Genomic DNA, 144179 nt, shown 5'->3' with positions numbered 1-144179 from the left:
TTTTATATATCGAGCTTTAGTGGACTGATTTAGTTAGTTTCACTAAACCACCTAACTTATTTACTAAAGACTATTATTGGGTTATAATTCATGATTTCTAAACTAGTTGAGTTGTTCAAAACTAATTAAAAATAATTCATTAAGCTTGTTGTTATATTGAGTTTAAGTTATGAGTAATTCACTAATCCTTAAGTTCACTTATAGTAATTAGTTACTTGACTTGTTAGCTTTAAATGACTAAATAATATTAAAATAATATTAATAGATCTATTATAACTTTAAATTTAATTAATCTATTAGTGGACGACTAATTAGTTATTAACTATGAACTAGAATAATGTTATGTATTCGAAAGGTTATATAATATGTAATAATTAACTTTAATGTTTCGATAATTCTAAAAATATAGCTAAATGAGTTATTTCATTAATGGTTGTTAAAGACTCACCTTAATTGAACAAAGTTATTAACGATTAAGAAATAATGACCTTTAAGGAGACCTTTACGACGTTATAATGACCGATATGACCTTAATAAGCGCTAACTAATATTTAGGCTTAAAAGCTAAATAATGAAACGTTCATTAATAAAATTATTCTTGAATAGATTAAAGAAGATAAAGGATAGTACAAGCCTCCCCCGGCTATCATGGTTGGTAAGCAGGAATTCAGGTAACGTCTACTGCTAACACCGCATTCCCCTTCAAAGTATGTTTTATGATCATGATTAATATTAAGTTTTATATATGGATTGCGGGAAATGAAATGTTTTATGATGTTTTATGATGATACGAGGCTATGAAATGATGATGATGATGTGATGATATTATGAAATGAAAGAATATAATTATTCACGATGATGATGATATGCTTAAAAGAAATGAAACATGATAAATTCAAGTGAAAGACGGTTCTTGGCAAGTATTCTGTTATCCCGGGTCGTGCACGTACCTTCCGACCGGTTAACCACCTTCCGTTTAGTGAGGGCTATTGTCCTCGGGTGGCACCGCGCATTCTGGGCAAATAACGCCACCTTCCGTTTAGTGAGGGTTTTGTCCTCGGGTGGCTGCCTTCCGTTTATGATGTTATGATGTTTTGGGGAGACGTCCCTTCCGTTGTACTAGCCAAGTTACCAAAGTAAAATATATATGATGATGAACATGATAAAGAAGATAATGTAACCTCCTATGATATATTTGTGAAATGTTTTACTTATTCTCTCCTCCCTGTTTTAACCAAAATGATGTGAAATAAATTTACGATGTTAGAGTAGTATGTTACTGAGCCTCGGCTCACGACGTTTTGTTTTATGTTTTAGGTATGGAAGAACAGTTGTGGATCACTGATAGACTGCATTATGGAGATTATGTATGATTCTATGAGGTTTTAGGATATTTTGTATGATGGATAAACAAGTATTATTATATGATGAGTATTTGTATAGTGAATTTTCAATTTTAGGCTATTACTTTATTTGTGGGTCATAACCTACAGGATTAAGTTATGCTTCCGCTGACGATTAAGGTCATGTAAATTTATCGGGGCGTTACATAACATAGCAATCCCAACGGAACTAGGAGTCTATGTAACAAGCAAGAACAAATCCTAACATAACTAGGACTTCTTCTTTACTCCTTGTGATCCATTCCCACGCCTTATTCCATGAGCCAAGTCACAACACATGCCAAGACTTGGTTCTTTCCCTTAAGTTCGAACCCTAAAGTATCCATGACCAAGTCAATAGACTCATGTAGAACAAGTGCCTTTGGATCCACGTCAAGCATACATCTTGAAAGGACAACTACTCTTGCACTTAACCCCTAGCCCCTGATTCATGTTCTTGTTAGTGACAGAGAAGTACAAATCTGTTCCTTGTGTAATTGCAAGCTTAGTACCACCAATCTTGAAATCTTGCCTGGATGGAAATCTTTGACCCGCTTCCCACTAGAACTTTGTGAAGTTAGTGGTACTTGAGTGAACAACCTTTCTTTTACTTTTTCTTCTCACACCATCACCTTCTTCATCACTGTAGTCAGGGGTGTTGCACGCTTTCCCATTGTCTTCATACTCACTCAAAAGATCCCTCTCTTCATTAGGAGTGTCATTGACTTAAGATGCACTTTTATCTTTTCTCCGAGATCCCAATCTACCTTCACGTGCTTCTTTTTGAAGTTGACCTGCTACTTCAAACAACTCATTAATGAACCCCCTCAAATTTTCCCTAGCCCTTTGAAACTGCTCATCACTGCTCTCCCCACCAGATCTAATAGTTGTTGTATCTACATAAAAATATAATCGAGCTTCAAATTGATGCTCCAAAGGTTCATACTCATCACCTTCTTCGTCATGATCCAAAGGTTCTTCAAGTTCATACAACTCATCACTATTACTACTTTCATTGAAAGCACTAACCAATTCATGGTATAGGGTCTTTGGTCTATCATAATAAAATAAAAAACCTGGAGGCAAGTTTGAATCATTTTTAAGGGATATGCTCGAGATTTACTTAATCATTGTTATGAGAATTTTTTTGGGATGTTTTTTTTTTGTATCTGTGGGGGTTTTATGACTTTTATGAACTAAAGTCTGTAGTGGGGGTATGCTATAGGTCTACCAGCATACCTAGTAAATGAAGGAGCAACTTCTTTAGTTGTTTTTGTATTGATCAGTGACCCTACTTTGTTTGGACTGATCATTGATCTAATAATGGGAGGGGTGTTTATATTTGTGTGTGGGCTTGGACCACTCTTTATTGGACTTGCAACACTCTTTTTTCTGTTTGGAAACACTCTTATTTGGGCTAGAAATACAATTTTTTGAGTTCGAAACACTCTTGTTTGGGCTTGCGCTGGAAACACTCTTGTTTCGGCCTACACCATGCTTAACAAACACATGTATTTCTAGGACTTCACTGCAAGCCTAGCCGTCTCCAACACCTGTTGATCAGCATTCTCCAACACAATTTCCCTTAAACCAATATCCATACTCTACCCTGGAACTAGGTAGTATAATTGATCAAAGTCCCACATTTTTTAGCCAACACTTTTAAATCCCACTAACAAATTTCATCTAGGTCTACTTGAATAGTTCTTCCCATACCCCTTATGTACTGTAATCCAGTTTTTGTTTCCTTTAATGCACCCCCATGTCTAAATACTAATGTACACCTTACATCAGTAACATGATCAGTATCACCTAAACATAAAGATTCAACCCAATGCACAAGTATTAAATAAAATCCAAGAAGAACAAAACAAACATTTTCACATTAATTCAATTTCATCAAAAAAATGCAACTTTCGTATTTTTGATCCATAATTTAATCACTAAGAGTAATTAATGGCAAAAAAATAGTGATTAAAAACCATAAAAAAAATCCCAAAAACAACCTAACTCAATCATAGAATTGCAAAATTTTAATAACTGAAAAACGATGGAGCACTCACCAAAAAAGCCCTAATTCAGCATTGCACCGCGTCCAAATTGCAAAGTTATGCTCCTTAGTCCTTACGACCAACGTCCTTCAACTCTAGTAAATAGAAAAACTCAAAAAAAAAACAAAATTCTACCATTGAAATCCAAGCTTCAAGGTGAATAGTCGATGATGAAGAAGAAAGATAGCTGAAGTTGTAACAGCCCGAATGTTACCGACCAATTAATATAAAATTAAGCACAACAGAAGAGACATTGGTCGAGCTAATCCAAACTATTACCATCACATTCACCGAACAACATCGGAGAATATGGAAATCGACTCCTGACTCTATTCAATTTAATTAACTATTACAACAACGTCATTCTTCTCAGACTTTAACCTCATAAAATTCCTATAGAAAATTAGCAAATATTCCTCTAAAAATAAGACAACCCCAAATCGAGAAATAATTTATCTACAATATCAATTAAGATATTTCCAACTCCAAAAAAAAACAGTCTCAACGCTTTCCCGAAGCAACAACCAATAAAGATCAGGAGCACTATCGACTCTTTAATATAAAAATAGAAAATAAATAACTAATACAATATCGAGTGACCTCGCCTCGGAAACAATACAACACAAGTAGTCTTCCAACATGTAACAGCTTCAACTTTAGAAATATTAACTTGAGACTTCAACCTGAAATATTTAAGGAAAACTGCCACCCACCAAGTGACATGCCACAAAAAATGATAAAACAACACACACATCAGCAAAACTGAGTACTAAACCCATAAATAAAATTGACACATGATTTGGTGGATTTTACTTGATAACAACTCTCACACAATCAACATAAGTTCAACAATCACATCCATCACAGCATGCTTAGCAGTAATTCTTGTTGAACATACATATTTTATTTTTATCTAATTCCTCGTTTCATAATACGTAACGCCCCGACAATTACACTTAAACTTAACCACACCGGAAGCATACTTTAAGCATGTGGGTTATGGCCCACTAATAAAATAATAGCCTAAAATGGCCTCTTAATCATACAAATGATCATCTTTAAGCAATAGTTACTACCTATAAATACAGAGTATTCTAGATAACCCAAATATATACAGAGTCGCTTCAACTCAACCTTTTCGGAGCATGCATCCTTGACATAACTGATCCTGAACTATCTTCATAATACCTAAGTGATTTCATAAAATAGAAAAAAGAGAAACCAGAAATAACCTAAAATGAGTTGAAAACTCAGTAACTTCACTCCAGCATTAAAAACAGTTTTAGTTCGAAAACATTCTCATGCACAGACATATATCACATTATATTGGTAATTGTTCGAAAATACTATCAGAAAACGTCATCATTGAATAATCTGCTAGTAAGGAACATTTGCGTGCTATAGTTCATTGGCAAGTATAGGCTTTTGGACATAGCATTAACTTTATCATATGACCCTTTTGGTCCGTGTTCATTCGTATATCATAACATAATTCCTCCATCTGTAACCTACCCATTTGCTAGTTCAGCGCATAATATCAAGCCAGCAGAACCATCCACTTTTACAAACTTGCTTATATTCATATTTTCGAACAACACCCATAAATCATGTATGAGATTCCATATATCAAACGTCATCGTTCTAATATACATGGACACGTAAATCATAACATATTTCATCATGCCATATAAAAACTCGTAACACATAATCATAGCATCACAATTATCATCCAACATCATATAACACATCCAAGCATATCAGTCACAAATTATCGAGCATGCATAGATGCTAGACATAAGGTTACACATAACGTATACGGCATGTATAGATGCCAGACGAGAAGGTTACACATAACATATACGATCATGCATAATTGCCAGACATGAAGGTTACACATAACGTATAGGGCATGTATAGATGTTAGACATGAAGGTTACACATAACAATACGAGCATGCATAATTGCCAGACATGAAAGGTTACCTTAAACGCTAATTCCTTTCCTTCAATCCTTAAGTACCATCATTCCTGAATCTCAAAAAACCATCATACACATATCCTCCTTAAAACATGATCAATAATTAGGAAATTACCTACTACAAACATTCCTTGCTTAATTGCCCATAAATTATTATCATTAATCTAATGACCACTAATATATTATAATACTTATCAACTAAGTATAAAGTCATTTTTACAAACTAAAGTGTTTCTAGTATTCAATTATAAAATTCAGATAATATGAACTAGGAGTTAATTAATTTAACATAACATTTTCAACTAATTATCAACCCAACTAGTTAAAGGTTTCATCTAAACTAAGTGATTTAATTAAATCCAACAAAACAGTCCACTTAAGCCCAATATATTAAAGCAACAAGATTAACTTAGGTGACTTAACTAAGTAAACCAGATTCTAAGCCCAATATTATGTTTAACTTAATAAATTAAATTAACATAGTCTAATAAAATACTAAATCAGCTTTATTTTAACTCCATTAGCCGAACAATTGATAAGTAGCTTAACTAACATTATAAGAAAATCATATTTGAGCCCAATTAATACACATGCAACAATTGAGTTGAGTTGGTTTGACTAAGGTAAATCAATTTCCAGGCCAACTTAGATTAATTAGCAAATAACTTTAGTATCTCTTATAGAAATCTGACTTAAGCCATCAAATGGGAGCAATAAACTCAACTAAATTGGTTCACTAAGCAAATCAGCCTTTTTAGCCCAAAACTAAAGCATTTAACAATGAATATATTGGGCTTGAAAGTATAACTAAAATTTCAAAATTTGGGAATATGAGGTATATTTTTACCTCTGCTTCAAGAGCAGGGACGAAATAGAGGTGGCAAGGAAGGAATGTTCTCCGGCGAGTAGTGCAGGGACGCACAAGAGGTCGGTAGTGGAAACCGCCCAGCTTCGACATCGACCTTCGAAACTCCGGCAGTGCCAGAAGGCAAGAGCCTCGGAAACAATACAATACAGTAGTCTTCCAACATGTAACAGCTTCAACTTTAGAAATATTAACTTGAGACTTCAACCTGAATATTTAAGGAAAACTATCACCCACCAAGTGACATGGCACAAAAAATGATAAAACAACACACGCATCAGCAAAACTGAGTACTGAACCCATAATAAAATTGACACATGATTTGGTGATTTTACTTGAAAACAACTCTCACACAATCAACATAAGTTCAACAATCACATCCATCACAGCATGCTTAGCAGGATACATATTTATTTTTATCTAATTCCTCGTTTCATAATATGTAACGCCCTGACAATTACACTTAACTTTAACCGTCAGCGGAACCATACTTTAAGCATGTGGGTTATGGCCAACTAATAAAATAATAGCTAAAATGGCCTCTTAATCATACAAATGATCATTTTAAGCAATAGTTACTACCTATAAATACATAGTATTCTAATAACCGAATATTAACAGAGTCGCTTCAACTAACCTTTCGGAGCATCCTTAATAACTGATCCTGCCTATCTTCATAATACCTAAACGATTTCATAAAATAGAAAAAAGAGAAAACACAGAAATAACCTAAAATGAGTTGAAAACTCAGTAACTTCACTCCAGCATGTAAAAATAGTTTTAGTTCGTAAACATTCTCATGCACAGACATATATCACATTATATTGGTAATTGTTCGGAAATACTATCAGAAAACGTCATCATTGAATAGTCTGCTAGTAAGTAACATTTGCGTGACTAGTTCATTGGCAAGTATAGGCTTTGGACATAGCATTAACTTTATCATATGACCCTTTTGGTCTGTGTTCATTCGTATATCATAACATAATTCCTCCATCTGTAACTACCCATTTGCTAGTTTCAGCTCATAATGCGAACCCAGCAGAACCATCCACTTTTACAAACTTGCTTATATTCATATTTTCGAACAACACCATCAATCATGATAGAGAAAGGATTCCATATATCATACACGTCATGCGTTCATATATACCAAATGGAGCATCGTAAAATCATAACATAGTTATTCATCATGCCATAATAAAACTCGTAACACATAATCATAGCATCACAATTATCATCACAACATCATATAACACATCCAAGCATATCAGTCACATAACTTATACGAGCATGCATAGATGCTAGACATAAAGGTTACACATAACGTATACCGGCATGTATAGATGCCAGACGAGAAGGTTACACATAACATATACGATCATGCATAATTGCCAGACATGAAAGGAACATAACGTATACGGGCATGTATAGATGTTAGACATGAAGGTTACACATAACATATACGAGCATGCATAATTGTCAGACATGAAAGGTTACCTCAAACGCTAATTCCTTTCCTTCACTCCTTAAGTATCGTCATTTCTGAATCTCAAAGAACCATCATACACATATCCTCCTCAAAACATGATCAATAATTAGGAAATTACCTACTACAAACATTCCTTGCTTAATTACCCATAAATTATATCATTAATCTAATGACCACTAATATATTATAAGACTTATGAACTAAATATAAAGTCATTTTTACAAACTAAAGTGTTTCTAGTATTCAATTATAAAATTCAGATAATATGAACTAGGAGTTAATTAATTTAACATAACATTTTCAACTAATTATCAACCCAACTAGTTAAAGGTTTAATATAAACTAAGTGATTTAATTAAATCCAACAAAACAGTCCACTTAAGCCCAATATATTAAAGCAACAAGATTAACTTATGGTGACTTAACTAAGTAAACCAGATTCTAAGCCCAATATTATGTTTAACTTAATAAATTAAATTAACATAGTCTAATAAAATATAAATCAGCTTTAATTTAACTTCATTAGCCGAACAATTGATAAGTAGCTTAACTAACATTATAAGAAAATCATATTTGAGCCCAATTAATACACATGCAACAATTGAGTTGAGTTGGTTTGACTAAGGTAAATCAATTTCCAGGCCCAACTTAGATTAATTAGCAAAATAACTTTAGTTATCTCTTATAGAAATCTGACTTAAGCCCATCAAATGGGAGCAATAAACTCAACTAAATTGGTTCACTAAGCAAATCAGCCTTTTTAGGCCCAAAACTAAAGCATTTAACAATGTGAATATTGGGCTTGAAAGTATAACTTAAATTTCAGAAATTTGGGAATATGAGGTATATTTTTACCTCTGCTTCAAGAGCAGGGACGAAATAGAGGTGGCAAGGAAGGGGAGTTGTGCTCCGGCGAGTAGTGCAGGCGACGCACAAGAGGTCGGTAGTGGAAACCGCCCAGCTTCGACATCGACCTTCGAAACTCCGGCAGTGCCAGAAGGCAAGAGCCTCGGAAACAATACAATACAAGTAGTCTTCCAACATGTAACAGCTTCAACTTTAGAAATATTAACTTGAGACTTCAACCTGAAATATTTAAGGAAAACTATCACCCACCAAGTGACATGGCACAAAAAATGATAAAACAACACACGCATCAGCGAAACTGAGTACTGAACCCATAAATAAAATTGACACATGATTTGGTGGATTTTACTTGAAAACAACTCTCACACAATCAACATAAGTTCAACAATCACATCCATCACAGCATGCTTAGCAGGATACATATTTTATTTTTATCTAATTCCTCGTTTCATAATATGTAACGCCCTGACAATTACACTTAACTTTAACCGTCAGCGGAACCATACTTTAAGCATGTGGGTTATGCCAACTAATAAAATAATAGCCTAAAATGGCCTCTTAATCATACAAATGATCATCTTTAAGCAATAGTTACTACCTATAAATACATAGTATTCTAGATAACCGAAATATATACAGAGTGCTTCAACTCAACCTTTCGGAGCATCCTTGACATAACTGATCCTGACCTATCTTCATAATACCTAAACGATTTCATAAAATAGAAAAAAGAGAAAACACAGAAAATAACCTAAAATGAGTTAAAACTCAGTAACTTCACTCCAGCATGTAAAAATAGTTTTAGTTCGTAAACATTTCTCATGCACAGACATATATCACATTATATTGGTAATTGTTCGGAATACTATCAGAAAACGTCATCATTGAATAGTCTGCTAGTAAGTAACATTTGCGTGACTAGTTCATTGGCAAGTATAGGCTTTGGACATAGCATTAACTTTATCATATGACCCTTTTGGTCTGTGTTCATTCGTATATCATAACATAATTCCTCCATCTGTAACCTACCCATTTGCTAGTTCAGCTCATAATGCGAAGCCAGCAGAACCATCCACTTTTACAAACTTGCTTATATTCATATTTTCGAACAACACCCATCAATCATGATAATGAGATTCCATATATCATAACGTCATCGTTCATAATATACATGGACATCGTAAATCATAACATATTTCATCATGCCATATAAAACTCGTAACACATAATCATAGCATCACAATTATCATCACAACATCATATAACACATCCAACATATCAGTCACATAACTTATACGAGCATGCATAGATGCTAGACATAAAGGTTACACATAACGTATACCGGCATGTATAGATGCCAGACGAGAAGGTTACACATAACATATACGATCATGCATAATTGCCAGACATGAAAGGTTACACATAACGTATATGGGCATGTATAGATGTTAGACATGAAGGTTACACATAATATATACGAGCATGCATAATTGTCAGACATGAAAGGTTACCTCAAACGCTAATTCCTTTCCTTCACTCCTTAAGTATCGTCATTTCTGAACTCAAAGAACCATCATACACATATCCTCCTCAAAACATGATCAATAATTAGAAATTACCTACTACAAACATTCCTTGCTTAATTACCCATAAATTATATCATTAATCTAATGACCACTAATATATTATAAGACTTATGAACTAAATATAAAGTCATTTTTACAAACTAAAGTGTTTCTAGTATTCAATTATAAAATTCAGATAATATGAACTAGGAGTTAATTAATTTAACATAACATTTTCAACTAATTAGCAACCCAACTAGTTAAAGGTTTAATCTAAACTAAGTGATTAAATTAAATCCAACAAAACAGTCCACTTAAGCCCAATATATTAAAGCAACAAGATTAACTTAGGTGACTTAACTAAGTAAACCAGATTCTAAGCCTAATATTATGTTTAACTTAATAAATTAAATTAACATAGTCTAATAAAATACTAAATCAGCTTTAATTTAACTCCATTAGCCGAACAATTGATAAGTAGCTTAACTAACATTATAAGAAAATCATATTTGAGCCCAATTAATACACATGCAACAATTGAGTTGAGTTGGTTTGACTAAGGTAATCAATTTCCAGGCCCAACTTAGATTAATTAGCAAATAACTTTAGTTATCTCTTATAGAAATCTGACTTAAGCCCATCAAATGGGAGCAATAAACTCAACTAAATTGGTTCACTAAGCAAATCAGCCTTTTTAGCCCAAAACTAAAGCATTTAACAATGAGAATATTGGGCTTGAAAGTATAACTAAAATTTCAGAAATTTGGGAATATGAGGTATATTTTTACCTCTGCTTCAAGAGCAGGGACGAAATAGAGGTGGCAAGGAAGGGGAGTTGTGCTCCGGCGAGTAGTGCAGGCGACGCACAAGAGGTCGGTAGTGGAAACCGCCCAGCTTCGACATCGACCTTCGAAACTCCGGCAGTGCCAAAAGGCAAGAGCCTCGGAAACAATACAATACAAGTAGTCTTCCAACATGTAACAGCTTCAACTTTAGAAATATTAACTTGAGACTTCAACCTGAAATATTTAAGGAAAACTATCACCCACCAAGTGACATGGCACAAAAAATGATAAAACAACACACGCATCAGCAAACCTGAGTACTGAACCCATAAATAAAATTGACACATGATTTGGTGGATTTTACTTGAAAACAACTCTCACACAATCATCATAAGTTCAACAATCACATCCATCACAGCATGCTTAGCAGGATACATATTTTATTTTTATCTAATTCCTCGTTTCATAATATGTAACGCCCTGACAATTACACTTAACTTTAACCGTCAGCGGAACCATACTTTAAGCATGTGGGTTATGGCCAACTAATAAAATAATAGCCTAAAATGGCCTCTTAATCATACAAATGATCATCTTTAAGCAATAGTTACTACCTATAAATACATAGTATTCTATATAACCGAAATATATACAGAGTCGCTTCAACTCAACCTTTCGGAGCATCCTTGACATAACTGATCATGGCCTATCTTCATAATACCTAAACGATTTCATAAAATAGAAAAAAGAGAAAACACAGAAAATACCTAAAATGAGTTGAAAACTCAGTAACTTCACTCCAACATGTAAAAATAGTTTTAGTTCGTAAACATTCTCATGCACAGACATATATCACATTATATTGGTAATTGTTCGGAAATACTATCAGAAAACGTCATCATTGAATAGTCTGCTAGTAAGTAACATTTGCGTGACTATAGTTCATTGGCAAGTATAGGCTTTGGACATAGCATTAACTTTATCATATGACCCTTTTGGTCTGGTTCATTCGTATATCATAACATAATTCCTCCATCTGTAACCTACCATTTGCTAGTTCAGCTCATAATGCGAAGCCAGCAGAACCATCCACTTTTACAAACTTGCTTATATTCATATTTCGAACAACACCCATAAATCATGATAATGAGATTCCATATATCATAACGTCATCGTTCATAATATACATGGACATCGTAAATCATAACATATTTCATCATGCCATATAAAACTCGTAACACATAATCATAGCATCACAATTATCATCACAACATCATATAACACATCCAAGCATATCAGTCACATAACTTATACGAGCATGCATAGATGCTAGACATAAAGGTTACACATAACGTATACCGGCATGTATAGATGCCAGACGAGAAGGTTACACATAACATATACGATCATGCATAATTGCAAGACATGAAAGGTTACACATAACGTATACGGGCATGTATAGATGTTAGACATGAAGGTTACACATAACATATACGATCATGCATAATTGTCAGACATGAAAGGTTACCTCAAACGCTAATTCCTTTCCTTCACTCCTTAAGTATCGTCATTTCTGAATCTCAAAGAACCATCATACACATATCCTCCTCAAAACATGATCAATAATTAGGAAATTACCTACTACAAACATTCCTTGCTTAATTACCCATAAATTATATCATTAATCTAATGACCTAATATATTATAAGACTTATGAACTAAATATAAAGTCATTTTTACAAACTAAAGTGTTTCTAGTATTCAATAATAAAATTCAGATATATGAACTAGGAGTTAATTAATTTAACATAACATTTTAACTAATTATCAACCCAACTAGTTAAAGGTTTAATCTAAACTAAGTGATTTAATTAAATCCAACAAAACAGTCCACTTAAGCCCAATATATTAAAGCAACAAGATTAACTTAGGTGACTTAACTAAGTAAACCAGATTCTAAGCCCAATATTATGTTTAACTTATTAAATTAACATAGTCTAATAAAATACTAAATCAGCTTTAATTTAACTCATTAGCCGAACAATTGATAAGTAGCTTAACTAACATTATAAGAAAATCATATTTGAGCCCAATTAATACACATGCAACAATTGAGTTGAGTTGGTTTGACTAAGGTAAATCAATTTCCAGGCCCAACTTAGATTAATTAGCAAAATAACTTTAGTTATCTCTTATAGAAATCTGACTTAAGCCCATCAAATGGGAGCAATAAACTCAACTAAATTGGTTCACTAAGCAAATCAGCCTTTTTAGGCCCAAAACTAAAGCATTTAACAATGTGAATATTGGGCTTGAAAGTATAACTTAAATTTCAGAAATTTGGGATTATGAGGTATATTTTTACCTCTGCTTCAAGATCAGGGACGAAATAGAGGTGGCAAGGAAGGGGAGTTGTGCTCCGGCGAGTAGTGCAGGCGACGCACAAGAGGTCGGTAGTGGAAACCGCCCAGCTTCGACATCGACCTTCAAACTCCGGCAGTGCCAGAAGGCAAGAGCCTCGGAAACAATACAATACAAGTAGTCTTCCAACATGTAACAGCTTCAACTTTAGAAATATTAACTTGAGACTTCAACCTGAAATATTTAAGGAAAACTATCACCCACCAAGTGACATGGCACAAAAAATGATAAAACAACACACGCATCAGCAAAACTGAGTACTGAACCCATAAATAAAATTGACACATGATTTGGTGGATTTTACTTGAAAACAACTCTCACAATCAACATAAGTTCAACAATCACATCCATCACAGCATGCTTAGCAGGATACATATTTTATTTTTATCTAATTCCTCGTTTCATAATATGTAACGCCCTGACAATTACACTTAACTTTAACCGTCAGCGGAACCATACTTTAAGCATGTGGGTTATGGCCAACTAATAAAATAATAGCCTAAAATGGCCTCTTAATCATACAAATGATCATCTTTAAGCAATAGTTACTACCTATAAATACATAGTATTCTAGATAACCGAAATATATACAGAGTCGCTTCAACTCAACCTTTCGGAGCATCCTTGACATAACTGATCCTGACCTATCTTCATAATACCTAAACGATTTCATAAAATAGAAAAAAGAGAAAACACAGAAAATAACCTAAAATGAGTTGAAAACTCAGTAACTTCACTCCAGCATGTAAAAATAGTTTTAGTTCGTAAACATTCTCATGCACAGACATATATCACATTATATTGGTAATTGTTCGGAAATACTATCAGAAAACGTCATCATTGAATAGTCTGCTAGTAAGTAACATTTGCGTGACTATAGTTCATTGGCAAGTATAGGCTTTGGACATAGCATTAACTTTATCATATGACCCTTTTGGTCTGTGTTCATTCGTATATCATAACATAATTCCTCCATCTGTAACCTACCCATTTGCTAGTTCAGCTCATAATGCGAAGCCAACAGAACCATCCACTTTTACAAACTTGCTTATATTCATATTTTCGAACAACACCCATCAATCATGATAATGAGATTCCATATATCATAACGTCATCGTTCATAATATACATGGACATCGTAAATCGTAACATATTTCATCATGCCATATAAAACTCGTAACACATAATCATAGCATCACAATTATCATCACAACATCATATAACACATCCAAGCATATCAGTCACATAACTTATACGAGCATGCATAGATGCTAGACATAAAGGTTACACATAACGTATACCGGCATGTATAGATGCCAGACGAGAAGGTTACACATAACATATACGATCATGCATAATTGCCTTACATGAAAGGTTACACATAACGTATACGGGCATGTATAGATGTTAGACATGAAGGTTACACATAACATATACGAGCATGCATAATTGTCAGACATGAAAGGTTACCTCAAACGCTAATTCCTTTCCTTCACTCCTTAAGTATCGTCATTTCTGAATATCAAAGAACCATCATACACATATCCTCCTCAAAACATGATCAATAATTAGGAAATTACCTACTACAAACATTCCTTGCTTAATTACCCATAAATTATATCATTAATCTAATGACCACTAATATATTATAAGACTTATGAACTAAATATAAAGTCATTTTTACAAACTAAAGTGTTTCTAGTATTCAATTATAAAATTCAGATTATATGAACTAGGAGTTAATTAATTTAACATAACATTTTTAACTAATTATCAACCCAACTAGTTAAAGGTTTAATCTAAACTAAGTGATTTAATTAAATCCAACAAAACAGTCCACTTAAGCCCAATATATTAAAGCAACAAGATTAACTTAGGTGCTTAACTAAGTAAACCAGATTCTAAGCCCAATATTATGTTTAACTTAATAAATTAAATTAACATAGTCTAATAAAATACTAAGTCAGCTTTAATTTAACTCCATTAGCCGAACAATTGATAAGTAGCTTAACTAACATTATAAGAAAATCTTATTTGAGCCCAATTAATACACATGCAACAATTGAGTTGAGTTGGTTTGACTAAGGTAAATCAATTTCCAGGCCCAACTTAGATTAATTAGCAAAATAACTTTAGTTATCTCTTATAGAAATCTGACTTAAGCCCATCAAATGGGAGCAATAAACTCAACTAAATTGGTTCACTAAGCAAATCAGCCTTTTTAGGCCCAAAACTAAAGCATTTAACAATGTGAATATTGGGCTTGAAAGTATAACTTAAATTTCAGAAATTTGGGAATAGGAGGTATATTTTTACCTCTGCTTCAAGAGCAGGGACGAAATAGAGGTAGCAAGTAAGGGGAGTTTTGCTCCGGCGAGTAGTACAGGCGACACACAAGAGGTCGGTAGTGGAAACCGCCCAGCTTCGACATCGACCTTCGAAACTCCGGCAGCGCCAGAAGGCAAGAGCAACAGCAGCACAGTCGAAGCGAAGGAGCGTGCGAGCGAGGGTGGTGTTGGTGACGTCACGTGCGTGCAGCTCCGTTGAAGGACTGTCGTGGGTTCGTCGGTCAGGGTGGTGGTGCGCCAAAAAGTTGGTGCGGCAATGGTGGTGGCTCGGTGGTTACGGCGAGAGAGGGGCAGTGGTGCCCGAGACATGAAAAAAAAGCTTGAGTTTTTGTTATGATTTTGGGAATGGATTTCAGCTCAAATCAATGGGTTCTTTATAGCTGAAGTTAGGGGGGCAAAATGGAGGTGGAAAGATGATGAGTGGTGGTTCACATAGGGGAGGTTAGAGTAGGGAACAAAGAGGGGAGTAGGGGGAGGTGGTGGTCCGTTGTGTTTTGGTTTGGGGAAGCTGAACATCAGCTTTCTTCATTCCTATTTCTTTCTTATTTTCTTTGGATGTCAAAATGTCAAACTTTGCTATTTTCAAATGTTCTAACTTTGACTTTTATCTAAATAGTAAAGTCATAAACTATATTACAAATAAAATCATTTATCATAATATAGATCACTTACGCAATAACTAAAGTAAATATATTTAGTTTAGAAAATGATCTTAACCATAATCATTTAAAAAAAATTAGGATGTAATTGCGCTTAATAAACATAATTAGTAATTAATAAAACGAATTTAAGGTTCGGGGTATTACATAATACACCATCAATCACATAGTAACAAACACAATAAGGTGACTCCTAATAGTAACATGTTTCATATATTCTCATTTAATCAATCTTTTAACTTACCACGATTCCTTATAAGGATTTTGAGGTCACCAACTTTGATATAACAATATTCTACATTTCCCTTACTTGATTTCTTAACGAAAATCCAAACTTATGCTTTCATGCCCTATCAATCATTTTATTAGATAAATTCTTATCACGAAATCACTAGCATAATAATTTTTCCTTTAACAATTTCTTATTGGGATTTTAATCACATGATATGATTCCTTACCAGGATTCCAACATTACTATAACTTACTATGATATGCTCCCTTATCAGGAAGCCAGTATCGATAAAATACTTAATAAACATCCATTACATTAATATGACTCCTTATCGGGGTCTAATATCGAAAAACTTACCATGATACGATTCCTAATCAGAAATCCAATATGGTATAACTTAACATGATACGATTCCTTAGCGGGAATCCAATATCGAAATAACTTACCATAATATGATTCTTTATCATGAATTCAATATCAATATATGATTCCTTATCAGGAATCCAATATCATCATTATATTACCTGATACGATTCCTTATTGGCAATCCAATATTGAAACAACTTACCATGATATGATTCCTTATCGGGAATCCAATATCGAAACAACTTACCATGATATGATTCTTTATTGGAAATCCGATATCAAGTAACTTTCATACTTTGAGATGACTTTCTGTTTAACCACGGGAAAAGAGAACGCAGTGGAGGATACAATGCTTACACTCCGATAGTGGGGGTCATCACCTAACCATTCGCTTTACAATTGGTCAATAACCGCGACTAGTTCGGAGTACATTTTCTGCTGGTTTCATCAGCCATCTACAGGTTTCCCATTACCTGATATATCACCCGATTATCACCCCACAAAACAATGGGCAATTTCCCTATGGGGCCCCTAAGGTTCACAATCCATGGGGCATTTTTCGTGTACCTCATCCATCGACTTAGACGTACGAGAGGCTACTTTTCCCCTTTTAGATTCCTTTCGACTCTCATTGGAGAAATGAAATTTCATATCACGACGTGGTAAGTAAAAAAAAATGAAAGGTTTGAGTTTGAAATAATACCTTACAAGGAATTATGGTAAGAGAATATGACATCAATATTCTCTTGTAAGTTACCTAATAAGAGGGTTAGAGATGTATATAATCGTTTAAGTCTTTTTAGTTAATTATAATTATTACAACATATTTTATTTGAAACATATAGACAACAAAGTCATAGTGTATTGATGGTTAAGCTCTTACTTTTCCTTTCAAAGGTCACGTGTTCAATATCTTGCACTTACACAAAGTCATAGAGTTTCGTGTTGAATGAACAACTTAAATTATTATATTATATAATTTCTGTATAACTTTTGCTACGTATTTCGAAATATTATAATTTTTGTGCCATTGAATAGTGCTCGAATTATGCTTCGAAATAAGATATATATATATATATATTATATATATATAATATATATATATATATATATATATATATATATATATATATATATATATATATATATATATATATATATAATTTCGAAGCATAATTCTATTGCTACCACGTACATAATTCTTATTTCGAAGCATATATATATATACAATATAGTTCTACAACGTATGAATAGAGGGTACCACGTACGATTGTTATGTCATTAACTTTTATTTTAAATATAATAAAAAATATTGTTCTACAGATATTTAAATATATAAAGGACTTTTCAATAGGGAGAAATTTAAGTTTAGTTTTGAATACCAACCTAAATTATTATATTTTATAAATTGAATATAACTTTTGCTACCTAATTCAAAACATTATCATTTTTAACAATTCGAGACTGCTTGAAATATGCTTCAAAATAAGAACCATCTAAAATATAGTTTTACAACTCATGAAAATATATTTAATTAGATGAATGGTAAGACATTTTTTAGTCTTTCTTTTTTACAAATGTAATAATAATTAAGCTATAAGTATAGTGTTCAACATGTGATTATAACATTTTAGAATAGGTCCAATTTACATAATTAGACATATTATCTTTCAAAACCTCGGCCTTAATTGCTCCACTAAACCAAAACAATTTAGTATTGCAACAAAATTTATTAAGTAAGATTTATTGTTACAACAAAAACTAAAATCTATAGCGATAAAGTTACATATATATTAGAATTTTGGATGATGAAAAAGTTATAGTTTCATTATTTTTTTAAAAAAAAAAAACCTTAGAATATTATAAAGAGCTCCATCTAAGCATGTCATGTTATTGTTTTTAATTATTAAGTTTTTAAAAACATATAGTGTTCACTATAAATATAAATACATATAAGGTGTTTTGGATAAGTGAACATTACATTCCGATTTTAGATAAAGAACCTAAATTTATTATTATACTATGTAAATTGAATATAACTTTTGTTACAAATTCGCAATATTATAATTTTTTTTACCATTGGAGAGTGCTCGATATATGTTTCGAAATAAGTTTCATATACAATATAGTTTAACAACTTATGAAAATTTATTTATTTGGATTAAAAATAACGTATTATTTATTTTTTATTTTAATTACATGTAAAAATAACTATAAAAATAGTGTATTATATGTGGGAGAATATCAATTATATCTTTGAAAATCATACTTTTAAAAATTGAGTTATATAAAGATAAAAATACATTTTTATAGTTTTGAACTTATAGCAAACCATGGATGAAGAGGTATTTATAGTTCGTCAACGACATTGCAAAGGTATTATGTAATTTACTAATTATTTTATTCATAGAATATTTATTGTATACTTAATTATTCATGTTTGTTTTTCACATATATATCTATATGTCAGATCTTATTCTTTTATCCATGAACTTGATTCTACTAAACTAATTGGAAAATCAAGGTTCGTGTTTCTAGACTATTTGAGGTCACGTATCATAAAAAAAGACAAAAGTTTGATAAGTCTTGATATGGTCGATGGATGAAGAGGTATATTTTTCTCTTAAATAGTATTTTCGATTGTGACTAGAGGTTATTTTCATATTTAATTTAATTATATTTATGATACCATCATTATGATATATTTTTTTTACTCTTCCATCTTCCATTTTATATGCGTTAATGATTATGTGTCATTAAAAGTTGAAATTGTGGCTGACACTTATGTCTTCTATAATTTTTCTATCATACATCTATTAAATAACATGGTTGCTAAATACTCCCTCCGTTTCCTAAAGATCTTCCCATTTACTGTTCCTACAGATACCAAGGAAAATCAAGTTGTGTGGGGAATGGTGTGAGTAAAGTAGGAGAGAGAAATGGGTTAAGATAAATAAACAAATAAAAAGGGGTTAAAGTAGGAGAGAGAAAGAGTAAAATTGAATTAATAATGTAATGGTGGACCATATGATAGTGACATGAGAGGGTAAATAGGGAAATTTGTTTTGCCAAATAAGGAATAAAGCAAAAGAGGGAAGATCTTTTGAAAACACCCTTAAACGGAAAGAGGGAAGATCTTTAGGAAACGGATGGAGTACAACCTTTATTTACTAAACATAACCCTTCGAGATATTGAAAGTATCCCTCTTCCTCGTAACCCTTTCTCCCTCTACCTGATCCTCTCTCCTTTTCCCCTCTTCCAGTTCCTCTTCCTCTCTCTTTTCCCTAATTTGCATTTCATAGAATTGCTGGCTAAATTGCAAAGTTTACCCAATATCTTCCCGTAATATTTACCCATTTTCGTTTTAATCAACTTTACCCAATATATACTCATTCTTTCAAAATCTGAAGCAAATTATTTTATGCGAATTACTTGGAGTAACTGTGTAGAATTTAGACGCAATCCCAAAAGATAATTCACACCTAGCAAAATAAAAAATTGAATTGATATTACAAACTGGTGGTCAAAATAGCTATTCTAGTTCATACAACTTGCATGAAATAACTTTCGCAATTTCATATGAATTGCCTGAAATAGCCTTTGTTATTTCATTACGATTGCACGAAGCAGGGCACTACTTTACATATACATTGCATGAAACTGAGAAAATTTCCGAAAAGGACTGAATGCTTATACTTCCTCCGTTTTTTTAGATGTTACACTTTTCTTAAATTGCATGTTTCTAAATAGATGTTACACTTTTTTTTATTTCCTAAATTGGAAAGTTTTATGCTGTAAAATTACTCACTTACCCTTACTTATAAGGATTAATCAAAATTAAACTAACTTAATTTAACCTTATTATATACTAATCCAAAATTAATTAAACCTCCTCCCTTCTCTTCCACCACCCTCCCACACCACCTCAGCTGCCCCATCCCTTCCCCCACCTCGCAGCCTCCTTACCCACCACCACAGAAGCCCGGCGAATTCCCACCACCACCCCACCCGAAATCGCTACCCACCCACCCGAAAATCCCACCCAGCCACCCAAAACCCCACCCCACCCACCTGAAAACAAGACCCCCACCCACGAAAACCTTCCCCACCTACCGAAATCACCACCCAGCCACCGAAATCTCCACCCCCACCTACCGAAAACCACGCAATTTTCTTCGCACAAAACCACGGCCTCTATTTTCGGCGGTAGAGGTGGGTTTTTCGAGGATGGGGTGGAATTTTGCGGCGGTAGAGGTGGGGTTTCGCGAGGTTGGGGTGGGTTTTCGGCGCGTGGTTGGGGTTTTCGGGTGGGTGCGTGGGTGGGGATTTGGGCGATGGGGTGGGGTTTTCGGGTGGGTGGGTAGGGATTTCGGCGGGTGGGGTGGACTTTTCGGTGGCTGGGTGGGGTTTTCGGGTGGGTGGGATGGGGTTTTCGGTGGATGGGTGGGTGGTTCGAATTTCAGGTGGGTGGTGGAGGTGGTGGTGGGAGTTCTCTGGGTTGTTGGGGGTGGTGGTGGGGAATGAGGGTTTAGAAGGTTGTGTTTAGTAAATAGGGGTTGCGTTTAGCACTTCCCTTAATTAAGTACCCTCTAATTTCTTCAAGTATCATTGGGGTGTTCTTCATGTTAAAATTGTGTTAGTCATACCAATTATCGGGATACTATTTAATAATAGACTTAGCTGCAATATTTTGTTTAATATTAAAAACTATAAAATTTATATATCACAATAAAAAGTCTATAAATAAGAGTATAATGACAAATATTTTCTCCGTTCTTTTTCTACTGCAACAATGGGTTTGCATAGTTTTTAAGAAAATGATAAAATGGATAGTTTAGCATAGAGGTACCCCGTTAATTAACAAGTGTAGGGGATAAGTAAATCCTTAATAAAGTAAATGCAACTTTATGAAACAATTTGATGAGTAATTTAATGACGATTTTATTAACATAAAGTAAAGACAATATTGTCAATTATAGTTGTTTTTTACTAAAAGTGGAGTGGTCCAAATACATAAAACTATCCAAAGTGGTGATTATTGCAATAGAAAAAGAATAGAGGAAGTATGTAAATAAAATGGTGTTGAAAAATCTTATTTTACAGCAACACAGAATCAACAATGTTTACAAAAAAAATTGCAAAAAAAATAAATATAAACAACAACCCGTGCAATGCCAGACTTCAAAACTAGTTAAAACTAAAATAGGACCATTTAGAAATCGAGGCTATTAGGGCATGTTCCCCATCTTATTTTCAGTTCAGTTCAGTTTAGTTCAGTTCAATTCAGTTCAGTTCAGTTCAGCTCTTGACAATACTTTTACTCTCACATATCACTATTCATTTCAGTTCAGTTCAATTCAGTTCACTTCAGTTCAATTCAGTTCAGATCAGTTCAGTTCAGATCATTTCAGTTCATTTCATTTCAGTTCAGTTCAGTTCATTTATGCCGAAGAGAACATGCCCTTAGAGAAGTAGTTTAATGATTTAACGATTAAAATTTTTATTTTGGTTTATTATTTTGAGGAAGTGTAAATGAGTGGTTGGGTATTAATTGGGTTGTTTTACTTAAATTTAAAAGGGAAAAGATTACATTTTATATTTAAAAAATAAATAATAATAAAAAGAGTCCAATATAGTTTTCACATGTAATATCAGAAGAACACCAATAAAAGAACGAACCAATGAAAAGTTGGTATTTGATTGGAAGAAATAATATTTAGGATTATATATCAAAAGACCGCCCAAACTGGGATAAACTTTGACAATTTTTCCAGCGAATTAATCAAAGTGTTGTAATTAATTCTATAGCTAAATATATATTCTTTATTGTTATTTTTTCGATTCCAACAACTACTTTGGCCAAGCACTTATATTTTACTCCCTCCGTCCCATAATATAGTGCAATATAGTGCTTACTTCTCATTTTTCACAAGAATTAAGGAAAATGGAAAGAGTTTTAGGATTTCACAAAAATATATATTTAAGTAAATGTTTATTGGGTATTTTTGTCTTGGAACTAGTTTTTTCTTCTTTTCCTTTAAATAAAATAGAAATGAAGAGACAGCAATAAATATATCTTGGAATGGTGTAAAGGCACATATTTTAAAAGAAAGTAGGGGTATTTTGGAAAGCTTTATGTAGAAATGAAGGATAATTTAGTCCAAATAAATTGATAAAAAAGAAATAGGCACAACATTTTGGGACGCCCAAAGAGGAATGCAAGCACTATATTATGGGACGGAGAGAGTACATATTTAACTTATACGCTATCGCTAACAACTACTATTGGCAACTACATCTATGTAAACCGCTAACAACTACTCCCTCCATCCATAAATATAATTTCGATTTTTCCGTTTTTCGATTTATATCTGTCTCAAATAGATGTCTCATTTCCTTATTTGGTATGGATCCACCAGTTAAATATCATATAGCTTTCATTTTTTTTTTAATATTACCCACTTCCTCGATAAACAATTCATAAAAAGTTCAATTTTTAATTCTAATTTCATACAACTAAGGTTCCCCCTTATGATTTCTCCTTTAAAGATCATTAAAAAAGACGATCTAATTTCAATATAAAAGTAGACCTAGTAACTAAATTAATTAAACTACTCACTGAAAGAAATTAACCTAGTCACTATTGAACTAATTTTCTTTTTAATATTAGGCTTATCATTACTTAATTTCATTTTAAAAATAGGCGGACTCTTACAAGACAAATTCTTTCTCCTTAACACTTGTATCCGAAAGAAATAAGGACTCTATTTAAAAACGGAGGAAATACATCTATATAACCCGCTAACAACTACTGCAATATCTAAAAGCTATTATAACCGTTAATCCCCGACAAAGTGGAGTTTCCTAAAGAATGGATATTGAGAAAGTTCTGCTTTGGAAGTTAATAAAACAGCTGCTTAAGTCAAAACATACTAATTTGTGACTACATTCCAAATACACCCTAAAAACTACGGACGGTAATCTGACAACATCGGAAAGAACAGTAGATGTTGTAATGTAAGTTGTTGCTCATACATCTTCAAGTAAATAAGTGATCAGATAACAAAGGAAAGTTATTCTATCGAGAAACGAAGCACCAGCAATCAGTGACATACAAATGATGGCATGATTTATAGGATAACATTACCCAACGGGACTTCAAATTTTATGCACGAGTCATCTTCATTTTTGGCATTCCTTTTTTCATCTGACGAGAGCGTTCTTTCGCATCTTTTTTGCGAATGGCCTCAGCACTCAACTTTGCCTCAGCCTCCTCGAGCATCTTCCTCCTCTCTACTTTCTTCCTCTGCATGGACTCTTGCCTAGCATTCTGCAATTCTTTGTATGCCTCTAGAGCAGCCTTGACTCTGGTTGCATCAGTTTTTGAACGTGCCTGTAATTTGCAGGAATAATTTCTTAGTCATGATGAACAACAAAACATGTTCTAAACATGTTCTAATAAGAACATTGAAACTGTAAAACTATCAACCTGTGAACTCAATTTGTATCGTCCAATCAAATCAATGTAATATGGCACCAAAGCCACAAGCCGAGTCATGTCAGCCATGTTTTTATGATCTGGTAGAGCAAACTTAAACATCAATTTCTTTTTATGGATTCCTGATAGTTGATCTGAGAAATGCATCGAGATAAAATACTTCCCAAACTTCTCAAATGATTTCTCTCCCAATACCTGCAAAACAATAGAATAGATGACCTCATCAACAGTTGTACAAAAGATGCACACATGCATGGACGGGAGAGACAAAGAGCTCAGCAGACAGAGGAGGAGTGAGACGGAATACAGAGAAGATTCAAGGGTTTGACACCTGATTTAGCAATTGATTTTAAATACTTGAGGGTGATCCTTGTGATGTAAACGAAAGAATGTCCAAGAATGGATAATATATAAACGAGTAAACGACTAGAATAAGTACATACACAAAAAGAGCCCATGATTGGGTAAAGAAGATCATAGATCCCTTCCTAGCGAAATGGTTGCAGAGTTTACATGTTGGAGCAAACCAAAAGAGTATTCACTCCAGAGTATGCCCTTATTCTGAAACGGATCCAGACAGAGATATTCAACATATTGTTTATTGACGAATGTTATAAGATCGAGAAGGGATACTTCCACCTATCCATAGTGGCAAGTAGATAGACCCATATTCATGTTTACAAATTGCTCCAATAACAAACTTCATAATGCCTTTTCCTTTTAGAATTTTATTCCATGTCCTGGATGGGAGGTTGTAATGCACCAGTTATTGGGGATCAAGGAAGAGGTAATCTAGAAATCACATTGTAATACTGTGGAGTTAGCTTCTCTAAGAAGGCAGAGAGTTAGTTAAAGGAAAGATACTATAAATAGAGAAGATTAGGGACACGCAAAGCATCTTGAATATTGTGAAGTGCTTGCTTTAGTTTCTTATCGAATTTGGGAAAACAAGCCTCGTGAAAGTTTGCAATTATCCTCATATTGCTGTAGTTTCTCAGAGTAGAAAACTCAAATTCTTTATCTCATTCATTTTCGCCCAGCTATTTGAGTCAATATCAGATGGTATCAAATGGTAAGAGGGTGCAGGATGGCAGGAACCCCTTCTACTTGAAAAACACCACATTGAAAGCAATATTTCACAATCAAGACAAGTCTAGGTAAGTTAGCAAGTAACCGAAAGATGAATTGGCTAATAATCCAATTGAGAAACAAGCTAATCACCAGCTCAAAATGAGGAGGCATAGAGAAGGGTGCATGCATACATACCGAAAAAAAGTCTCACAATTTCTTATAGCAATAATTCAAAGTTAATCCACCAGCTTTTAGGAGAAGATAAGTGTAGTATATGATATCTCACAATCAAAGAGTAAGAGACACAAGTCCATGCAGATTCAAATAACAAGACACACTCGGCACACATATTTAGGTACTACGGTGAAAAATCTAGCATCAACTCATATATATCATGTACCATTACATACACACCTATGCAAACTCAATGTCAACTAATTTATGAGATTCAAATAATTTTCAGTTACATCCTTGACAGATAGAACACGACATAATAGAAGCAAAGAATATATCAGCTGAAAGGTGCATTTTGTAACTATAACATCACAACTATACAAGTAATCCAACAAAGACCCATATGCTGCTTAATTGATATCCATTAGCAGACAGGTGCTTGAAGCCATGAAGTAGACATGCACAGTTATTTTTTTTTTAAAAAAAGCCATTCATAAAAGCTTGCATCTATTTAAGGCAGTTGCACAGGCAATGTAAAAGCCGAAGCATCCATCTCCAGTCACCACGAATGAGCTGATTACAGGTTTATATTTGAGCTCAAACCACTGTTATTTTCTGTGCCTGATGATCCAGGTAAGTTTGACTACTTGACACATATCCCAACAGTAGGATACCTCAAATTAACAAGGCTATAAGTTAGCACATCGAGTTAAGCCCAGATATTTAAGACTGTTTGAACAAGAAAAACAATGTCAGAAAAAGGTAATCAGAGGAACCAACAGATATAGGTCTATGCCCAAACTTCCCCTGTAATCTATCGACTAACAAACAAAAATAAGTGACATACAAGCCAAAGTATTTGTCTATAGTTAACAATGTATTATGAACTAACATAACTTGGACACCATTAATGGCAGAAAATAAGGAAGAAAAAGAGTATTTGATTCATAAACTGAAATTACAGAAATAAAAGGATAACTACAAGCTTTCGAGAGGCTTGTTCTCTCTCATTAAACTCTTAAAAGCTTACCCAATATTCTTAACAATTTCCAACCTCCTTTTCTCTCTCTAATTATACCTATATATAGTGTAATTTCCTTAGCACAACTACCTAACTTATTCCCCAGGCTACGAATCAAGATAATACCTTAATTACCCTCCCCAATAATATCAGTTCATAGCATTATCGCCCCCCCCCCCCCCCCCGAACTTCCACCTTGTCCTCAAGGTGGATAGTCGTCAGCACGAAATTCCCGGCCTTGGCAGTGCTTGATAGTGACTTTCTGTAAATTGATGCCCAACTTCCACTCATGCTCAAGCTCCTCATCGGTGAGCCCTTGTACATCTGGTGTTGACGGTGGTGTTTTGTTGGTTGGAAAAGTGGGTGGAAAGTTCAATTTAGAAGATGTTGGGTTTGTTAGTTGGAAGGCTGGTGGAAGGTATGTGAAGTGTTGAGCACATGGGGTAAGAAAATTGGTTTAGGGGAATCATAAAGGAGATGAAGCTGGAAAGAAAGAAGTTGGGTGGGTTTAATTTTGCAGGGTGAAAGATGAAATTTGGGAGGTAAAATAATGGGTGGAATGAGTAGGAGATTGGCTAGGTGGGATGTTGAAGTGTGAGGTGGGATAATGGGGATAAAACTGAGATGAGAAAGGTGGGTTTTGAAATAGCAGATGTATTGGGTAGGGTCGTGAGTTGGGTAGATAAGTTCGGTTTTGACAGCGGAGATGGGTTATTGTAAAGGATGGGATGTTTATAAGACATTCAGCAGGGTTCATGTAATGTAAAAGCTGAAGATTTGCAAAGGCTTTGGAAATATGGGCTCCAGAAGTGGGCTTTGCTCCTTTAAATAGGTACTAAATGAAAATGAAGAGGAGCAGGCACGTGATTCTCATTAACCTGGGTATAGTTTTGTCGTGTGATTACAAGAGTGCCCTTAGTATCCATTCCTAGATTCTTCTCCAGGGCAACACATTCTCAAAACGGATCACCACTGAAACCTTATGGAAGAAGCTTAGAGGCTGCCACCTTGCCTTGCCACTGATCAGATGCTTCACGCCACTGCCCGGTCCTTCACCACCGGAAATTACGCCTCAACTACCATTAGATCTGCAACCCAAGGATCCTTCTTCATCTATTCCTTCTCCTCTACTCTCAACCCACTCAAACATTTCCACCACCAACACAAACACTCGGGACACCAATGAAATCTCCTTGACCTCCACCATTAAACCCTTCTGCGAAGTCATCGGGCACCACCCAATACAGTTCTTTCACCCCAAAACTTGATGCAATTTTTAGAAACCCATTGATGTTTCGACCCAAAAAATGTTCCCATTACCACCAGATCTACCATCTTCATATGATGCACCACTTTTTTCAGCAAGATTTTCACTACTAGAGTTTTCACCACTGAAGAAACCTAACCTGAAATGTTTCCCAAGACACCACCCGAGCCACTCGCACCGAATCCCCCATTTATGAATATCTCTCTTCAACCAACTGGCTTCCTAGTAAAGCTAACTTATCCCTCGCCGGCAACAACACAAAGCACCACGTGCTGCAAAATCTGTGCGAAAACCACTGCAAGTAGGGGTGTAAGTAGATTGGACTGGATTGGACTTTGCCAAATCCAAATCAAGTCCAAAATTTTTTGGACTCGACAAATTGAATCCAACTTCGATCCAATTTTTTTTGACTCCAATTGAATCTAGTCCGATAATTTTTTATTGAATCTGAATCCAGTCCAATCCAGTCTGATTATAATATATTTTTTTCACGATTTAGATTCAATGATTAATAATGTTTTCTCATCATTGAATTTTAAAAATCAACCTCATTATATACATTCCATAAAATAAGCTGCATACATTTTTTACATTATATATCAAAACGTTATATATATATATATATATATATATATAAATATTTTTGGACCGAACTAGACTGAATTTTTTTTTTTTGGACTCCAACTCGAATTTTCGAGTCCAAATATTTTCAGACTAGATTTATACTCACTTCTTTGGACTAGATTAGACTTTGGACTTTTCGTAGTTCGCTTACACCCCTAACTGCAAGAGCCACCGACTTCAAACAAACTTGGCGTCAGATTAACAACTGTTATCGAAGTTCGTTAGCGCCGGTGAAGAAACCTGGACCACCGCCTGACGTGGCGTCACCGACCCCTCCACACTCTACTAAAATTGCTCCGCCTATCCTATAATTTCTGGCAGCATCTCTTACACCTCCATTGGTCGTGAAAATGCGCTAATCACAACCAGATCTACCACTTCCATGTGATTCACCTTTTGTTTTTGGATGTTTCTCCACATTAATGGCGGTTAAGTTTTCCTTGTTCTCACCTCCACACTTTCCAGTGATGACCCGCCCCAAGACATCACCCTTATTGCTTTTCACCAGATGTGGTACCCGATTATGTGTCTCTTCAACCGCTGGAGTCAATTCGACAGTAGGTGTAATGAAATTCATTGGAGTTGGCCGTAAAGAACCACACCGTAGCTTGACTTGTTTTTTCAATTGCTGCCACATTGAATGGCCACCACCCGTGTTCCTTTTTTAATAACCACTGCGCTTCGCCGTCAAGTGCTATTATGGAAGCCTTTAACCTTGTCTCTTTATCTAATTGGAAAAATTTGAAGGAGTCCTCCATCAGTAAAATCCAGTCATCCACATTATTTCTATCAAACTCATGAAGTTGAAGCTCTCTACGGATTCTTCGCTCCTTGAGTTTCCTCGTTCTCTTTTGCTCTTAATGTAGGCCAATTCCTCGTAGATCCACCCTTGCATCTATTCCGCTCCACTTTCTCCGGCGAACTCCATTGACGATTTTTTCTTTTTAAATTCGAAGATCAGCACTCTAATCTCCTAGAATTGTGTTGCACCGACTCTGGTACCATTTGTTATAAACCAACATAACTTGGATACCATTAATGGTAGAAAATACAAAAGAAGAAGACATTTGATTTATAAACTGAAATTACAACAATAAAAAGGATAACTACAAGCTTTCAAGAGGCTTGTTCTCTCCCATTGAACTCTTAAAAGCTCACCCAATTTTCTTAACGATTTTCAACCTCTTTTTTCTCTCTAATTATCCCTATATATATAATGTAATTTCCTTAGCACAACGAACTAGCTTATTCCCCAAGCTACGAATTAAGATAATACCTTAATTACCCTCCTCCATAATATCAGTTCATAGCACAATGCTCATGAAACCAAGCTATATGCAATAATTGACATGAGGACTGCTAGTCTTGTTAATTGGTTTCCTTGATACGAACAAAGCAATTAGAGACAGCTGCGGTAAAGGATATATATCCAACCTTTCTACAGCATGAACTTAATAACTAAAACATAAAAATACAAAAACCATTAACTATCAAAACATTCTTAAAAATATATCATACTACCTACAACTTAGCAGATGAAATTAACTAACATACCGGGCATCTTCCTAATATTCACATTAAAACCGATTCACCGAAGCGTGAAGTCAACAATTGTATATTGCTTGGTCATATACCTACTGTTGTGATTTTTAACGTTGAGGATAGAACACCTCAGAGAACATTTATAAAGCACTGTTCCAGATTATGATAACTTTCAATAAAAGCTCCATCTCCTAAAGAAACAACTGCTGAGGACACTTATAAACTTATGATCTCATATTAAACAACATAGTATATACCAAAGACCATAACTCAAATCATCCCACAAACAGGCATATGACACCATCATACATAAGTAAAACCAATTTTTATACACATGAAAAAGAATGCTTTAATTAATAATAGCTTAAAACCCATGACAACATCCAGAAACTCAGAATCAAAGAAATAGTAACAAGAGCTCAAAACTCGAAATTATACCTGATCAAGCACTACCTCAGTGATTAAATCAGCAGCAACCTCCTTAGACTCAGAGATAATACTCAAGTCTTCAGGAACCCACTTCTTATTACTTGGTGGGGACATCAAAGAAGAAAACTTCTGAAGATCCGGCAACTCCTTAAGCATAGCTTTAGCCGGCTTCTTCCTGGCAACAGCGAAAACGACCTGATCCATAGCTTCATCGTTCATATAAACCTCGAGATGAATCTCATCCTTGCACGGCACAACAGCATTGTAAATCCTTGATATCAAATCATGCCTGCTCTTCAACTCCATGGTGGCTAAAAGGCCTTGGCAGTAACGCCTACCACTGGCATAGAACTTAAACACATTCTGCCCTTCTTTCAACAACAACGGTGAATCTTCACCCTCGCCGACCCCAAGCAAAGAAAAATTCTTCTCGAAGATACTCTCCTTGGTCCCGAATTTCGCCGCCCAAGCTAAAGCCAAATTCTCGTTCTCTCTCTTCCCAGTAAAGTAATTAATCCCGAACACAATCAAGAAACTCAAACACGTGATCTCAATCCAGTATAACGATACCAACGACGGAGACGGCCCCGGCACCTCGTCTTGGGTTTCAAAGCTTTTCTCTTCTTGGGTTTCAGAGCTTTTCTTCGTGGTTTCGTATTCAGTAGTGGGGATGGGAAGACCTTCAAATTCATCTTCATCCCAGTACTCGAATTGGGAAGGAGAAGAACCGGGGGATAGAGATTGAGATTGAGATTGAGATTGAGATTGAGATTGAGGATCTGATGGAGGAGGAGGTGGGCCATGGTGAGTTTGGGAATCGGACTGAGTCAAAGTGGGAGAAGGAGGGAGATCGGTGAGTTGAATCGGTGGTTCGTCGAGGGTGTCATCGAATTCATCGCCGAAGCCTTCGAAGTGAGGCGGAGGAGGAGAGGCCAGAGTGGAGAGAGAGAGGTGGTGGAGGAGGAGGGAGAGGAGAGAAAGAAGAGCCAGAGTGTAGCAGATTGCGTCACCGTTTCGGGGGAGTAACATAGAGCTTACTGGTGTGAACCATAGAGAACTCGTCGATCGTTTCGCCATGGTTGACAACTTGAGATTTGAGACGAGAGACTAGAGACTAGAGACTAGAGACTAGAGAGAGAAGATGATTGCCAACCAAAGAGAGAGAGCGCTATCGAATTACTATAAGTGACTCTGAAGTCTGAAATTGATAAAAACGTGTTCATGAATGGGCTTTTATGGTGTTTTACTAGAGCTGTTCACGGCCCGTTAAAGTTGCGGGATTGGACATCTAACTATTGAAAAAAAATTCTAAATGCTCGGCTCGCTAATATTAATAGGCGAATATGCATAACCTAATTAGAATATCAGGCGACACCCGGATTTGAACTGGGGAACAAGGATTTGCAGTCCGTCCGACCCGTTTATCATAATATATATTTTCTATGAAATTTAATTTTTTGATCTTACTAATTTAGTGTTGATTTATCTTTTGACGAGTTAAAGAAGAACATTTTAGTTGCAAGTACTAAATAAAGATGGCAAGAAAATGCACCTCAGCAGCAAGTTGAGACATGTAGCCTTAGAGGTGTGCATGGGCCGGCTCGGCACGAGACCACTCGACGCCCGGCCCATTGTCCGCTACGTGGGCCGTGGCCCTGTCACGGTCAAGAAAATTTATTTCAGGCCCGCACCGGCACGAGCCCGCGTGTGCCGAAAGCTCATTTCCTTTCTTTTTTAGCCTAAAACTGTCAAAAATACAAAAAAATAACATAAAACACGGGCTAGACCCGCAGGAGGCACGAGCCCGGCTCGCGGAATTGTGGGCCTAGGCCGGGCCGTGGAAAAAATCTGAAAATTTTAAGCCTGGCCCGCCACTCATGGGCTTGGGCCCGACCCGGCCCACCATTTCTAAAAGTCCGTGGGGCGAGCCCGTGAACAAGGTCGGCCCGGCCCATGCCGAGGTCTATGTAGCCTACATGTCCAGAAGATGCACCATCCAAGCCTTTATGTAGGACTCAGGGAAGCATCTAAAGAGCTCTGGCTTGAGCTTCTCCCGGTCAGCCTTCGTCATCTTAGCAAAAGCGATAGAGGACTTGTCGTCCGATTCTGCAGGAGGAGCTACAGGAGTGGCAACAGCAGGTCCCCTACCCTTATTTGAAAGAAGAGATGAGTTAGTGTCCTTGATAGGGATGATTTCTGCTAGTCTGCTAGTTTGTTGGATGGACTCATTGGACGTCCACCAATCCGTAGTGTTTGAACTACATTGGAGTAGTACGACTCACCCGATGATAGGGAAGCGGATCTTTAAGATGGTGGCATTAGAGCCACTACCCAGGCAACATGGCCGGCCACTATTATTTGTCGAGCCTTGCTTAACAGCCGCATCCGGCTGTTCATTTGTCTCCTCAACCACTTCAGGCTTATCTTTAATAGTATTAACCGCGTCCGGCTGCTCAACGACTAAAGGAGTTGAGGTGGGAGCGACATCCCCCATAAATGGAATGATGGTCGATGAATCGTCCACCTTCAGAGGCTTGTGAACCTTCTGAGCGGATGGATGGTATGCCTTCTTCTTAGTTGTGAATCCGTTGGATTTTTTCCGAGGGTGGTTGGTCCCAGTCGCTCATGGTCGCTTCTTTGCAGCCACCTGTTAATCTGCCAACCCCGTTGACGTTGGGGCATTTTTTTGCAGCAAAAAAATAACAAGTCAAGAACACCATCGTCTAAAGAAACCGAGACTATAAAGAAAAGCTTGGACACGCCTTGCTTGCTTAAGGAAGTCGACCAAAAAGGTAGGGCCATACTTCGATTATTCATTTAGAAGGGTCCTAACAATCCAACGAAGGCCACCCAAAGAAGAAAACTAGCCAAGTACAACTGTTTCCCTTCCACGAAGAAACGGGTCCCGCCTAACAACAGAGCCAACTTGCTAGAGTTGGATGAGGATAGCTCACAGAAGGAATATAGCCAAATATGGCCACCAATTTGTTTACACAAGGTACGTATATACTTATATGTTGTTTGAGGAAGTATCATGATTTTAGGAAGGAAAAGTTATATAGGATCATGTATAGGAACATTGTGAGTTCATATATGATTTCAATTATGATTGAGTTTTACATGTCTTATGCCTGTGTGCGAACATGTTAAGTATGAGATTTAATTATGAGATATAATCATGTTTGTATAAAATATTGATGCAATAATAATGTTGGTTGAGAACTTTATTTATTAATTCACATGGGGGAATTGATATATTTATTGAGTTGGATCATGATTGAATCATGAGTTCCCTTATTTTATTATTTTCAGTATTTGATGAAGATTGTGTGCCTTATTTGGTAAGTTGATAATTTCTACCTTTGAAAGGTATGTTGGTTGTTGGCTAGGTTTAACAAATAAGAAGGATTGAAATAAAGAAGGAATTGATCTTGGGTTGTAAGTTGTATGATCACTTATTTAATCCTAAGATAAAAAGGAATATAATTGTGAATGACTAATTATATGTATTTGTATTGCTTATGTGTTATAACAAGTAATAATTGGTAAATCATGTACAGTGGAACTTGGATAGTAATAAACTTCAGACTGGTGCACGTCTGAAGTTGGACAAGCAGGAGTTGGGGTACATGGTGAGCGTGCCATGGCTTTTTCAGGGAATTGGATTGATCACGTTCCTATTTTTATTAAAAGATTCCTCGATATCACAGGTCATTATGGAATACGGAGTTGCGCCCGTATTTCGTCTTCCTAGGTGAAGGCTTGTTTTTAGATAGACAACCCGGTCCAATAACTATTCCATTACAGTAATAAAAAGATGGTTAAAGTTTAGTTGAGTAAAAGTTATCTACAGATTGTTAGATTGTTATATTATTATTTATCTCTGCTTAATATTTATTAGTATCGTGCTAGAAATGTTTATTTATTATTATGTAGTACTCAGCTTTGTTGATTACGTGATTTATTTGTGTGTGTGGATCATGGCTTTATTTGCCTTATTGATCTTGTGATGACACATTTTTGGTGAGCAGATTCTTTAATGCATTGACATCTACAGGTGTGCAGATGTTACATCATGGGGATTTGGGAATGGAGAGCTTGTGTAGCACATTTATTGAATTATTGCTTTCGTAGATACTTTATATTTAAGTTTGGTTTGAGGTTAACATTGGTAGTGTTGTTTGGTTTTAATGTACTTTGATTATTTATTATATTTCAATCCTAAAGTTTAGTTATATGTTTTCCGCTACAAAATTTTGAATAAGCCGATACGTTATCACATGGGCGATAATGCTTTGATGATTCTCTAAGTTTTATATTGAAAAGGTATTTTGGAAAAAGAGAGAATTATCGGATTGTTACAGTAAAAAGCTATTGAATTGTTCTAAACAATTGGATATATTATGAAGTGATTTAAGTCTGTTGTATCTCTCAGCAACGCAGGGAGAAAACTTCTATACACTTAGTCAAGTAAACTACTAAGTAAACTAAGCATCAAATGACAAATAACTTTAAACAACTCTAGAGTTTCATACAAATCTCAAAATAATATTACAGAAACTTTAAAACAATCCAACCGAGAATATGAAAATAAATAAACAAAATAGTTATATTTGCATTTATATGTATCATGGACTCTCACTTGAAAAAGAGATATGGTCTATTTATGTAAGCAATTACTCACCAAATAATACGTACGAAAGATGGGCACATAAAGTCTTAGAATAAATAAACAACAACCTGCTAGCACGATACCACATAAGTAAGATAGAAGTCATGCTCCGTAGGCAAAACATCTAACACTAGACTAAGACATGACTCCAATAATAACTTAATTAATTAATTGATTAGGTTGAATCAGCAATGAATGATTTTTCAAAACTAAAACTAGCCTTCAATGAGAAGACGAGGCAACAGGTGCGGCTCTCTGTCCCTAAAACCATTCGATATCTACAAAATTATATATAAAAGAGACATGGTGATCAAGCTGTAACAGCCCGCACTTCCAAACTGCTAGCTAATTACACTTAACATTCATAAATCTCAATAAAAAACTAATAACCTCGAATTACATTCACTCGCGGCGGAAACATAATCTATAAAATGATCCTGGACATGTGGGTTAGGGCCCACAACAAATTATCTTCGAACCAAATACCATATTACATAATACCTTACTCGATTCCCAAAATAATATAATATTTTATTCTCAAATAAGGATATATACTCCTAAATACAACCTCTGAATCATTAATTTAATTACAAATTCATAACCAACTCTCTATTTCGCTCTACATCAAGCCTCGACACACACCTGTAAATTACAGAGGAAAATACAAAACAAAACAGAAACTTAAATGAGCGAAAAACTTAGTAACTTTTCTTCAGCCAGTCAAAACAATTTTGGTTTCGTAAACGTTTTTCATTTAATATACTAACTTGGTAATTGTTCGGAAAATAATTCATTACTTAACATATATATATCGCTGGCGTAGCTTAATCACGTAACAGAAATCGCTGGCAAGTACATGCGAAAACTTAACATAATATAACATAACACGGTATTCGACCTTATCTGGTCTACTCATATTTGAATCATTTCCCTCCACCTGTACCTTGCCCACTATTCATCTTAGTTCATAATCTATGTCAGCTAAAACAATTTTGAAATCATTTTCTCATTATCATAATCAAATCATATTCCAAGAAGCACAAATATTTCCGAACAATTTCAATAACAGAACAAAATCATATTCCAAAAATTCACACATGAAGATGCATCTACAACCATGGCCATGAGTATAAACGATGTATGATATCAATAATACAATATAACACGCAAGTGCATATAAATACCTTTTTGCTGAACATAAAGGTTATCTCAATATGCAAATCCATTTATGAGAATACTACTTCTTATAAGCTTTCTTATTTCCTTTGAGCTTCATAAACCAACGTTCGTAACCACAATATAAACAATAATAAGAATTAGAAGTCACTCCTTTTTTTTTTTTTAATAATTGAAAACCAATCTAACTTATTCTTTCTAATATAATCTCATTCGCTTAGCATTCTTTAAAAAGATAATAATTAACTTAACATGTCCATAATAACAATAATTATTAACTATCCTCAAAGTTTTCTGAAACTAGGAAGCAACACCGTAACCGATTCCAATTTATACATTATCTAAAATCGTGATTCCAATTCCTGAATCCTAAACTCTGCCAACTGATTATACATGTCTCAAAATCATAATATACACCTAATCGATCACACAACAATATCCAATTTAATTAAGCTCACAACCTATATTAAATTAAGAACCTGATTTAACTACTTCTACGCATCAAATTTTAACAAAAGAAGCCATAAACATCTTAAGAGTAGTATATCTTTGATTATAAAGTTTCAAAACCCATCTCAATCTATTATATGAGGAAAGATTCAATCTTTTACTTAAACAAAATCCGATTTTTCAACATGGTTATTTAAAAAACTAGTTATACATGAATTTGATGTTTGCCAAAGAAATTAGAATTCATCAACATGAAAAACATGGGCACCGATCTCTCTTATAATCAAAACTTAAGGAATGAATTGAACTAAACCCACAACTTCAGCATATGAACAATAAATCACAGAAGGAAACACACCCATAACGATACCAACGCACAACAACACCGATGGTGATCGCACCACCATAGCAGCGACAACCAATAGAGTTGAGAGAGAGAAAATAACTTGGGAGCAGAGACATTCGCAGCTCGCCGAAGAATCAACCACAACAGACCCGAAAATAAGAGAGAAAAGTGACGGAATAACAACAGCTGCAACGCCGGCAAGCAACACAAGTAGCCGCAGACGAAACAACAAACCCAAACCCAGAAGAGATAGAAAAAAAATTAAGAGTTTGGTTCTTTAACCAATTCGAAAGTGAAGATGAATTTTGGATTATCAAGTTGCTAAATTTATGAAAGTAAAATGTGATATTGAGAAGCTTTTTAAGAGAATTGCAATTGACAACTCAAAATCTTAGAGAACTCTTGCTTGACACGAATGAGACGGAGTGTTGTTCTGGGTTTTTGGGCTAATGACACGAGGAAGAGTGAGAACTCGGAGAATGAGGTTTTTTTTTTCTTTTTAAGCTTGAAACATTAAGTCAATACCTCTTTTTACTAGAACCTACACTAATATAATTGTAGTTAAACCAAGTTTCTCAAGTAATTTTTCATTGGTATTAAAGCTTAGTTGAGCTAATAAACACAATCTATACAAATATATTAAAAGGCGTGCGAAAAAAAGAAGATGTGTTGTATTTACTAAAGTTTTCAAGACCTCAAGTACATATACTAAAGTTCTAACCACTAGGCTAAGTTGTATTTAGTGTTATTATCATAAAGTATTATATTAATAAATGAAATTTTTTCTTACCTGGGGCATATCCCGGGCCTAATAACTAGCTACTTTATTTAAAATATGCTTAAAAATTTGGGCTATAACACAAGCGATCTTGGAAAAGGCATGGGTTACAAGCATATGCCTTAACTTCTAGTGTTCAATCCATACGTGCACCAATTAGAGTTTTTATTACTCATTATCTTTTGTTTTAAGTGATTAATTGATTAAATATTAACCACAAATTAAAACATACACACAACAAACAAAACCAACCATAATAGATACTCAAAGAATATATATATTTTATCTTTGAGTAATAAAAGTGATCACTTTATAACCAATTCCATAATCTTTAATTTCTTAAACCAAGTTGTTGAATAAAATCAACAATAACCAATGCTGACCCTTAAGTTTTGAAGATGACTTAACCACAAAAGACATATTGTATTTTATCTATGTTGTTGCTAGGTAATTCATTCTCGAGCAAAGAGAATACTTGATCGAAGATTAATATGGAGAATTAATCAAAGATCGAAGTGAAGATGTTCGAACGATGAAGTATCAAGCTTGCAGTGAAGATTAGAATACATTAGGATGTATTTAGTATCTTCTTGTTAAGGTTGAGTGTAACAGCCAGATTCCCGAGCTGCTAGCTAATCACACTTAAGATTCACTAATCGCAATCAATGCTTAATAAGCCTCGAATTAAATGTTTACTCGCAGCGGAAACATAACCTGTAAAACGATCTCGGACCTGTGGGTTATGAGCCCACAAAATAAAATCCTTTATAAAAGACTACAATTATATAGTCATTCAATCTCAAATTCCATGGCAAAAGAATAATCTATATTATAAGTAATTCTAAATAAACTCCTCTATATACAAACTTAATCCTTAATATAGGAAGACATCATAATCTTGCTTCACTTTCATTCTCGAGCTCTTGATGCCAAACCTGTAAATTCAGACAAGAAATACAAAGTAAACATAATTCCAAAATGAGTGGAAAACTCGTAACCTTTACTTCAACCCGTTATAAACATTTTATTTCTCAAATCATTTTCATCTCGTTACAACGCTGGCATAGCTCACTCTCTTAAACAAATCAGTGGCAAGTACATGCTTTGGACAAAGGACAAACGCTGCCTCCAAGCTTCGCTATGCAGCACAACAATACTACCCCCAAGGTTCGTTATGGAGCGTAGCCGACCGTATCAGGTCAAAAGAGTAACCATCCTCCACCCATACCTTGCTCACTTTCTATTTTCAGTTCATTAACTAAGCTAGCAAAATAGTTATGTATTCATATTCATCGAATAACATTTAAGGAATCAACTCATAACATCACATTTATAACTATGACCATAGTACGAACTTAAGTATTATAAAAACAAAACAGAGATCCATACACACATGCGCATGAGTAAATTATTTTTCTGAACATAAAAGTTACCTAAACCGCAATCCAATTCCTTAATCTCTGAATAATACTCTACTCCATGATCATCCTCCGACAACAACCTCACAACGACAATAGTTTCAATAACCAAACTCAGACTAATCTAAACTACAAAACATAATTGTAACTAATTCCCAATTGAGAAATTATCAACCTTTAACATCCCAATTCCATAATCCTTAATTCATAATCAACTATAAATTCAATAATAACACTAGCTACGGCACACGACTAGCATCCTCAATTCATAATCATAATTCTAGATTGTAGAACTGAACTAACTAAACTTAACTCACATACTAATATGCATATCGAAAGATATTTCATTTCACAATCATACTTAAAAATCAAAAGAAACAATCATTTGACCACATGTAGGAAAATCTCTAGGTTAAAACCAAACTAAGTGTGTACCTTCACTTAGGTTGCTTAGTGCACTTAAAACTTCTTATCCCAAGTGGTTTACTCTTCCTACAGCTTCCCCTGAATATGTAAAGTTTTAGGGATTAGTTTACGCAAGTTTTAGAACATAAATAACTAAGCTAAGTACAAGGCAGATGCAAAGATGTACTTACAGCAATCTGTTTTATGTTCCTATGAAGTTTTTTACAATTTCCCAAAGCTTGAAAACTCTACTAAAAGCTTGAAACACTAGGGAATTATGTCTAGAAGAGTTGTATGTAAAGATAAGTAGGTGTCGAAGAAGAAGATCTAGGAGAAAAGGACGAAAACCATGACACTCTATTATAGGGCCTGTTCTAGGGGTACCCACGGGGGAGGGAAACTCTTCTGGCTGAGGTCGGTTTCTTAGAGTTTTGGGTGATTCTTGTTGGAGATATTAGATTGAGATGTTGGCTTTCATGCATGCAAAGATCTTCAAGAGATCGACACTCAAGCAGCTGCTAAGAGGCATTTTTTGAGGATAGGTCTGAACTGATATTTTAGTTGGGCCAAATCTTACTATGTAAGGAACTTACCATATTAGGCCACATAAATTTTGATTATTAATGACCACTTTATCCTTAAGACATCCCAAGCATGTCATATATCAAGTTTGGTTAGGTTCTGAGCTCTAATTCAACCCCAAAAGGCTCTTCAACTGGAAGTTCATCGTTACCCGATAAAACAATCTCCAAACGATATTCACAATATTAATGTTTAAGGCTCTCAAGGAATTTCTAACTTATCTATTGTTTCTCAAGGCTTTCTTCACCTCTAACAATGATAATGCTTATCCTCTTTGACCTTTCTTAACCATTAAGAATGATAGTGCTTATCCACAAGCTTTCTTAACCACTATGAATGTTAGTTCTTATTCACTTACTTTTTTAACCACTAAGAATGATGGTGCTTATCCTCTTTTATCCTAGTATGATGTTGGAGAGAATTATAACTACTTAAAGGACAAAAGCTTGATGAAGACTTAATATAGCTAACAAAATATTTGAACCTGCTTAAAAATTCAGGCTATTACGTTGATTGAATGCTCAAATTAGTTTGTGGTGAATTCTCAAACGGAACTTGGTTCTGTTCCCATGAAAGGAACAAACACTGGCACAGTTAGGAACAAGGTTAAGGAACAAACTTAGAAATGACTTAAGGAACACCTAATGTTTCCTTGGTGCGCCTAACATTATTAGTGTGCCCAACTAGTTAGTTAGGAGTCCTAGGTTACTATTGACTAGATCCACTATTTTAGAGAGTTTGTTGATAGTTTGTTAAGAAAAGATTTAAAATGATTTTCTGATTTAATTAGGATAATATCAAACCTTTCAAATATTATCTTTTATATTTTAATTAAACCAAAAGATTTTGTTTTCAAAATCAAATATTGTTTTCGGTTATAAAACAATTTTCGTTCTATATTCGAATATGATTTTGCTTTTAATTAATTTATTTATAAAGATATTTTCCTAAAAACTATTTAAAGTAAATGTTTTAATTACTCCCTAAGAAATCAGTTTTCACGTCTAATCACTACTGCTACATGTTTGTAGTTAGTGGGTTAGTGGGCTTAATTAATTTCTCCCAAAGTCTAAATTAATTTAATTCGATTAATTATTTTTCAAGCATTTACAATCACGTAATGTTTACTGCTTCTTATTTTTAAGCTAAGTAGTGGAGTGAGTGGGTTAATTATATCTCAAGAAATTTTATAAAAACTAATTAATTAATTAAGTTATGGACATCATGGGATAATGGACTTAAATAGTGGAAAGTTTATGTCTTGCCTAAGTACTCTATAAATAGACACCTAACCTTAGATTATTTTGTGTCTGACTTAGCTAAATATTCTTAGTTGTCTTAAGACTCGGTGTCGTTCCTAAGAGAATTCATACTTACTTTATTCGAGTTATTACTCTTTCATTGTCTGACAAATTGTATTTTTGTGTAAAGGGTTTGAGTGAACTCTTGTAAGTGTGAGAAGCTTTGAGTGAAGCGTGAGAAATAGAAAGAGAAAGTAACTTCGAGTGAAGTTCGAGAGGAACGACAGTTGTGGGAACTGTTGTTGGGAACTTGAGTTTAGGAACTTAAGTTGTGGCTCGAGAGAAAAGTAATAGGTTTGTAAGCAGAGTCGTTTGGCCTATTATAGTGGAAAGTTTTAGTTTGAAATCCCTTGTGGTCGAGGTTGTTTCTTTCTATTGGGCCTAGGAATATTTTCCTCGCTAAATCTCTCGTGTTTCCATTATGTGTTTCCATTATGTGTTCCCAAGTTAGCTTTTAATTCCGCAAAAAGTATAACTTATTCTCTCACTAAATTCACCCCCTACTTACAGTGCTCATATTATACAACAATTGGTATCAGAGTGGGAACTCTAAAAACACAGGAAACCTTGTTGAGTTCACGATCTAGGAAAATATGAATACTAGAGAGAAACTGGAAGAAGGGTACTCTACACAGAGGCCACCAATCTTCAATGGTAAGTTCTATACCTACTAGAAGAACAAAATGGAGATCTTCATGAAAGCCGACAATTACCATGTATGGAGAGCCATAGAGGTAGGCGTTTTTGAAGTCACCACCACTAATGACAAGAGCGAGGTAATTCCTAATTCCATGTCTGATTTCGATAAAGAAGATTTCGAAAAAACAGACATCAATGCTTTTGCTATCAAACTGCTTCATTGTGGTCTTGAACCTCCTGAACACAATTGTGTCATGGGATGCAAAACCGCAATACAATTTTGGGATCTTCTTGAAGTCACTCATGAAGGTACGAGTGAAGTTAAGAGATCGAAAATAGATCTTTTGATGAATCAATATGAACACTTTCAAATGAAACCAAAAGAATCTATTCAACACATGTTTACACGTTTTACCAATATTATTAATGAGCTAACCTCTCTTGGAAAAGTAATTAATTCTGAGGAACATGTACTAAAGGTCCTAAGGAGCCTTCCTAGGGATCGATGAATGGCTAAGGTTACTACCTTACGAAAACTAAGGACTTTACAAAGTTCAATCTGGAACAACTTGTTGGTTCCCTTATGACTCACGAGCTACAAATGGACAATGAGAATGGATATATGTCCAAATAAAAATCGATTGCCTTGAAAGCTGATGAAAGTGATGACTCGAAAACTGACGAAGAAGAATCTGCTCTCATGGTCAAAAAATTTAAAAGGATGTTTAGGAACATGAAGAATGGAGACTACAAAGGTAAAAATAAGAAATACTCTAATAAACTTGTTTGTCATAAATGTGGCAGTTCCGATCACTTTATCAAGGATTGTTCCCAATGGGAACAAGACAAAGGCAAAGGAAGGGAATAAAGCAAAGATAGGAACAAGGAGTTCAAGAGTTCCTATACCAGATCTGATATGAAGAAAGCTATGGTTGCTGCATGGGGAGATTTTGACTCCGAAGAAGAAGATGAACCTCAATCTAATGAGGAAACAACAAACTTTTGTCTCGTGGCTCTTGACAATTTTGAATCTGATGATGAGATTGAATCTCTTGAGGCAAGTTTAGACGCTATCAAAACTCGTCTTAATTCTTTAAGTATAGAGAAATTATTTGAGTTTATTGTTGATGTTGTGAATGATTGCAAAGATGAGTCTACTAAGTTAAAACAATGTCAACATGCTTTAGTAGTTGCAAAGGAACATACTTGGCTTAAAAGTATTTGAACTGATATTGAACAAAGATTAATCTAAAACTAAAAGAGGATTTCGAAAATCTTAAAAATGAGAATTACTTGTTAAGCCTTAAGTTATCTCAGTTAAAGGAGTTTGTTCCTGAAGCGAGTTCCTTTGACATTAAGTCAGTTCCCTTGCAAAGTTTCAAATTTGAAATAAACGAATTGAAAAATCATGTTTCGTTTTTGGAAAAAGAAAACAAGGAACTTGAAGGGGAACTAAACTTAAGTAGGAACAAGAAGAAATTCTAGTTGATTTACCAAGTGATAGAGTTTGTATGTTTTGTGAGAACACTGGTAATTATAGGAACTCATGCCCTATTAGACTTGGTCGCTTTAACGAAAACTTGAAAACAAGTAAATTAACTTGGCAAAAGAAATCTATTGTTCCTGAGGGAAAGGAACCCAAGAAAGATTGGGTTCCTAACTCTAACAATTAGTTTTCTTGCAGGCTAGAGTGAGGGGGAGCAACACATGGTATCTGGACAATGGTTTTTCTAAGCATATGGCTGGAGATAGATCAAGATTTCTCTCACTCTTTTCCTATGATGGTGGAAGTGTGACTTTTGATGACAACATGAAAGGAAACATAGTTGCCATGGGCAAAGTTGGTAAGTCATCGTCACATTTCATATATAATATTTTTCTAGTTGATGGTTTGAAGCTCAATTTTTGAGTATGTCCCAATTCCGTGATAAGGGGAACTTTGTGAAATTTAATAGTGAAAAATGTTTGATCATCAACAAAAGCACAAGGGATGTCGTTTTAGAAGGAACAAAGAAAGGGAACACATTTGTTGTGGATCTTAACCTTGCTCCCAAAAATAAGTTTACATGCCTTAGTGTTATTAATGATGACCCTCTTTTGTGGCATATACATCTTGGACATGCTAGTTTTTCTTTGCTTGACGAATTAAAAAAAAAAAGAACTAGTTTTAGGTTTACCTTCAATTAAGTTTCAAATAGATCATGTTTGTGATGTGTGTGCTAAAGGGAAGCATGTAGATCCTCCTTTAAGTCTAAGAATGTGATGAGTACCACAAGAGCATTAGAGTTGATTCATATGGATTTACGTGGACCAATGAGGATTCAAAGTAGGAGTGGCAAGAAGTATTTGTTGGTTTGTTGATGACTTCTCTAAATTTACATGGGTTATTTTTCTTTCTAGCAAGGACGAGACTTATGATGAGTTCATTGTCTTTGCAAAGAGAGCGTAAAGTTTGAATGGTAAAAAATTGTTACACCTTAGATCCGACCATGGCAAGGAATTTGAGAACTTTAAGTTTGATGACTTTAGTAGGGATCATGGCTTAGACCACAATTTCTCCGCCCCTAGGAGACCTCACCAAAATGGTGTTATTGAAAGGAAGAATAGAACCTTAGAGGAAATGGCCAGAACTATGTTGATAGCTAGTGTTCTTCCTATAAACTTTTGGGCCGAAGCCGTAAATACTGCTTATCATATTATAAATTGTTCCATGTTGAGACCTTTGTTAAATAAAACTCCTTATGAGCTATATTTTGGTAAAAACCCAATATTACATATTTTAGAACATTTGGATGTAAATGGTTTGTTCACAATAATGGGAAACAAAATCTTGGAAAATTTAATGCGAGGAGTGATGAAGTTGTATTTCAAGGATACTCTTCAAGTAGCAAAGCTTATAGAGTTTATAATAAAAGAACTATGTGTATAGAAGAAAGTGTGCATATTATTTTTGATGAAACAGATAAACTTATTCAAATCACACATGTTGATGATGACTTCAAATAGGTTTGGTAAAAGACCAAATTCTCATTGATGAGACTTTGGAAGAAGAAGAAGTCATGGGAACAAAGCCTAAAGAACACCATCATGTTCATGTTCCCAATGAAGAAGAAGAACTAGGTGAGGATACACAAGTGAATGAATCCACTATTGTTGAACCTGGTTCCCAAGAACAGGAAAGTGAAGATGATCACGGAACTCTACAAGGAAACCATGTTCCCATCCAGGATTTCCAACCAAAGCCTTGGAAACATCGGCGTTCCCGTCCTGGGAACTCAAACGAGATCTCAAATTAGAAATTTTTGTGCTTTTCGTGCTTTTCTTTCTATGATGGAACCCATGAACCATGAAGAAGCTATCACTGATGCTGATTGGATTATGACTATGTAAGATAAACTCCATCAATTTGAAAGGAACAAGGTTTGGCACCTTGAACCTAAACCTAAACACAATAAGGTTATTGGTTTGAAATGGGTGTTTAGGAACAAGTTGGATGAGTACGGAACCATAGTAAGGAACAAGGCTCGTTTGTTTGTGAAAGGAACAATCAACAAGAAAGTATTGATTACGAAGAAAGGTTTGCTCCTGTTGCTAGATTGGAAGCTATTAGAACATTTATTGCATTTTCTGCTTTCATGGGTTTTAAATTGTATCAAATGGATGTGAAATGTGCGTTTCTAAATGGTTATCTTAATGAAGAGGTTTTTGTGGAACAACCTCCTGGTTTTGAAAATAAAGATTTTCCAAATCTTTAAGCTTGACAAAGCTCTTTATGGGTTAAAGCAAGCTCCAAGAGCATGTTATGAAAGACTTTCAAAGTTCCTTCTTGAAAATGAGTTTAAAAGAGGAAAATTAGATATAACCTTGTTTTTAAAGTCAAAAGGGAAACACTTATTTGTAGTTCAAATATATATTGATGATAATATATTTGGTGCCACTAATGAATCTTTGTGCAAGGACTTTGCTAATCTCATAAGTAAAGAATTCGAAATGAGTGTGATGGGTGAGCTCAATTTCTTCTTGGGATTACAAATCAAACAAACAGATGAAGGAATCTACATCCATCAACAAAAGTAAATCATACACCTATGAGACCTTCAACTAGGTTGGATGAGGATGCTATAGAAACGGGTGTGGAGCAAACCAAGTATTGAGGTATGATTGGCTCATTATTATATCTAACTGCAAGTCGTCCCGATATTGCTTTTAGTGTAGGTCTATGTGCGAGGTTTCAAGCCAATCCAAAGGAATCTCATCTCACAGCAGTGAAAAGAATCCTAAGATACCTCAAAGGAACAGATGATTTGAGCTTGTTCTATTCGAGAAGTGATACCTTTGAATTGAAAGGATTTGCAGATGCTGACTATGCTGGAGATCTGGTCAATAGAAAGAGTACATCGGGTATGGTTCAGTTCCTTACTCATAGTTTAGTTTCTTGGAGTACCAAGAAGCAAAACATAGTTGTTTTATCTACAACTGAGGTTGAATATGTTGCAGCAGTAGCATGTTATTCCCAAATGCTTTGGAAAAAACAACAACTTCATGACTATAGAATTTACTTTGATTGTGTTTCTATCTATTGTGATAATACTAGTGCTATTAGTATTTCTAAAGATCCCGTGCATCATTCTAGAGTCAAGCATATTCATATTAGGCATCATTTTCTTAAGGACAATGTTGAAAAGGGCCTTATTAAAATGAAATTTTGTGAAACTGACACTAGTAGAATAATTTCTTATTACTGCGATTTTACCTATGCGCAGCAATATATCATGTAAAAAGAAAGATAAAATATAAAATAATGATATTGCTGCGGTTTCGACCTGGAACCGCAGCAATATGGTATCAACAGAAAAAAAATTCGAAAAAATTGACTATTTGACCAAACATATTGCTACGGTTTTTGTCAAAAGCCGCAACAATAAATTAAAATAATATTTTAATATATTTCTGCGGTTATTTATAGGAACCGCCGCAATATCATTAAAAAAAGAGTATAAAAGACATGAGTTAGGGTTTTTTTCCCTTCACTTTCCCTCTCTCACTTGCGGTTCTCTGCCTCTCTCTCACAACCTCTCGTATCTCTCAACCTCTCATCTCTCTCAACCTCTCATCTATCTCATCTCTCTCATCTCTCTCAACCGTCGCTGCCTTTTCATTCTAATCAATCGATGTTCCATGTTTATCTACAACAAAAACAAGAACAAGAAGAAAAAAAAGTGAGGAAATCGAAGGAGAAGAGCACTAATTTGAAAGAGAAGGAAGCCGCCCTCTTCTTGTTGCGAAGGACACCAGGAAGCCGCCCTCTTCTTCATGCGAAGGACACCAGGAAGCCGCCCTCTTCTTCTTGCGAAGGACACTAGGAAGTCGCCAAGCGAAGGACAAAATCGTCGCTGCCTTCTTCTTCGGCTGTGGTTGTTTGTCCCTACTCATTACCTTCGTTCGAAGCCGCCAACCGAACGAAACCGCCAAGCGAACCAACCCAGCCCACCGGCCTCAACGAAGCCGCCAAGTCCACTGGCCTCGACGAAGCCGCCAAGTCCACCTGCCTCGACGAAGCCGCCAAGTCCACCGGCCACGACGAAGCCGCCAAACCCACTGTGCAATTTTGGTGGGTCGTTCGAATTCTAAGTTTCAGTTTTTTATTTTTTTGTTTTAGGATCTCTTTTTTATTTTCAAATTCTTATTTTTTTAGTATAGTTTTATTATATTTTTTGTAATTTTTCATTTAGTTATTGTTTCGGGTAAAAACTTGTATTAGGTGGGATGGATCGAGATTAGGGTTATAGATGGTCGGATGCTCAGAGACGGCTGGGAGACCTGCACAAGACGAGAGTTAGACTATCTCGGAGATGGATCCGGGATCGCCCCTCTGACGATCAAGTCAGTTGATGTGGATTAATTGGGATTTGTGAAGTGGATTGTCTAGAATTCCTTACCTCAATAAATGGGGATCTGCCCAGTATTTATAGGTGTTGAAATGTGTGAAGTCTGTCCCTGCCATACTGGCACGAAATTTAAGGCGGGTGGGTCCCACTGGGGAACTTCCATGCTGGCCGGAGGACTTGGAGCCTTGGCTCATGCAGTGGCCTACCAGACAAGATTGGGCCCAAACATTAGCCCCACGCGAAATATATGGGAGGGGCCTTAGTCGATGCCATGTGTTTTGCGGAAACCACGAGGCCGTTGTTTTATTACGAAGGATAGAGAGGCCTGGGTCGGAACCATTCGGGGATTCATGAGCCCTGAATAGCTCGAGGTTGCCTTATTCGAGGTTACCTTGGGCCCTAGGTAATTCGAGGGAATTAGAGGACCTCACTCGAGGTTACCCAGAGGCTAGTGAGTCCCAGGTAACTCGAGGAAGTTAGAGGACCTCACTAAAGGTTACCCAGAGGCCAGTGAACCCCAGGTAACTCGAGGAAGTTAAGAGACCTCGCTCGAGGTTACCCAGGGGCTAATGAGCCCCATGTAACTCGAGGAAGTTCAGAGACCTCGCTCGAGGTTACCAAGGTGCCAATGAGCCCCAGGTAACTCGAGGAAGTTAAGAGACCTAGATCGAGGTTACCTAGGGGCAATGAGCCTCAGGTAACTCGAGGAAGTTAAGTTACCTAGCTCGAGGTTACCCAGGGGCCAATGAGCCCCAGGTAACTCGAGGAAGATAAGAGACCTTGCTCGAGTTGGGCCAATGAGCCCCAGGTAACTCGAGGAAGTTAAGAGACCTAACTCGAGGTTACCCAGGGGCAATGAGCCTCAGGTAACTCGAGGAAGTTAAGTTACCTCGCTCGAGGTTACCCAGGGGCCAATGAACCCCAGGTAACTCGAGGAAGTTCAGAGACCTCGCTCGAGGTTACCCAGGGGCCAATGAGCCCTAGGTAACTCGAGGAAGTTAAAAGATCTAGCTCGAGGTTACCCAGGGGCCAATGAGCCCTAGGTAACTCGAGGAAGTTAAGTTACCTCGCTCGAGGTTACCCAGGGGCCAATGAGCCCCAGGTAACTCGAGGAAGTTCAGAGACCTCGCTCGAGGTTACCCAGGGGCCAATGAGCCCTAGGTAACTCGAGGAAGTTAAGTTACCTCGCTCGAGGTTACCCAGGGGCCAATGAGCCCCAGGTAACTCGAGGAAGTTCAAAGACCTTGCTCGAGGTTCCCTAGGGGCCGATGAGCCCCAAGGTAACTCGAGGAAGTTCTGAGTCCCCGCCCAAGGTTACTCGGGGGTCAACGAGCCTCGAGTAACTCAGGGAAGTGACCTCGCTCGAGGTTACCTAGGCGTCCCTGGTTCACTCGAAGGGTATGACACTGTAGCTCTTGACGGGTGTCGATCACAGCGATGGTGGCGGCCGAGATATCCCCCACTCGATCTGGGTGAGGTGCCTAGAAGTAGGTCTTCGGCCTCCATCTGGGCGTGGATTGCCCAGGGAGTTAGAGCTCCGGCAAGGAGAGGTCTTCACGAAGGTGCAGCAGCACTCCAACACTGGATCCAGCTAGGTTCGAGTCAGGCCTTAGGAGGGCTAGAGGAGGCTGGACCAGGAGGCTGGCGTTTATTGGGCTTTTTGATAGGCCCAATGACGTGGCTTCCTGAGGTGGCTCTGAACCCGTCGGGACATAAACCGTCCTTTTGAGGCAATCTATATAAACGAGGGTAAGTACTTTATTTTGTCTCATTTGTGTTCTGATCCTTTGGAGAATCCACCTTTATTTCTGTACGATCTCGAGAGCCCTGAAGGTCGATTGCTCTCCTCAAGCCGCGGACGGACCTCGAGAATCTTTTCTTAACAAGGTACGATCTCTCTTCCTTTGTTTTCTTACCATTTCTTCCTTATGGACCGCTCTGGATGGAGCCCCCCATCGATGGACCTGGGGGGCACCTTTTCTAGTTTGGTGACCCCGCCTCCCTTGCTGGAGCCCTTGTTCGACCGGATCCTAATTGGAGGGATTCCGGTGGCGTCCGCGGCTTTCGAGTTCCTGGACCCTACTCAGGTCCTCGATGCCCTACCGTACTCGAGCGACGGTGTATCCGTGCTTTCTGGTGGGGAGGGAGAGTTAAACAACCCCCCACTCTGTTAAAAATTGCTCGACCCCAGGCTGTTAGGAGTTACATAGATGATCTTCTCGATAACCAGGTTGTTCGAGTGATGGAAGGGAACAGTGAGGCTAACTCTCGTACCGCGAGCACGAGTGGTAGAAGTGAGGATGCAGTAGATCTGCCTCGAGGGATAGCCCTCTTCCACCAACGAGGGCCATTCATGGACTTTATATCGGGAAATCTCCAGTTCCTCGAGAGCTCTTACTTCATCAAGCACCCTTATGCCCTCTACATACCAGAGCCTACCAAGACTGTCTGCACCCCACCGACGGGTTATATAGCGCTGTATAAGGCGCACCTCGAGCTAGGACTGAAATTTCCCTTGCACCCTTTTATAGTCGAGGCACTGTCCTCTTATGGTCTGGCTCTATGCCAGCTTATGCCCAACAGTGTGGGCTCGATGGTTGGGTTTATGACAATCTGCAAGATGATGGACGTCCGACCTTCCTTGATTCTTTGGAGGAACATGATGAAGCTGGTCGTCATGTCCGCAACCCCGAATGGAGAAGGTTGGTGGAGCTTCCAAGTTCGATACCCTTACAAAGTCGTGGGTGCTATGCCTACGAACCAGCAATTCTTCTGTATTGAATTTATGTACGTGTATCGAACCGAACAATGGGATTTCCCCGTGGTCCCTCTACTTGAGGGTCCTAATTTATGATTGAACAGATCCGTGCCTCGAATGGCAGAGGACGAGGCTAGGGTAGTCATTTACAGTCAATGTCTCACCGTCCTCGAGAGGGGTGACAAGAAGCAGATCCCTCAGTTCTGGAATCCCGCCGCGGACGACCTGAGCAATGAGCACTTCTTGTCGGCGATGGGGTTGAGCCCAGCATATCCCCAGGGTAGGGACTTTTACATGCTTAAGGCACTCGACCACCATCCTCTCTTTCAAGGCTTTTCTATCTAACGGTCTTGTTATTTTTGCAGTTATAGCTCGCCAAGAACTGAACGAGGAGATGCAGAAGCGACTGACCGCCAACCAGAGGGTTCAGGAGCAGCTCAAGATGAAGCTGTCGAAGGGTGACACCCTGGTTCCTCGATCCCCAAAGGTAACTCTCGCCTGCGAGCGGTTGTGATTTATATGCTGGTTTATTTCTAACTTGATTTCTTCTTTTAATAGGACCCTTCGAAGAGGTCGAAAGTCCGACCCCAACCAAGTCTGCCATCATCACCCCTCAGGGGCAGGTCGACAAGAGGACCGTGGGAACAGGGGACGCTTCTCGACTGGTAATGGACACCTCGAAGGCTAAGGGGAAGTCAGTCGCAACAACGGAGGTAGAGGGTGCTTCTTTGACTCGAGTGGAAGATCCCCCTAGCTCGAAGAAGAGGAAGGCGTCAGAGCCCGAGATTGATGCTCAGGACTTCACGCAAAAGACTACTCTCGAGAAGGCCGACCTTTTCGATTCAGTGGTCAATAGGATCATCTCGAAGCCCGACCTGAGGCTGATCCAGGGCCTTACTGAGGAGGAGGAAGTCGAGCAGCTCTACTCCTCTTGGATCGATGTAAGTTACTTCTTCGACTATTAGTTATGTATGGCTGTTGGCTAAGCCGAGGCACATTACTAACATCTCTTTCTTGCAGCACTCGATTCGCATGGCGGTGATGAGCCATCGACACACTGCCGGCTTTCACAAGCTCCGAGCGGGTTTGAAGGAGAAAACTGAGCTGGCCGAGGAACAAGCCAAAGAGATCGAGGAGCTAAATAAGGGCTTCGAGGAGGAGAGGGCACTTTGGGACAAGGACAAGGCCATGTTTGAGCAGAGGATCAAAGACCTAACGAGCCAAAGGGACAGTGTCCTGCGAAATTGGGACGAGATCATCGAGGAATGGAAGACCTCGAAGGCCGGTCTGGAGTTTGCAGCGGACATGGGCCTGGAGGCGTCCGAGGTGGCCGTTCGAGAGGCTGTGGAGAGGCTCCATGATGCCTTCTAGAAGGTGTATCCCCAAGCGAGCAGAGTACAATATCTCCATTGAGGCAGCCCTCCACGAGGGCGGTGGGACCAACCCCACGCTCGAGGTGGATGATGCCATCGATATCGGCAAGATTTTTTGGGGGGAGCCCCAACAGGCCGAGGCCTCCCTAGCCTCTAGGGCACCCATTGCTCAAGAGGAAGTGGTCCATGAGGAGAGCTCGGATGATCGGGCTGTCTCGAGTGACAGCTTCTCGGACAGTGGGGACGTCGAGGCGATGTCTGAGACCTCGGAGAGCGACTCCTCGAGCAGTTCTGCTTAGCTTCTTGTATTTAGACTTTTGGCATATTTTTGCTTTTGTACTTAGTCATGCCCTGCGAGGCATTTTGTTTGCTTCTTTTTGGTAGAAATGAAGATTCATTTTTAGCCAAGCCCTGAGTGGCTTTTAGGATGTACTTCGTTCTTAATGAAAATGAAGATTCATTTTTCGCTCATCTTTTGCCTCCTACTTTTATGTCATTCGATGTTGTATGCCATTCGATGTTTCAGGGCCGTCATGGTTAGGACTAGGAGACCAACAATCATTGCGCGTGCGGGGTGCGTGAGGCCTCCTTCTGGGCCTTGCCACGTGGGAGCCCATCAGAGGGGAGCAATTAATGCCTTTTTGGGAAATTGTAGTCAGTACTGCTTATAAGTACGGACAATTAGCCCTGCATATTTCACAAGTCTGCTTTCTCTTCTTCTCTTTCTAAACTTGATCTCCCCATCTTTGTTAACTTCAACCCACGATGTCTACGCCCTTGATAACCGCCGAGGCCCTTCAAGAGGCCAAAATGAATGCTAGGCCCGTGGTGAAACTCGAGGCTAATCCCCCCGTCGAAGGGGGGTAGCAGCTTCCTCCCTCCTTGACTCCTAAGCCTGAGCCAAAGGAAGTTAAGGCCGAGGCCCTGGGCTCGGTCAAGATCGAGGATCCTCCTGCCCCCTCAACACCTGCTACCTCGAATGCTGCCACGGTTACGACGACCTCAAAGAAGAGACCTTGGCCATGAGACTACCCTTCTCCGCCCTCTCGAGGGCCAAAATTGCCGCACGCTTTGACAAGGCCTCGGAGCACCTGGTGACGGAGGTGGACGAAAAGGCGTGCCTGACGCCTGATGGCCAGGAGGTCGAGGCCGTTAAGGCGACCATGACCGAGGTATGATAACTTTCCTTGTTTATAATTAGTCATTTTAGCTTTTGTCATTCTGTTTGCTAACGTCTTCTTTTATCAGCTATCGATCAGGGTGCTGACCCTGGCTCGAAGGTCTGCTCCCGGGATAGCTGCCGAGACCGCTTCGGGGTAGATGTCCTGGGATGAGAGGCAGACTCTCGTCAACCGCCTACGCCTGGCCGAGGTGCGGCTCTTGAAGACCGAGGACTCGATGACCAGGTCTCTTAAGGCCGTCGAGGAGAAGAAGGTGGAGCTAGAGTAGGCCCTCGATGATGCCCTTAAGCAGAGAGACTCTGCTAGCAGAAGGCATAGGGAGGCGGTCAAGGACCGCAAGAAGGCCGAGGAGCGGGTCGAGAAGGCTCGGAAAGGCGCTGAGGAGGCCATTGCAAAGGCTCGGGAGTGCCGAAAAGCCGTGGTCAAGTACTGGAAGGACTCTGAGGAAGGGAGGGCCTTCCTCGAGGACGCCTCCCTTCAAGCTTTTGAGATAGGGCAGGCTGAAGCCCTCCTCAAGGTGCGGGTGCTCTTCGAGAGGCTTGCCCCCGATCTTCCCTAGTCCGAAGTCGAGGAAGGCGTTAAGGCGCTTTTCCAAGAGGAAGGGTCTACTGAGGCGGGCCAGGCCGAGGACCAAGTTCCTTCCCCCGCCAATCTCGAGGGGTGACTTGGTGGCTCTTCTCCTCTTCTTCACGGCTTCAGCAGTCCGAGGGATGAACCATGGCTCTTCTTCTTTTCTTCTTGCTCCTCCTTTCTCCTTGTCTTCTTTTAGGTTTTTCTTATGTCTCCTACTAGGGTTAACATTAGACCCCTTAGGCTTTCTTGTTCGATTTAAGCTTTTCCTTTAACTTGTATTGTAGCGACTTCGAAAGCATGTACTATGATTAATGGAATAAAACTTCTGATTATTTGTTGCTTCATTTTATTTGTTTGTCTCTTCGAGCTTTTATGCTCTTCATTTTGTATAAGGATTATCGTTACGCTTGAGTAATCTCGAGGCCTTTTACGTTTGTGCTCATTGTACGATTGCTAAGTGAGCTCGAAGCACTTTATATAACAAGCAATTCACACGAAAGGCAATTTGTTATAAATAATGCCCAAAAGACAAAAAAGGCAAGTGTCCTGCGATGTTTACAACGATCGACATGCATTTTCAATGCCTTACAAAATGATTACAGTAGTGCCCATATGGTATGCCCCCAAAGCTCGAGGGACAAACCAAGTAGACATAAAATTTACGAAGGTTGTCCGCGTTCCATGGTCGAGGAAGGGGACGGTCATCCTGGTCCTTGAGGCGGTAAGTGCCCGGACGGACGATCGAGGTCACGCGACATGACCTTTCCCAGTTGGGCTGCAATTTTCCAAAACAAGGCTGTCGCCCAGTGGATTCGAACTTCTGGAGCACCCAGTCGTTGACCTGAAAAGGTTGCTGCTTGACTCGACTGTTGAACAACAGGGTGATCTTCAGCTTATAGGAAATGGCCTTAAGTAGGGTCGTTCCTTGAGTTTCAGGGAGGAGGTCGAGGTCAATCTTCTTTTCTTTGTCGTTGATGTGTTGATCATAAAACGCGATCCGGGGCGATGGAATGCCTAGCTCGACAGGTAGGACCACTTTGCTCCCGTATACTAAGTTGAAAGGGGAATGACCTGTTGCTTCTCGAACAGTCGTCGTGGTAGAGCAAAGAATTCCTGGTAGGTCATCGATCCACGAGCCTTTTGCTCCTTCGAGCACCGTTTTGAGCCCTTTCAAGACCACTTTGTTGGCTACTTCAGCCTGCCCATTGGTCTGAGGTCGACTAACAGTAGAAAACCTGGTCTCAATCCCAAACCTCGAACAGTAGTCGCGAGTAGGGCCGCCATTTAACTGCCTGCCGTTGTCCGATATGAGTACTCGAGGGACCTTAAACCGGGTCATCAAGTGTTGCCAGATGGATTGTTGAACTTACCTATCTGTGATGGAGGCCAGAGGCGCCGCCCCGACCCACTTGGTGAAGTAATCGACAGCGACGAGTAAGAACCTCCGCTGCCCTGATGCTGGAGGAAAAGGGCCCAGGAGGTCCATCCCCCACATGTCGAAAGGTAGGGGGCTTGGATAATGGTCAAGGTGCTTGCAGCTTGATGGGGTAAGTTAACGTGCATTTGGCATTCTTTACATTTTCGAACCATAGCTGAGGCGTCTTTCCTTATGGTGGGCCAGTAATACCCTGCTTGAAGTGCCTTGGCGGCAATGGTTCGTGCCCTTGGTGGCTTCCACATGACCCTCGGTGAGTTTCTCGAAGGACATAGTCCCCCTCCTGGGGAGTGAGGCAACGGAGGAGGGGGTGAGTAAATGACTTTTTATACAATTATCCTTTATGATAGGCGAACCAACGTGCTCGCCTTCGAACTTGTTCTACCTCGAGCTCATCTTCAGGGAGGATACCATCTCGAATGAAGGCAATGATTTTGTCCATCCAAGTTGGACTTCTGTCGAGAGTGGTTATTTCCCTATTAATGCTGGGCGCCTTCAGGACTTCCCACATTATGGGTCGAGGCGAGAGATCTTCTGCCAAACTTGCCAGCCTTGACAAGGCGTCTGCTTACTGATTTTCTGATCGGGGGATATGAGTTAAGGAGAAGAGAGATAAGCTGGTGATTTCTTCTTTCACCTTCCTTAAATACATCCGCATACCGTCCTCCTTGGCTTCGAACTCCCCTGATACTTGTCCCACGATCAATTGGGAGTCAGAGTGGGCTTTGAGTTCTCGAGCATCGGCTGCCTTGCAAAGTTGAATGCATAAGAGCAGCGCCTCATATTCGGCCTCATTATTTGAGGCGGCAAAGTCGAACTTGAATGCATACTCAGTTCTGTTGGCTTGCGGATCGAGGATCAGGAGCCCAGCGCCACATCCTACTTTCGACGATGATCCATCGACGAAGAGGTTCTAGCGCCACATCCTACTCTGCTACGAAATCAGCGAGGGCTTGAGCTTTTATGGCGCGCCGGGGCTCGAACTCTATACCGAAGTCAGATATTTGGTTGGCCCAGTCTGTAACCCTGCTTGACTGATTTTTCCCCTCTATCACCTTTCGTATAGGCTGGCTCGTGAGAACTTTGATAGGGTGAGCCTGAAAGTAAGGCTTAAGCTTCCGGGTTGCCAGAACTAAGGCAAAAATCATCTTCTCGATTGGGGGGTACTTGGACTCTGCGCCTCGGAAGGCGTGGCTCACGAAAATAAACTGGATGCTGATTATTCTCACGCTCGGCCACGAGGACCGCACTAATGGCGTGCTCAGATACTGCGAGGTACACGAATAGTGTTTCTCCTGGTAAAAGTGAAACCAACTTGGGAAGACTTGCTAGGTGGTTTTTGAGTTGCTGGAATGCTTCTTCTGCTGAGGCATCCTATTCGAACGTTGATTGTTTTAGAGCTCGAAAGAAATAGAGGCTTTTGTCAGCCGATCGAGAGAGAAAACATCCTAAGGCCGCCATGCAGCCGGTTATGAGTTGGACTTCTTTGACAGTTCGAGGACTTTTCATCTCGATAATGGCCTCTATCTTGTCGGGGTTAGCCTCGATTCCTCTCTCGTCGACAAGGAAGCCTAGGCACTTCCCCCCCTTTACACCGAAGACACACTTCTTCAGGTTCAGCTTCATGTTGTAGTGTGCGTAGGGTGGAAAGTGTTTCTCTTAAGTCAGAGAAGTGATCTTCTTCTTTCTTGCTTTTGACGCTCATGTCGTTGATATAGACCTCGACATTCCGTCTGATCTGTTTTTCAAACATCTTGTTTACAAAGCGCTGATAGGTGGCCCCGACATTCTTGAGGCCGAAAGGCATCACCTTATAGCAATACACCCCTGAACTTGTGGTGAAGGCGGTATGGACCTAGTCTTCGGCGGCCATCAGGATCCGATGATACCCCGCATTTGCGTCCATGAAGCTAAATAGTGCATGGCCGGCTGTCGAGTCAACCAACCTGTCGATTTTTGGTAGGGGGAAATCATCCTGAGGACAGGCCTTGTTCCAGTCTGTGAAATCGACGCACATCCTCCAGGCTCCAGTTTTCTTTCGGACCAGGACCATGTTGGCTAACCACTCGGTATCCTGGCATTCTCGAATGAAGCCGGCGGCTAGCAACTTTTGCACTTCCTCGGAGGCTGCTGCACTCCTTTCGGCCCCCTTGTGTCTTAATTTCTGCTTGATTGGCCTATATCCTTCTCAAATATTGAGCCAATGAACCATAAGCTCAGGGTCCATGCCGGGCATCTCGTCAATAGTATAGGCGAAGACATCTTGAAACTCTTTGATGACCTGGAGGATTTGAGCCTTAATCCCTTCAGGGACCTGCTTGCCTATTCGGACCGTGCGATTACGCTTGCTATCAATACACACCTCTTCGTCTCGGTCCACTGGTCGAGGTCTTTCGTAGTGCTTCGGGTTATCTGCCATGTAGAGCCCCATCACAGGGAGGGGCCCCTCTGGCTCGGGGCACTTTCTCTTATGGTAGACTTCCTCATTTTGGCTTTTTAAGTTGTTAACGTAACATTCTCGGGCGGACTTCTGGCCGCCGAACAGCCTAGCGACCTTCCCGTCGTCTCCTCGAACTGCAGGAGCAGCTGATATGTTGAGATGGCGGCTTTTACCTTGTTGAGTGTGGGACTCCCTATGATTATGTTATAAGGAAGGTTGGTGTCGACCACTAGATAATCGATGATGACATTCCGTCCTGCCCCCTTCTCTCCTATCCGTGTAGGCAGCTTGACTGAGCCGAGGGGATGAACTGATTGCCCCCCAAATCCTACCAGCGGCAGGTGGATAGGAGCGAGATCTTTTTCTTCGTACTTCAGCTTTCTTAAGCAGTCCATAGTGATGATATCCGCAGAGCTCCCGCTATCGATCAGAACTCGACCTACCCGCGGATTGGCTATCTTCATTTCGACAACCAGGGGGTCGTCGTGCGGGGTTTGTATAGATCGGTGGCTGTCTTTGAAGGTCATAGTCGGGCATATGGCAGAGGAGGTTGCATCACTCTCGTGTTTCAGGGTGTAGAGGTGCTTCTTGCGAGAGCGGCTGATTAAGCCGCCTGAGGCGAACCCTCTTGCAATGACGTTAACGTACCCTGCAGTCTCGTCACTTCGAGTATGCTTTTCCTGGCGGGGTTCGACTTTCTTTTCTTTTGGATCCTTCAGATATCGATTCATTTTCCCTTCGTCGGCTAGCTTGTTTAGTGCTCTCTTGAATTCTCGACATTCACGCGTGGTGTGACCAAAATCGTGATGGAACTCACACTAGAGCCTCTTATCTCGCTTGCTGGCTGATGTTCGGATGGGATTGGGCTTCGGCAAGGGATACTTCCCTTTGATATCCAAGTAGATCTCTCTTTGATTCAGGTTGTACTGGGGGTCATTCCAGTGGTTTTCTAATCGAGGCTTCTTGTCTTTCTCTTTCCGAGGGACATCTCTGGGGTTGTCCGCTCGAGGGGTGTACTCGTGCTTTTTCTTTCCGGAGCTAGGCTCCTCGTGCATTTTACTAATATCGGAGGCCTGAATGAACTTCTGAGCTAGGTTCATGGCTTCTGAGAATGACGAGGCCTCACTCTCCGCGAGCTTTAGCGTGAACCTACTCGAGGGATATAACCCAGACATGAGCGCGGTGAACGCGACGCTGTTCTGTAGATCGGAAACTTTGAGTGACTCTTCGTTGAATCTCTTGATATAGTCAGCTAGGTCTTCTTCCCTCCGTTGTCTGATCGACATGAGGTGGATACTGGTCTTCCGATGTCTTCTTCCCGCAATGAAGTTCTGTTTGAAAGCTGTCTCAAGGGCAGTGAAACTCGATATACTCCCGAAAGGAAGCTCGGTGAACCAGGTTAAGGCCAAGCCCTTTAGAGTGGTCGGGAAGAACTTGCACCATGCTGCCTCACTGCTGGTTAGAACGCTCATTTGCGCTTTAAAGGCAGCCAGATGATCGATAGGATCAGTTGTCCCATCGTAATGATCGATAGGGGGAACTTTAACCTTTCGAGGGGTGAGAGCCCTCATGATGTTTTCGTCGAAGGGCGTGGAGAACCCTAGGTTCCCCATTTGTACTTCCGACTCTTGACTCGACTTGGAGCTCGAAGCCCGCTGTCTATGACCCCATCAATGTCGAGGCTCTTTCTCCTTTTAAGGCTCCCTCTGATCTTGGGGATCCTTCTCCCGAGGTTCCCTTTCCCGAGGTTCCCTTTCCCGAGGTTTCCTCTCTCGAGGTTCCATCTGCTCCCGGTTAGGGCTGGGAGGAGTACTTCTCGCTCTTGACTGCGCTCGTTATTCGTTCAGGACTTCTCAGGCGTCACGGTTACCGTTCCTCAGGTAACGCTCATTGATCACATGTCGCGCGTCCCTTTTGTTGGGGGCGGCCTGAGTGGCGCGTTGAGACACCCGTGGTGAGTTCGAGGGATTGAGGGCTATGACCTGGCGTCGTACGAGGTTCTCCGCTCGATTACGGTTGAGCACAAGTCGAGGCATAGGAGGCAGAGGAGGCCTGTTCGAGGTACCTTCTCCCCCTACTTGGAAGTTCAGTATCAAAGCTCGAAGGCCACGCTCGAAGTTGTCGCTGAGGCGGTCGCCCAGCTGCTGAAGGTCCTGCTGGGTGACCGGGTTTGGACTGGTCTGCTGGAGTCGCGGAGGACCCACTGGGGTTGGAGCTGTCCTAACTCGAGGCGCTCCAAGGTTAACTGCACTTACCGCCTCTCGAGGGTTGATCTCCTCGAGGATGTGCTGGTTGCGGGCCGAGAGGATAGGAGCCTGTCGGGGGTTACCCGCTGTCTCGTCGGCCACCTCGAAGATGGCGCTCTCGAGTGATTAGAGGGGACGGGAGCCCTTTCTCTCCTTCGGTTTCTCCGGGTGACGGCCATGGCCTTTAGTTCGAAGTCCCCACAGACGGCGCCAACCTGTTTCGGGTAAAAACTTGTATTATGTGGGATGGATCGAGATTAGGGTTACAGATGGCCGGATGCTCGGAGACGGCTGGGAGACCTGCACAAGACGAGAGTTAGACTACCCCGGGGGTGGATCCGGGATCCCCCCTCCAACGATTAAGTCAGTTGATGTGGATTAATTGGGATTTGTGAAGTGGAATGTCTAGAAATCCTTACCTCAATAAATGGGGATCTACCCAGTATTTATAGGTGTTGAAATGTGTGAAGGTTGCCCTGCCATGCTGGCACGGAATTTAAGGCGGGTGGGTCTCACTGGGGAACTTCCACGCTGGCCGGAGGACTTGGAGCCTTGGGTCATGCAATAGCCCACCAGGCAAGATTGGGCCCAAACAGTTATTGTTTATTTATTTTTGCTTTTCCATTTTACTTTATTTTTTGGTTTTTCCATTTTACTATTACTGTTATTGTTTTTTTCCATTTTAGTGTTATTGTTTTTTCCATTTTACTGTTATTTGTTTCTTCCATTTTACTTTATTTTTTGTATTATTTAGTTAATGTATTAGTCATGTCATTTTATCAAGTTCAATCTGGTGGATAGTGGATGGGGTAGTTGTTTGGTTTAAATATTTCAAATTTGATTGCAAAATACAAAAAAAAATAAAATTACCTCTACCTGGACCTATTGTTGCAGTTTTGGGCAACAACCGCAGCAATATTTCAACATATTTCTTCGGTTTCTAGCCAAAATCGCAGCAATACGTTGTACTTTTTTAATACTAAATGTATTGCTGCGGTTTTGGCTAGAAACCGCAGCAATATGTTGAAATATTGCTGCGGTTAAAAACCGCAGCAATATATTATTTACCTATTGCTGCCCCCTTAATTGCTGCGTGGCCAAAACTGCCGCAATAGGCTACTTAATGAGCGCATCAGCAACAAGCATTTATTCTACTAGTGTGAGCATCAGATTGCTGATATTCTAACTAAGCCCTTAAATAGAGATAGATTCGAAAAACTGAGTATTACACTGAGACTTGAACTTGGCTTGATTAAGTTGAAATAATTGTTGTAATCTTTCTCCCTATTGGTTTGACTCTTTCGCATCATGTATGTGAATAAATTTGATGTTTTTATTTGTTTAAATGCATCAAAACTTTTATATGTATAAGTGAAAATGTTTGAAAACTGCTCACCAAGGTCCAATAATATTACCCGTAGTGTTCCTAAGACAATTCTATGCCTTAAGAGTTAATAAGGGATTAAAGGATTAATTGCGTTCCAAAGTAGCAAAATTCGTTGCTGCCATTTGTTGTTCCCGAACGATGTTCCTAGCGTATTAGATCTAGGATTTCCTTCAATTTTCGAAATTCAAATTAAAAATCCAAAAAATATTCTATTCAGATTTTTTTTCCTAAAAATCTGACTTTACTCCCTTTATTCTTTCCTAATATCTCTCAAATTAGTTAGGAAATATTATCTTGTAATTATCTTTAATTTCTTTATTTAATTTTCTTTATTTTTTCTCTCTCCTCAAACCGTGTACAATACACGATTAAGTAAATTTTTTTACATCTTCTTCCATTAATTACTCCCAAGCTTTCCCACTAAACCAAAATTGCACCTCTTCATCTTAATAAAATCGTCCCCCCTTCACAAACATGAACATCATAAAAACTCCTCACTCTCTCACTAACCAAAAACTCGAAAAACCCTCTCCCTCTTCCACACACACCGAATCTCCAACTCCCATGGACATCTCACCAAATCCACCAAAAAGGATCTTGAGAAAAAGGAAACAAAGTGAAGAAACAACGGAGATGGAAGTTGAAGAATCACATGCAAAGATTGAGGGGAAACATGTTGTTCCTGTGAGAGGAACATGTTGTTCCTGTGAGAGGAACATGTTGTTCCTGTGAGAGAAACATGTTGTTCCTGTGAGAGGAACAACCAAGATTGCGAAAAGGAAATCAATCGCATCTCGATATGTTCTTGGTTTATGTGTTGATTTTACTTGGTGTAGAAGGGTCACTTTTAACCAATTGCTTGATTTGATTTTCAAGATTAGGAGCACCTCTTTGAAAATTGATATGACCAATGTCTAGTTCTCAAACTTATGGATGAATTTTCTAATAATTTTTCAATTGATGAAGAAGGGAATTGTTCTACTCTTGTTAGCGGAACCCAAATTGATTTTAATGTTGAATTTTTGGGAAATCTATTGGGTGTTCCTGTGATGGGAACCGATGTTTACTTCAAGAAACAACGAGGTTCTTACCCCTTTCCATATATCTCTTTTGATGAAACTTATTCTGAAATATGGAGGTAAACGAGGTACTACTTTTCTTGATCACAATCTCCTTTCCCCTTACCACAAAATACTTTTCCACATTCTCAAGAAAGCCCTTTTGCCTCGCCTTTCTAAACGTGCTCGAGTTGGCATGTTAGATTTGATTTACATTCATTGCTAGCTTCCCATAAACCAATTAATTTTCCATCTTTAATGATTCAACACATGAGTCATTGTATTGAAAACGGGTTTGTTGTTGGCTATGGAGCTCTGGTTATGGAAATTCTAATTAAGTTCAATGTGAAGCTTAACGGAGTTCCTAATATTGGTATGACAATGGGAAATTTGTTGAATGCTAGGGCCTTGCATAATTTGAATATGTGTATTATTGATGGCGATGTGGTTAAAGGCAGAGCAACTGTGGATGATGATGAGGAAGAAGATGAATGTGATGGAGAAGAGGATGATGAAACTGAAATTGAGGTGGAGAAGGAAAAGAAAAAGAAAAGAAAAACTGAAAAAATTGAAAAAATCGAAAAAGAAAAACAAAGAGAAGAAAAAGAAAAGGAAAAAGGGAAGAAGATGGTTGACAAAAGGTGGACAAAGCTTTAAAAGGTCAAAAAATGATTATGGAGCAACTTGGAGATATGACCACGACCCTCCAGATGATGAACAAGAAGTTGACGAATTTGGAGGATATCGTGTTCAAGCTTCATAAAACCGTTGAAAGCAATCATAAGGAAGTGATGATCAAGTTAGATGATGTGGTGGAAGAAGTGGTCGAACAACTCTCTCTCATAAGCCTTAAACACTCTTCCTAGTGTATTTTTCTTATTATGGGAACAATTTTTTTGTGTGTGTAGTTTTTCTTTCTTTCCTTCCCATGCTACAGTGGAACAATATTAATATGATACTTCTAAGTTGATGAATGTGTGCGTCTCTTGAATGTCTAATATTCTTGGATTGCGGTTTTTGAGAGTTGAATGCTTTATTCGCTTGTACTAACCAAATTGTTTCTAACAAAGTTTGGTGGTGTGATGTGTTTTGATAGATAAATTTCATCGTTTCGAAATCGTGGAATAATGCTTTTGAAGATGCCAAAGGGGGAAAGAGAAAGGAAAAAAGAGTAAATAATTTTTTCTCGCCATGTTTCATGTTCCCAAGTTTATTTATAATCGTATTTTTCTCTTAGTTATTCAAAAGTCTATTAAAATTTAACTATATTATATTGTATATGCCTTTTTGTTGCCATCTTCAAGAAGGGGGAAATCGTTGACCCTTGAGTTTTGAAGATGACTTAACCACAAAAGACATATTGTATTTTATTTATGTTGTTGCTAGGTAATTCATTCTCGAGCAAAGAGAATACTTGATCGAAGATTAAAATGGAGAATTAATCAAAGATCGAAGTGAAGATGGTCGAACGATGAAGTATCAAGCTTGGAGTGAAGATTAGAATACATTAGGATGTATTTAACATCTTCTTGTTAAGGTTGAGTGAATGCTCAATTTAGTTTGTGGTGAATTCTCAAACGGAGTTTGGTTTTGTTCTCATGAAAGGAATAGACACTGGTACAGTTAGGATCAAGGTTAAGGAAAAGACTTAGAAACGACTTAAGGAACACCTAATATTTCCTAAGTGGTGTGCCTAACATTATTTGTGCGCCCAACTTGTTAGTTAGGAGTCCTAGGTTAGTTTTGACTAGATCCACTATTTTAGGGAGTTTGTTATTAGTTTGTTAAATGATTTTCTGATTTAATTAGGATAATATTAAACCTTTTAAATATTATTGTAATAGCCCTGTTTTTAAGAGCCTTTATTAAAATGCTAATTATAATTATTAAGTTAATTATGTTTCGAAAATTCTTATTTTAATTGAGAGGTGGAATGTGAATTATATTGTCGTGTTTGCAATATATTTATTTATTTAATTATATGAGATTATTTTTATTATTAATATTACTATTAAAATTATTTTGGGTCTTATGTGCGACTAAGTTGAGTGGTATTTGGCCAAATAGGAAACCAAAGTCGGTTTTCCTTCCTTCCATTTATTTTAGTCGGCTAAAGGGTTTAATAAACCCCCCTTCCTTCTTTCTCTCGTAATTTCTCTCAAAAGATCCCAAAACCCCAATTGATGAAAACCCGAAAACCCAAACCCCAGTGAAACCCCAACCCCATTCGTGCCTCTCTCCTCTGTTCGCCTGTTCTGTTCGTCGGCGTCTTATGCTCACCCGAGCTGCGCCCCTCCTCGCCGATCTTCTTGCCGTGCGTGTGGTGCTGCTCGCAAGCCGCCACACCACTGTTCTCTCTCTCTCCTCCCAGTGAACCTTCGGGTTCTCTCGTTCACCTGCATCGCGCCTCGCCGGTGTTTTCTGAGGCTGCCAGAGATCCCGCGACACTTCTCCCTTCTCTGTTTTCCCTGCTTGCAGTTTTCTCCTTCCTCTTGGTTGTCGGTGTTGCCGTTGATACTTACGGTTGGTCGGTGCCGCTGCCACGAGCAAAGTGTCGTCTTCGTCGCCGCTGCTGTGTTGTTGTCCTTTGCCGCGACGAACCGCCGGAGCTCAGCTCCCCTCTTGTGCTTTGTTTCCGTCCCTGCTCTACTTAAGCAGAGGTACACACCTCTTGTCTATTTTTCTTTAAATTTCAGAATTCTTGATTAGTGATTCAAGTTCAAGTTGTTATTTGTCGTTGTTGCTACTGTTGGTGTTACTCCTAGTGGATGTAAGTGTTGTCTTGGTTGTTGTTGTGGTTGTTGATGATGATGAGGAAGATATGTTGTTGTTGGTTTAATGCTTGGTGGTGTACTGTTGTTGTGCTGTTGTTGTTGTCAATTCTAAGAGTACCTAATTACTAATTTGATTCTTTAGAGTATAAAATCAGTTTATGGTATCATTGGGTTTTGTAGCCTTAGCAAACTAGATCAATTTTGCCTACAAATAATTCTTTTAATTCAATTATTCTTGAAACGAGTAAAGAGAAGCCATGGTAGGTGAGTGTTTCATTTACGTATGTGGTTTGGAGTTGAGTTTGTTAAAATTGAAATCTAGGAAATGACGTTATAAGTTCCAAGCCATTTTTGTTAAATAATTTTACCACTAATCTTTATCCTAGTTATATTGGGGAGTACTAAATGAGTAAGTTAGTTTGATTGACTCTTTATAACCTGAACTTAATCCGACTAATGGAATTTGTTAGTGTAGTTGAATATATTAGTGTCATTGTCTCCTTATCAAAGATTTGTAATTAGACTCGTGAGACAGTCTTAATTAAGAAAGTTGATTGAGTTAATTTAATTAGTTTTCTCCTATTAAGTTAGAAAGAGAATTAACTAGTCCTTATTAGTAATGTGAAGAGTACTTGAGTTAGTTTTATTAACTATGGATTCGATTAATGAAGATGTGGTTAATAAAGTATTTTAGTTTGATAACTTTAAACGGAATAAGATAATAAAGTCGGTTTATTTGACTAGTAATTCACTAAAGTGTATTAGTGTGTGTGTTTGATTACATAATCAAAGTAAGTTAAGATTTACTTTGAAGAAGTCCCACTTAGATAATGAAATTGTTTTAATGAGATAAACTCGCTATGTATGACCATGAGTATGATCTGTACTTGTTTTTATTACTGATTATGTTAATAAGAACTCAGCTAATGGTATAACTTGGATTATATTTTGTTACTTATAATCAACCTATGATCGATGAAACTTGAGTTGTGTGTTTTTGGTTAATTCTCGTTAGTTAATTCTAACTAAGAGACTTAGTAATATTGTTGTGGGATTTGTTGACATGATTAATTACTACCAGTTGTGTTTATGTTGATAATTGGAATTTGAAAAGCATATATATATCGATTTCAAATATGTATTTATAAGAGTTAGACGATTATGGTTATATACAGGGGAAATGACTAGGTTGGATACAAGTTGCTAATTACTTTAATAGTCTTGATTATTGGAGGATGATTTTGGATGGAGTATCATTGGGAATTATGAAGGAGATAATAATGTTGGAATTGTTATTCGATTGATTAAGGATTTGAATGCAAGATAAAAATCAGTTGATTGAGGTTTATTTATGTTTAGCTTTATATTCCCAATATATTTGTTTGTAGCCAAATTATGTTATTGATTTAGGTAAGGTTGCGAGTTATGTTTAGTTTGTTTAGTTGTATAATTTAGAATTGTGATTATGAATTGGGATGCAAGTCGATGTAGCTAATATCATCGAAGTTATAGATCGATATTAATTAAGGATTAAGGAAATTAGAATGTTAAAGGTTGATAACGTGTGAATTGGGAATCAGTTACGATTACGTTTTATAGTTTAGATTAGTCTAATTTTGGTTATTGATTATCAATGTTATTTTGAGGTGATTGTTGGAGGATGGCTATGTAGACGTATATAATTCAAGATGACATGGGAAATCAAGTCATCATGCTTTGAGGTTTCGCATAATTGTTATAGAGTGGATGTAACCTTTATGTTCAGCAATATATATTTAAATGCTCCTTGTGCGTTATATGAATATTAGATATCATATATCGTTTATAGTAATGCCCATGATTATGATGCATCTCTATGAGTTAGTTGTGAATTGCTATTGGATTATTATAAAATATCTTTTGTTCACATTGGAGTTTTTGAAAATACTATGTTTCTTAAAATATGATTTGGTACGATAATGAGGAAATGATTCCGATATGAGTTAAGACCAGATAAGGTCGAATATGGTGTCATGTTATGAGTATTGAGGATTAAAGTGTAAATCATTAAATATCTTATTTTATAAATATGAAAGTGAGGCATGAATAGGCACCCGAGTTAGGGGGGTAGAGTCCCTACTGTTGCCTTCCAGGAGGGGCGAATTCCTGGGTTATAGACATGTCCGGGTAAGTCTGCAAGCATAACAATAAAAGGCTGGGTGATGACCCTCACTAGTTTGGAGATAGCTGGTATTGTGTGGTACCCCTCTCCACTCGCGTTCATGCCAAACGATCTGATTTTGGAAAAATATAGTAACTGAGTTGAAAGGTTTATTAAATGAAAATATAGAAACGTGTCATTGTTGAGAGTCATCTTATTGAATTTTGTTACTATATGATTGATGAAGTATTATGGAACGTGGAATTTGGAAATGTAATATGTTTGTTCAACAAGAATATTACTGCTAAGTATGGTATGATACTTTGTGTGATTGTTGAACTTATGTTGATTGTGTAAGAGTCGTTTTCAAGTAAAAACCACCAAAGCATGTGTTACTCTTGTTTACGGGTTAGTACTCAGCTTTGCTGATATGTATATGTTGTTTTGTCATTTCTGTGGCCTGTCACTTGGTGGGTGGCAGTTTTCCTAAATGTTTCAGGTTGAAGCCGTGAGTTATCCTTTTGCAAGTTGAAGCTAATACAAGCTGGAGCAGTATTATAGTTACTATCGAAGTGAGGACGCTTGACTTTGTAATAGTTAATTGTTTATAATCTATAATTTATTTCTACATTTAAGAGTCGCTAGTTAGTGTTCCTGATTCTCTATTGGTTTGCTGCTCCGCGAAAGCGTTGAGGTTGTTGAGCTTTGGGATTTGGATGTATTATAAATTGAATTTGCAAACAGGTTTAAATCATTTTTCGCTTTAACGTTGTCCTATTTTCAAAGGAAACTCTGCCGGATTTTCTATAGAAATTTATGGGAATAGAGTCTGAGAATCAGAGCGTAGTTATAATAGTTAATTTATTTGAATAGAGTTGGGAATTGAGTTCCACACTCTCCGATATAGTTCGGTGAGTGTGATGGTAATAGTCCGAGTTACCTCGACTAGAGTCTCTTTCGCTGTGCTTAATCCTTTGTAAGCTGGTCGGGAAATTCGGGCTGTTACAATTATCTTTTATATTTTAATTAATTAAACCAAAAGATTTTGTTTTCAAAATCAAATATAATTTTCGGTTATAAAACGATTTTCGTTTTATATTCAAATATGATTTTCGGTTTTGATTACTTTATTATAAAGATATTTTCCTAAATACTATTTAAAGTAAATGTTTTAATTACTCCTCAAAAAATCGGTTTTCATGTCTAATCTCTACTGCTACAAGTTTGTAGTTAGTGGTTAGTGGGATTAATTAATTTCTCCCAAAGTCTAAATTAATTTAATTGGATTAATTATTCCTCATGCATTTACAATCACGTAATGTTTACTGCTTCTTATTTTTAAGCTAAGTAGTGGGGTGAGTGGGTTAATTATTTCTCAAGAAATATTTTATAAAAACTAATTAATTAATTAAGTTATGGACATCTTGGGATAATGGACTTAAGTAGTGGATAGTTTATGTCTTGCCTAAGTACTCTATAAATAGGCACCTAAATTTTAGATTCTTTTGTGTCTTACTTAGCTAAATATTCTTAGTTGTCTTAAGAGTCACTCTCGTTCCTAAGAGAATTCATACTTATTTTATTCGAGTTATTACTCTTCCATTGTCTTACAAATTGTATTTTTGGGTAAAGGGTTTGAGTGAACTCTTGTAAGTGTGAGAAACTTTGAGTGAAATATCATACTTCAGAGATATTAAGCATAAAACAGTCTAATTTAAATTTTCAAAAATGGTATATTCTCATTTCACTTAAAATAGGTAATGACTTTCATTTAAATACTATAGCATTAGTAGATAGTGGAGCTGATCAAAATTGTATAAGAGAAGGATTAATTCCTAGCATCTTCTATGAAAAAAACAACAGAAAAGTTACATAGTGCTAATGGTGAACCTTTAAAAATAAAATATAAGCTCCCTAATGCATATATTTGTAATCAAGGTTATTGCTTTAAAAATACATTCATTTTAGTAAAGGATATAAATAATGAAATAATACTTGGTCTCCTTTTATTACTCAAATTTATCCTTTCTCAGTTGATCGTAGGGTGTTCATACTAATATTATGGAAAGAAAATATCTTTTCAATTTCTTGCACCAGTTTACCAAAAGGATTTGGCTATATTACAATCTTCGTCATATTTCAACAAGTAAATACAATAACTAATAAAGAATCTCAAATTTCTCTTTTACAACAAGAAATATCATACTTAAAAATAGAAGGAGTTAAAAAGCCATTATATTCAAAAGAAAATATGTGATTTAGAACAAAAATTTAAAGAAGAAGTTTGTGCTGATATTCCTAATGCTTTTTGGGAAAGAAAAAAACATATGGTTTCAGTCCCCTATGAAAAAGAATTTTCAGAAAAATCTATTCCTACTAAAGCACAACCTATTCAAATGAATAAAGAAATGTTAGAATTTTTGCAAGAAGGAAATTCAAACATTATTAGATAAAAATTAATTAGACCATCTAAATCTCCTTGGAGTTGTGCTGCTTTTTATGTTATGAATCAAGCGGAAAAAGAAAGAGGGGTTCCTAGATTAGTAATTAATTATAAACCTCTTAATAAAGTCTTACAATGGAAGGTACCCAATCCCTAATAAAAAAGATTTATTGAGCCGTCTTTTTAATGCAAAAATCTTCTCAAAGTTTGATATGAAAAGTGGATTTTGGCAAATTCAAATAGAGGAAAAAGATAGATACAAAACCGCCTTCAATGTTCCTTTTGGACATTATGAATGGAACGTGATGCCTTTTAGATTAAAAATGCTCCATCTGAGTTTCAAAATATCATGAATGATATTTTTAATCCTTATACTCAATATATTATAGTCTATATTAATGATGTTCTAATATTTTCAGATTCCTTAGATCAACATTTCAAACACCTTAATACTTTTTTACATGTTATTAAAAAGAATGGTTTAGTCGTCTCTTTCCCTAAGATGAAAATATTTCAAACTAAAATACGGTTTTTAGGACATGATATTTTTCAAGGTACTATAAAACCGATTAATAGAGCTATAGAATTTACTGATAAATTTCCAGACGAAATTAAAGACAAAAATCAATTACAAAGATTTTTAGGATGTCTTAATTATATTTCAGATTTTTTTCTAATCTAAGACAATATTGTTCATGTCTTTATCAAGATTACGAAAAAATCCTCCAGCTTGGTCACTAAACATACACATATAATACAAACATTAAAAGAAAAAGTCAAGTCCCTTCCATGTTTAGGTCTACCAAATCCCAATGCATTCATGATAGTAGAAACAGATGCATCCGACATAGGTTATGGAGGCATTCTTAAACAAAAATTACCTGAAAATAAAAATGAACAAATAATTAGATTTCATTCCGGCCTATGGATAGGTTCTCAAAAAAATTATTCAACTATTAAAAAGGAAATTTTATCTATTGTTCTTTGTATTTCAAAATTTCAAGATGATCTCTATAATAAAACTTTTTTATTACGAATAGATTGCAAATCTGCTAAAGAAATACCACAAAAGGATGTTCAAAATATTGTTTCAAAACAAATTTTCACCAGATGGCAAGCTATATTATCAGTTTTTGATTTTCAAATAAAACCCACAAATACATCACCAAACCACATAAAGAACACCTACTCCTTACACGTTTCAAAGAAACTCCTCAAATTCCCGAACTTATCAAATTTACTAGTTCTCTTTTCCCAATGAACTGTCAATACCGGCCTGAAACATCTTATAAAACACAAAGGTTTTATGAATTCATACTTGTTGATACCAAGTCCGTTGAAATTGAGCATAGTGAAAAAGGAAATTACATAGCCTATTCAAAATGCAAAATCAAAAAGATTATTCCACAGACTGAATGGATATCTGCTTATGTTCCGAAAGAATTCTCGGTCCCTTTCCAGCCACAAGAATATAATTACATTGATTATCAGATGGCGTGGTTTCGAGCATTCTTACTCAGGGCATTTAATCATTCATGGTTCTTCACTATTTGTCCTCAATGTCCAAATAATTTCCCCATATGGTTTTACGAATGGTGGCTCCATTTTGGAAGTTCTCAACAACTATGGCCAATAGAGGTACAAAAATCTTATGAATTTTTCTCCACTCATGTACAAACCAACACTCCATATTCCAGAGGTCTCTTATTTCATCGAGAATTTAATGTTCCATGGATAATGTGCTGGTCTTATGACATCATTCAGTGGTATCCAACACCACTCCCCATGTCTTTAGTACGTGAATTCAAGATGAAATGGTGGGAAAAATTTGCCATTGACAAATTTTGCTCATTAAAGACTGTCCAAGATCAAATGGTTGCAGATAATCAACTTATCAAAGCAATCAAAGAAATTCCTAATCCTTCTACTCCACAAAAATAAAAAAAAAACAAGGAAGCCAGAAATTCAAGAATCTAAAATTGAATTACTCAAAAAAGAAATCAAGCTTCCCAAAAGACAAACACAACTCTCGATCCGAAATTCAGACGACTCTTCTGGATCATCTGTCCATTCCTCACCTGATGACCCATTCGGAGGACCTTGTGCTCAAGATCCTTATTTACAATAAAAGAAAAGTTTTCTCTTTAAAAAAAAAATAAATAAAAATAAAAAGATCCCGCTAAGTGAATATCACTTAGGCAAAAATAAGGGACATATTTTACTAACATTTTCAATGCAGGTACTCCTATGACGACTCATCAAATATCCGGTATACCACCTGAATATCTGATGAATTGTACATCCATCACTCAAAGGCACAAAAGGACAATATTGCAAAAAGACAAAGGGATTATTCTACAAAATAAAAACAAAGGAATTCTACAAAGTACAAAGGCATCCACGGGCATGCACAAACCCACTCCACATAAAGCCACAAAAAACCAAAAACTTCATTTAGGCACAATCCAAAAATCACAATCAAAGTTATTAGAAGAACACTTACAAAATACAAAAGGCTACCAGATCAACTCAAAGCTACCAGATCAATTCAAAGAAAAAGCTGCGTCTGTCTGCATAAGGCAATGTCTACATACGGCAAAACTTATCATACGCATGGCGGCGAAACTTATCAAAATAAACAAACAAAATCCATATACTATATATAGCATGTATTATATCTCTGTAGACATCAAGTGTTTTCTTCAGTACAAAAATTAGAGAGAAAAAATTAGGAATCTGTTACAAAAGCCTCTCGCTCAAAATTAGTTGTTACTCAATCCTTGTGTAAGTTCATTCAAAGTTCAATAAAAGTAAGTTATTATTCATATCTGCGTCTCTTTTAATTGCTTTCAACATCTATTCGAACTATTCAAAATTTCTGTTCAAATTTTCAAAAACAAAAATAAATTTCAAAACTTTTATTTTGAAAGTTTTCATTAATCTTTTGACGAGATTAATTACCTACCAAACAGTCCCCCCTTTCGCTATATAATTAATCTGAACTACGTCCGAGACGGTCCACCTTTTCTCCTCTTAACGGCTGACCAACAGATTTAACAAGGGCTGACCAATGTCTGACCAACACTTAGTGCAAGTTCTTAACTACTAAACTCACAAAATTATATTTTATATGATCATGGCTACTTTTGTTAGAAAGTTATTTTCACATGATAGTGATAACTTAAACATAGTACAAAGTAAGGAAATATCTTTTCCGATTAATTTTCAAAACTGGACTACACCTAGGAAACATATCGATACAATTTATCAAATAGGAAAACTTGATTTTAAAACAGCTTTTTCTATTAAGCATCATGAGGAAACTACGAGTTTAAATCAGGAATTTCATAGTATTAAATTACTTAATAAGACATCTATACATAAATACTTGAAAACATATAGGTATATTCATTTTGGTATGATTCAAATAGCCTTAAAACCACTGTCTACAGAAGGTCTGGATTGTCCAATATACATAGCTCTAAGAGATAACCGCTTAGTTGGCTATAAAGATTCCCTTTTAGCTATGATTCAAACTAATATTTGTAATGGCCCAATCTACATTAATTGTTGTCCAAACTTTACGGTAGACTTAACCGATCCATGGATACTAGACACTTTAGTTCTAGATGTCCATCTTTCAAATAATTCAACTGTACAATTTAGGGAATATGTTAAAAATTTTGCATTAATTTACCGTGTCTAATTTAGACTTTTATCTTCTCAACTTAATCCAAAATGTTTACTTCATCCCACTATAGATGAAACTATACTCTTAAAAGTTGAAACTGAAAGTGCGGCTACCTTTACTCCTAAAAAATTAAAATGGAATGAAATTACTATTCCTAAACAATTTTTAATTCATTATAATCCTCCTCCTAGAAACATTACTCAAAAGAAAATTGATCAAATTATAGAAGAACCTCATGGTCAAGTAATAATAAAGTTAGGTACTAATTATGAAAGAGCTAGACCATCATTCTCTTATTAAAAAGCTCGATCTTCGTATGAAGATAATTCTTTAATAATCTAAACGTCTGCTTCAAAAAATTTACATTTTGAAGAATCTTCAAAATTCCGTTAATAAAACCCAATACCTAACCAGTAGGAGAATCTTCTACTAATTCTAATTCACCTACTTCTTCAGCCATGAAACCTCCTACCTTTTCCTCTATTAATGTTATTAAAAAGGAATTTCAAATAGACTTAGAATATATTCATAATGACTTTTATTCAAAACAAAATAATGATAAAAAAGATTGGTTCTTTGGATGTTTTGATCAAGTTGCTAGAAATCACGTCAGACTAGAATGGATTTCTGATATGAAAAAATTAGAAATTAATATTCCTTTTTTCATCTGGTTCTCAACTTACACCATAAAAAATAATATATTTTATCCTTTTAATAAAAATCAAATAAACATGACAGGTAGTTTAATTCAAAACTGGACTTTAAAAGATGGAAGTATAATTAAGTCTATTCATCCTCCGTTAACTGAAATTCAAGTTAATAATAATGAAGGATCTTTTGTTATGGCTCCTTTTAAAAAAGGAAGAGAAGATGACAACTCTCCTCTTCAATTTAGGTGACATAAAAAAGATAAATCACCAAAATAATTATTCAAACCAACTTCTCACTACCATTTCAAAACAAATAGAAATATTATTTATGCAACTAGAGTAAAAAAAAATCTCCTGATATTGATGACATTACATCTAAATTGAAACTTTATCTATAAATAAAAAGGAAACAAAATTTCCCTTCGACATAGCTGCTCCGTATATTAATACTTCAAGAATTCCTATACATCGTCAAAAATCTCTTAATTTACCTGAAAAAACAACTCCTTTAATTAGTAAGATTGAAGAAAAATTATCTAATTTAAGTACTTCCAAGTCAACTAATAATATTAATGTTTTGGATAAATATAGTTCAAATAAATCAATCAATTCAGATGATGACGATGAAAATAAAATTAATAAAATAAATAATAGTTTTTGGAAAAATGTCTCTAGTATATTATACTAGACCTACGCCACCTGATATTCAATATGAAGAACGACATAAATTCAGAGACTCACAATATGATGGAACTGCAGTTTATGAATGGAATATCGATGGAAAATCAGAATATGAAATATTAAATGTTAATATGATTGCTATGCATTTTATTGGTAATCCAAAGGAGGAAATGTCAACAAACCAAGTAGTTCTTACTAATCTTAGGTGTCCTACACAAGATGATTATCGATGGTATAAAGATGTATTCCTTAGTAATATTTTTAGAAGAGGTGATTGCAATCAATCTTTTTGGAAAGAAAGGTTTATATCTGGTCTTCCATCCCTATTTTCTCAAAGAATATTCTAATAATTAAGAGAAAGTGCGGGTAAAGACGAAATTCCATATGATAGTATGACTTATGGGCAAATATTTTCCTTTGTTAAAAAAGAAGCAATTGCTTTGTGTCAGGAATTAGCAATTCAAAGTAAATATTCATCTAAAAAAAGGAAAGACGAGAGAATTAGGAAGTTTTTGTGCTGCTTTTGGTTTACCCAAAATTCAACCTCCCTCTGCCATCAATAAAAAGAGATATAGGGAAAATTTTCGACCAACTAAAAAAATTATTAATAACGACCCATATTATAAAAAGAACTTTAAGGCACCCACCAGACCACCAAAGAAAATTATAGATTCCAAAAGACCGATTTATTGTTATAAATGTGGACGAGTAGGTCATAAGGCTAACGAATGTGACTTAAAACAAAAGATTAATGAATTATGTGGTCATGATTCAGACCTTCAACAAAAAATTTTAGCCTCATATTCACCAGAAACTTCCTCTAAACATAATCTTACTGACCATAGTGAAGATAATCTACTGCAAATAAAATCAGATAATGAGTGAACCTCTTGTTGTTCAAAAGAGTCAGCCCCGTTTTGTCAAAAGTTGTAATAATATTTGTTGAATTTCAAAAGATTTATTCTCATAAAAATTATTTTTCATTAATCAAAATTAAGTTTTATTCATATTTACTCATTTAATTATTTCAGATGCAGAAAACTCAACCATCTTCCAGTTCCAAAACCAAAAACCCATACCTCACACAAAAAAGAAGAATTCATACCCAAGGTATTCAAGATTTACTCAAAAAACTTTCCCCCACCACAAAAGACTTATCAATAACCTCACTCAAACAGCCAAAACTCATGCTTTACCTGCAATACATAAAACAATTTCCAAACTTTTCATATATGAACTAATCATCCAAATATATCAGCTTCCAACCGATATGCAGGAAAACATCATCAACAAAGTAAAGCACGAAAACTTCAACAGTTGGTATATCAATTCCTAACATCCAAAAAAATATCCCCCTATAGCATTTGGCGAACATGGGGACGGTCTATATTAATATTTTCATATTACCAAACTGGAGGATTCTTTATATCCATAAGAGACATTCAAAAAACTGATCCATATTTTCAATTATGGAAATATGGCTTGGTAAGGAAATTTTACGAAGTACCAGAACCAGACACAGAATTTTTCCAAGAGTTAACAAAATTCCAGCAATATATATTTTCAACAGTATGTTCTCTTCAAAGGAAAGAGTGGATTTATGAAGAAGTCATTTGCGCCAACATGGAAATGGTGGCCGGCAAAATCAAACCAACCCACTACTTCATACTCATTAATATAGTAAAGTGTGATCTTTATTGCAAAGATCCCGCTGTCTTACATCCAACTGAAGCAAGAGCATATGGTTTTTCTACATCATCCGCAAAATTGAAGAATTAATCCGGAAAAATGACAAAGACCCTGTTACTTTTATCCATTGCGGAAATACAACAGTTGTTTTTCCTACATGGCTACAAGAGTATTTCATTACTGGTGTTAACCACTCTGAACCATTAACTCCATATTTATCTCAACTCAGAGCTGTCAAATTTCTCTCTCAAGAAGGCAAAATACTCTTATTCAAATCATTAGAAAATTGTCCGCAGGAACTTGCTGCCAAAAATTAGGACAATAAAAAATAAAAAGATCCCGCTAAGTGAATATCACTTAGGCAAAAATAAGGGACATATTTTACTAACATTTTCAATGCAGGTACTCCTATGACGACTCATCAAATATCCGGTATACCACCTGACTATCTGATGAATTATACATCCATCACTCAAAGGCACAAAAGGACAATATCGCAAGAAGACAAAGGGATTATTCTACAAAATGAACAAAGGAATTCTACAAAGTACAAAGGCATCCACGGGCATGCACAAACCCACTCCACATAAAGCCACAAAAAACCAAAAACTTCATTTAGGCACAATCCAACAATCACAATCAAAGTTATTAGAAGAACACTTACAAAATACAAAGGTTACCAGATCAACTCAAAGCTACCAGATCAATTCAAAGAAAAAGCTGCGTCTGTCTGCATACGGTAATGTCTGCATACGGCAATGTCTAAATATGGCAAAACTTATCAAACGCAAGGCGGCGAAACTTATCAAAATAAACAAACAGAATCCATGTACAAAAATTAGAGAGAAAAATTAGGAATCTGTTACAAAAGCCTCTCGCGCAAAATAAGTTGTTACTCAATCCTTGTGTAAGTTCATTCAAAGTTCAATCAAAGTAAGTTATTATTCATATCTGCGTCTCTTTTAATTGCTTTCAACATCTGTTCGAACTATTCAAAATTTCTGTTCAAATTTTCAAAATCAAAAATAAATTTCAAAACTTTTATATTCAAAGTTTTTATTAATCTTTTGACGAGATTAATTACCTACGAAACAGTCCCCCTTTCGCTATATAATTAATCTGAACTACGTCCGAGACGGTCCATAACCCGTCCAGTCCTGGGGTGCATCTTTGTACCTTGAAAAATATCATGTCCAAAAAACCGTATTTTAGTTTGAAATATTTTCATCTTAGGGAAAGATACGACTAAACCATTCTTTTTCATAACATGTAAAAAAATATTAAGGTGTTGGAAATGTTGATCTAAGGAATATGAAAATATTAGAACATCATCAATATAGACTATAATATTTTGAGTATAAGGATTAAAAATATCACTCATGATATTTTGAAAGTCAGATGGAGCATTTTTTAATCCAAAAGGCATTACGTTCCATTCATAATGTCCAAAAGGAACATTGAAGGCGGTTTTGTATCTTTCTTTTTCCTCTATTTGAATTTGCCAAAATCCACTTTTCATATCAAACTTTGAGAAGATTTTTGCATTAAAAAGATGGCTCAATAAATCTTTTTTTTAGGGATCGGGGACCTTATCCATTGTAAGACTTTATTAAGAGGTTTATAATTAATTACTAATCTAGGAACCCCTCTTTCTTTTTCCGCTTGATTCATAACATAAAAAGCAGCACAACTCTAAGGAGATTTAAATGGTCTAATTAATTTTTTATCTAATAATGTTTGAATTTCCTTCTTGCAAAATTCTAACATTTCTTGATTCATTTGAATAGGTCTTGCTTTAGTAGGAATAGATTTTTCGGAAAATTCTTTTTCATAGGGGAGTGAAACCATATGTTTTTTTCTTTCCCAAAATGCATTAGGAATATCAACACAAACTTCTTCTTTAAATTTTTTGGCTCTGATACCAAGATGCACCCTAGGACTTGACGGGTTATGGACCGTCTCGGACATAGTTCAGATTAATTATATAGCGAAAGGGGGATTGTTTGGTAAGTAATTAATCTCGTCAAAAGATTAATAAAAACTTTGAAAATAAAAGTTTTGAAATTTATTTTTGATTTTGAAAATTTGAACAGAAATTTTGAATAGTTCGAACAGATGTTGAAAGCAATTAAAAGAGACGCAGATATGAATAATAACTTACTTTGATTGAACTTTGAATGAACTTACACAAGGATTGAGTAACAACTAATTTTGAGCGAGAGGCTTTTGTAACAGATTCCTAATTTTTTCTCTCTAATTTTTGTACTGAAGAAAACACTTGATGTCTATAGAGATACAATACATGCTATTTATAGTACATGGATTCTGTTTGTTTAATTTGATAAGTTTCGCCGCCTTGCGTTTGATAAGTTTTGCCGTATGTAGACATTGTCGTATGCAGACATTGCCGTATGCAGACAGACGCAGCTTTTTCTTTGAATTGATCTGGTAGCTTTGAGTTGATCTGGTAACCTTTGTATTTTGTAAGTGTTCTTCTGATAACTTTGATTGTGATTTTTGGATTGTGCCTAAATGAAGTTTTTGGTTTTTGCTGGCTTTATGTAGAGTAGGTTTGTGCATGCGCGTGGATGCCTTTGTACTTTGTAGAATTCCTTTGTTCATTTTGTAGAATAATCCCTTTGTCTTTTTGCGATATTGTCCTTTTGTGCCTTTGAGTGATGGATGTACAATTCATCAGATAGTCAGGTGGTATACCGAATATTTGATGAGTCGTCATAGGAGTACCTGCATTGAAAATGTTAGTAAAATATGTCCCTTATTTTTGCCTAAGTGATATTCACTTAGCGGGATCTTTTTATTTTTTATTGTCCTAATTTTTTCCAGGAAGTTCATGCGGACAATTTTCTAATAATTTGAATAAGAGTATCTTGCCTTCTTGAGAGAGAAATTTGCCAGCTCTGAGTTGAGATAAATATGGAGTTAATGGTTCAGAGTGGTTAACACCAGTAATGAAATACTCTTGTAGCCATGTAGGAAAAACAACTGTTGTATTTCCGCAATGGATAAAAGTAACAGGGTCTTTGTCATTTTTCCGGATTAATTCTTCAATTTTGCGGATGATGTAGAAAAACCCATATGCTCTTGCTTCAGTTGGATGTAAGACAGCGGGATCTTTGCAATAAAGGTCACACTTTACTATATTAATGAGTATGAAGTAGTGGGCTAGTTTGATTTTTCCGTCCACCATTTCGATGTTGGCGCAAATGACTTCTTCATAAATCCACTCTTTCCTTTGAAGAGAACATACTATTGAAAATATATATTGCTGGAATTTTGTGAACTCTTGGAAAATTCGTAGTCTGGTTCTGGTACTTCGTAAAATTTCCTTACCAAGCCATATTTCCATAATTGAAAATATGGATCAGTTTTTTGAATGTCTTTATGGATATAAAGAATCCTCCAGTTTGGTAATATGAAAATATTAATATAGTCGTCCCCATGTCGCCAAATGCTATAGGGGATATTTTTTCGGATGTAGGAAATTGATATACCAGCTGTTGAAGTTTTCTTGCTTTACTTTGTTGATGATGATTTCCTGCATATCGGTTGGAAGCTATATATTTGGATGATTAGTTCATATATGAAAAGTTTGGAAATTGTTTTATGTATTCAGGTAAAGCATGGTTTTGGCTGTTGAGTGAGGTTATTTGATAAGTCTTTTGTGGTGGGGAAAGTTTTTTGAGTAAATCTTGAATACCTTGTATGAATTCTTCTTTTTTGTGGAGGTATGGTTTTTGGTTTTGGAACTGGAAGATGGTTGAGTTTTCTGCATCTAAATAATTAAATGAGTAAATATGAATAAAAATAATTTTGATTAATGAAAAATAATTTTTATGAGAATAAATCTTTTGAAATTCAACAAATATTATTACAACATCCTTTTTGACAAAACGGAGCTGACTCTTTTGAACAACAAGAGGTTGACTCATTATTTGATTTTATTTGCAGTAGATTATCTTCACTATGGTCAGTAAGATTATGTTCTGAGGAAGTTTCTAGTGAATATAAGGCTAAAATTTTTTGTTGAAGGTCAGGATCATGACCACATAATTCATTAATCTTTTGTTTTAAGTCACATTCGTTAGCCTTATGACCTACTCGTCCACATTTATAACAATAAATCGGTCTTTTGGAATCTATAATTTTCTTTGGTCGTCTGGTGGGTGCCTTAAAGGTCTTTTTATAATATGGGTCGTTATTAATAATTTTTCTAGTTGGTCGAAAATTTTCCCTATATCTCTTTTTATTGATGGCAGAGGGAGGTTGAATTTTGGGTAAACCAAAAGCAGCACAAAAACTTCCTAATTCTCTCGTCTTTCCCTTTTTTCAGAAATATTTATTTAATTGCTAATTCCTGACACAAAGCAATTGCTTCTTTTTTAACAAAGGAAAAAATTTACCCATAAGTCATACTATCATATGGAATTTCGTCTTGACCCGCACTTTCTCTTAATTTTAAGAATATTCTTTGAGAAAATAGGGATGGGAGACCAGATATAAACCTTTCTTTCCAAAAAGATTGATTGCAATCACCTCGTCTAAAAATATTACTAAGGAATACATCTTTATACCATCGATAATCATCTAGTGTAGGACACCTAAGATTTGTAAGGACTACTTGGTTTGTTGACATTTCCTCCTTTGGATTACCAATAAAATGCATAGCAATCATATTAATAAGAATTGAGCTTCCATCTAAGGCTTGTTGTTCATTTTCTATGTTAACGTGATTAAAAATTTGAACTTTAGTTTCCATATTAATACTATTGTCCCACAATTTCTTAATTGACCAGTAAAACCAGTTGTGAGAAAATCTATAATAGTATGTTCTTGAGCATTTCTTGACCTATAAGTAGTTATGGCCATGGTCATTTCAGAAAAACATTTAATATTTCATATTTGATTTTCCATCGATATTCCATTCATAAACTGCAGTTCCATCATATTGTGAGTCTCTGAATTTATGTCGTTCTTCATATTGAATATCTGGTGGAGTAGGTCTAGTTTAATGATTTCTACTAGAGACATTTTTCCAAAAACTATTATTTATTTTATTAATTTTATTTTCATCGTCATCATCTGAATTGATTGATTTATTTGAACTATATTTATCCAAAACATTAATATTATTAGTTGACTTGGAAGTACTTAAATTAGATCATTTTTCTTCAATCTTACTAATTGAAGGAGTTGTTTTTTCAGGTAAATTAAGAGATTTTTGACGATGTATAGGAATTCTTGAAGTATTAATATACAGATCAGCTATGTCGAAGGGAAATTTTGTTGCCTTTTTATTTATAGATAAAGTTTCCAATTTAGATGTAATGTCATCAATATCAGGAGATTTTTTTTTACTCTAGTTGCATAAATAATATTTCTATTTGTTTTGAAATGGTAGTGAGAAGTTGGTTTGAATAATTATTTTGGTGATTTTCTTTTTTATGTCACCTAAATTGACAGAGGAGGAGTTGTCATCTTCTCTTCCTTTTTAAAAGGAGCCATAACAAAAGATCCTTCATTATTATTAACTTGAATTTCAGTCAACGGAGGATGAATAGACTTAATTATACTTCCATCTTTTAAAGTCCATTTGAATTAAACTACTGTCATGTTTATTTGATTTTTATTAAAAGGATAAAATATATTATTTTTTATGGTGTAAGTTGAGAACCAGATGAAAAAAGGAATATTAATTTCTAATTTTTTCATATCAGAAATCCATTCTAGTCTGACGTGATTTCTAGCAACTTGATCAAAACATCCAAAGAACCAATCTTTTTTATCATTATTTTGTTTTGAATAAAAGTCATTATGAATATATTCTAAGTCTATTTGAAATTCCTTTTTAATAACATTGATAAAGGAAAAAGTAGGAGATTTCATGATTGAAGAAGTAGGTGAATTAGAATTAGAGAGATTCTCCTACTGGTTCAGGTATTGGGTTTTTATAGCGGAATTTTGAAGATTCTTCAAAATGTAAATTTTTTGAAGCAGACGTTTGAGGATTATTATAAGAATTACTTCATACGAAGGTCGAGCATTTTCATAGGAGGTTGATGGTCTAGCTCTTTCATAATTAGTACCTAACTTTTTATTACTTGACCATCAGGTTCTTCTATAATTTGATCAATTTTCTTTTGAGTATATGTTTCTAGGAGGAGGATTATAATGAATTAATTGTTTAGGAATAGTAATTTCATTCCATTTTAATTTTTTAGGAGTAAAAGTAGCCGCACTTTCAGTTTCAACTTTTAAGAGTATAGTTTCATCTATAGTAGTGGATGAAAGTAAACATCTTGGATTAAGTTGAGAAGATAAAAGTCTAAAATAGACACGGTAAATTAATGTGAAATTTTTAACATATTCCCTAAATTGTACTGTTGAATTATTTGAAAGATGGACATCTAGAACTAAAGTGTCTAGTATCCATGGATCTGTTAAGTCTACCGTAAAGTTTGGACAACAATTAAAGTAGATTGGGCCATTACAAATATTAGTTTGAATCATAGCTAAAAGGGAATCTTTATAGCCAACTAACCGGTTATCTCTTAGAGCTATATATATTGGACAATCAAGACCTTCTCTAGACAGTGGTTTTAAGGCTATTTGAATCATACCAAAATGAATATACCTATATGTTTTAAAGTATTTATCTATAGATATCTTATTAAGTAATTTAATACTTTGAAATTCGTGATTTAAACTCGTAGTTTCCTCATGGTGCTTAATTGAAAAAGCAGTCTTAAAATCAAGTTTTCCTATTTGATAAATTGTATCGATATGTTTCCTAGGTTTAGTCCAGTTTTGAAAATTAATCGGAAAAGATATTTCCTTACTTTGTACTATGTTTGAGTTATCACTATCATGTGAAAATAAATTTCTAACAAAAGTAGCCATGATCATATAATAATAAAATTTAGTGCATGTAGCAGATAAGCAAATGCATATAAGTGGGACCAACGGGACCACCCTTACCGGGACCACCTTTTCTCCTCTTAACGGCTGGCCAACGGATTTAACAAGGGCTGACCAACGTCTGACCAACACTTAGTGCAAGTTCTTAACTACTAAACTCACAAAATTATATTTTATATGATGTAGGTAGCTTTTAGTGAAAAGTACTAACACTAGATAGTTAAACTAAACTTAGTACATATAAAGATAATAGATTTTCCTTTTAAATAAACAAAACTTAACTATTCTAATGAAATATAGTAGAAGTTATCAAGCAATTGTGATATACTGCAAGTTTACGTATAAAGTAAACATGTACATCAAAGTTACTAAAAAACAAAACCACCAAAGGACGGAATATATAGCAACCCATCCTCATTTTAACATTATTAGTGGTACTAGTATGAGTAGTTAGACTGTTTTAGGCTTAATATCGGCAGATCCTACCCCCCGGCGATTTTTTGGCTCGGATACCAAGATGCACCCCAGGACTAGATGGGTTATGGACCGTCTCGGACGTAGTTCAGATTAATTATATAGCGAAAGAGGGACTGTTTGGTAGGTAATTAATCTGAACTACGTCCGAGACGGTCCATAACCCGTCCAGTCCTGGGGTGCATCTTGGTATCCGAGCCTTTTTGACGATGTATAGGAATTCTTGAAGTATTAATATACGGAGCAGCTATGTCGAAGGGAAATTTTGTTTCTTTTTTATTTATAGATAAAGTTTTCAATTTAGATGTAATGTCATCAATATCAGGAGACTTTTTTGACTCTAATTGCATAGATAATATTTCTATTTGTTTTGAAATAGTAGTGAGAAGTTGGTTTGAATAGTTGTTTTGGTGATATATCTTTTTTATGTCACCTAAATTGATAGAGGAGGAGTTGTCATCTTTTCTTCCTTTTTTAAAAGGAGCCATAACAAAAGATCCTTCATTATTATTAACTTGAATTTCAGTTAACGGAGGATGAATAGACTTAATTATACTTCCAGTTCCAAAACCAAAAACCCATACCTCACACAAAAAAGAAGAATTCATACCCAAGGTATTCAAGATTTACTCAAAAAACTTTCCCCCACCACAAAAAGACTTATCAAATAACCTCACTCAAACAGCCAAAACCCATGCTTTACCTGCAATACATAAAACAATTTCCAAACTTTTCATATATGAACTAATCATCCAAATATATCAGCTTCCAACCGATATGCAGGAAATCATCATCAACAACGTAAAGCAAGAAAACTTCAACAGCTGGTATATCAATTTCCTAACATCCGAAAAAATATCCCCCTATAGCATTTGGCGAACATGGGGACGGTCTATATTTATATTTTCATATTACCAAACTGGAGGATTCTTTATATCCATAAGAGACATTCAAAAAACTGATCCATATTTTCAATTATGGAAATATGGCTTGGAAAGGAAATTTTACGAAGTACCAGAACCAGACACAAAAATTTTCCAAGAGTTCACAAAATTCCAGCAATATATATTTTCAACAGTATGTTCTCTTCAAAGGAAAGAGTGGATTTATGAAGAAGTCATTTGCGCCAACATGGAAATGGTGGACGGCAAAATCAAACCAGCCCACTACTTCATACTCATTAATATAGTAAAGTTTGATATTTATTGCAAAGATCCCGCTGTCTTACATCCAACTGAAGCAAGAGCATATGGGTTTTTCTACATCATCCGCAAAATTGAAGAATTAATCCGGAAAAATGACAAGACCCTATTACTTTTATCCATTGCGGAAATACAACAATTGTTTTTCCTACATGGCTACAAGAGTATATCATTACTGGTGTTAACCACTCTGAACCATTAACTCCATATTTATCTCAACTCAGAGCTGGCAAATTTCTCTCTCAAGAAGGCAAAATACTCTTATTCAAATTATTAGAAAATTGTCCGCAGGAACTTCCTGGCAAAAATTAGGACTATAAAAAAATAAAAAGATCCCGCTAAGTGAATATCACTTACGCAAAAATAAGGGACATATTTTACTAACATTTTCAATGGAGGTACTCCCATGACAACTCATCAAATATCCGGTATACCACCTGACTATTTGATGAATTGTATATCCATCACTCAAAGGCACAAAAGGACAATATCGCAAAAAGACAAAGGGATTATTCTACAAAATGAACAGGGATTATTCTCAAACAAAATCAAAGTACAAAGGCATCCACGGGCATCCACAAACCCACTCCCCATAAAGCCACAAAACACCAAAAACTTCATTTAGGCACAATCCAAAAACCACAATCAAAGTTATCAGAAGAACACTTACAAAATACAAAGGTTACCAGATCAACTCAAAGCTACCAGATCAATTCAAAGAAAAAGCCGCGTTTGTGTGCATACGGCAATGTCTGCATACGGCAATGTCTACATACGACAAAACGTATCAAATGCAAGGCGGCGAAACTTATCAAAATAAACAAACAAAATCCATGTACTGTAACATGTATTGTATAAGAGAAGGATTAATTCCTAGCATATTCTATGAAAAAACAACATAAAAGTTACATAGTGCTAATGGTGAACCTTTAAAAATAAAATATAAGCTCCCTAATGCATATATTTGTAATCAAGGTTATTGCTTTAAAAATACATTCATTTTAGTAAAGGATATAAATAATGAAATAATACTTGGTACTCCTTTTATTACTCAAATTTATCCTTTCTCAGTTGATCGTATGGGTGTTCATACTAATATTATGGGAAAGAAAATATCTTTTCAATTTCTTGCACCAGTTTACCAAAAGCATTTGGCTATATTACAATCTTCGTCTATATTCAACAAGTAAATACAATAACTAATAAAGAATCTCAAATTTCTTTTTACAACAAGAAATATCATACTTAAAAATAGAAGAGAGTTTAAAAAGCCCTTATATTCAAAAGAAAATATGTGATTTAGAACAAAAATTTAAAGAAGAAGTTTGTGCTGATATTCCTAATGCTTTTTGGGAAAGGAAAAAACATATGGTTTCACTCCCCTATGAAAAAGAATTTTCAGAAAAATCTATTCCTACTAAAGCAAGACCTATTCAAATGAATCAAGAAATGTTAGAATTTTGTAAAAAGGAAATTCAAACCTTATTAGATAAAAAATTAATTAGACCATCTAAATCTCCTTGGAGTTGTGCTGCTTTTTATGTTATGAATCAAGCGGAAAAAGAAAGAGGGGTTCCTAGATTAGTAATTAATTATAAACCTCTTAATAAAGTCTTACAATGGATTAGGTACCCAATCCCTAATAAAAAAGATTTATTGAGCGTCTTTTTAATGCAAAAATCTTCTCAAAGTTTGATATGAAAAGTGGATTTTGGCAAATTCAAATAGAGGAAAAAGATAGATACAAAACCGCCTTCAATGTTCCTTTTGGACATTATGAATGGAAGTAATGCCTTTTGGATTAAAAAATGCTCCATCTGAGTTTCAAAATATCATGAATGATATTTTAATCCTTATACTCAAATATTATAGTATATTGATGATGTCCTAATATTTTCAGATTCCTTAGATCAACATTTCAAACACCTTAATACTTTTTTACATGTTATTAAAAAGAATGGTTTAGTCGTCTCTTTCCCTAAGATGAAAATATTTCAAACTAAAATACGGTTTTTAGGACATGATATTTTTCAAGGTACTATAAAACCGATTAATAGAGCTATAGAATTTACTGATAAATTTCCAGACGAAATTAAAGACAAAAATCAATTACAAAGATTTTTAGGATGTCTTAATTATATTTCAGATTTTTTTCCTAATCTTAAGACAATATTGTTCATGTCTTTATCAAAGATTACGAAAAAATCCTCCAGCTTGGTCACCTAAACATACACATATAATACAAACATTAAAAGAAAAGTCAAGTCCCTTCCATGTTTAGGTCTACCAAATCCCAATGCATTCATGATAGTAGAAACAGATGCATCCGACATAGGTTATGGAGGCATTCTTAAACAAAAATTACCTGAAAATAAAAATGAACAAATAATTAGATTTCATTCCGGCCTATGGATAGGTTCTCAAAAAAATTATTCAACTATTAAAAAGGAAATTTTATCTATTGTTCTTTGTATTTCAAAATTTCAAGATGATCTCTATAATAAATACTTTTTTATTACGAATAGATTGCAAATCTGCTAAAGAAATACTACAAAAGGATGTTCAAAATATTGTTTCAAAACAAATTTTCGCCAGATGGCAAGCTATATTATCAATTTTTTATTTTCAAATAGAATATATAAAAGGAGAAAATAATTCTCTTCCTGATTTTTTAACTCGAGAATTTTTACAAGGAAAAGGCAATGAATAATATTTAAAGTTCAATTATTACAGGAGGCAAAATGAATCAAGATTCTAATAAAGGCAAAGGTATTCAAAAACCAGAAGATTATGTGATGAGATTTCACAAGCTCCGCCCATCAAGTGAAAAAACATCTTCATCAGATAAGCTTGACGCATTTTCTGATTTTCCACCTTTATCTTATTCCCAAGCAGTCAAGTATCCTACTCAAACTTCAAACTCAAAATCAACTGCTCAAAAATCCCAATCTACAAATTTCGAAACCCACAAATACATCACCAAACCACATAAAGAACACCTACTCCTTACACGTTTCAAAGAAACTCCTCAAATTCCCGAACTTATCAAATTTACTAGTTCTCTTTTCCCAATGTACTGTCAATACCGGCCTGAAACATCTTATAAAACACAATGGTTTTATGAATTCATACTTGTTGATACCAAGTCCGTTGAAATTGAGCATAGTGAAAAAGGAAATTACATAGCCTATTCAAAATGCAAAATCAAAAAGATTATTCCACAGACTGAATGAATATCTGCTTATGTTCCGAAAGAATTCTCGGTCCCTTTCCAGCCACAAGAATATAATTACATTGATTATCATATGGCGTGGTTTCGAGCATTCTTACTCAGGGCATTTAATCATTCATGGTTCTTCACTATTTGTCCTCAATGTCCCAATAATTTCCCCATATGGTTTTACGAATGGTGGCTCCATTTTGGAAGTTCTCAACAAAGATGGCCAATAGAGGTACAAAAATCTTATGAATTTTTCTCCACTCATGTACAAACCAACACTCCATATTCCACAGAGCTCTTATTTCATCGAGAATTTAATGTTCGATGGATAATGTGTTGGTCTTATAACATCATTCAATGGTATCCAACACCACTTCCCATGTCTCTAGTACGTGAATTCAAGATCAAATGGTGGGAAAAATTGGCCATTGACAAATTTTACTCATTAAAGACTGTCCAAGATCAAATGGTTGTAGATAATCAACTTATCAAAGCAATCAAATAAATTCCTAATCCTTCTACTCCACAAAAAGAAAAAGAAACAAGGAAGCCAGAAATTCAAGAATCTAAAATTGAATTACTCAAAAAAGAAATCAAGCTTCTCAAAAGACAAACGCAACTCATGCTCCGAAATTCAGACAACTCTTCCGGATCATCTGTCCATTCCTCAAAGCTACCAGAAATAAAAAGATCCCGCTAAGTGAATATCACTTAGGCAAAAATAAGGGACATATTTTACTAACATTTTCAATGCAGGTGAATTGTACATCCATCACTCAAAGGCACAAAAGGACAATATTGCAAAAAGACAAGGGGATTATTCTACAAAATGAAAACAAAGGAATTCTACAAAGTACAAAGGCATCCACAGGCATGCACAAACCCACTCCAAATAAAGCCACAAAAAACCAAAAACTTCATTTCGGCACAATCCAAAAATCACAATCAAAGTTATCAGAAGAACACTTACAAAATACAAAGGCTACCAGATCAACTCAAAGCTACCAGATCAATTCAAAGAAAAAGCTGCGTCTGTCTGCATACGGCAATGTCTGCATACGGCAATGACTACATACGGCAAAACTTATCAAATGCAAGGCGGCGAAACTTATCAAAATAAACAAACAAAATCCATGTACTATAAATAGCATGTATTATATCTCTGTAGACATCAAGTGTTTTCTTCAGTACAAAAATTAGAGAGAAAAAATTAGGAATCTGTTACAAAAGCCTCTCGCTCAAAATTAGTTGTTACTCAATCCTTGTGTAAGTTCATTCAAAGTTCAATCAAAGTAAGTTATTATTATCTCTGCGTCTCTTTTAATTGCTTTCAACATCTGTTCGAACTATTCAAAATTTCTGTTCAAATTTTCAAAATCAAAAATAAATTTCAAAACTTTTATTTTCAAAGTTTTTATTAATCTTTTGACGAGATTAATTACCTACCAAACAGTCCCTCTTTCGCTATATAATTAATGTGAACTACGTCCGAGACGGTCCATAACCCGTCCTAATAAATTTCAGAACTTTTATTTTCAAAGTTTTTATTAATTTTTGACGAGATTAATTACCTACCAAACAGTCCCCCTTTCGCTATATAATTAATCTGAACTACGTCCGAGACGGTCCATAACCCGTCCAGTCCTGGGGTGCATCTATCAACAACCAACATGAATCTCAGAGACATGGCATATGCAGAGATGAGGGAGAAAGCTCAAAGAACAACAATATGAAGGAAGAGCTGAAGCATTTGAAGAAGAAACTGAAGCAACAACAAAAACTAGTAAATGCATCAATAAAAATAAGAGTACTCATATTTGTAATTGTAATATTTGTAATATTTAAGTGAAGTAATGTAATTCGTGCAACGAGCCAATGTAATGTTGTTTAACAAAAAAATTAGCATCCTTAAACTATTGTAGCAAAAAATCACCATTTGAACCACTTTGTAATGTTGCTTTACAAACTGATAGGCCCTACATAATCACAAATTACAAAATAATCTCAGCATCCTAACACTATTCAGGCTTTCTTGGAGTTGGTCTTTGTCTTTTAGGTTTAGGTTGGCTGGTTGAGGCACTTGCAACATATGTTTCTTTCCTTCTCTTCCCTTTATTTTGAGTTTATGTTGAAGCTGAAGTAGACCATTTCTCCTTCCTGGTTTTGCAGTGGTTCTACCTTCACAAGTCTTTTGCATTATGTCCCACTTCTTTACATTTGCTACACTTAACATTGTTGTGCCTTTTCCCCTTCTTGGGTTCATTGGGACCTCTCTTTCTTTGCTTTTGAGGGTCTCCCAACACCTCTCTTAAAATGAGGGGAGATATGATTGGCTGATCATGTTCATGCTAATGAGATGGTACAATCATAAGGTGAATGGGCTCCCCATAAGTTAACTTGTAACCTTCTCCCTTGAAATAATGGACACAAAATTAGCACTCTTTAATCTCTCATTAAATATAAATCAGAGAGCATGTTTTCAAGGTATACCACACCCTTATCATTTTCCACAACCACATTTCCCATCAACTAACTTAATAGGGAAATTCACATTCCCATCTCTTACCTCAAATCCCCCTCCCCACATGATGTAGCATAGCAAAACCTTGATTCATCACTTTTAGTTTCCAGGACCTTCTTTGCAAAGTTAGTGAGCATGTTTGCATCCAAGTCAGATGTTTTGTCAAACCTTGGTCCAATTCGCTTCATGGACTAGTATCATATGGCTGCTTAAAGAAGGAACCATGTTAACATCACATCATTCAAATAAGTAAACACAAAAAATTTAGGCCAGATGAACTTACCCTCAAGCAAAGTGAAAACAGGGACGTCCCCGTATGGTTTAGTGCATGCATTGAAGCTCTCCACAAAGTTTGTTGTGTTATGATCACAATAAACTAGTGGATTAAAGATATGCCTAAACAACTAGTCTATACAAGACCGCAGATAAGTCACAACTTCAGGATTATAAGCATGAATCTTCTGCATGTCCTTGTGAGCACGTACTCATTGTATGCATTAGTAGTTGTCTAAAAGAGTTTGTGGAAGGATGTCCCACTCTACCCTGTATTTTTGTAGTTCATGTGCAAGTGTTGACAACAGACCCTCCTTATTGCTCTGGGGAATACATCATTCACTATTGAGTCAACACTGTAACCATGTGAAAAATAACTGAAATTAGTAAGATAATAATATAAGAATCAATTAAGCAATCTAATAATTGTTATACACTTACCCTCATTCTATCACTAATGAATGTCTAGTCCTCTCTGTTGCAACCCTCTTTTTCAAAGCAGATCCTCAAGTTCCTAAAGAAGTATGTCTAGCTAGGAGTATTCTCAATGTCAACTATAACATATGCAATGAGGAAAATTTCATTATTGTCATCAATAACTAGGGGTAATAGAAGTATGCCCTTGTAGTAGCCACTAAGGTGAGCCCAATCAATGCATATTATAGGTCTGCACCCCCTTAAAAACCCCTTAACTTGTGTAGTGAAGGCAAAGAAACATGCCTTGAATTTTGGAACCACAATCCCTATGTTCCCTATCCATGTAACCAAGGCGTATGATCTAGGGTTAGTCCCTTTGATTATTTCAGCATACCTTAGAAGCAGACCATAGGACTCATCAAACCCTCCATGAACTGCCTTTTAGCCATGCTTTTCACCTTATGCAACAATCTTTTCTTCATCTTGATCCTGAACCTCTCCATGGCCACATTTTGTAGGGTTTCAACACTTCTTGGTTTACAATAATTTCTTTAGATAAATGCTTATATAACCAGTTAAAGCACAATATGGTATTCTCTTCTAACCTCCCACATGTTTTGTGTTGTCCCTTTAATGTTTTTATTGCCTAACTCACCTTATCTACCAACCTAGCAGCATGTATCTATAACACCTCGATAATTCTCTCTTTTCCAAAAAAATACTTTTCAAATATAAAACTTAGAGAATCATCAAAGCATTATCGCCCGTGTGATAACGTATTGGCTTATTCAGAATTTTGCAGTAGAAAACATATAATTAACTTTAGAATTGAAATATAATAAATAACAAAGTTAACTTTAAAACCAAACCCCATGATGCATCATTTGCCCACTTGTAGATGTAAATACACTAGAGAATCTGATCACCAAGAATGGGTCATCATAGGATCAATAAGGCAAAGTCATGATCAACACGTATAAACAAAGCAGGTAATCAGTAAAGTTGAGTACTACATAATAATAAATAGGAAAATTGGAATTTAATAATCCAACCTTTAACCAATCTTCTTAAAACAGTCCTACTTATGAGTTATTTTTGAATAATCCAACCTTTTGATGGTATCTTCTCAAAATGGTCCCAAGTGACTTGCAACCTAAACTTCAGGTTATTTTTTTCTCTTCTCCTACTCATTTCTCTCTCCTCCCCTCTTCACCTCTCTATCTCTACTTTGACCCCCATCCCTTCCACCGACCCCCATCCCCGCCCCCACCCCAGCCACCAGGCCACTCCTAACCACCAAACCCCAACCCCGCTCTCTCTCTTCGTTGTTGCTTCTCTCTTGCTTCCGTCTCTCTCTTCTCGAATCGCGTGTATTCATCGTCATCGTTAACAATACTGGTGGTTGTGGGTGGTGGTGCGGTCGTCGTCGTTAACAATAGTGGTGTTGAGAAAGCTCCAGGAGAGGAAATGGGGTGAAAAATATAAAAAGGGAGAGGAGATGGGGGAGGGGGTGACAGGGTTGAAATAGGCGAATGGACGGGAGAAGGGGGCGAAGGGGAGACGGGGGAGGGGTGACAACGTTGGCTACCGGCGAGGTGTGGGGGGATTGCAGGGAGGTTGATGTGCGGGTGGGAACCAGGTAAGGGGTTGGGATGGGGGCAGGATTTAGAATTTGTAGTGAGTTGGGGTGAGAATGGGGCTGCAACGGATTGGGTGGGGTTGTAGCAGGTTGGGGGTGGGGGTGGGGATGGGGTGGGGCTGCAAAAATTTAGGGTGGGGTGGGTTGTCGCGGGCTGGGGTGGGGATGCAGGGGCTTGGGGTGAGGGTGGGGTGGGCTTGGGGTGGGGTGGGGTGGGTGGGGTTGGGGTGGGGTGGGGTGGGTGGGCTTGGGGTGGGGGTAAAGGCCTAGCGTAGGATAGTGCTAATGGTGGCTAAGTGGTGCGTGGTGGTTGTGGAGGAAAAGAGGTAGAGGAGGGAGAAAGTAGGCTGACCAATGATAGTGTGACGCGTGTCACAACTGACTTCTTATACCGGTCATAAAATGTCATGGACCATTGTGAGAAGATAACACCAAAAGGTTGGATTATTCAAAAATAACTTATAAGTGGGACTGTTTTAAGAAAATCGGTTAAAGGTTGGATTATTAAATTCCAATTTTCCTAATAAATAAATATTCCTAACATGATACTAATAAATATTAAGCAGGGATTAATAACAACATAAGAATCTGCAGATAACTTTTACTGAACTAAACTTCAACAACTTTTTTTATTACTTTATTGGAATAGTCATTGGACCAGTTGTCTAACTAAAAACCAGCCTTCACCATATTCCCATGACCTACGATAATGAGGAACCTTTTCAATAAAAATATACGGTGATTAATCTGATTCCCAGAAAAAGCCATGGCCCGCTCACCATGTACCCCAACTCCTGATTGTGCAACTTTAGACGTGCATCAGTCTAAAGTTTATTACTATTCAAGTTTCACTTTATATGATTTACCAATTATTACTTGTTATGGCACACAACCAACACAGATAAAATATAATCAAACAGTCACAACTTTACTTTTTTCTTAGGATTAAATAAGTGATCACACAACTTACAACACAAGATTACCTCCTTCTTTATTCCAATCCTTCCTATTTGTTCAACCTAGCCAACAACCAACTTACTTTCAAAAGCATAGATTATCAACCTACCAAATAAGGCCCACGGTCCTCATAGAGTAGTGAAAATAAAAATATAAGGGAACACATGATTCAATCATGATCCAAATCAATAAATATTATTAATTCTCCCATGTAAATTAATAAATAAAGTTCTCAACCAACATGCTTGCATCAATCTTCCATACAAACATGATATGAATCTCATAATTAAATCTCATACTTAACATGTTCGCACACAAGCATAAAACATGCAAAACCCAATCATAATAGCAATCATATATGAACTCACAAAGTTCCTATACATTATACTACATAACTTTCCTTCCTAAAATCGTGATACTACATCAAACAACACATAGGTATGTATGTACCTTGTGTAGATAAATTAATAGGTTACTTTAACAACTTTGGAAGCCGCCTACAAATAAATCTCCGCCTAAAACAACCAATAACATTTATAATCAATACTCCAAATAAATTCCAACAACTTTAAAATGTTTTAAATCTCCTTTAAAAATATTTAAAAGTTGTTTTCATCATTAAAACTTCAATTACTTGTACTCCCTAGCATAGTACTACTATACTAGTCATTAAAATCGACAAAACTCCATTAATAACAACATTTCTAAAAATTCCAACAACATATAATTTATTAAAAATCCCTTTCGACATACTTAAACATGCTTAAATTCATAAGTTTACTCAATTTCATAGTTTATAACATACTACTATGATTTTTCAATCTTTAACACCCTAAAAATCCATGCTTTGATAATTAAAAATCCAATTTAATCATAATAATCAAATCTGGATTTTTGTTCTTTCAATACATAATTTATATAATCATAGATTTATCATTAAAATAATAAATTAAACCTTCTAAACATAATTAGTACTAAAACAAATCATAAAAACATAATCCTTAATCATAACTTGAGGAGGAAGAAAAGTAATCAAACTAACACAAGAAGTAAGAACAAGGAAGGAGTGTCGGCGTGCACTAGGACAACAGCGGTGGACACGATGATGGTCGGCAGTGAAGGTGTGAGGTGGATTTCTTGTTGAAGAAGAAAGTGTTTGTTGAAAGAGAAGAAAAGTGGAGAGAGAGAAAAACGTGAAGGAGGAGGAGGATTGAATACTGACGTTTTGGGTGAGGAGAGGAGAAAGAAAATTTATATGGGTAAAATATTTGGGTTTAAACTATTTATAGGTATGTTTTTCTTTTGGGCTTAGGAAAAGGGAATTGGGTTTTAAGTAGAGTTGATGATGAATAAGATTCATGACTAAAACTCCTAACATCACTAGAAGTTCCTTTTCCTTGTCTAATTAGTATTTGAATTCCTCAAACCCATTTAAACTCCTTTTTCAAATCCAAATAGTATTTTAAATGTTTTTCAAAGTATGCCTTAACCAAAATATTTTAACTTCCCTAAAACCTTAAAATAATTCCTTTGACTTTGAAAACAGTTATCCTTTAAAGAAATAAATTATTTTAATACTAAATTATATTTAAATATAAATATATATATATATATATACTAAAATATATTTATAAAATCCATACATTTACGGGGGTTATAGTCTACCCCTCAAAAACTCCCATATTTCGAAAAGTTCGATCTAAATTTTCATTTGAAAAATATTTGTGCTACTCATGTGCACATGTTAACAACTTTAAAACTCACTTGCGTTAATCTTGAACACATTTTTCTATGTGGAAAATCTATTTATTTTGCACCAACATGTGCGAATCGCCAAAATAAGCATAAAAATGCATAAAAATAGGTAAAAAGCGCGAAATTCTATCGCATTCTACCCCCTTAGAAAAACGAGTTACACCCTCGTAACTATCCTCAAGGACACAATTCTGGATATTTCTTCTTCATGTCATCTTCGGCTTCCCACGTTGCCTCTTTAGACTCGTAGTTAGACCAAAGAACCTTCACGATATGGACATCCTTATAGCGTGTACTACGCACCTTTCTGTCAAGAATCTTTAGAGGCCTTTCCTCATATGTGAGGCTACTATCAATCTATATCCTCTCGGGCTCCATAACATGACACTCATCAAGGATATATTGCTTCAATTGGTAAATGTGGAACACATCGTGCATCTTCTCAAACTCCATTGACAATGCTAACCTATAAGCTACTTTCCCAAGTCTCTCCAAAATCTCGTATTTGGCACTTAACTTGCCCTTTTTCCAAAATCTCATGACACCCTTAGTTGGTGATACTTTCAAAAACACTTTATCACCTACTACAAAATCATCTTCTCGTTGTTTTAAATCCGCATAACACAATTGCCTGTCTTGAGCAGCTTGATTTCTAGCCCGAATCAGTTTGACATTTTTTTATGGTTTCCTCAATTACTATGTCCCCAATACTATATTCTCACTAAATTCATTCCAGCAAATGGGACTTCTACACTTTAGTCCATATAGTGCCTTAAAAGATGTCATCTTAATTCTTGCATGATAGCCATTGTTATAAGAAAATTCGATTAGGTCTAATTGGTCCTCCTAACTACCATGGAAATCAATAGCGCACGCTCTCAACATATCCTCCATGGTTTAGTTAGTCCTCTCAGTCTGACCATCAGTCATAGGGTGAAAGGTTGTACTCATGTTTAATGTTGTCCCAAGATTTAATTGGACCTTTTTCCAAAATTTCGAGAGAAATCTCGGATCACGATGAGAAATAATATCCTTTGGAACCCCATGCAATCTCACTACATGCCTAATGTACGTCTTTGCAAGCTGCTTCTTTTTTCATGTCTCCTTAATAGGTATACATAAGGCAGACTTCGTCAGTCGGTCCACAATAACCCAAATAGTATCATTGACACTCCTCATCCTAGGCAAAGCAGTCACAAAAGCAATCGAAATAGAATCCCACTTCCATCCACGAACCTCTTAGGATTAACCTTCCCATGGGTCTCTTATGATCTATCTTCACTTTCTGACAGGTTACGCACTTAGATACATATTTAGCTACCTCACGCTTTATGTTTAGCCACCAATAGATACCCTTAAGGTCTTTGTACAACTTGTCACCCCCAGGGTACATAGAATATGGAGTTTTATTCCCCTTATCCATAAGACGCCTCTTAAGGTGCTCACACTTTTGTGTTACACACCACCATCCCTTAAACCTCAAACTTCTATCATCATGGATCTTAAAGTCGACCTCCTTACCTTGCTTCATCTTCTCCTTAATCATATCTAGGTGCTCATCCCTAACTTGATCCTCTTTGATCTCGTCGAAAACTGACAACCCCAAAGATAAAGTACTCAGTCTTGCCTCAGTTTTCCTAGGATTTAGAATTTCTAGGCTCAGCCTTTGCATATCTCGAAATAACTCCTCGGGGACTATCAAGGCATTCGCGCTATGGCTCGACTTCCTACTTAAGGCATCGGCGACTACATTTGATTTCCCTTCATGATACTGGATGTCTAGGTCATAGTCTTTAATTAATTCCAACCATCTTCTCTGCCTCATATTTAGCTATTTTTGGGTGAAAATGTACTTCAAGCTCTTATGGTCGGTAAATATTTTACCAGTTTCCCCATAGAGGTAATGTCTCCAAATCTTCAATGCAAACACTATAACGCTAACTCTAGATCGTGGGTAGGGTAATTAGCCTCATAAGGTTTCAACTGACGCGATGCATACACGATTACCTTCCCATTATGTTGTAACACCCATCGCAAACCATTCTTTGGAACATCACTATACACCTCAAATCCCTCATTCCCATCAGGCAGGGTCAAAACAGGTGCAGAGGTTAAACGTTCCTTCAAAATATGAAAGCTTGTTCACACTTTGCACTCCACTAAAATTTTGACTCCTTTTTCATCAAATTGGTCATGTGTCTCGCTATCTTCTAGAAATCTCTCACAAATCTCCTATAATAGCCAGCTAGACCTAGGAAACTTCGAATATCTGACACATTCTTTGGAGTTGGCCACTCACTCACGGCTTGAATCTTAGCAGGATCTACAGAGAATCCTTCCTTAAACAAATAGTGACCTAAAAATGCTACTTTCTCCAAACATAACTCACACTTAGAGAATTTGACATATAATTGATTCTTCCTTAGTGTCTCCAAAATAATTCTCAAGTGCTCATCATGCTCTACTTCATTCCTCGAATATATTAGTATATCATCAATGAAAACCATCACGAACTTATCTAGAAACTCATGGAAAATTATATTCATTAAGTCCACAAATATGGCAGGAGCATTGGTTGACCCAAATGGCAATACAGTGAACTCATAATGACGATAACGCGTCCTAAAGGCAGTCTTAGGTACATCCTTATCAGCTACCCTTAACTAGTGATACCCCGAACTCAAATCAATCTTTGAGAACACACTTGCCCCATTTAATTGGTCGAATAGGTCATATATTCTAGGAAAGTATACTTGTTCTTGATGGTTATAATGTCTAGTTCCCTATAGTCAATACACAACCTCATAGTCCCATCCTTCTTCTTCGCAAATAATACAGGAACTCCCCAAGGCGATGCATTAGGCCTAATATAACCCTTATCCAATAATTCCTGCAATTGCATCTTCAACTCACTCATCTCAGGTGGTGCTATTTTATAAGGTGCTTTTGATATGGGTGCAGTTCTAGGAACTAAGTCTATGTTGTACTCAACAGCTCTCGCAGGCGGCATACCAAAATCTGACTCGAAAAGACATCCATAAACTCGTTCACAATTGGGACATCCTCAATATTCACCCCAACTTCCTTACTTACATCTTGCTCTCTACAGATTAACAACTCACACCCCTTCTTCATCAACTTCCTCACTTGCATCGGAGAGATAACCCCAAATTTCTTAGGCTTCCCAAAACGTCTATAGGAGGTCAATTTTCGCAAAGGGATTCTCAAAACTACCTTCTAAACTTCAGAGTTTATATTGGCCTTATAGAAACTTAACCAGTTCATCCCAAAAATAACATCTAGGTCTCCCAAATTGAACTGTATTAAATCAGATGGAAATACACAGTCTCTTATCTTCACAAGCAAATTTTTAAATAATTTGGTACATCTCCAGTAGTTGTACTAATAGGCAAGTCAATTTTTTCACAATCAACTAATCCCGGACTCTTAGGGACAGATGACGACAAAAAAGAATAAGTGCCCCCGAATCAAACAATGTTTTAACAAGGACGGAGTTAATAGAAAAAGTACTAGAAACTAAGTCAGCAAATCTTTCAGCTTTGTTGCGACTTATCACGTAAAGTTTACATGTAGCCTTATTCTAGTTGAGGTTTTAACTAGCTGTGTAACACCCCGAAATTTCTTTGAAATTTTCTCGTGTTAATTATTATTACCTGAGTGTTAGATTATATTTTTACTAAATTATTTTCGGAAAGTATATATATATATATATAATATATATATATATATTATATATAAATATTATATTATATATATATATATATATATATATATATATATATATATATATATATATATATTCTACACCTATATTATTTTTGTCGACATTGTTGAATGGTTATAATGTGTGTTTTATTTATGTGGCATTGTTGTTAGTCGTATAATGTAGTTATCAGCATTGTTCATATGAAACGGACAATGTAGTACTCGTGTGTGTGCCGAGTGTAAAATGTGGTAGAGTATTGCGTGCGTATTTGTATTACGTTAGTATTTATAAATTTTAATTTTGAAAATATATATATGTACCTATACATTTTATTTTTTAACGTTTTATTGGGTGTCTGAAACGTATATTGTACTAGCGCTTTTGTACATTGTATTATTTGTATTAGGAGGTCCGAAAATTCTGATTTTTATTTGTAGTATGCGAAGAGTTTTAGACAACTTGTTTTGAACCTCTTGTAACGTTGCGATAACCAAAGGTCGATTTCTTCATTTTCCTCCTTAATGCACCTCATAAACCACAAACTCTTCACCTTATTTTTTTGAAAATAAAATTCAGAATTCTTGGCTTGTCATCACCATTTCACACGCCTAACACAAAGGAAAAAGGGGAGAGGAATTGTGCTGCTTCACAATTTCTCACACAAAAATCAGTCCACAATTCTTGGTTTCAAGCTTTTTTCGCACCGGTTTTCAAGCAAGCGTTCGCTGTTTTTGTGTTCTTAGGAGAAGAAGGTGGTGATATTCCACAAGACGTGTAGAGTACTTTGAAACTTTCTACCGCGTATCTTCCCAAGAAAAAGGTAACTAGCATTATTCTAGTTCGGTAGAGTATAGATTTTGAACTTAGGTTGTTAGAAATGCGTTAGAGAACATAGTATCATGTTAGGTGGAACTTAGAAGATTGTATGGTTAAAGTTTCATGTGGATTTTTCTTAGTTGTTGATGTTGTTTCGTGTTTGAAATTTCTACTATGATCTTATTGATAGCACTTGTCAAATTGTTGTTTTCTTTTGGTGGTGTGGTTGAGTTCATTTGGTTGTTTCCCTTAGATTGTGTCTTGGATTTGAGTTGTCGTTGTTGTATTGGTGGAGTTTAGATATTTGTGAAGGTGATTGGTGTGTGTGTTGATGTCGATTGAGTTTAGAGTGGGCGTAGGAGGCTGGTGCAAGCCTCGAAGGATTTTTTGTGGGCGTACGAGCGAAGCTCGCAGGCGACGGCAGTGAGCTGCTCGCGACGAGGGGTTTGTCCCCTGGGTTGTGATGCTATGTTTTAAATTCCTTTTTGGCTTATAGCTTATGTGTCTTTGCTTGGTTGACCTTAGGTGTGTATACTAGGGTGTTTGAGTAAACTTCGGTTAAGTTTGAAATATTATATTAAGGGTAGGTGCCCAATTATATTGGGTAGCTTTCGGTACTTGCCTTGAAATGGGTCAATTGCTTGTGTTATGGCCATGTAGACTCATGATGGAACCTTGGTGGATAAGGGTGGTTGGTTTGCTCTTATAACTTGTTATATACATAGGAAGTTTGGTTTTGGATTAGTTGGTGTATACCTTGACGTGTATACTCGTACGTTGTTGAATAGTGTGACTATAGGAACGGTATGGATCTAGAGGTCTCTATTAGGTGATCCTAAGAACGGTATGGTTGTAGGAACTTGAGTTGATTGTCCTAAGGGCGGCATGGTCCTAGGGATGTGCGTTTCATTATCCTAAGGGCGGTATGGTCCTAGGATTTGGTTATTTAACCTTGGGCGGTATAGTCCATTGGTTCACTACGGGTGGTATGATCCGTAAAATTTAGCTATTCGAAAAGGGCGGTATGGTTCCTCGAACATGTTGTCTATTCGAAAGGGGCGGTATAGTTCCTCGAATATGCAACGTAGGCCTTGGGCGGCATGGTCCAATGAGTCTACTCACAAACGGTATGGTCTGTTGTGTTTGAGCTCGTTGACTGCAATTGTTGCATGGTTGACGGGGATTGGTTGTGTTAGTAGAGTGTCTAGGTTGATGTTATGATCGTTGTATCTCGTGGTGAGTATGGTGTTTAATATTCTATTTTTCTATTGTTGTTTCTAATGATTTAAGTTCTTATTTGTTTCTATTTGAGCTGGGAGAACTGCTAGTTACTCCCTACTGATTGTGGAAGTTGTTGAATTATTGTGCAGATGGTGATGCTGTTTAGAGTTGTCACAGTTTGGACCGGGGTTGTGCGTTTTAATCGTGTGAGCAAAGTAGTAGTGCTTGTTATAGTAGATGAGCACTCTGAAGCTGGAATTAGGACTAGTTACTTAGTTGGTTATAAGTAGCTACTCTTGTTTTGATTTATGTTTTTGAACTACGGATTTTAGCTGTTTTAGTTATATCACTCTATTTGAGGTTGTAATGGTGGTCTTATGACTTTTTTGAGACTTGTTGGAGATGATGGTATGGGACCTCATTTTTTCCTTTTTACATCTATATCTTGGAGTTGACTTATGCTTATGAAGCCTTTGTCTATTTATAGTTTCCCATTCTACTCCATAGAGTAGCATCTCTGTCTCTTTTGTATTTCCGCTGCTATTATTCATATCTTTTTCCTTATTATAAGTCTTAGTTCTTATTGGTTTTGGACCGGATGTTGTAGTTGGTATCAGAGCAAAACGTTCCAGAAGCTCTGTTTAAGTTGCTACTACTTCCTAGAGAATGAGTAGACTTGTGACTAGGATACTAGTGTCTTAGGCTTCAAGTCTAGTGTGTATGAGAGTTACCTGGGTAGGAAAGTAAACCTGGGGAAACATTTTTTTTACTCTGTTTATCGATTTAATGCTTGCTTATGTGACTTTAATAAACTAATGTGACAGCTTCTGTTTTGTAGTATGCCTCCACGACAATAGTTAGCTGCTAGAAAGGAAGCTACACGTCGTCGTCGCGTAAGCCTGGAAAATGCTTTCATATCATTGGCTAATAGGGCTGTTTCTTCTGGTGGTGGGCAGTCTGCTTTCGACCGGTTTGACCGTCATAGGCCCCCTACTTATGATGGTGTTGCTGACCCTATGGCTCTGGAAAATTGGTTAAGGGAGATGGAGAAGCTTTTTACGGCAACAATCTGCTTTGCTGCCAAAATGGTACCTATTGGGACGTACTATTTGAAGAGAGAGGCGGATAATTGGTGGGGTACGGTGAAGGATGCGTGTATGGCTACAGCTGGTTTTGGGTGGACCCAGTTCTCCGCCAAGCTAAAAGAGAGATTCTATCCTGATGAGTTGCGCTGGCAAAAACAGGAGGAGTTTCTATCTCTAACTCAAGGGAATATGGATATCCAGAAGTACACCGACCGCTTCACAGAGTTGTCTAAATTTGCTGGTACTGTCATTCCCACCGAAGCTGAGAGGGTTAAGAGATATATAAAGAAAATGAATCCGAGGGTAAGGACTCTAGTGCTGTGTTCGGGGGTTACCACTTTCCAAGCTACTTATGAGATGGCCCTGAGTGTCCATGCATCAGTGAGAGAGGAAGAAGTTGTTAAGGCTGCATCTGTAAGGAAGCCTTTTCTGTCTATTGCTCCTGGTCCGGCTAAGAAGCCGAGGTTTGAGCCGAGTTTCCGTGGTGGATACCAAGGCTCCAGTTCTAGGCAGGGTTTTGATCCGTCCAAGTGTCGGAGGTGTGAGAAGCCTGTGCATCTGGGGAAGGATTGTGAAGGAGCTGCCATTGTTTGCTTCTATTGTAGGGAAGCGGGTCACAAGAGTTATGAGTATCCCAAGAATTCGAGGGCTACAGCTAAGCCCCCTGTTCCTCCTAGTCATTCTGCTCCGCCAAAGAATCGGGTTTACAGTATGACTCATTTCGACGCCGATGTTCATCCCGACGTCATCTCTGGTACCTTTCTTGTTAATTCTGTTCCTGCTTCTGTGTTGTTTGATTCTGGTGCTTCCGTGTCTTGTGTGTCTAATTCTTTTGCCAAGAAAGCTAAATTGACTTCGAGTTCTCCTATTCGAACTCTTATTTCTATACCTTCTGGTGAGAATTACCCTTGTTTGGCCGAGTATTGTGGAGTGCCTATCTTTGTGTTGGGTATTGATCTTCCAGCCGATCTCAAGGCATTCCCCATGGTCGAGTTTGATGTTATTTTGGGCATGGATTGGTTATTTAAGTATCGTGCTCAGATTCATTGCCGCGATCAAAAAGTGACTCTTCGTAGTCCGTGTGGCAAGCATATCTCCTATAGTGGAGTGGTGTTGAAGAAAGGGGTGAAAATCGTATCTGCTCTCAAGATGCAAAAGCTCCGTCAGAAAGGGGAGCAAGTGTTCCTCTGCATGGTGAAAGATTTGACCCAAGAAGTGAAGTTAGAGGACATTCCCGTTGTCCGTGAGTATCCGGACGTTTTTCCTGATGAGCTACCGGGTATTCCCCCTAAAAGGGAAGTTGAGTTCAGCATTGACTTGACTCCTGGTACTGCTCCTCTGTCAAAGGCCCCGTATAGGATGGCGCCTGCTGAGTTGCAAGAGTTGAAGACTCAGTTGCAAGAACTGATTGATAAGGGATTTATTAGGCCAAGTGTCTCGTCTTGGGGTGTTCTTGTTCTGTTTGTCAAGAAGAAAGATGGGAGTATGCGGCTTTGCATCGATTATCGTGAATTGAACAAGGTGACTATCAAGAATAGGAATCCCTTGCCCCGTTGATGATCTGTTTGACCAGTTAAAGGGTGCGGGAGTATTCTCAAAGATAGATTTGAGGTCAGGCTATCACCACATTCCGGTGAAGAAGGAAGATATTCCTAATACCGCTTTCCGAACAAGATATGGGCATTATGAATTTAATTTGTTGTCATGCCCTTTGGTCTTACTAATGCCCCTACTATATTCATGGATCAGATGAACCGCTCTTTCCATGAGTTCCTGGATACGTGTGTGGTTGTTTTTATCGACGATATCCTGGTGTACTCTAAGAATGAAGAAGAGCATGAGAAGCATCTAAGGTTGATCTTGGGTATTCTGAGGCAACATAAATGGTTTGCAAAGTTCTCCAAGTGTGAGTTATGGCTGAAGGAGGTGTCGTTCCTAGGCCATGTCATCAGCAAGGATGGAGTTATGGTGGATCCTTCTAAGGTTAGAGCTGTGGTGGATTGGGAAAGTCCTAAAAATGTTTCCGAGATCCGAAGTTTCCTAGGTCTTGCTGGTTACTATCGGAGGTTTGTTAAGGATTTCTCAAGGATAGCTCAGTCGTTGACCAAATTGATGAAGAAGGAGAGCAAGTTCCTGTGGTCCGAAGGTGTGAAAAAGCATTCCAAGAGTTGAAGAAGTGCCTCACTACCGCTCCTGTTCTGACCTTGCCTACTGAAGGGGTTGGGTTTGAAGTATATTGTGACGCATCGAAGCTCGAGTTGGGTTGTGTTCTTATGCAACAAGGAAAAGCCTACTCATCACATGGAGTTGGCTGCGGTGGTGTTTGCTCTTAAAATCTGGCGACACTATCTATATGGAGTTTCATGTAGGGTGTTTACCGACCACAAAAGCCTCAAGTACATCTTCACTCAAAGGGATTTGAATATGAGGCAGAGGAGATGGTTGGAGCTGATCAAGGATTACGATCTGCAGCTTGATTACCATGAGGGTAAAGCTAATGTGGTTACGGATTCTCTCAGTCGTAAGTCGAAGCATTCTCGAAATGCGGTTAGAATTCCGCTGAGAGACTTGTGTGATGAATTTCGGAAGCTTGAAATCGAGGTGGTACCTCAAGGTTTGGTAGAAACTCTTTGTGCTATGAGTGTCGAGCCTGCCTTGTTCCAAGAGTTGCGAGAGAAGCAGAAAAATGATCCTAAGTTGGAGAAGATCCGTGAAGCTAAGGCTCAGGGTCGAGCAGAAAATTTCGAAGTCGATTCCGAGGGAGGTCTAAAATTCATGGGTAGTTGGTGTGTTCCTAATGACTAGAGCTTAAGAAGAAGATTCTCGAAGAAGCTCATTGTACTCCCTATTCCGTTCATCCTGGGGGTGATAAGCATTACAAGGATCTCAAGGCTAACTTCTGGTGGCCTTGTATGAAGAGGGAAGTGGCCGAATTTGTGGCTAGGTGTCTGATGTGTCAAAGGGTCAAGATCGAGCATCAAAGACAGGTGGTTTGCTACAACCATTACCAATTCCCGCATGGAAGTTTGATTCTATCTCGATGGACTTTGTTATGGGTCTTCCGAGAGCTGCTGGTGGTAAGAATGTCGTGTGGGTGATTGTGGACCGATTGACTAAGGTAGCTCGGTTTATCCCGATGAAGAATACTTGGTCTATGGAAGAGTTAGCGGAAGCTTACGCTAATGAAATCATTCGACTGCATGGTGTTCCGAAGGATATAGTATCTGATCGAGACCCTAGATTTTTGTCTCATTTCTGGATTGCTCTACAAGAAGCATTTGGTATCAAGTTGAAGTTGAGTACTACTTTCCATGCTGCTACGGATGGGCAAACTGAGAGGACTATTCAGACACTGGAGGATATGCTCCGTGCCTGTGCTTTGAAATTTCAAGAGTCTTGGTTGAGGTCATTGAACTTGGTGGATTTCTCTTACAACAACAGTTACCATGCTAGCATTCAGATGGCTCCTTATGAGGCCTTGTATGGACAAAAGTGTCGCAGTCCTACTTGTTGGAGCGACATAAGTGATTCCTTAGTGTTGGGACCGGACTTGATCCAAGATACCGTTGAGCAAGTAAAGGTGATTCAGGCTAGAATGAAGGCTGCTCAAGATAGGCAAAGGTCTTATGCAGATTGCGTCGAAGCCTATTTCTTTTGCCGTTGGAGATAAGGTGCTGTTGAAGGTATCTCCGATGAAGGGAGTAGCGAGATTTGGGCAAAAAGGCAAGTTAAGCCCGAAGTATGTTGGCCCCTATGAGATTCTCTAGAGAATTGGGGAGGTGGCTTATAGATTGGCTATGCCCCCTGAGTTGTCGAGGGTGCACGATGTGTTCCATGTGTCGCAATTGCGGAGGTATTGCAGCGACCCGTCTCATGTCATTCCTATAGAGTCGGTCTCTATTGAGCCGAACATGACTTTTGAGGAGTGACTTGGGAAACGGAGGAGTCGATGAGGCTCAAGTATCCCGAGCTTTTTGTCTCAGGTATTTTTCTTTGTCATTTTAAGTTCGAGGACGAACTTTTTCTTAAGGAGGGGAGATTGTAACACCCCGAAATTTCTTTGAAATTTTCGCGTGTTAATTATTATTACCTGAGTGTTAGATTATATTTTAACTAAATTATTTTCGGAAAGTATATATATATATATATTCTACACCTATATTATTTTTGTCGACATTGTTCAATGGTTATAATGTGTGTTTTATTTGTGTGGCATTGTTGTTAGTCGTATAATGTAGTTGTCTGCATTGTTCATATGAAACGGACAATGTAGTACTCGTGTGTGTGCCGAGTGTAAAATGTGGTAGAGTATTGCGTGCGTATTTGTATTACGTTAGTATTTATAAATTTTAATTTTGAATATATATATATATATATCCTATACATTTTATTTTTGAACGTTTTATTGGGAGTCTGAAACGTATATTGTACTAGCGCTTTTGTACATTGTATTATTTGTATTAGGAGGTCCGAAAATTCTGATTTTTATTTGTAGTATGCGAAGAGTTTTGGACAGCTTGTTTTGAACCTCTTGTAACGTTGCGATAACCAAAGGTCGACCTCTTCATTTTCCTCCTTAAGACCTTAATGCACCTCATAAACCACAAACTCTTCACCTTATTTTTCTGAAAATAAAATACAGAATTCTTGGCTTGTCATCACCATTTCACACGCCTAACACAAATGAAAAAGGGGAGAGGAATTGTGCTGCTTCACAATTTTTCTCACACAAAAACCAGTCCACATTTCTTGGTTTCAAGCTTTTTTCGCACCGGTTTTCAAGCAAGCATTGAGATCGCTGTTTTTGTGTTCTTAGGAGAAGAAGGTGGTGATATTCCACAAGACGTTTAGAGTACTTTGAAGCTTTCTACCGCGTATCTTCCCAAGAAAAAGGTAACTAGCGTTATTCTAGTTCGGTAGAGTATAGATTTTGAACTTAGGTTGTTAGAAATGCGTTAGAGAACGTAGTATCATGTTAGGTGGAACTTAGAGGATTGTATGGTTAAAGTTTCATGTGGATTTTTCTTAGTTATTGATGTTGTTTCGTGTTTGAAATTTCTACTATGATCTTATTGATAGCACTTGTCAAATTGTTATTTTCTTTTGGTGGTGTGGTTGAGGATTGTATGGTTAAAGGTGCTTGGTGTGTGTGTTGATGTGGATTGAGTTTGGAGTGGGCGTAGGAGGCTGGTGCAAGCCTCGAAGGATTTTTCGTGGGCGTACGAGCGAAGCTCGCAGGCCACGGCAGTGGGCTGCTCGCGACTCGCGAGCCTCGTCGCGACCTGCGACGCTCGTCGCGCCTCGCGACGAGGGGTCTGTCCCCTGGGTTGTGATGCTATGTTTTAAATTCCTTTTTGGCTTATAGCTTATGTGTCTTTGCTTGGTTGACCTTAGGTGTGTATACTAGGATGTTTGAGTAAACTTTGGTTAAGTTTAAAGTATTATATTAAGGGTAGGTGCCCAATTGTATTGGGTAGCTTTCGGTACTTGCCTTGAAATGGGTCAATTGCTTGTGTTATGGCCATGTAGACTCATGATGGAACCTTGGTGGATAAGGGTGGTTGGTTTGCTCTTATAACTTGTTATATACATAGGAAGTTTGGTTTTGGATTAGTTGGTGTATACCTTGACGTGTATACTCGTACGTTGTTGAATAGTGTGACTATAGGAACGGTATGGATCTAGAGGTCTTTATTAGGTGATCCTAAGAACGGTATGGTTGTAGGAACTTGAATTGATTGTCCTAAGGGCGGCATGGTCCTAGGGATGTGTGTTTGATTGTCCTAAGGGCGGTATGGTCCTAGGATTTGGTTACTTAACCTTGGGTGGTATGGCCCATTGGTTCACTATGGGTGGTATGATTCGTAGAATTTAGCTATTCGAAAAGGGCGGTATGGTTCCTCGAATATGCAACGTAGACCTTGGGCGGCATGGTCCAATGAGTCTACTCACAGACGGTTGTGTTTGAGCTCCTTGACCGCATTTGTTGCATGGTTGACGGGGATTGGTTGTGTTAGTAGAGTGTCTATGTTGATGTTATGATCGTTGTATCTCGTGGTGAGTATGGTGTTTAATATTGTATTTTTCTGATGTTGTTTCTAATTATTTAAGCTCTTATCTGTTTCTATTTAAGTTGGGATACCTGCTAGTTACTCCCCACTGATTGTGGAAGTTGTTGAATTATTGTGCAGATGGTGATGCTGTTTAGAGTTGTCATAGTTTGGACCGGGGTTGTGCGTTTTAATCGTGTGAGCAAGGAAGTAGTGCTTGTTATAGTAGATGAGCACTCTGAAGCTGGAATTAGGACTAGTTACTTAGTTGTTTATAAGTAGCTACTCTTGTTTTGATGTATGTTTTGGAACTACGGATTTCAGCTGTTTTAGTTATATCACTCTATTTGAGGTTGTAATGGTGGTCTTATGACTTTTTTGAGACTTGTTGGAGATGAGGGTATTGGACCTCATTTTTCCCTTTTTACATCTATATCTTGGAGTTGACTTATGCTTATGAAGCCTTTGTCTATTTATAGTTTTCCATTCTACTCCATAGAGTAGCATCTCCGTCTCTTTTGTATTTCCGCTGCCATTATACATATCTTTTTCCTTATTTTAAGTCTTTGTTCTTCTTGGTTTTGGACGGGATGTTACAAGCAGGCTTATTATAATTCCCTTGGTTGTTTTGCGACCCTACAGGGTTAGAACCTTGGTTTCCTGACTGATGGAACCACAATCTGACCTGTTATCACTCTCATTGCCATTCTGCTCCTTCTTTTGCATAATAAAGCACTCATACTCCATATGGCCCTTCTTCTAGCAGTAGTTACAAGTTACTAGTTCTCCCTTACAATCTGTACCAGAGTGGTTATTGTTGCACTTCTTGCATGATATATTCTCTCAGTTCGACCCTTATTGTTGTTGTTCTGGTTATTCCTCCCTTGGAAATTCCCATTCCTATTCCTGTTTCTCTTGAAGTTCCCCTGATTTCCCCTAGCATTGTAATCTTCCTTTCCTCACCTACTACATCATTCTTTTTATCCCGCCTCGACTAGAGTCCATAAATGTGGGTGGCTCTCCCATATACAATGTCTAGGGAGGTAAAGGTCTCATCTCCTAACCCCAGCTATATCTCATCAGTCAACCCTTGCTCAAACTTCTAAGCCTTCAACTCCTCAGTACCTACAACCTCAGGTGCAAACCTCGGTAGTGCCATAAACTTGTTGTAGCTCCAAAATATCATTAGATGACCACTAACCAAATCTGTGTATCATAATGATGTCAACAAACGAAGATTTTGTATTTAAATGATAGGATTCTAAGATAGATCACACACATAAGCTAAGAGCTTCATAGATTTAAACCTGGATAGTGGACACTTATACTTCTAGCTTAATAATTCTTTAAACAAAGCCATTAACAACAAGATTCCAAAAATTCTACATCTAGCTTAAACTTTGAACAAGGGATGAGGTTTACTCAGTAATTGAAAGTTCTAATGTTTCATCTCTAATGTTATAAAATAGATAATTAGGCCAATTTGAAGTATTACTTGGATTACTCATAAGTTGTTGCATCGAAATTGCAGATGAGTTACTAGAGCTATAGAGCTCTGTTTTTAGGAGTACATCCTGAAAAAATCTAATTTGCTACCTAACATCTCGCAGTAGTAGAATAATTGCTTATTGCTGCAGTTGAATTGCTGCAGTTTTACCCATGCGCAACAATAAATCACGTCAAAAGAAAAGAAAAATTCGAAAATCAACCTATAATTGTGCATCCGGGTGGAAACCGTAGCAATAAGTCTCAATGGGAATTTCTCAAAATTGATTGACTTGTTGGACCAGATCTATTGTTGCGGTTCCCATAAAAACCCGCACCAATATATTAAAATATTATTTTTTTAATAAACTTTAATCTATTGTTGCGATTTTCGGTGGCAACCGCAGCAATATCCCTTTGGCCCATTTATATCTAAGATGCACTAGGGTTTGGACTTCGGTTTCATTTCTTTTTACTCTTCAGCCATTTTACTCTCTTTCACTCCTTTCTCTCTTCCCCTCCCAATCTCCTACCTCCTTCTCTTCCTTTTCGGATTTGCACATCTCTACCCTCTTCTCTTCCTTTTCTCACTTGGTTTCTTACTCCTCACTCCTCTCAAACACCTTGCCTCTCTTCCTTTTTGGATCTGCGAATTTCCATTTCTTCACATCTTTCTCTTCGAAAGTTCGCTGGAATCGGTACAAAGTTGCCGACGACACCATTTTTGGGCATCGTACGCTAAGCTCCACCATTTTCGCCTACTTCGGCACGATTTTCATAATCTCACTGAACACCTGCGTGATTCCTCAACATCGGGACTGACTTTGCGCTCTTCCCCTACCTCGGCGGCGCGATAAATCTGATGTTAGGTTTTAGTTTTTTTTTTCTTAGATCTGATTTTCATCATTTTTTTTTCCTTGTAAGTTGGTTATAGTTTTTACTAAGATTTTTTTAGGAGATTTTACTTAGATATGATGTTAAGAGTTTTGATTTTTTTTTTCATTTGTTTTTTAGAATGAACGTGATGCCATGTTCAGTTAGAGTTGTCGAATGAATGTGATGTTAGTTTAATTTATTATGAAAGAATGTGACGTTTGTTTTTTTTATGTTGGTTTCATTTTGAGTTTAGTTTCATCTTTAGTTCGTCTGCAAATTTGGTGGATAGGGGATGGGTTAATTGCTAGATTTTATCTTTCAAATTTGATGGCAAAATGAAAAAAAGAAAAGAAAAAACAAATTCACCTGTACCAGATGCTATTGATGCAATTTTGAGCAAGAACCGCAACAAGACGTTGTAATTTTTTTATAAAAAATAAACATATTGTTGTGATTTTGGCTAGAAACCACAACAATAGGTGTAACCTTTTGCTGCGGCTTTTGCTAGGATCTGCAACAATAGCTTGGCCTATTGCTACGGTAAAAAACCGCAGCAATAGGTTAATTACCTATTGATGCGCCCTTAATTTTTGCGCGGCCAAAATCGCCGCAATATGCCACTTAATGACTGCAGTAAAGATCATTTTTTCTACTAGATTTTGATTATCATAATTTAACAATTTTAAATCTATAGAGGATAATGAATCATTATTTTGGCTCAATTTCCATTATTAAAACTCCAAATTTGGAGTAGAGAAATTACCTCAACACCCAAAATAAAGCTTTGAAATTGAGTTTCTAGAAACAATTTTAAAGGTAGAGATGAAAATTTAGTGAATTTTAGTGAGATTGAGAGACAAAAACTCACAAACATGGTTACTAGCGAGGGAAGAGCACAATTTTAATTATTTGTTATTCACAATGAAAGAACTTCTTCTGGAAGAGGCTTTTTGTTAAGCTTTATTCTTCACCATTAAAGAACCTCTTCACAAACAACCACATGACTATTACATTTCACATTGTATAGGCTTGGTTGTGAGCAAATACGACGTTCATATGAAATATATATTCAATGATAAGAAATACAGGGATTTAAATCAAAATCAAATTAATGTCAAAATAATTCTACCAACAAAAATAGGTGGGAAAAGCATAAAAGAAAGATGAAATAACAATTTAAAATCTCAAAAGTTTCACCACAAGCACTAATGACGATCCCAAAATAGAGCCCGTCTAACTATACAAGTGCAATATACATATAGCGAACTCAGAAAACCTAAGCTATGAGGAAGCAATACGGGCTACAGTACTACACAAGCAATGTCATATATTCAAACAACACAGATAAAAATGTACTATACATTATGTGGGCAACTGTAAAATTAAATATTTGTTCCTAAGTGATGCACCCAGCTATTTATCAATCGACTAAATTTGGTTTGGACATCATCCCGCCAAAGAATTGAACTAATCAAGACGTTATAATTAATTTGAATATATATCAACAACTAAATGAGTGGTTTTATATACATAGCTTACCTAAGAAAATCAAGGCAGAGACTACCAAATGAAAGGTAAATGATCCAGGAGCAAGTACAAGTGATTCAATCGAAGAGGACGGTCAAGAGGTTATATTAAGTAGAATGGAGATGGAGGGTGTACGTTCTATTGGCTTCCATGGACTTTGAAGGAATGAAGGTCATTGTTGCATTTTCTTAATAAGAGTCCAAAGTTATGAGAGTTTGAGTAAGTAAACACTTCCTAGTTCTGTTAGGAGTGCTAAATTGGATTTTTCCTAGTCTTGTTAAGAGAAGGAAACACTTCCTAGTTCTGTTAGGAATGTTAATTAGTATTTCCTAGTTCTGTTAGGAGATGGTTGTAACTAATCCTTGTTGGATTAGGAGTCTTGCTTTCATTTAAGTTTGTTTTAGCTTGGTGTTATAAACCGTGTTGGTTTGGTTGTTATTCTAGTGTTAGAGCTAGATTAGGAGTCTTAGAGATATGCATGCTTGGTATTAGATAGAATATCAAGGCGTGTAAAGTAGTTCTTGTTCTAGTAGAACTCAAACTAGTAGGAGTATTTATATTAATTTATTTTCATTAATAAGAGATCATTTTGAGTTTGTTTTAAACACTTTTTGTTATTTTTAGATAATTCATCTGAATTGGAGAGAATTCGAACGTGAGAGTTGTGAGTTAAAAACTGCAATATTTCACAAAACATTTGAGAGTTTTAAGAGCAAATCATTCGAGCAATTAAAGAAAACCATTAGTTTAAGTTAAGAGCTAATATTTTCACAAACTAATACACGTTGAAAGTAATTAAGAGTTAATCTTTCTTACTCGAAACAATGTATCTAAGTTAGTTTAACAATCGGGCCAACAAACGAGTGTGTTAAAGGTTGTCGAGCTAATGTAGATCAAGTTTGTATTAGAGCTGAGGTGGTGTGTGAGGACACGTGTGGGCTCGTTATCAGTTGATTCTTGTTACACTGGACAGAGGACGAGACAATCTAGTTATGTTTCAAAATTCATGGTTTTTGGAGATCAACTGAGGTCATAGCCAAGAGAAGAGGATAGAGAGTTGGGAAGAACTCAAACACAAATTACAAAAATAGTATGTTCCTACAACATATTTACAAGAAAATTATATAAATTTTGTAACTTTGAAGCAAGGGTTGATGAGTGTAAGAGATTACACAGGGGAAATTGAGTGTCTATCAGTTGTGTGTGAGATTGAAGAAAGAGAGGATAAAAAAACTAGATCGGTTCATGAGAGGTTTAGACTAGGATATTGCAGACAAAATAGAACTACAACCCTACTTGTCCTTTGAGGAAACGTGCAAATTAGCCATAAAAGAGGAAAAAGAATAAAAAGCCTCAAACCACAAAACCCTATACTAAACTTTTTGTTGCTTTTAAAACAAATCCTACTACCACCAACTCAATGAACTAAGAGGGAAACAAAGATTGGAAACTAGAGAGTGTGAAGCAAAAGGGAAAGGAGAAGGTAGGAGGCAAGGAGGTTGAAAAAGTTAAGTGCTTAAAGTGTCAAGGTTATAGACACTACAAGGCCAATTGTCTAACTCCTAGGATCATGACTATGCGTGACATAGAAGAGATTGAGGACCTTGAGAGGATAACCTTGTTGGCAAGAGAAGAAGAAGAGGACGGGGAGGGCATATACAACCCTGAAACTGATGAGGAGGGGTGTGTGTTGGTCCTTAGGAGAGTCCTACATGCCACTAGTACCCCAAAGCATGAAGAGCAAAGAGATATCATCTTTCACACAAAGTGTAGAGTGAAGGACATGGTGTGTAGTTTGATCATAGATGGGGGTAGTTGTGCTCATGTAGCCTCGGCAGAGCTGGTGGAGAAGTTGAAATCATCCACAACCAAACATCCTAAACCTTATAGATTGAAGTGGTTGGATGATGGCTGTGAGGCAAAGGTGAGAAAGAGGGTATTAATTGCCTTTTCTATTGGAAACTACCAAGATGAATTTACTTGTGATGTGGTACCAATGAACGTGTGTCGTATAGTTTTGGAGAGACCATGATAGTTTGATAGGAAGGTCACACATTATGGGGTAAGAATTTTGTTTAAGTTCTCTATGGGGGGAGTTGAAGTCTTTACTACCCTTACCACCATCCAAAATAACTCACCATAAACAATCACCACCTATGGCAGCTATGTGCATGAGAGGGAAGGAGTTTGAGAGGGAGATGTTGGAGGAGAACATGGTGTTTATGTTGGTATCTAATGAGGTGAAGGAGCCTAGTGTCGAGAGTAATCCGGATTTGCAACAATTGTGGGGCAAATTTGGAGACGTATTCCCGAGTGATTTGCCACCAGGATTACCACTCATAAGAGGGATTAAATACCAAATTGAGTTAGTTCTAGGGGCAATGATACCTAACAAGCCACCATATAGGAGTAACCCTAAAGGAACTAAGGATTTCCAACACCAAATTGATGAAGTCATGGAAAGAGGGTATGTGCGTGAGAGTATGAGTCCTTGTGTTGTGCCAGCCTTGTTAGTGCCAAAGAAGGATGGGACTTGGAGGATTTGCATAGATAGTAGGGCTTTTAACAACATCACAATCAAATACAGGTTTCCTATACCACGGTTGAATGATATGTTGGATAAATTGTGTGGTTCCTAAGTGCTATCCAAAAATTAATCTAAGGAGTGGAAGACTACCTTCAAGATAAAGCATGGCTTATTTGAATGGTTGGTTATGCCGTTTGGGGTTAACAAACTCACCAAGTACATTCATGTGCCTCATAAATGATGTTTTGAGGCCTTTCTTAGGCAAGTTCATTGTGGTTTACTTAGATGACATTCTAGTCTATAGTAAAACCAAAGAGGAGCATCTACAACACCTACGCCAATTATTCTAAGTACTAAGAAGCAAGCAATTATATAGGAAATTGGAGAAGTGTTCGTTTATGCAAGAGGAGTTAAGGTTCCTAGGATACATTGTATCTAAGGATGGAATCAAGGTGGATCCAAGTAAAATTGAAGCAATTTCTATGTGGCCAATACCAAAGACAATAACTAAGGTACGTTCTTTTTATGGTTTAGCTTCATTTTATAGAAGACTCATCAAGAATTTTAGCACTCTTATGAGCCTTATACTGTATGTATCAAACAAAGGAAGATTGAGTGGACTAAAGAAGCACAACAAGCCTTTGAACTAGTGAAGGATAAGATATGCAATGCACCAATTTTGGCCCTACCAGATTTTTATAAACCTTTTGAGGTAGAGTGTGACGCAAGTGGGACTCGAATCGGCGCAATTTTGAGTTAAGGAGGGAGACCTATAGCATATTTCAGTGAGAAATTGGGTAAGGGAAGTTGAATTACTCTATATATGATAAAGAATTCTATGCTATGGTACAAGCCTTAGACCATTGCAGCCATTATTTGAGACCTCAATCATTTGTTTTATATTCGGATCATGAGTCATTAAGGTACATACATGGGTAACACAAGCTATATGCACGGCATTTTAAGTGGGTTTAGTTTTTGCAATCATTCATATTTGTATCGAAGTATAATGCAGGGAAGGCTAACATTACTTTCTAGGAGACATACTCTTCTGGGTGTGGTTTGTATTATGCTACGAGTGTTGATTTTGGCGATTTATATGCAGCATGTGACAAGGGTCCTAAAGGTTACTATGCTAGGGAGCAAGGGTTTCTATTTATGGCCAACAAGTTGTGTGTGCCAAGTTAGTCCATTAGAGACTTGTTGGTAACGGAAGCTCATGGGGGAGGATTGGTTGGTCACTTTTGGATAACCAAGACATTGGAATTAGTCCAAGAACATTTCTTTTGGCCTAAGATGGTTAAAAGTGCCCAAGCTATGGTTCCAGGGTGTGGGACTTATCAACGTGCTAAGAGTACATTCCATAAGGGTTTATAGACACCATTACTTGTGCCAGCGAGACCTTGGGAGGATATGAGCTTGGATTTCATAGTTGCTTTGCCTCGAACTCAATGGCAAATTTTATTCCTTGCAACAAAACTGATGATGCATCACATGTGGCTACATTGAATTTTCGTGAAATTGTCAAGCTACATGGTATACCTCGCACTATTATCTCGGATAAAGATAGTAAGTTCATCAGTTACTTTTGGAAGACTTTGTGGATGTTATTGGGTACAAAGTTGCTCTTTAGTACATCACACCATCCACAAACAGATGGCCAAATCGAGGTTAAAAATCGAACCATGGGTTTATTGCTACGAGGTTTGGTAAGTAAAATTGATAAGGATTGGGATATCAAGCTTTGTCATGCGGAAGTTGCATACAGTAGAAATCCAACATATGCTACAAAACATTAACCTTTCGAAATTGAGTATGGAGTTATTCCTTATTTTCCTGTGGACTTGGTTTTTATTCCTAAATAATATTATGTTCATGGGGATGAAAAGAAGCAAGTTGTTGTTCATAAGAAGCTACATCAACAAATCAAAGAAAGAATTGAGAAGGTTAATGAGCAATATAAGAAGAGAGCAAATAAAGGGCGCAAGCCTAGGGTCTTCCAACCTGGTGATCTAATGTGGGTGCACCTTAGGAAAGAGCATTTTCCAAGCAAATGCAAGCACAAGATTATGCCTTGAGCTGAAAGTACTTTCAAAATCATGGAGAAGTATGGTGACAATGCTTACAAGGTGGATCTTCAAGGTGAGCATGGAGTGGATGCTACATTTTATTGTTAGCGACTTGACACCATATTTGGATGATGAGCAAGTACAAGAATTAAGGACAATTCCTTTTGAAGAAAGGGAGGATGATCCGGAAGCAACTACAAGTGATTCAATTAAAGAGGATGGTCAAGAGGTTATATTAAGTAGAACGGAGATGGAGGATGTACGTTCTATTGGCTTCCATGGACGTGGAAGGAATGAAGGTCATTGTTGCATTTCCTCAATAAGCGTCCAAAGTTATGAGTAGAGATTGAGTATGGAAACACTTCCTAGTTCTATTAGGAGTGCTAAATTATTATCTCCTAGTCCTGTTAGGAGAAGGAAACACTTCCTACTTCTGTTAGGAGTGTTAATTAGTATATCCTAGTTCTGTTAGGAAATGGATGTAACTAATCCTTGTCAGATAAGGAGTGTTGCTTTCATTTAAGTTTGCTTTAGTTTAATGTTATAAACTGTGTTTGTTTGGTTGTTATTCTAGTGTTAAAGCTAGATTAGGAGTCTTAGAGATAAGCATGCTTTGGTATTAAATAGAATATCAAAGTCTCTGAAGTAGTTCTTATTCTAGTAGGACTCGAACTAGTAGGAGTATTTATATTCGTTTGTTTTCATGAATAATAGATCATGTTGAGCTTGTTTTAAATACTTGTTGTTCTTTCTAGCTAAATCGTGTGAATTGGAGAGAATTTGAAAGTGAGATTTGTGAGTTAAAAGCTGCAATATTTCACAAATGATTTGAGAGTTCTTAAGAGCAAATCTTTCGAGCAATTGAACAAAACCATTAGTTTAGGTTAAGAGCTAATCTTTTCAGAAACTAATACATGTTGAAAGTACTTTAGAGCTAATATTTCTTGTTGGAAACAATCGACCCATCAAATGAGTGTGTTGAATGTTTTGTCGAGCTAATATATATAGATTAGTAAAAAAATAAAAAAATACAAGAGCGGAAAAAGAGATTGGAGAAGGATAAGAAACCTAAAAGGTGGGAGAATTGGGGTTGCGTTTGAGGTATGGACTAAGGTTGGAAGAAGTGAGCAGAAAAGATACAAGTGCGAGCGGTGGTTATTTCCCTATACAAAGAAGAGTGTGTACCTTTAGTTGCGAGAAGACTGTGGTAGAGACTCGACAGCGGCATTAGCTTGGCGGTAGCTTTGGGACCCAACTGCGGTGGCTAGAATGGCGAGGTGAGAGATAAAGTTTTTTAATAAAACAAGACCCTATTCTAATTGAAAATTTTGAAACCGGCTACTGATATATTGTAGCGTCATAATTAAATGAAATTAGTAAATGTAGAAGTGTTGGTTCTTAAAATTTAATTTCCCACTTAAATTTTTATTTAAAGTATTTCAAATATTTAGGATATAGTCAGAATTTTAGGCTTTTTGCTATTATAAATAAAAAGTGAAAAATATATTATACAAAATGCCCGAGATTTTTATTTCACATCAGTTTTATCTGGCCTTTCGAGATGTTTAAACTAATTTTATATGACATACATGAATGACAACTGGTTGATGAGAACTCAAAAGTTTTCTATCAAGCTCTCAAAGCTCGAAGAAGACACAATAGAATCCATGCCATACATGATATGAATGGCAACTGGTTGACAAAAAAAGATCAGGTGGAAGAAGCTTTTGTAAATTTTTACAAAAATTTGTTCAATGGGGTTGAACAACAGAAGAGGGTAATGGATGATATTGTTAAAAAGGGTAAGCTGATTACTGAAGTTCACTCTAACTTGCTGCTTGCTGAGTTCACTAAGGAGGATGTAAAGAGAGTGATGTTTAGCATACCTAATGATAAGGCACCAGGAATAGATGGTTTCAACAGTTGCTTCTTCAAACATTGCTGGGAAGTGATAGGTGAGGACATCAGTGAAGCTGTGCTTGATTTTTTTAAAACTGGAAAGCTGCTGAAAGTCATCAATGTGACAACTTTAACCTTGATCCCAAAGGTTAAAGTCCCTGAGAATGTAAGTGAGTTTCGCCCTATTGCCTGCTGTACTAGGCTCTACAAGTGTATTACTAAACTGATCAGTGAGAGAATGAATAGTGTGCTTCCAGAAATAGTTTCCAGTAATCAGGGGGCTTTCATTTCTGGTAGAAGCATTCTTCATAATGTGTTGATTTGCCAAGATTTGGTGAAGCACTACAACAGAAAAAACATGAAAGCTGGGTGTATGATGAAGTTGGACTTAAAAAAAGCTTATGATTCAGTCAGTTGGGATTTTATTCAGCAAATGCTAGAGGGGGTGGGATTCCCTAGGAAGTTTATTGAACTGGTTATGGTATGTGTCAGAACACCTAGGTTTTCCATTATGGTTAATGGGGTACCTACTGGGTTCTTTGAAGCAAAGAGGGGTATCAGGCAAGGAGACCCAATGTCTCCTTTGCTTTTTGCTCTATGTATGGACTACCTTGACAGGATTCTCTCATATGTGGAGGTGTTAGATGCTTTAAATTTCATTCACAATGCAAAAGTATGCACCTTAAGCATCTATGTTTTGCAGATGACTTATTGATGTTCTGTCATGGTGATGTAAAGTCAATCTATATGTTATTACAAGGCTTTCAACTGTTTTCTCACACATCAGGTTTGGAGGTTAACAAGCAGAAGTTGGAGATTTATTTCATTGGCATGACTCAGAATGATATTCAAAGAGTTACTGAGCTTAGTGGGTTTAAAGTTGGGAAGCTTCCTTTTACATACATTGGAGTGACTATATCTACTTCCAAGTTGAAGGCTAAAGACTGTCAAAGCCTAGTTGAGAAGATGGTTATCAGAATAAGGGTGTGGGGAACTAGACACTTGTCTTTTGCTGCTAGGTGCCAACTAGTAAATAGTGTTCTCATGAGCATACACACATATTGGGGGCAGCTTTTCATCATTCCTAAGAGTATCCTGAAAGAGGTGAACTCAATATGCAGATGTTTCTTGTGGTCTGGCACTCACAATGACACAAGACCTGGGGCAGTTGCTTAGGATAAATTATGTAGAAATAAAAAAGAAGGTGGTTTGGGGTTTAGAGACACTGGAATATGGAAATTGATTGCTCTTTGTAAGCTTGCCTGGGGTGTTGCCCAAAAGCAAGATAATCTTTGGGTTAAATGGGTGCATGGTATTTATATCAAAGATTCAAACTGGGAGAATTATACAGCCACTGCCCATGCCAGCTGGTCATGGAAATATGTGTGCCAAGCAAAAAATATGATGAATGAGAAGAATAATGGAGGGCAATGGCTCATGAATGGTCAGTTCAGCATCAAACAATATTATCAGATCTTACTGAGTGGAAGCAGGCCAGTTAACTGGGCTAGATATGTATGGAATAGGCATTCCATTCCTAAACATAGACTCATTATGTGGCTTGCCATTCAAAATAGATTAAAGACTAGGCAAAGACTAAAGATGATGAATGTATGTGAGGATGATCAATGCCTACTTTGCCAACAACAACAAGAAACTATAACTCACTTGCTATTTGAGTGTAAGTTCAGTGAGCTGTGTATCTCTCAGGTATTGCAATGGTTAGGAGTTGCATGGAGAACAAGGAATCTGGACCAGCTATGCAGATGGTTTATGAATAGATACACAGGAAATAGGACTAGGAAAATGGTCCTATTGTCAGCAATAGCTGCTACTGTGTATACAATTTGGAGGAACAGGAACTCTGATTATTGGGATCAGGTTATAATGACTGTTAGCAAGGCGGTGCAGGAAATCAAAATGAATGTAAAGCTAGGTATTACTCAGATCCTTAGTGATAAGGTCAAAGAGAGGGATAGGAGATGGATCCATGGTTTGTAATGTTGGGCATGTCCAACTGTAGTTTGACTGCTGGCTTGATTGGCTAGCTTTAGGTTGTGTTTTGTGATGTTGAGCTAATGAATATTACTTATCTTCCAAAAAAAAAAAATTATATGATCTTTTAGCACATCGTATTCAATTAAGTAATCATACATTACTTTCTTTTGAACTAGGAGAGCGTGTGATATTTTTCACATTATAGCACCTAAAATTATCTGAATATAACTTACCTGATTGAACATGGTTGAAATTTATAGAAACTCATTATGCTCGGTCTATCTTGATTGCAAAATACTAGTAAACTTGTAGGGCTCAACTAAAACTTATATGACCTTAATGGAAATCATCTGAATTTGTTGGAACGTACTTGACCTCAAACGTATTGAAGTAACTTAATTATTTAACTTGTGTTTATGCTATTTGAGATTGTTTATACTATAATGGTATAATTCATAGTTGGGTCTATTTGAATTTGTTAAAAAATGGATTTTATTGAAAATCAAATACTACTTTAAGATTCGTTTAATTCATTACCAATCACGCTTGATTGAATCGCTGTTATGTTGTTTGAGCTATTTAACGATCAAATTCCACACATACATCATATTCAATCAAACAAGTCGATGTTAGTTAGGGTCTTCTATTTTCAGCTTGTGTTTTAAACTTATATTCAATCGTTGTTATGCTTTTTTAAAAAGTTCGTATAAGTTCAGTTTATGTTCGAGCATGTAGGTATAATATTAGGACATGTTTGGCACAAACTTTCTAAGTAGGTTTTAGTATCTTGACTAGGTCAAATACTAATTAAATAAAAAAGTAGCATTTGTAAAGTTAGTGATGTAAGTTGATATTGGCCTTTAGGGGTGGGCCAAAAATTACTAGCTAAAAACATAGATTCCCTATAAAATTAAATTTTAAGCCGTTCATAATATTGAATGAATACTAAGATTGTGTTTATTAAAATAAAATAACACTCCATATAGTATCCTAACCTTTTGTTCACTTTCCTTTTCAAAATCAGTTTTTCAAGTGTATTCCCTCTTTTATTCCAACCAAAAAGGCCAATAGTAATTTAAATAATATTAACCTCCTTAATCCTATCAAAAAAGACTTTCAAAAATGAAGAGAGCACTATATAATAAATATACTTTTTTTCTAATCATTTTTATAGAACTTGAATAATTTACTTAAACTTAACATAAGCATACAATATGGTAAAGCAATCTATGACGAAAATGTAGCAAAAATGAAAATAATATCCAAAACTTATTATATTTGACCTGGAAAACAAAACAAGCAAAATAACCTAAAGATGCTTGTGCAAGGAATGGAACCAACAATCTCGGACGATCCAAAATTTCAATTTCCACTTGTCAAACCGACAGTGTAATATAATTCATTGCATGATGAGTAACCCCATTTTATTTTATGAGTAGACCCTTTTTTATCATATGAGTAACTCAATTAATTCATACTAGTAATGTCATTTAATTTATGAGTAACCTTATTTAATCTTATGAGTAACCCAATTAATTCATACTAGTAACCTCATTCATTATACAAGTAACTTCAATAAATCATACGAGTAACCTCATTTAATCATGCGAGTAACCCCAAAGGTTCACAAAAGTAACCGTATTTGCTTATAAGAGTAACCTCATTCATTCATGATGATAAAAAAATGGAGTAAATATGAATGCAAGGTCAACTCCTACTGGCTCTTCTCCAAAAATTGCTTCTACTGCAGCAAAACCTCAACTTTGGATCATGTTTGATGTCCTTTGACTTATACTAGCCTCATCTTCTTTGATCTACATGTCAATATTTGTTTGGTTTAGTGTCGTTGTCTCATTATTCTTTTATATATGTTTCATGGATGTTCCATAGTGTTATACATGGCCATATGAGTGTTGTTTCTTTATGGAAGATGCTATGGAGCCTTGAAACCCTATCATAGCTTTGCAACTAATATTGTCTATATTTGTTTGCAATCACTGCTGCAGTTGTTTTTAGTTAGCTTGTTAGTGAATATCTTTCTTTTTTTTTGTTTGGAATCCCCTTCCGGGAATCCCATGGTAAGAAAGTTTTTCCTCTAGGCTGCCCTCGCACATGGTCATTAACCTCGATTTGCTTCCACCAACATTTGGACCTGAATCTCACATGTGAGAGATAGGAAGCCATACTATTAGACCCAATGATCTTTGGTGCTTGTTAGTGAACTGTGAATATGTGATAACATAAAGATAATAATACATGATTCTTGAGTCATCTATTATGCCTGAGCACTCACCTACCATATTAGGGGTTCTTAGAAAAAGAAAAACTTCTCTTTGATGACTATTCTAAACGTGTATGAGTGAAGATCTTTGGACATAAAACTTAACACCATAAAGCTCCACAAAATAATTGTTTCCAGTTTCTAAACTTATTCAAAATAGAAAGGGCCTCAAAAGGGGTTATAAACTTACCTAAAATAAAAGGGCCTTAAAAGGTGGTTATATTTTAGAAATTTGTTTTTGATGGTTGATACTAACATATGTTATAGATCAACATACTTCCCTGTGCTTTTTTCACCCTAATATGCTTGTCATGTGCAAGGTATGGATAAGGAGGTGCATCTATTACTTGAAGAGATTGTTTGATGTTAACTTGGGTCATAGGAGTTTGATGCTCCAACAATTTTGTTGGAGCAATGCATGGTCTACTCTTCTGGCATTTGAGAGAAATACTTGATACTTTTTTTAAGCTTGTTCTTGTATTCAGAGGACACTAACCATATATGAATTTATGCCACTTATTATGCCTAGGACCAGGTGGTTTTCGATCTACCTTATGGCTTTGTGTTGCTTTACCCTCTAAGGAAACTGGTTTGAATGACTTATGTGATATATGCTTACAAATGAGCTATATACAATGCTTATTATAAGAACTAGTAAACATGTGAACTTAAAGTGTGCGATTAACTGATTATGTATGTGACCACGTGCCAAAGTCTGTATGCCCAGAGATATGTGCATGAGTCTTGCATCCAACACAAAAAATGTTGGGATTTGACATGTCTTAAACTTATATATGTACCCATACTTAATACTCATACTCGTGTTTTGTCTAGTCTAGATAGCCATCATACAAAATGCTTGAGGGTGAAGGCAAAGGGGGAATATTATGGATAATATTGTTAGTGTTGTGTCCCATTCCAAAATCAAACTTCAAACTTAAGCTTCTTAATCTTTGTTATTTCCCTAGGAACACTACAAGAGGGGGGTGAATTGTAGGTGTAGAAATAAACGTAACTTTTTGCGAAAATTTAAACTTAAACGAATAAACAAGCTAGAGGAACACAAGGGATTTTTACGAGGAAAAACTTCTTGGGCCCAACAAGAAGAAACAACCTCGACCACTAGGGATTTTAAACTCAACTCTTTCACTAATTAGGCCAAACAACTTTGTTACAACCTAATTCTATTCTCGAGCCACACCTTGAGTTCCTAAACTCAAGTTCCTGAGCCACTGTTCCCTTAACAGTATTTCCTCTCAACTTCACTCGAAGTTTTATCACTCTTACTAGCTTTTCTCAAAGCTTCTCTCTTACAGAACTTCACTCAAAGTCCCTTACCCCAAAAACCAAAATACAATTGATCGAAATAAGCTTAGTGGAATTAGAGTAAGAAAGCAAAGAACAAATGGCTATTATGAGAGAATGAAGGCACTGACACTTAATTAGTTAAACTCACGTAATTACTTGGTCAGACACACTTTGGAACTTATTTAGACTTCAATATTTATAATGACTAACACATAGAACGTGGGAATTAAAATCGAGTTCATGTTAAATCCATTAACCCATGATGTTCCTTCCCCTAAGGAACACGTTCCTTATCATGTCTCATGATCCCATGATCTCATTTTGGACGTGAATATGTTTTAGCCACAACTCCTAAAGATTAGGAGTTTCTTGAGCTTTATCCGAAAATCAGTTAAACATCAAAACAGATTTATTATTAAAAATGAATTTTAATCTTTAAGAAAATATTATCTTTTAAATAAACTCTCCGTAAAAACCGGATAAATATTTTCTTATCTTTTTCGAAAAACAAAATCTTTTCCTTAAAAGATTTTCTATTAAAACTGATTTTCACTTAGGTAAAACTGATTTCCTATTATTTAGGCATGACTTACTCAACTTCATAATTGTACCATTGTACTTACTTCAAGCCTAAGTCTAGTTCCTTTTATATATCAAGTTCCTTTAACAGATTCGTTCAGTGTCATTTAGTTTGTTCCTCATAAAGGAACAAACTCTCATTCTCAAATATGATTACCAATGTTCCTTACCATCTTTACTCGTTCCTTTACAATGGAACTAGAAAATAAAACGTCTTGCTTTTATTCTTCTTGATCCAATGCTGCTCCAGTATCAACTTCTAGAAACTTCTTTACTTAGTCTTTAAAATCCTCTCTTGACTTCTTCCTTGACTTCGTATTCTCCTAGTTCCTTTTACTGATACCTTAAAAATCATACACTTAAATAACTCATTAGTTCACTACTTAGTTTGCATCTTTGTTTCTTTGTCATCATCAAAACTAGGGTTCAACAATCTTCATACTAGGTAGCACGCAGCAGATACCAGTACAAAAAGTGAAAAGGAGTTCCCACCGTTAACAACACCCACGCATGGATGGTCATGTTTGAGAGTGGAGTTGGTTATACGTTGTGCAATGTTATTTTTTTCTTGTCTATTTTTTATACAAAAATGTAGTTAGGTCATATTTTCTCTATATATGTATAAATAACATAATTTACAATGAAAAATGATACTTTTATATATAAGTATTTGTTTGGGGGATCATTTCGGAGAAAAAATGCAAAAAACATATTTTTTTAGGGTCACAAGGGTTGTTGTTTTCATAAAAAATGAAGCCCTTAATAGGTTAAGGATTTTTATGAAAATCGCAACCTTATGAAAACCGCAACCCTTAAATGTTATATTTATTGGCTGCCACGCTAAGGGCTGCGATCGAAAAATGTTTTCCTTAAGCCACTTTTGACCACACTCCTTGGACTTTTTTCCTCTAGTGATTACATTTTCATTCAATAATTCTCAAAAATGATGTGGTACTTTTTCATGTTAATCTGTTTGGCTATTTCTATATGTTGGTTTACCATGTTTTTTTAGGTCTATATTAGTATGGGTGTAACCGTGATGAATTAGGTTTAATTTTTTTTGTAGAATGACTGCTGATCATAAGATCTTAGATTTCAATACATGGATGCAAGTTGATGTGAAAATTGATTGTGATAAGGTCTTGTTGCTTGACATTATAATAGAATATGTTTATGGGGCTGGCAAAAATAAGATTCCAATTCCTAAAAACCCTGCATTTTGTTATGTGTTTAAAATGAAATACTGGGGATATTAAGAAGGATCAGGACTTAGTTACAATGCTTCGTAGGTTAAATGACAAAGAGGTAATATACATACGGGTTGGAGATTCCTGAAAACCTACTGAATGTTATGAATTAGCTATGCAACTTAGGCTTACCCGAGCTTAGAATTTGAATGTGAATCCTCAAAACTTACTCAATGGTATGAATCCTCCTGCGAAAACAGCTTAATTGGGTGGTGGGTTAAATAAGCTTGAGGTGAGCAGGAGTCCTGGGGTGAGTTGGGAAGTTCATTTCTAATGACTGGAACCATTCTGTTGAATATACTTACATTGATATGCAAGTTGATGAAGATAATGAGGCTGAAGTTCTAGACAAGAAAACTTACACTAAGGGTAGGAAGGAATTGGAAAAGCAAATGAGGGCTCATAAGAAGACAAAACAAGTAGGTTATAAGTGAGAGTACCATAGTCTCCCAACCTACTATCGAACCTATGGTGCATGATCAGATTGAGTCGAATTGTAGTGCACCTACTAAACTCACACTAGTTGAAAACCAACCACCTGAAAACCAATCTACTATTAACCAATCTTCTCGTCTTAAAAATCGATCTCCCTTCTTGAAAATGAATCTTCCCCCTCCTGAAAATTAGTCCCCCCTTATGAAACCAATCTTCGCCTCATGAGATTCTAGTGCAACAATCTGTTAATTCTACTAATCATTAAATATGCAAAACCTAATGAAGTTTTGTATGCTAGGAAGATTCCAAAGACAACTGCAATTCGAAAAGGATTATGGACTGGAACCTATAAGCTAATGGGTAACAAGGATCCACCACCAAGTGAAGCAAATACTAGTAGAAATTGTGTGTCTACTAGGAAAAGAAATGCCTCAAACTCTATAGTGACTGAACCTGGTTAGTCTGAGGATGATGATAGTGAAAATGATCGATGATTTTGAAGTTGAAGGGAGTGGGAAGGATTGTGTAACTGGAGGAGAGAGAGAGAGAGAAGGCAGGTTTGTGGTTCGTGATTTCACACGTGTTAAGGCATTGTTACACCATTCTTTATGGTGTAACATGTTATACCCACGACAGACTCAATGCACTAATCAACTAATCTACAATCTCATATTGGTCTTTACGGGGACATTTTTTTTAAAGACAAGATAATATTACTATTTTTTAAAAAAATAAAAAAGTATATGATTTAGAGTATATATTAATGTGTAGATTAACACCTTATATCCTCAATGTACAGATGCATTCAACCTCCAAATGGGAAACTTCATTGTTCTTTTATTAAACGAAAAAACACATAGTTACTCATCTATATTTCAATATATATATTATCAATACGTGTGTGGAAGCATTGAAGGTTGTAAATTCAATTAATTTTATAAAAAATGAAACACGAATTTTAATGCAATACCGGGAGTTACCCATGCCATTAACTAGTTTTAACTTAAAAAACTAATCTTTTAACTTCAAAAGTGAACCATTAGACTAAAAAGTAGCGAACATAAGAGACACTCCCTTCGTTTTTTTAAATTGTTATACTCCATTTTGGGAGAAAATCAAGAAAATTGTGCAAAAAAACAAGGAAGAAGTACAATAAAAGAATGTTTGATTTTGTGAAAAATTGTGCACTCTACTTTGGGGGAGAACCAAGGAATTATGCAAAAAATCAAGGAAGAAATACAATAAAAAAAAATTTGGTTTTCAGAAAGGTAAAAGAAGCGTTTAAATAATGTAAGAGAGAGAAATACAGGGTAGGAAGAAAGGTTTTGATTAGATTATTAAAATGGATGGTGGAGTATATGAGGTGAAAAAATGCAGAAAGTTGACTTGATTAGGTGTTTTTTTTAAGGGGAAACATGCAATAATATTATTAATCAACATCAAGCTCCGCCAAGGTTAACACACCTTGAGTAAAAACTTCCACAAAAACTTGTTCAAAACCACCTAAAGGAAAGAGTCTAGCAACAAGATGAGCTACACAATTGTCTGCCCGTTTAACATGAGAAACGTTAAAAAACTCAAATCTATCACCTATAAGACAAATATCTTCCATCATGAGATCGATTGGGGAACGACCAAGCTTCCTAGCATCAAGTGCCTTTGCCAAGTAGAGGGCATCCACCTCGAGCTCTATCTACCGAAAACCCAGCGATTTCGCCCACACCATTTCACACTTTGCTGCCATAGTTTCGGTCATCAGCACTGTTGTTTCACTATTTTGATAATGACAAATAATTAACTTTGTTTTACTTAGTTTCATTTTTTTTTGTGTTCTTAGTTTATTTTATTAAATCCAGTCACTCGTGTCTTAACTTAGTTTATAGTTTAGATTTATTCTTTTTATTTTATGAACTCTTAGATGTCACAAATAATATGTTTAATAACTTATGAAGAATTGATTATGAGAATAATCAAATTTAAGTTGTTAAAATTTATTTGTGACAAATCGTTTATATTATGGATGTAAAAATTATGATATGTTGTGATTCCATAATATTCTGTTAAGTTAGTTTGTGTGCAGCCTTTTGGATATTCCATAACAAAGGAGCCGTCAAAATCTAACCTAAACAAGCGCCTAAGAAGGATGCATTGTGGTAGTTCCTAGATTTTAGAAACCACAACAACCCACCTACTAACAAGGCGTGGGAAAATGGGAATGCGTGTGTTAGTTGCTGAACTTGTGGAAATTGACAAACTAACTCCCAACGGATAGATCATGGAAGAAGTGGCTGAATACAAAGCTTCATTTTGATCGTGGAGAAGATCGTGGAAAAGATCGTGGAAGATTGTTCTCTACAAATAAGTTTTTGTAACAATCTTTTTAAGTATGCTTTCAGAATTTTAAGTGTAATATCTTAGTGAAAGTGCATTCGGTTTTACTCTTATTTCATTATTACTTAGTGTATTATAGATTGGGTTGAGTGAATCTAAATCTGTAATCATTTTGAGAGAAAAGAGAAAGAGAAAGGGAAGAGAGAGAGAGAAAAGACTTTGAGTGAAGTCAAGAGAGAAAGTCAACTGTTCAGGGGGAACAAGTTGACTGGGAACCAGTTCCTAGAGGAACAGAGTAGGTCCGAGTTTAGTTTGTACAAAAGTGAGTCTTTTGGCCTAAAGTTATTAAAGAGAATTGAGTCAAAATCCCTAGTGGTCAAGGTTTTTCTTCCTTTTGGGCCTAGGAAGTTTTCCTTGTAAAAATCTCGTGTTCTTATTTCTTTCTTGTCTATACATTATTTCTTTCTTGGCAAATCATTCTTTTATTTCCGCAAAAAGTTTGATAATCTCTCCAACTACAATTCACCCCCCCTCTTGTAGTTGCTTAAGTGTTCGTACACGACTAACAATTGGTATCAAAGTCTGGTTCCTCCAAAAATCAGTTAACACTGAGAAGCTAGTTCCTGGAAAAGATGAACACATCGGGAGAAAGATTGGAAGAAGGCTACTCAACTCAGCGTGCACCTATGTTTAATGGTAAGTATTATCCATACTGGAAGAACCGTATGGAAATTTTCATTAAGGCTGAAAATTATCAAGTTTGGAGAGTGATAGAGATTGGTGACTTCAAAGTCACACAGAAAAATGAAAAGGATGAAGACATCCCCAAACCCACTCCAAATATGATAAAGATGACTTCGATAAAATGGAGATGAACAACTTGGCTAAAAATATTCTCCACTGTGGCCTTGGTCCCCATGAACACAATCGTATCATGGGATGCAAATCAGCCAAGCAAATGTGGGAACTTCTTCAACTTACTCACGAAGGAACTAACGAAGTCAAGAGATCAAAAATCGATATGCTCATGCACAAATATCAGCTATTTCAAATGAAGCCTAAGGAGTCTGTCTAAGAAATGCTCACAAGGTTCTCCAACATCATAAATGAGCTTGAATCCCTAGGGAAGGTCATCACTCCAGAGGAACAAGTACGAAAAGTACTACGAAGTCTTCCTCAGGATGAAAATTGGATGGCAAAGGTCATTGCTTTGCTTGAAACAAAAGATTTTACCACATTCAATATCGAGCAACTTTCCGGTTCCTTGTTGACTCATGAAATACATCTAGGAACTCATGAAGTTGACTCTAGTAGACCTAAAGCTTTGGCTCTCAAGTCTGATGAACAAGAGGATTCAGAAACTGATGATGAAGAAGCAGCATTGATCGTGAAAAGATTCAAGAAGTTCTTCAACAAGAACTACAAGGGAAAGAACTTGAAAAAGCCATGGAAGCTAAGCTGTCACAAATGTGGAAGTCCTGAACACTTCATAAAGGAATGTCCTCTCTGGAAAAATAAAAAAACGAAAGGAAAATACAAGGAGAAGGGAAAGGAACAACAAAAACCATTCTCAAAAGTTGATATGAGAAGGGCCATGATTGCTACCTGGGGAGAATCGGATTCAGACGAGGAGCATGAACAACCAGAAGAGGAAACAGCTCATTTGTGTCTCATGGCAACGACAGACGAGGAAGAAGACTTGCCAAACAACAAGGTACACATTAATGTTATTGAAGAAGAGTTAAAAGACCTTCAAAGAATCAATTAATAAAACTTCTTTTGGAAACTTTGGATGACTACAAGGCCATTTGCGTTAGAGAAGAAAATCTTGAAAAAGCCTTAGAAGTCAACAAAGGACATTCAAATTGGTTTAAAACAGTATATGCTAATATTGAGGAAAGATTCTTTGAAGTTTTTGATGAAAACCGACGTATTCGAGAACCTTTTGAAAATGCTAAAAATAAAATTATTTCTTGAATATGGAGATGGCTGAATTGAAACTATTTGTTCCTGAAGGAACCAGTTTCTCTATAAATACCAGATCAGAGTTCGAGAAATTAAAATTCGAACATGAAAAGGTTTTAAGTAAGTATCTGGTACTTAAAGAGAAAATGGAATCTTCAAGAACAACACTTCCTGATCCAGTGAGTTGGATACAAAAGTATAAAAATGAAGGAAGAAGTGGGTTAGGTTTCAATCACAAGAAGAAAAACAAAATGAAAAAATATGTTGATCTTCCAAGCAGTCGAATATGCTCTTACTGTGGGAATAGTGGACACTTAGTGTCTGACTATTCCTCCAGAGAAGAACATATTGAAATGAACACTCACTTAATTAAGCAAGTGTGGAAAGTTAAGAGAAATACTAGCCCAACAACGGAACCCAAGTCAGACTGGGTTCCTACCACTAACTGATTTCTTTGGATACAGGCTAAAGTGAGGAGGAACAACCTGTGGTACCTCGATAGCAGTTGTTCTAAACACATGACAGGAGATAAAAAGAAATTTCTCTCGCTTTCAGCCTATGATGGAGGAACTGTGACCTTAGGAGACAATCTTACCGGTAATATTGTAGCTATAGGTAAGGTAGGAAAGTCTAAGTCACATTCCATAGATAATGTATTTTTGGTCGAGGGTTTGAAACACAATCTACTTAGTATGTCTCAATTTTGTGACAAAAGGAACAGTGTGAATTTTACTGATGAATGTTGTGTAGTAAGTAATACAGGAACAGGTACCAAGATTCTGGAAGGATGTAACACCCCCCAAATTTCTCCAGTTTAAAAACTTATACTTTCGTAAAATACTTGGAGAAACTTAAGGGTATTACCACCAAATATAAATACATTTTGGCAATACTATAACTTGATACACAAAATATGCAGCGGAAACTTCTAACTTTATTTATAAAAAGATAATATTATTATCCAAAAACCACAATACTAATATGAAAAGTCTAAAGACTACTAAAATAGTGATCTAATTCTAATTATCCCAAAAGGTTCCTCCCATGCATCATGAATCATCAATAGACCTGCAAACTACTCCCCGTAAGGAAAGTAGGGCAAAGCCAAAACAAATAGGAAATACGAGTCAGTTGAAATACTGAGTACAATTACGTGCAAGACTTGTAAACTTGTAAATATATAATTCACATACTTTCATAAATATGCTTTATTTCACAATTCTAGTGATAACAAATTAAAGATAAGATCAATCCATTATTAAATTCACGTTAACACCAAAGAATATATCTCCTTTAATAATTCCATCAAAAGTGGAAAATAATAATATAAGAACTTAACTTAAACCCCTTTCCTTGATCCACGGATCCTAAGTGTGCACATCCTCCAAGTTAGTATCCCTTTATGAATACAAAGACATTGGAGTAACCTTGATGCCAACTAGTGGACTTGGAAGAACCCTTCTTGAACAAAGCCAAGTGGTAATTGTAATAGGAATAACATAGAGGTAAACCTTTCCTTTAATTCAAATAAAGAATTATGATAAACAAACTTAATTATAGGGAATTAAAAAAAAATTAAACTTTTAAAACTAAAACTCATGCTAATATATTTGAGTTACTCAAAGCCACTGATTTGCAAAAGTGGATTCCTTCATAAAAAAAATGGATTATACACGCAAACTAATTTTTTTTTTACTTTTCTAAAACAAACAAACAATATTTGATTGGTTTAGCATATCTACGAGTCAACAAAGCAAGAGAAAATACAAGCTTTAATTTTATCTAGCCTAAATGATAAGAAGGTTTGATTAAACCAATTGCATATACCAATTCATATAATTTTACTAAAACACACATAACTAATGTATACATAATAATTAAAGATCAAGCCACGTAAACGTACCTTGATAATTCACGAAACAAGAAAATCAACTAGTAAGGGAATGTTCACGAACGAAATCCTCCTATTAATTATAAACTAGTTCTAATCAAAACGATGAAAATATATGAACTCTAAAAGAAAATTATGCTAATAACTAATTATAGACATGATTCATGCTCAAACAATTAAAACATGTTTTTATAAAACTCAAAAAGATCAAAAACTAGGAATTAAAACAACTTTAAAAAAAATAGAATACTTACAAAACCTCCAGCTAAAACTCCTCGGTGAAAAACTAAAACTACTCAAAGAGACCACTCACTTTAGGGAAAACTTTATAAGGAACCTCAATATTTTTTTGGTGAAGAGAAAGTGAAGGATTAGAGGGGTATTTATAATGTAAACTAGGGTAGAAAAGAGGTAAAACTTTCCTAAATTATTAAAATTAGCGTAAAAGAATTCAAAAAAAAAAAATTTGCAACATCACAAAGCTGCCGTGCAGCAGCTGTATAATGCAAAAAAAAAATTCTTTTTTTTTTCTTTTTTTAAAAAAATACCTCTTCCCTTATTTGTAAAAATTCTTTCCTAAAATCAATTTTGTTTGATTTTATAGAGATTGTTAAATCTTCCCAAATCAATTAAAATCTCATACTTTCTAACTCAATATAAATCTCATAAAATTCTGATTTTATAAGATTTAACAAAATATTTTAAGTATTTAAAGTTTTCGTTTTTATTTAAAAGAATTGATTTTCCAAAACAACACTTATAAAAAATCCGAAAATTACATACTAAAATGTATAATCTAATTTTATTACCCAAAAATGAATTTTGGATTTTATAAAATTATTTATCAAATATTTGTTTAAATAACTAATTAAATAAATAAGATAATGACAAGAGCAGCTATTGTTAAAAATTACTAAAATAACCTTTAAAATTCAAATATATTTCCCTCCAAATGATTCCCTCCAATGTGATTCTAAAATAGTTTAAAATGAGTTTTGAAGATAAAATTTAAATAGGCTTTTAAATAATCTCAATAAATGCCTAAAAATACGGGGTATTACAGTCTACCCCCCTTAAAAGAAGTTTCGTCCCGAAACTTACAAAGATTTTAAAAATATTTGTTTTCATGCTAAAATTATGAATGCACATGTAAGATGCAATATAACGACTCTATATGCTCTAAGAATGTAAAAGCGCGCGAAACTCTATCGCATTCTACCCCCCTTAAAAAGGGAGTTACGCCCCCCCTAACTCTACTAACCTCAATGAACAACTCTGGGTACTTTCTACGCATTTCGTCCTCAGCCTCCCAAGTCGCTTCCTCGGTTTTGTGATTGGACCAAAGAACTTTCAATAACTTTACATCCTTGTTTCTAGTACTACGGACTTTGCTATCTAGGATCTTAATCGGTCTTTCCTCATAGGTTAAGGTCTCATCCAATTCGATAGATTCAGGCTCAACACATGAGAAGAATCTGCAATATACTTCCTCAATTGTGACACATGAAAGACATTATGTACCTTGCTTAACTCATTAGGTAACTCTAAACGAATAAGCCACCTTGCCAATGGTCAAAATTTTATAGGGTCCAATGTACTTTGGGCTTAGCTTGCCTCTCTTTCCAAACCTCATTACCCCTTTTGTCGGAGAAACTTTGAGTAAGACGCTTTCTCCAACCTCGTACTCCTCATCCCTCCTCTCTCAAATCGGCATAGCTTTTCTGTCGATCTTGGGCGGCTCTTATCTTTTCCTGAATTAACCTGACTTGCTTCACGGTGTCCTCGATAAATTCTGGCCCAAGTACAATCGTTTCACTTATATCATTCCAACATATCGGGCTTCGACATTTTCGACCATACAAAGCTTCAAACGGTGCATTCCAATACTTGCATGATGATTGTTGTTGTAGGAGAATTCAATCAAATCCAAGTAACTTCCCATGATCCTTGATACTCCATTACACAAGATCTTAACATGTCTTCCAATGTCTGAATAGTTCTCTCAGTTTGCCCATCAGTAGCTGGGTGAAAAGCGGTACTCATCAGTAGCTTGGTCCCCATTGCTTTTTGCACACTTTGCCAAAAGTTCGATAAGAACCTAGAATCTCGATCAGAGATTGTCCTTTGGTACTCCATGATACTTCACTACAACTTCACATAGGCTATAGCCAATTGATCCATCGACCAAGTATTCTTCATTGGTATAAAAATGCGGTCTTAGTCAAACGGTCCACTACCACCAAATAGTATCATTTCCTTTCTTACTTTTGGGCAAGGCTCCCACAAAATCCATTGAGATAGAGTCCCATTTCCAGCTAGGCACTTCCAAAGGTTGGACCATCCCTTGAGGTCTCTTATGTTCAATCTTTACCTTTTGACAAGTAAGACACTTAGCCACAAATTCAGCAACTTCTTTCTTCATGTTTGACCACCAAAAAGTCTTCTTCAAATCCTTATACAACTTATCTCCCCTGGATGCATTGAGTATGGTGAGTTGTGAGCTTCCTCCATCAATTTCTGCTTAAGATCCCCTTGATTCTGAGGCACACACCATCTTCCTTTGAATCTCACACTGCCATCATCAAATATTTTGAAGTCTAGTGCTTGGCCCTCTTGAATTTTCTCCTTAATTTTCTCCAATTTATCATCCCAGCTTGACTTTCCCTGATCTCATCAAGAATAGAAGGTTGGATCGCTATGGCACCTAGTAGTTCTTCTACGCTTCCTAGCTCCATGACTTCCAAGTTCATCTTCTGAAACTCCATACATAACTGATCTGGCAATATTATTGCGTTAATCGAATGACTAGTCTTCCTACTCAAAGCATCAGCCACAACGTTAGCCTTCCCTTCATGATACTGGATATCCAAGTCATAGTCCTTAATGAGTTCTAACCATCTCCTTTGCCTCATGTTCAACTCCTTTTGAGTAAATATGTACTTCAAGCTCTTATGATCTGTATAAATCTTACAAGTTACTCCATATAAATAGTGTCTCCAAATCTTCAAGGCGAACACAATGGCAGCTAATTCTAAATCATGAGTTGGATAATTCACCTCATAAGGTTTCAATTGCCTCGAAGCATAAGCAATCACCTTTCGATTTTGCATCAGTACACACCTTAGCCATATTTCGATGCATCACTATAAACCTATATTGTTGACCTTCATCTGGCAATGCTAAAACTGGTGCTGAAGTTAACCTGTTTCTTTAAGTTCTGAAATGCCTCCTCACACTCTGAACTCCAAATAAATTTACACTCCTTTTTCATCAAGTTAGTCATAGGCCTTGAAATCCTAGAGAAGTCCTTCACAAATCTTCGATAATATCCGGCCAACCCCAAGAAACTCCTTATATCAGATACACTCTTCGGAGTAGGCCATTCAGTAACAGCTCGAATCTTAGCGGGATCCACTGAAACACCCTCTTTCGAGATCACATGGCCCAAAAATGCAACTTCCTCCAACCAAAACTCACATTTAGAAAGCTTGGCATATAACTGATGCTCTCTCAACTTTGACAAAACTTGTCTTAAATGCTCCTCATGTGCCTCCCTATCCTTAGAGTAAACCAGAATGTCGTCGATGAAAACAACAACAAATTTATCCAAGAACGTTCTGAAAGTTCTATGCATCAAATCCATGAAAACTGCAGGTGCATTAGTCAAACCAAAAGGCATCACCGTGAACTCATAATGTCCATAGCGAGTCCTAAAGGCTGTCCTTGCGATATCATTCTCGCAATCCTTAATTGATGATAACCAGACCTCAGGTCTATTTTAGAAAAGATTCCAGCCCCCTTGAGTTGGTCAAACAGATCATCTATTCTCGGAAGTGGGTATTTGTTCTTGATAGTTACACTATTTAGTTCCCGATAGTCAATGCATAGCCTCAAACTCCCATCTTTCTTTTTCACAAACAGTACTGGTGCACCCCATGGTGAAGAGCTTGGCCTGATGTAGCCTTTCTCCAACAGCTCATCCAGTTGGACTTTTAGTTCCTTCATTTCTGCAGGTGCCATTCGGTATGGGGCCTTAGAGATTGGTCCTGTTCTGGGCACTAAGTCTATGGTGAAATCAAGACACTAGTGGAAAAAACATCAAGATCTCTCATTGGTGGCATTCCTGGAATCTCGTCAGGAAAAACATTTGGAAACTCACTCACCACTGTTACCTTGCTAGGTTCAACCTCTTCCATTATTTCTTGAACACTACACATAAACAATGGGTACCCTTTCTTTATACAAGACTGTAGTTGCAAGGCAGAAATTATCCGTAGGCCCTTTTGTTTCCCTTCCCTCCTGTAAGTCACCCTAACCTTGTTTGGTCCGGTTAAAATTACTTTTTGAGCCTCACAATTGATATGACCCTTATATTTTCCAAGCCAATCCATCCCAAGGATGACATCTAGGTCTTTCATCTCATACTCAATCAAGTCAGACGGGAATTCTATTCCTGCTATAATAGAGGTACCTGCCTATACAACTTAGAACAATGCAATTCTTCTCCTGATGGTAATGCAAAATGACAGAAATGTATTCTGGACTGACTAGTCCTAGACGTTCACCTAGGTCCTAGTCATGAATGAATGTGATGCTCCTGAATCAAATAGAACTTTAACAGGCATAGAATTAACAAAAAAGTACCAGCTATCACATCAATGTGGCCTCGGCCTCCGACCATTTATTGCAAAGATGCGCCCTTCGTTGGCTATTTCCATTCCCGTTTCCTGGCTTAGCACTCCCGATTGTTGAGTAGGTTTGACGGGTTAGAAGCTATGGTCTTGTTATCCTGGGCGGAATAGGTGGTTTTCCTTCAGATTTCCAGTAACATTCATACTCACGATGACCTAGCTTTTGGCAATACCTACAAGTCACTGGCTTCCCTTCACAGTCTTTTCCTGGGTGGTTCTTATTACACTTCTTATAATGGAACACCCTTTTGGGCCTCTCTCTGCCTGATTGATTCTTTGAAGTCTGATCATTGGTCCTAGCCCCAAGGTTTCTTCCATCTCTTCTTTTGCTTCCTCCCTTAAACTTTTTCTCATTCCCCTGGTTGGGTAGTTGCCATTCCTTTCCTCTTTTCTCCTGAAGAGTTTCCCTCTAGTTCCCTCCTCTATACAAGTGGGAAGCTCTCCCATAAACCTCATCAAGGGTGCTAAAGGTGGCTCCTCCGAGCTTTCCTTGCAAAGATAGGGTCAAGCCTTGCTCAAATCTTTAAGCCTTAAGAGCCTCAGTGGGTACTACTTCAGGTGCAAATCTCATTAGCTCTATGAAGTTACTGTAGTATTCTGAAATGGGCATGGCCCCCATCCTAAGGTTAATGAACTCCATACTTTTCTGCTTTCTTAAGTGGGTAGGGTAAAACTTGGTTCTTAAGGCTTCTTTCAACTCGGTCCACCCAAAATTGCGCTCAATCGTCAAATCATTTTTCCTTTGGCTCCACCAAAGATCTGCTTCCTCCTTCAGATAATACACTATGTTATTCAGCTTAACCTCTTCTGGGCAGTTGATGGCATCAAAAGCTTGTCAAATTCCCTAATCCAGTTTTTCAAGACTAGTTGGGTCCTCTTTCCCATTGTAGTAAGGGGGTTTTGAAGCAGACACCTCTTAAATACTTTCCAAATGCATCTAATTCATTTGGACTTCGGGGGTGGGGGTGTTTCGCGTGGGATAATGCAGCTGCTATTTCAGTCAACTTTTTCAAAGCAGAATTCAATTTGGCACTATTTCCACCCCTATGCCTTTGAGACATCTTCCTGAGTGGAAAACAATAGGTCTTAACTAAACGAACATATAATGAACATATAACAGGTAAACCATCTCATTAATAATAATCAAATTGCATACATGGTTTCTTTATTCGAAAGCAACACAAAAATGATAGTAATAATAACCCCATAAAGTTACTACGTTAACTTGTCAACTACTGACAATTATTTAAGCCTAACATGAAGATCCTATTCATAATAAATCATAGGTAAGACTGTTATATGGCTGGAGTAACACTCGAATCATATAAAGTTCAAACTCACACAAACGATGGCACTGAGCCTAACACTGAGCCTTGTTTAAGTTTTAGTTATGAAAAACTCGAACGAAGAAAAGGAATAGGTAGATAATAACTTAACTTAATTCAACTTAGATATAGACACACCACTAAGTAGAAGTAAGGTTCCTTAGATCACTACTTAACTCAAGCTAAAATAGTTAAGTTAGCAAAGGCACTTAGATTAATCAAAACATTAATCAAAGCAAGTATTAACTCACGTTATGTCATAAAACTCGTATATCCCATTTCATTCCTTCATTTCAATATTTATACAAGTCATGTCTTAATTGAAAGAAAACAACTAAGTAACTACCATCCACAATATTACATGGAAATCATGCCTAAGTATTTCAAACATTACTTTGGACGTGCAATATGGAGCTTGGAACATGCAGCATTTCCGTTGCCTACTCTTCACCACTTGCTCCATGATCTTCTCAACTTCCCATAGAATAGGATGTTGTTTGTGGCTTTTGAAATGGGCCTAAGTATGCAGCCACCTTGAAAGTACACGGCACTTTTGTAGGGATTCCATAACCACCTTCGTTTATCCACGTTCTTCAAAGTGTCCAGTTCATGCTAGTCATCCTCCTTGCTCCACATAATCAAGTAGTTACAACTTACAACTTACTACTTAGTTTATTACATAGTCATTTCGGACTTTAGGGAAAATAAATAACAACTTTAACTAGTCGAATAAAATCAACTAATTAAACTTACATGACTCTTCTAATAAAGCAAATAAAGCAATAAAGATAGAAATTAACTTAGCTAATCATAGATGATTAATTAACTAAGCTAACTAAGGACTCACTAAACATCACATGAAATGAAAGAATTAAGAACAATCTCTTAAAGTCATAGCTATCATGTGCATAAGTGGTCGATCAATGGATGGACCTCCATCACCCTCCCCTTCTTTGGAAGAGCTTGACCTCAAGCTTGGTAACTCTTCATCGTCATCATGAAATGGACTTAGATCAGCCACATTGAAGGTAGCAGATACACCATAGTCTCCCGGAAGTTCAATTTTGTATGCATTGTTGTTCACCTTCTCAACCACCTTGAATGGACCATCTGATCTAGGGCTAAGCTTCGACTTTCTCTTAGAAGGGAAACGTTCCTTTCTAAGGTGAATCCACACCATGTCTCCAGGCTTGAATTGCACATCCTTCTTTTTCTTCTCTATTCTTTCTTTCACCCTCTCATTTGCTTTGGTTATCTTTTCTCGTACATGCTCATGTAACTTTTGGATCTCTTTGGCTTGTGTTTCAGCTTCATGGCTATATTTTGTGGGGGTTGGAAAAGGGGCTAAGTCTAGAGGAGTGGAAGGATTTTGACCATAGACCACAAAGAATGGACTAAGACCAGTAGTCTTGCTAGGGACTAGGTTGTAGGCAAACTCAGCATGGGGTAGCATGTCTTCCCATTGTTTAGGACTTTTTGTGGCTAAGGCTCGAAGAAGGGTGCCTAAGGTCCTATTTGTGACTTCAGTTTGGCCGTCGGTTTGGGGATGGCTTGATGTACTAAATTTGAGCTTTGTTCCCATCTTCTTCCATAATGTAAGCCAAAAATGACTTAAGAACTTTGAATCACGATCACTCACCATCGATTTAGGAACTCCATGCAATCTAACAATGTCCCTAAAATACAAGTTAGCACAAGCAACAGCATCATTAGTAGTTTGACACGCCACAAAGTGTGCCATCTTAGAAAACCTATCAACCACCACCATGATTGAATCCTTTTGGCGTTGGGTTCTAGGTAATCCAACAATGAAGTCCAAGCTTACATCCTCCCATGGTGCTTGAGGAACCGGCAATGGCATGAATAAACCTTGGGGTAACAAATGCCCCTTAGCCTTTTGACATATTAAACACCTCTTCACCAAGAACTCTACATCTCTTGCCAATCTAGGCCAATAGAAATACTCATACACCAACATGGTTGTCTTCTCAATACCAAAATAACCAGCAAGGCCACCTTCATGGAACTCCTTGATCAAAGATTCACGAACACTATGCCTAGGGATACACAAACGATTTCCCTTGAAAAGAAATCCTTTGAGTAAGTAGTAGTCCCCTTGAACATGATTGTGGCATTTCTCAAACAAAACACCGAAATCTTTGTCATCTTTATAGCATTCTTTCAATAATTCGAGCCCTACAACCTTTGGACTCAAAGAAGTTAATGACAAATACCTCCTTGACAATGCATCCGCACCCTTATTCATCTTTCCAGCTTTGTGTTTGATTGTGAAATGGAACGTTTGCAAATACTCTACCCATTTGGCATGCCTTGGTTGAAGTTTTTGTTGGCTTTGCAAGTACTTAAGAGCTTCATGATCACTATGGAGAATGAACTCCTTAGCAATAAGATAATGCCTCCAATGATCTAAGGCTCGAACCAAAGCATAAAACTCCTTGTCATAAGTTGAATACTTTCGTTTTGCCTCATTAAGCTTCTCACTAAAATAAGCCAAAGGCCTACCATTTTGAGAAAGCACAGCTCCAATTCCCACGCCAGATGTGTCACATTCAACTTCAAAATCTCATTGAAATTAGGCAAAGCTAGAATAGGAGCACTAGTGAGTTGAGCTTTTACCTCTTCAAATGCCTTATGAGCTTCATGGTTCCATTCAAATTTTTTTAACTTCGTAATCTCGGTTATAGGTGTCATAATGGCACTGAAATTTCGAACAAATCTCCTATAGAAGGAGGCTAATCCATGGAAGCTTCGAACCTGTTGTATGGAAGTTGGAGTAGGCCACTCCTTGATGGCTTGAACCTTCTTCTCATCTGCTTTGATTCCTTCACTGGATACAATAAAGCCTAGGAATACAACTTGACTATAAAAGAAATGACACTTTTCTAAATTTCCATACAAACATTCGGATCTTAGGACTCTAAACACTTGCTCTAAGTGTTTTACATGCTCATTTTCATGAACACTATACACCAAGATATCATCAAAATAAACAACTACAAAGTGACCAAGAAATGGCTTCATAGTTTGATTCATTAATCGCATGAAAGTACTAGGTGCATTGGACAATCCAAATGGCATTACAAGCCATTTATATCTTTTGTCTTAAAGGTCGTCTTCCATTCATCTCCTTCACAGATTCTTATTTGATGGTAACCACTCCTTAAATCTATCTTTGAAAACACTTTAGAGCCATTAAGATCATCTAACAAATCATTCAATCTTGGAATAGGAAATCGATATTTGATTGTGATCTTATTAATAGCCCTACTATCAACACACATGCGCCACTCACCATTCTTCTAAGGGACTATGATGTGATTCTTAATGAAGAATTCACTAGATTAGGCTCTTTGATGTAGTTTAGTGGAATGTGTTTATGCAAATTTGTATTTTTTTGTATTTTATTTATTTAGTAACAAAATATGAAGAACCCAGGTGTATTTCAGCTCACGGTTCAACTAAATATATTGGATATGAAGAACTCAGGTGTATTTCATCTCACAGTTCAACTGGGGGTTTTTGGATTCACTTGTAAAAACAAGGATTGTGGATTCTCTCCTAAAACAATAGTTAACTCAAACTCAAAATCATTCTCTCATCTTTATTGATGGTAGAAAACTCATATATATAGTACAAGTTTTCCTAAACCTATTATGACTAGTAAAGCTTAAAAGATAAACCTAATATTATCAATCTTTATCTTAAGGATCAAGATAAATAATTATCCTAGATTAAACCTATCACACGCCTATTATAATACCTAATAAGACTTTGATAAGGAATTAGACTCCTAAATATAATAGGATTCCTTTATCGACTTAAACACTTAATTAAAATAAACTGAAATTAAATTCCTAATTTACATAGAATCCTAACAGAACTAGAATTCCATATAATTATTACTATTTCCATATCAGACTAAGAGAGTAGGAACTGCACAAGGACTCAAAGACTCTCTAATCATGCCCTTCGACAATAAATCATTCACTTGTCTCCTTATTTCTTCATTTTCTTGTGGATTTGTTCTATAAGCAGGTTTATTAGGCAACATGGCTCCAGGAATAAGGTCAATCTTATGTTGAATGTCTCTTTTAGGGGGAAGGTCGTGGGGTATTTCTTGTGGAAAGACATCTTTGTAGGTTTCAAGCAAGGGAGCAAGCAAAGGTGTTTGATTGATTATCAACTTCTTCCTTTTAATCTATATTTAACAATACTTCTCTAAAAGGACTAAGTTCATGATAATCAGATTTTAAGAGGGTGGTAAGTGAATGATATTTCTCTTTTGTGGAATGTTGTTTTGTTTTAGACATGGACATGATAGGGGTGAGGGTTACTTTCTTGCCATTTTTTGTGAATGAATAAGTATTTTTGTAGCCATCATGAATAACTCTCCTATCAAACAACCATGGTCTCCCTAACAAAACGTGACATGCATCCATAGGTATCACACACCAAATCTCCTCTTTATAATTACTACCAATGCTAAAAGATAATAGCAATCTATGAGTAACTTGAATACCTTTGCCTTGATTGAGCCATTGAATCACATAAGGTTTAGGATGAGGTGATGTAGGGAGCTTGAGTTTGTCCACCATTGTTTGAGCAGCAACATTAGTGCAA

The 144179-nt window shown here is 36.7% G+C and overlaps 3 protein-coding genes and 1 long non-coding RNA gene across 4 annotated transcripts; 1 reads left to right on the top strand and 3 right to left on the bottom strand.

The window, feature by feature from the left end:
• Positions 1-23889: 23889 nt before the first annotated feature.
• Positions 23890-31817, bottom strand: LOC104896811 (hypothetical protein). Its single transcript, XM_010683604.4, has 3 exons — positions 30647-31817; positions 24501-24704; positions 23890-24404 (listed from the first exon to the last, which is right to left on the bottom strand). The coding sequence occupies exons 1-3, from the start codon at positions 31712-31714 to the stop codon at positions 24177-24179; spliced, it is 1500 nt and encodes a 499-aa protein (XP_010681906.2). The 5' UTR covers positions 31715-31817; the 3' UTR covers positions 23890-24176.
• Positions 31818-35718: 3901 nt separating this feature from the next.
• On the bottom strand, positions 35719-37907 carry LOC125499066 (uncharacterized). The gene is made up of 2 exons (XR_007275733.2): positions 37294-37907; positions 35719-35951 (listed from the first exon to the last, which is right to left on the bottom strand). It is a non-coding gene; the product is annotated as an uncharacterized LOC125499066 (long non-coding RNA).
• A 20963-nt stretch (positions 37908-58870) lies between these two features.
• Positions 58871-59665, bottom strand: LOC104896836 (uncharacterized). Its single transcript, XM_010683629.2, has one exon. The coding sequence runs from the start codon at positions 59663-59665 to the stop codon at positions 58871-58873; it is 795 nt and encodes a 264-aa protein (XP_010681931.1).
• A 3459-nt stretch (positions 59666-63124) lies between these two features.
• Positions 63125-105226, top strand: LOC130591833 (uncharacterized). The gene is made up of 4 exons (XM_057395768.1): positions 63125-63271; positions 102119-102244; positions 102827-104575; positions 104804-105226. The coding sequence occupies exons 1-4, from the start codon at positions 63125-63127 to the stop codon at positions 105224-105226; spliced, it is 2445 nt and encodes an 814-aa protein (XP_057251751.1).
• Positions 105227-144179: the final 38953 nt, after the last annotated feature.

Source organism: Beta vulgaris, chromosome 6 (assembly GCF_026745355.1).
Source record: "Beta vulgaris subsp. vulgaris cultivar EL10 chromosome 6, EL10.2, whole genome shotgun sequence".
Lineage (NCBI taxonomy): Eukaryota > Viridiplantae > Streptophyta > Magnoliopsida > Caryophyllales > Amaranthaceae > Beta > Beta vulgaris.
Note: the sequence above shows the minus strand (reverse complement) of the source record. Positions and strands in the feature narration are given on the sequence as shown.

Bases quoted from the DNA above. Each gene is read 5' to 3' on its own strand.
- LOC104896811 (XM_010683604.4), bottom strand. From the start codon at position 31,714: ATGGCGAAACGATCGACGAGTTCTCTATGGTTCACACCAGTAAGCTCT. The intron at 24,705-30,646 runs GTATAATTTCGA...ATTGTTTTGCAG, and splicing joins CTGAGGTAGTGCTTGATCAG to GTATTGGGAGAGAAATCATT. The intron at 24,405-24,500 runs GTTGATAGTTTT...TGCAAATTACAG, and splicing joins GATACAAATTGAGTTCACAG to GCACGTTCAAAAACTGATGC.
- LOC104896836 (XM_010683629.2), bottom strand. From the start codon at position 59,665: ATGGGGAACCTAGGGTTCTCCACGCCCTTCGACGAAAACATCATGAGG.
- LOC130591833 (XM_057395768.1), top strand. From the start codon at position 63,125: ATGGGAAATTTGTTGAATGCTAGGGCCTTGCATAATTTGAATATGTGT. The intron at 102,245-102,826 runs GTTGGTTATAAG...CCACGACAATAG, and splicing joins GAATTAGGACTAGTTACTTA to TTAGCTGCTAGAAAGGAAGC. The intron at 104,576-104,803 runs GTGACTATCAAG...TTCATGGATCAG, and splicing joins ATTATCGTGAATTGAACAAG to ATGAACCGCTCTTTCCATGA.